Source organism: Anopheles arabiensis, chromosome X, assembly GCF_016920715.1.
Source record: "Anopheles arabiensis isolate DONGOLA chromosome X, AaraD3, whole genome shotgun sequence".
Lineage (NCBI taxonomy): Eukaryota > Metazoa > Arthropoda > Insecta > Diptera > Culicidae > Anopheles > Anopheles arabiensis.
The window spans coordinates 960,820-1,100,387 of NC_053519.1; the positions used below are offsets into that span (position 1 = coordinate 960,820).

The 139,568-nt window shown below is 49.5% G+C and overlaps 9 protein-coding genes and 2 long non-coding RNA genes across 21 annotated transcripts; 6 read left to right on the forward strand and 5 right to left on the reverse strand.

Moving 5' to 3' along the window:
- The first annotated feature begins 1,548 nt into the window (after positions 1–1,548).
- On the forward strand, positions 1,549–2,423 carry LOC120906619 (protein yippee). Its single transcript, XM_040318418.1, has 3 exons — positions 1,549–1,866; positions 1,968–2,127; positions 2,223–2,423. Exons 1-3 carry the CDS (start codon positions 1,749–1,751, stop codon positions 2,290–2,292), a joined length of 348 nt encoding a protein of 115 aa, XP_040174352.1. The 5' UTR covers positions 1,549–1,748; the 3' UTR covers positions 2,293–2,423.
- A 29-nt stretch (positions 2,424–2,452) lies between these two features.
- LOC120906620 (mitochondrial import inner membrane translocase subunit Tim9) lies at positions 2,453–3,194 on the reverse strand. The gene is made up of 3 exons (XM_040318419.1): positions 3,024–3,194; positions 2,845–2,940; positions 2,453–2,743 (listed from the first exon to the last, which is right to left on the reverse strand). Exons 1-3 carry the CDS (start codon positions 3,075–3,077, stop codon positions 2,609–2,611), a joined length of 285 nt encoding a protein of 94 aa, XP_040174353.1. The 5' UTR covers positions 3,078–3,194; the 3' UTR covers positions 2,453–2,608.
- Positions 3,195–4,711: 1,517 nt separating this feature from the next.
- LOC120905638 lies at positions 4,712–7,640 on the forward strand. The gene is made up of 2 exons (XR_005739928.1): positions 4,712–4,865; positions 4,941–7,640. It is a non-coding gene; the product is annotated as an uncharacterized LOC120905638 (long non-coding RNA).
- LOC120905637 (protein wings apart-like) lies at positions 7,289–25,551 on the reverse strand. Of its 3 annotated transcripts, none has more exons than XM_040316615.1 (8): positions 25,400–25,551; positions 21,654–22,242; positions 17,981–19,029; positions 11,039–14,546; positions 10,706–10,961; positions 9,612–9,688; positions 9,325–9,515; positions 7,289–9,228 (listed from the first exon to the last, which is right to left on the reverse strand). In XM_040316615.1, exons 2-8 carry the CDS (start codon positions 21,808–21,810, stop codon positions 9,058–9,060), a joined length of 5,409 nt encoding a protein of 1,802 aa, XP_040172549.1. In that variant the 5' UTR covers positions 21,811–22,242; positions 25,400–25,551; the 3' UTR covers positions 7,289–9,057. The 3 variants fall into 3 exon arrangements, with proteins under 3 accessions (XP_040172549.1, XP_040172547.1, XP_040172548.1); XM_040316613.1 differs by having other exon boundaries at positions 24,878–25,551; XM_040316614.1 differs by lacking the exon at positions 25,400–25,551 and adding an exon at positions 22,877–23,054.
- Positions 25,552–28,081: 2,530 nt separating this feature from the next.
- On the forward strand, positions 28,082–30,987 carry LOC120905661 ((Lyso)-N-acylphosphatidylethanolamine lipase-like). Its single transcript, XM_040316652.1, has 4 exons — positions 28,082–28,312; positions 28,548–28,615; positions 28,707–29,358; positions 29,906–30,987. Exons 1-4 carry the CDS (start codon positions 28,221–28,223, stop codon positions 30,213–30,215), a joined length of 1,122 nt encoding a protein of 373 aa, XP_040172586.1. The 5' UTR covers positions 28,082–28,220; the 3' UTR covers positions 30,216–30,987.
- Positions 30,988–33,654: 2,667 nt separating this feature from the next.
- On the reverse strand, positions 33,655–43,812 carry LOC120905660 (synaptic vesicle glycoprotein 2C). Of its 2 annotated transcripts, none has more exons than XM_040316650.1 (7): positions 43,625–43,812; positions 42,186–42,636; positions 41,735–42,092; positions 40,881–41,310; positions 38,920–39,076; positions 35,191–35,318; positions 33,655–34,386 (listed from the first exon to the last, which is right to left on the reverse strand). In XM_040316650.1, the coding sequence occupies exons 1-7, from the start codon at positions 43,665–43,667 to the stop codon at positions 34,349–34,351; spliced, it is 1,605 nt and encodes a 534-aa protein (XP_040172584.1). In that variant the 5' UTR covers positions 43,668–43,812; the 3' UTR covers positions 33,655–34,348. The 2 variants fall into 2 exon arrangements, with proteins under 2 accessions (XP_040172584.1, XP_040172585.1); XM_040316651.1 differs by having other exon boundaries at positions 34,273–34,386; positions 43,580–43,665.
- Positions 43,813–49,187: 5,375 nt separating this feature from the next.
- On the forward strand, positions 49,188–63,531 carry LOC120905659. The gene is made up of 5 exons (XM_040316649.1): positions 49,188–50,171; positions 57,458–57,564; positions 59,308–59,461; positions 60,151–60,426; positions 60,510–63,531. The coding sequence occupies exons 2-5, from the start codon at positions 57,493–57,495 to the stop codon at positions 61,973–61,975; spliced, it is 1,968 nt and encodes a 655-aa protein (XP_040172583.1). The 5' UTR covers positions 49,188–50,171; positions 57,458–57,492; the 3' UTR covers positions 61,976–63,531.
- Positions 63,532–65,382: 1,851 nt separating this feature from the next.
- On the forward strand, positions 65,383–80,736 carry LOC120905720 (E3 ubiquitin-protein ligase Nedd-4-like). 7 transcript variants are annotated; one of them, XM_040316747.1, is made up of 14 exons: positions 65,383–65,984; positions 66,083–66,352; positions 68,894–68,973; positions 69,120–69,410; positions 69,928–70,036; positions 70,101–70,246; positions 70,317–70,398; positions 72,252–72,538; positions 72,709–72,817; positions 75,230–75,929; positions 76,017–76,141; positions 78,396–78,694; positions 78,780–79,472; positions 79,557–80,736. In XM_040316747.1, the coding sequence occupies exons 2-14, from the start codon at positions 66,299–66,301 to the stop codon at positions 79,657–79,659; spliced, it is 3,078 nt and encodes a 1,025-aa protein (XP_040172681.1). In that variant the 5' UTR covers positions 65,383–65,984; positions 66,083–66,298; the 3' UTR covers positions 79,660–80,736. The 7 variants fall into 7 exon arrangements, with proteins under 7 accessions (XP_040172681.1, XP_040172682.1, XP_040172683.1 ...); XM_040316748.1 differs by having other exon boundaries at positions 65,383–66,352; positions 75,233–75,929; XM_040316749.1 differs by having other exon boundaries at positions 65,383–66,352; positions 69,120–69,401.
- Positions 80,737–87,188: 6,452 nt separating this feature from the next.
- LOC120906578 lies at positions 87,189–114,912 on the reverse strand. Its single transcript, XM_040318346.1, has 4 exons — positions 114,273–114,912; positions 108,781–108,855; positions 88,929–89,248; positions 87,189–88,845 (listed from the first exon to the last, which is right to left on the reverse strand). Exons 2-4 carry the CDS (start codon positions 108,829–108,831, stop codon positions 87,294–87,296), a joined length of 1,923 nt encoding a protein of 640 aa, XP_040174280.1. The 5' UTR covers positions 108,832–108,855; positions 114,273–114,912; the 3' UTR covers positions 87,189–87,293.
- Positions 112,045–113,512, forward strand: LOC120906579. Its single transcript, XR_005740125.1, has 2 exons — positions 112,045–112,143; positions 113,181–113,512. It is a non-coding gene; the product is annotated as an uncharacterized LOC120906579 (long non-coding RNA).
- Positions 114,913–127,723: 12,811 nt separating the features above from the next.
- Positions 127,724–130,721, reverse strand: LOC120906661 (apolipoprotein D). Of its 2 annotated transcripts, none has more exons than XM_040318503.1 (5): positions 130,597–130,721; positions 128,764–128,989; positions 128,409–128,664; positions 128,151–128,307; positions 127,724–128,078 (listed from the first exon to the last, which is right to left on the reverse strand). In XM_040318503.1, the coding sequence occupies exons 2-5, from the start codon at positions 128,893–128,895 to the stop codon at positions 127,967–127,969; spliced, it is 657 nt and encodes a 218-aa protein (XP_040174437.1). In that variant the 5' UTR covers positions 128,896–128,989; positions 130,597–130,721; the 3' UTR covers positions 127,724–127,966. The 2 variants fall into 2 exon arrangements, with proteins under 2 accessions (XP_040174437.1, XP_040174436.1); XM_040318502.1 differs by having other exon boundaries at positions 130,430–130,704.
- Positions 130,722–139,568: the final 8,847 nt, after the last annotated feature.

Consider the following 139,568-nt stretch of genomic DNA (forward strand, 5'->3'; position numbering starts at 1 on the left):
ACTCGAACGTTTGATGTCGTTACAGTGATGACGGGTGCGTTGACTTAGGTGGAATGGTAGGTTTTTTTTAACTTTATTTTTTCCTTAACCTACCCCCGTAGTTACATTCCCTTACAAAAGTGCAGGAGAGAAATGATGAGCTTGAGTTACACTGATCTTTACTTCTTTACAGGGTTTCCTAAGGCCTATCACTATTTTTCGTAATTTTTTTAATTTTGTCTCACAAATGATTAACCGTTTCGCACATATTTGCACGGTTGATGAGTATCGTTCCTTTAAAAATCAATGAAAAGTTTAATGTTTTTTAAAACCCTTACGTGTCTCAACACATTCAATAAATCATGGTACGAATAGTTTTTTTGTGCAGAACTCATCGAAAATAGCATAATTTAATTATCCAAGACACATGTTTTAATAATAAGGACAGTCCCGTGGTACATTCGTCAGCTCGCACGACTCAACAACATGCACGTCGTCTCTTGGATTGATGTTGAAGTTGATCAGGCTATTAGATGCCATCATGAACGGGGTGAGCAAGGTGAGAGTGTCGAATTTGATGTCGGAATCGTTCGAATCTTACAGGGGTGACGGACTCTCCTGTCTGCTCTTGAACATCGCGAAGTAGCAAGAATCAATGGGTCGAAGACCTAGTACCTGATTGCCCCACCAAGAATGTGTTCGACAGCGATTCCCAGATCGGCACGAGGCTCAAGGGAGCACATCGAACACGATGGCTAGATCAGGTGAAGCGATAGCTGTCGGATAAATCGGAAAAAATCGGAAAGAGAGAGAGAGAGAGAGAGAGAGAGAGAGAGAGAGAGAGAGAGAGAGAGAGAGAGAGTCCTGTTAGATCTGGTTCCATATGAAAAAATAAATAAATTCATTCATTTATTCATTTTTTTTTTTTTGTACGTAACTTCAATTTTACAGTCGTTAAAACTTAATCTATGGCGTATGGGTTACCTATTCCAGTAGTTGTTACAGATCCTATTCAACAATTTACTTTTTTTAGTGAAATTGGTAAGAAAATAACACAGAATCCGTTATATCACAACTGGACTTTTATTTTCAATCGTTTTTTCTTGTTTCATACAAAAATTCACATTTTTGTTTTTTTTTTTAACTTGACTCTATTTTTAGTCCACACGGGTTGCACTAAACAGCTACTAGTCTTCGAAAACGTCTTTTTCAGCCAACATTCTATTAAATCTACACTCTGTACTTTAAATTAACAAAGTGCTGTCTGCCTGAGAACAACGAACGGTAAGCTTTCCAACTGCGCTTTCAAAGTTTTCATCGGCTGAGCTGCTCGAAAGCTTTCATTTCGAGCAGTTGTATGCTTAGAATAGTTTTTTTTTTTTCATTTATTTTTGTTCTTATCCAAAACAGCATATAAATGTGAGCATTTTTCTCATTGAAAAGGGTTATAATATCATTTTCTGCAATTCATTTACTTATAAATATTACCAACAAATTGCCGAGCTTTCGGCCCCACTTTACCGTATCGAGCAGCCGATGTGACGTTTACGGCTGACAGCTGCATCGCCCTATGACGTCGTACCAGTTGTGCCAGTGTATTGTTGTTTGGTGCGTAGCAGAGCGCAATCAAAATAAAGAAAGCATCCAAGTGCCCCGCCTGCTGGCGTTTCGGAACAAAGCAAAAGCCAGCCATCGATACATTCCATCCCGTGACCGATCGCCCTGCGTGCCCCAGCTATTACCGAAGCGTGTGAACATCGGCCAACAAGATGGGGAAGGTGTTCCTCGAGCATATCAACGGCCAGAAGCTGTACAACTGTGCTGCGTGCGAGACGAATCTCACCAACAAACGGGAGCTGATTAGCACCCGCTTCACTGGAGCCACTGGTAGGTGTAGGCGGGGCAGAGAAGCGAAGGGACAGGACGGACACTATCATGCGCTAATCTTTCGTGTTTCCGATTCCCCCTCTTTTTCCGTCTCCCGACAGGCCGTGCCTATCTGTTCAAGCGGGTGGTCAACCTGACGTACTCCCAGGTGCAGGATCGCATCATGCTGACCGGGCGCCATATGGTGCGGGACGTGATGTGCAAGAACTGCAAGGCCAAGCTCGGCTGGATGTACGAGTTTGCGACGGAGGAGACACAGAAGTAGGTGACGGCGGAGAAAACGGAGATAGGAATCGTTGCAGATCGATTGCTAATGTTTTATTCGTTTTCCCTTTTTCAATCAACCCAACAACCAGGTACAAGGAAGGCCGTGTCATTCTCGAGCACGCACTGATTGCCGAATCGGAAGGCTTCCCTGATGCATGATAACCATTAGCCCGCCCAGATCCGGAGTCGCACCACTCTCACACTCTGCTTCTCCGCGTCCGCATACGAGGCGACCCAGTTCGAACTGAAAATTTAGCTTTTTAATATAAATTAACCCTTATAAACCCGTACCCGACGCTGTGTTGTACACCGATGTGGCTTGCCTTTAACAGGGAAATGATTTATTCAACCTACTGATTAAGAAAAAAAAACAAAAAAAGGTATATGATGCAGAAAACTAAATGCACCATCCCGTGGGCGGCTGGCTTTGCGCAGGGGGGAGCAGCAAGGGATGATGGTAAAAGCAGGCGGCAGCTTATTTGCCACCGCCGAGCTTCTGGGCCGCCGCGATCGCGTTCTCGTTCGCCAGCATCTGGAACTCCTGAAACCGCTGCGAGATGCGCTGGTTCATCTTGAGAAACTTTTCCATGCAGTTCAGCGCACACTTGTCCTGCGGGAGGGACCAGACCATTTGGTTGGCAGCGGGAAAAGCGGGCGTTAAGTATTTGGTTGGCCAGCGCACGACATCAACGTAAACAACAGCACACCTACCTCCTTGTCGCTAACCGTCCGCCCGGTAAACTCGCTCACGCAATCGATGAAGCACAGCTCGGAAAGTTTGTTGTACGACAGCAGAAAGTCGGAAAACTGCGACGGGAAGCATGGCGATTAGTGTTTTTCTTTTATGGGAGAAGGGCACCGTGGGCCACCCTCGCCAGAACCACACTCACCGACTTGATCTGATCCTTGTCCAGCTGATCGATGGTAATTTGTTGTGCCGCCATGCTTGCGCCTTCTCGCGGTTTGCCGTTTTGCAGCAGCACGAACCAACACAACGGGCGGGTGTATATGTAATCAATAGCACACACCAGCAGCCGGAGCAGCGAAGGGCACAGGGCTGACAGGTACGCGAGGTTACCATTTTGACAGCGACTGCGGGCTGTCAAACGCGCGCACTTGGCATGGGCGCATGGTGAACGGAGCCGCCAGACTTGCGGGTGTACCGAAAATAAACAGCACGTTTTCCTGCTAAATGCTTTGCGTTTCTAGGGGAATTTTTCAGCGCAATGGAATTTAATTTAGCGTGAGCGTTTACTACAACAACACGGACAACTTTAACGGTTGTTTTTGACACTAGTTTTTCAAATTTATTTTTCAAGCTTAATTTCATAAGAACGGTCGAGCTAACAAACGATCATTAATTTAGAACTTAATTGGTGAGAAATAGGCCAAGCGAAACAAAGTGTGGTGTGTAATTTTGATGTAATTTCTGGTGAATTAGAATTGGGTAAAAGTAAGTTTCAGCCCTCTACGTTACGTTAGCGTTACGCGTAACGTCTGTTTATCTCAAACCCAATTAGCATTTTTGTTGAACGCCTGTTTTAGGTACGTCACACAAAGCGTAAACTTTGGCGTAAACTGGGTTTCAGTCATTCAACCCTTTAACCTTTTGACGGGAAGTGTTCGCTCTCCCATACAAATCAGGCGTAAATTTTTTGAGCTTACGCTTCCTGTGACGTTGGTAGTTTAATAGTCGTGAGTGAGACAATTTATAGGTAATCATGTCTTAATATTAATTATTGTTTTGTGATAAAGAAAAAAGCAACCATTTGAAAAAACTATTAAATTTAAATGAAAATAACATATGTTTATTTATTTATTTGCCCACGTATTGGAGTGGGTGATTGAAAATTAGAAGATTGAAGTCATAATCAATGTACACATGTATTTATTAAGCTGATCAAGTGCCCTAATTATAGTGGCCTCGCATGTAATGTAATCTCATATATCACATACATAAAATATTTTGTTTATTAAATAATGTACATACACTATCGGTCGCGTGGACAAAACCATAATAAAAATGTTGCTTGGGAATATGTTAAGGCATGTAACGCTTCTCTAATGTAACGTACAGGCTGAGCATTACTTTTAAGGCCGGGCTACATTGATCGTACTCGCAAGCGTAATTTTGATTTTCACTAACGCATCTGGCGGCGACTGGTGGAAGCTATTTTTGATCATCCAGGGAATGGTTATGCCGGATCTCAAAATTAAGTAGTTTTTCCATCGTTTTCCATTGCAAAAATGGATGCAATGCGTGCAAAACATGTGTATCTACGTTTTACAAAACTTTTCTCCTCCGTTTTTAGTAAAAAACATGGAAAAATAACGTATTTTCTGAAGCGGCTCCAAATTGTTTGGCAAAATGATTCGGTCAGCCGCCGCCAGATGCGCTAGTGAAAATCAAAATTACGCTTGCGAGTACGATCAATGTAGCCCGGCCTTTAGGGCGGTGGCAACGCTCATCGGATGCGATTTTGTCGGATGAGATTTATATGGGATTTGACAGATAACGTCGGACGACGAAATCGCACGTCCGACGTCATCTGTCAAATCCCATATAAATCTCGTCCGATAAAATCGCATCCGATGAGCGTTGCCACCGCCCTTACCAAAAGCTATTTTGCATTGGTATCATATCATTCCTCCTCCTTTGGTGTAATAAATCGGCTGATCTATCATCAATATCACAGCGATAAATACCGATCATCTTCGCTCTGCAACAACCTGTAAGTAAATCAAACCTATTTCTAATCAAAACTATGCGTAAACAATGAAAGCATCGTAAACATTCATAATTCCAGATGAACAATGCACCGTCAACCCACCGAAGCTTCTTCTGTACGCTGTTGCGGGACTGCAGGACATCATTGCAAATGCGCTGAGATTGCCCTGCTAAACAGCAAACAAATTCAAATGCTAACCAAAGTCGTTCTTGACATTAAAATGCAAAACGACGAGATCCTTGAGTGGCTGGTTCAACGCGACGAAAATCCAGTTCCGCAAGAAACGCCCGTAATGATACAGCCAACGCAAGAAAATGAGGAAGTTATTACGTTAATTGCATCTAGAAAGGAGTTAGCTGATTTCGAACAGAATCTAGGTTTAGAGGAACAGTTTGAGGACGTGAAGCGCAAGTTGCAGGCCAAAATGAAGGCCACAGCAACAATGGAGCGACTTCACGAGGCTTTGTACCTTATGTTCAATAGATTGTTTTTGGTTGAATGTAGCTGGAGCGGTAGAGGAGTTACTGGACCGAAAATACCCTTTCGACGATATGTAAATGTATTGCGGCTTTTTGCTGACGTAGGGAATGAAGATGGCCAAAAAGTAGATTTTGCATCACTTGAGAATTTTTTTCAAAAAAAACTACGAAATGCAAAAAACAGTGCCGTTGTATCCGGCACAATAAAAAGCGTTTCGCGTAGCTCATTCTCACGGAAGTGCAAAGGACGTCCTAAGAAAAAAATGAATTAGATATGGCATCATCCATTCATTACGAAACGCAAAAAATGCACGATTTCAACCTGCTCACTCTAACAACAGCTTTTTTATTGAACGAAATCAGTGTTTTTTGTGATTTGAACTCGTTTGTTTGAACTGAATTTGTATTAAGAGGCATTCACAATTTTTGAAACGAAACAGGCTAAAATTATAAGGAAAAGTTATCGCATACAGCAATCAATTTCAAAAAGATTCTGTTGATCGTATGCTCAGCGCTGTTTGCAATGTTCTTACATCATCATCATCATCAGAAGCATTTCTTACAGGTCTTTCTGGTCCACTATAAACATGTTAATCTTTCCATAATTTTTTCTTTGGCTTTACACATTTTATCATCATCAAATTGATTGTTCTATTTCACATAACATATGCTTAATGCTAAGCATGTCTTACAAATTACTTACAAAATCGATATTATTTGCAGGAGGACAACATTTTCGATGCATGTATCCATAAAATTACGACCAATGTTCAATTGGTGACGATAAAAGGGCTAACTGCCTTGACTCCATCCCCAGTATGATTGAAAGGAATTTGATTAGTATTACACCTGTTTCCAGCTTTGCTGTTGAATCTGGTGCCATTTGCTACGAATCGCGTATCGTCACCTGCGAATCGTATGCCACTATCATCGAATAAGTGCCACTGCGCTCTTCTCAGTAACGGAATGCAACGTTACTGCGACGATCCTTTCGAAGGTTTTTTTTCGTCTGTCCGTCCGTGCTAACCAAATTCCGTCGTGGGTTCAATCCACGCATGAACCGGCCCTTATACCTTATCTCTACAATGTATAGAAGAGTCTACTTTTAGACAGAACAAACTGTGGATGAGACGGTGTTATTAGCAGTTATTTAATTCCAGACGCCCACATTATTATGGCGTTTCTTCATCAGACTGAAACGTTCTTTGTAGGAACCTTTTCAATGTCGATCTTACAATGATATTTATACGGAAGTTTCCTGAACTTTGCAGCGGATTTGTCATGTCAACTAAATAGCATCGAGCGATCCAGCCTGTAAAGCTCGGTTCGATTGTCCATAAACCATAGGTTACATAGATTATTTCCTTCGAAGTTCTCAAAGAAGGAAATCGAATGACAAGGACGTGTCAGTATGAGATTGCTGTCGGGATATTAGCAAAAAAAATCATAATTAATGAATAACTAGTACAGAGCAGTAATGGTAACATGCACACTTGACGCATACTTACTTGCTTACTTTTGTATCATGCGCTTACCAGTGTTGAGGTCTACAGGAGCACCATGAAACGCTTTCAATCTAGCGCCAACGTTTGACTCACATAGCCTGAAAATGTATTTACATAAATTGTGTGCTTGGGATGGTCCCAGAGAAAATTTATAAAAGGATAAAAAGGGATTTAAAAACCTCACACTGCATCAACTGTTGCCTAGAGCACGCTGCAGTAGCTCCGAATGAGTGACTATCCCTGGACAGGGTTAATGGACCATTGCGATATATCTGGTTTTGGATATGGCATAGCGTGCGATATTTTCGGCAGTTCAACTTACCTCTATATAGTTAAAAGAAACATCATTTCAAAATACCTACAAAACATTACTGTGAAAGCAATGCAAAAAAATGAATGCACAAAACACAACACTTACGTTACGACAATACGCGTTTTGTAATACTTTTTTTAGTTAAATACTAGGCGCCCTTTATTATCCAACCGTCTGCGAGCTACTTAAACGCACCTATCAAACGGGTCTACTGCTATGTCTGCAACCTCCGACAGGGCATGGGAGGTGGGGGTGGAGAGAGGACAGCGGGTAGGAGGAGACGACGATAATACCACTAAACCGTTGCGCATCTTGCCGCACTGGCTAGACCGACTGTATGCTGCTGGCTGCCCGAAACTAACCTATCAACTACTTCCTTCCTCCCGATGCACGGAAACCAGAAGGGGATTTTGTCGTCCCCGTGTGTGTGTGTGTGTTTGCGCACGAGCACGTGCGTCAAAAACAAAGAGATCGCAACAAATTTTAACTGTTTTTCTTCCTCCTCTTTCCCTACCTGGCCATCTCTTATTCTTTATAAGTCAGGCGTGTATGTGTCGCTCTATTTCTTCTCTGTTCTTTTATACGTCTAATTGATTCTTTCTATAATATATATTTAAAAAAAAAACGTTACGCGACTTCGCCTAAATGTACACCAATGGGGGTCCAACACTTTTCCCGCCAATCTCCGTGCTTTCCTTTCCTTTATGTACGCTGGGACTGTGTGTGTGTCATTGCATCTTTTTTTTTTTTAATCTTCAAACGTGTTGTGTTCAGTCGGACCCATCGTTTCATATTTTTCCATATTCTTTTACACCATTTGTCTCTTCTCCCTTTAGTTGCCCTGTTTCCTCTCCACCTGACGGTACAAACTCGATTACAAGGATTACACACATACTAACAAAAACAGACCCATCACACACACACACAACACTTGTGATTGTTTAATTTGCGTGTTTAGGATTCTTTCTTTTTTTTACAATTTTGTTCAACCACATAACCATTGTATGTAAACAGTGCGCACAACCACACACCCATTAACGGCGACTTAATTTTCCCTGCCCGCCGCTCGCTAAAGCCGTCGTGTTTCTAACTCTCTTCGATATCTGGCGATCCCTTCCGCGGTCCCTCTCGTACCACGGCACCTTGAACGGGTTTCCTGTACTGTTAATATAACCTAAACAAGGGTACCTTAACGATCTACATATGTACAATGTCAGTTTGAAATCAACATATGATACATGCTGCCCCCCCTCCGCCTGCAATCGCCCTCGCACTTGGACGACCCATCATGCGTATTTTAGATAATCGCTTCTTTTGTTCATCCTTTTTCGTCCGCTTTTCATGCTTGAGGGCGTGTGTGTGTGTGTGTGTCGATTTTATAAAATGTTCTGCAACCTTCTGTCCTTTGTTTTTGTTTATTTTAATAAATAATTTGGTTCCTTGCAGTAGGGTAATTTTCCCCCTGATATTCTGACCTGTTAGTTGTGTGCGTTTTTCCAATTGGAACTGAAGATGGAATTAGGCAACAGAATTGAATGTTGTGTAAAGGTTTTTTTTTTTAATTAAATAACCCCAATTTAATAACGGATATGGTTAATCGTCCTGGCATAAAACAGCATTTTAGTACAACTATCCTTACGCGAGGAATTAAAAAAATAGTTTTGTTGGCTAACAATGGAACAGCTAAAAGAATAAAATCAACACACACACATACATCTTTCTCTCTTTCTCTCATCAGTCCTACCGAAACTCAGGCTGTGCAGGCATGTTTAAAACCGAGCAGTACATTACAGTACATTACATGCGGCACTTATGTGTGTATGTGTTTGTGTCTGGTCAGTACACCAAACAAACCGACCGATTGTGGTCTCCTCACCCTCGTCTCGACCCTGGCACTACTACTGACAAAATGCAGCTGCTTTGGGGTCGGAGCTACCGGAGCCGCTGCTGCTGCCGCCGGGGCCGCCACTCGCGCGTGCCGCACCGGCCGACTCACAGCCATCGAGCTGGCCGAGATAGTCGATCGCTTCCTTCGTTTGGCGCTTGTGAGCCGTGCTTTCTGCGTCCGCCTGCAAACAAAAAGCGAAAAACAAACAAACACGCGTTATTGATGTAGAGCCGCACCCTCCTACGACAGTCGGTGCCCCGCAGGCCTGCGTACGTACGTTCGTCGTGAGGTTCAGGAACTCGTAGTACCGGCTGAGTGCCGCCACCATGCGCTTGAAGTTGCCGTTCTTCAGATACGCCCGGGCGATCTGTTCCAGCCCGGGCTCGTCCATTACCAGCTGGCAGATCAGCATGCACACGTGGCTGCCCATGTACGTGTGCTCCATATGGTGCTCCGCCTTTTGTATCACTGCAGCACCGGTGGAAATGGAAAGCGGAATGAACATTAGTCAAGGAGGAAGGGGGAAATTGGGAACGTGGGCCCTAACTGGCCGCCGAAACTTACGCTTCGTTTCCGCATCCTCAACACCGGCCGCTTCGGAAGGCGTGTCTAGTATTGCGTTTGTTTTCTCCTCCGCATGACTAAGGGCAGGGAAAACAAAGAAAACAGACATTAGATTAAATATAGAGATAAATATATATGTAAATAATTAAATAATTAAATAAATGAATGCAATAGTAAATCGAAGTGAGAGATAGGTACAGTGGGATCATCTCGCATGACGAGTTTAATCCAGAGGCTCACTCGTTATGCGGAAGAATCTTTTCCATGTATATAGACCTATAAACAAGCTCTGCTTGACGATTTAGAATGTGGAGAGAGAAAAAACCAGAGGAGGCCACTCTTTGACGCAATTCAAGTATCTTCTTCTTCTACGCAGACATTCCTATATAGGCTTTCGAGACTTTATTCAGTATCACACGGCCGAAAAGTCAGTTCTTGCTACGGGGGCGTCGGTCCAAATGAGGCTTGAACCCACGACGGACATGTTATTGAGTGTGCGAATTGCCGATTGTACCATAAGACACTTCAAGCACATTAGCAAATAATTTCCTACCCATTAAAAAGCAAGCAAAGTGGTGAGAAAGGCGAAGAACTGGGTCCCATATGGCAATTAACCAACAAGCGATGAACCTCGTCATTTCACTTTTGAGGAACTTCGCCTTCAAAAAATACTAAAAACATAGACAATTTAAGTTTTATCTCCTCCACTGTGTAGCCTATATATTTTTGTGTCAGGTTATTGCCTGTTCTAGTCGATGGAACATGATCTGGCTGACCAACATGTCTCCAATTACCATTAGGTGAAAAGTTAGACCGTTGCCGTGCATTAAAATATGTTTGTAGTTTACTTTGAGCCTTGGTTATTGAGGCATTTTGATCAATTATTTTAGTACTTTCTTTAACAGTTCCCAAAGTGAACAAATTCTATTGTTTCGTACACGTGATTTGCTTGTAGAGCGACAGCATTGCCCGGGTGGTTCATGTGGACATAAGAGAGAACAATTTTGTGATTCGCTAAAGCGTCCCAACTGTAAAGAAGTAACCCCCATTTGAACCCCTAAAAATATGGAGTAAAAAACACTTGAACCACCCACCTGGCCTTCTCCTCCTGCTGGTCGAAGTACGCGACCAGCGCCTTGAAGCCGTCCCAGTTCGTCTCCTTGTCGACGTAGCGCAGCACCTGCTGCCGGTTGTGCTGGCTGGGGCGGGCGAGATGAAGCAGCAGCGTCAGCGCTAGCAGGTGCAGATCGAACACGCACCGCTGCGGCACGTAGTTGGCGATGCGCAGCAGCAGATTCATCGTGTTGTTAATCACGTCCGGCTGCTTCCCGACCAGATGGGCACCGCGAGCTGTAGGTGGGGGAACCATTTGAGTAAAGAAGAAGAAAAAAAAACCCCGGAAAGCCAAAACAAATCATCTCGCTCACCTTGATCGTCGAACGAGTGTGTCAGCGTGATGAGCATGTGCAGCATCGGCTGGAGCAGGTCGCGCAGCAGCACGCCGATGCTCTCCTTGGGCGTCGCGTCGTCCGTCGGGTAGTGCGGCAAGTCCCGGTCGAGCTGCCGGTACAGCCGGACCAGTATCTGCACCAGCAGCCCGGCCCGGTGCTCGAGCAGGAACGTTTGGTTCGCGCAGTTAAACAGGCTGACGTTGTTGAGCACCCGCAGGCAGCGCTCGATCTTGCGCAGCTTCGCCACGTCCGGCTCGTGCCAGTCGGCGGCCCGGTCCGGCACCTGCTCGTAGCACTCCGCCACCGTCTTGATCAGGTGCTCGATGCCGCCCAGGTTGCGCAGCTCGTCCTTGAACCACTCGCCCGCCCGCTGGGACGTGAGCGACAGCAGCGACTCCATCGCGAGCGACCCGGCCGTCACGCGGTCCGTATCGATGTGCTTGCCGCCGCCGCCGCCTTTGCCGGCGCCCTTGATCTCCTCGCACAGCTCCTTCACCCGCTGCCGGTTCTTCTGCAGCTGCTGCTGGGCGGCGGTGCCACCCTCCGACAGCCGGTGGTCCGTGTCGAGCAGGTTTAGCATCAGCGCGAGCGAATCGCGATCCAGGTCCATGTTCAGCTTGTCCTGCGAGAACACGTACATGATGGCGGCGGTGCACAGGCCCAGGCTCGGGTCCTGGTGGGCGTCCGACAGCGCGCGGAAGAACCGCGTCACGACGCCGTGCGCCCGCACGTGCATCTTGAACGCCGGCTTCATGCACTTGGTCGCGAGCTGCAGCGCCGACAGGCACCGGGTCGAGATCGGGTTGTCCGGGTGCAGGGCGCTCAGTATGTAGTCGACGTCGTCGTCCATCTCCTGGAACTCGCCGATCTCCTGCATCTGGTGCGAGTTCTTCACGTTGCGCACGATCGTGTAGAACGGTTTCGTCTGCCGGTCGCACCGCATCTTCGCACCACCACCACCGTACTCGTCGTCGCCCCCGTCCGTTTCGTCATCGTCGAATGCGCCCGCCGCACCATCGTACGCGTCGCCGGCTGCGTGCTGCGCCCGTCCGTACTGATAGTACGACGGCATGCTGCCCGCTCCCCGAGCCTCACCACCGCCGGTACCCTGCTGCCCGCTGGACTGCAAGCCGCCCGCACTACCGCCCGCTCCGAACGTTTTCATGCGCTTCGAGCGGGACGGCATGGCGGACGGTGGCGCATCGCCGTCGAAGAACGCTCCATCAAAGTCGAGCTGGCTCGGACCGGACGATCCACCGCCGCCGCCGCTGCCACCACCACCACCTCCACCACCCCCACCTGCTCCAGCTCCAGCTCCGACCAGTCCACCAGCGGCCTCGTGCCCATCGCCGTCCACATCATCGTCGAAGGCACCGTCCGTCGCGTACGCGTGGTGGTGGTTGGCCAGCAGGCCGCCGTCCGACACGCCGACGCCGGCCGCCCCACCCCCAACACCGCCGCTCGCGCCCGCTCCACCGCCACCGGGCGCATCCCCGCCCGCCTTGCCGTCCTGATCCAGCAGCCCGTTCCCGTGGTCCCATTTGTGTTTGTACACGTGCCGCTTCTTGGTGTCGGTCGCCCCGTCGCTCGAGCCGACCAGCGGGCGGCTCTTGAAGATGGTGCCCTTCTTCTGCAGCACCAGCCGCATCGGGGCCGGCGGTACGGCCGGCTCCTGTCCCGGGGCAGGCGCCGCGGCGGCGGACGGCGCCACTGTCGACGTTGGCGTTGCCGTACTGCTCGACAACGACTGCTGCTGTTCTGTCCCGAGTGCGTCGCCATTATGTCGCTGCTCACCACCACCACCCCCGCTGGTACTCTCCGGCCCGGCAGGTGCGGACGGTTCGCCAAGATAGTCGGGCGGCACCACGTTCTTCTTCCGGCGGCTGTACTGGCGCGTCACGCTCGGCTTCGGTGCCACCGCCGGTGCTTCCGGGGCCACCGTCGCTTCACCCCCCGTGCCGACGGCGGATGGTGACCGATGCGGCCGCATCGGCTCGCCCACTGCCGCCTCGTCCCGCGGCTGCTCCGCCTGCGTCTGCGTGTCCGTCTGCTTTCGGGTGCGCTTTTCGCTCACCGTGCTGGTACCGCGCACCACATTGTTGTTGTTGTTGTTGTTGTTGTTGCTCGCCGCGGCACGGTTCGTGCGGCCGGATCGACCACCGACGCGCAACAGTAGCGGCTGCTTCGCCCCAGTTCCCTCCGCGCCCTCCGCGCCCTGCTGCTCGTCCGCCGGATTGCTGTGCTTCATCTTGTTTCGTGTGACGCGTGCACCGGCAGGGACAACATTCTTCAGGTTCAGCTTCAGCACTTCCACCCGCTCGGGGGCTGCTGCTGCTGCTGCGGCCGGCAGCAACTCAACCGACGCGGACTCGGAGGAGCAAGCGGCTGCTGATGTCGTGGTGGTGCAGGCTGCCACGAGCGCAACGGTTCCCCCGCGCGGCTGCGGGTGGCTGTTGTTGTCCTGCGTGTTTTCACTCTCCGAGTAGACGTCCGAGGGTGGGGCAGCCGCCGTCGAGCTGTTCTGGGACAGCTCCAGGTCGCTGCCGCAGTCGCTCGAGCCGCGGCTGTGGATAATCTGGCAGTCTTCGCCCGGCGCAAGCGTATGCTTCGGCGTGTTGTTGTCCGACGACGCGCTGCCCAGTATCGAGCTCTGGGAGTCGAAATCGTCCCCGCCGGACAGGGAGGAGAGGGTGCGGAACACCTCGTACGTGTCGGTGCCGGGCAGCGGGAAGCTCGGCCGGGGCAGCACCGCCGCTGCCGGTTTCGCCGCGGTCGAGGACGACACGGACAGTGGATGCTGCTGATGCTGCTGCTCGCCGTCCGACAGCTCCACCTTGCTGCGCTTGGACGATACCCGGGCCTTTTCCCGCTCGATCGCCCGCTTCTTGAAGTTGTACTTGCTGCTGCTGCTCTTGCTGCCCTTGCCGGTCGGCCCCGCCGCCCCGCTGCTGCTGCCCGGTGTGGTCGAGCCGGGTGCAGCGGTCCCCCCTGCGCCGCTGGTCGTGCTGCTGATCAGCGGCTTGCCGCCGAGCGATATCTTTATCTTCAGCTCCGATTTGGCCGGGGCCGGTGCGATCACGGCCGCCTCGCCCGAACCACCGGCTGCCCCTCCTGCTGCTCCGAGCTCACCGTACGGTGCCGGCGGGGGTGTAGCGGTGTTGTGCGGAGATGGTTCGACCGGTTGATTGTAGAACGGTTGCTGCTGCTGCTTGAAATAGTCGACCGAGCTGTCGTGGACGGTCGGCGTCGTGGTCGTTGGTCCCGTCGCTTCGGCTAGCAGCGTGCGCGGTGGCAAATCTCCATCGAAGTCCTCCTCTTCCTCCTCGTCGTCCTCCTCTTCCGGTTGCTGCTCCTGCTGCTGCTGCGCCTCGAGCGGCTGGTGATGGTGATGATGGCCGTAGTGATGCTGTGATGCCGGCGTCGGCGGCGTACTGTTGTTCGTCGAAACCTCTTCACTGTCCGTACTGATCAGCATCGACGTACCCTGCGCAGAAAGTGACGGAAGAAAGCGGAATCAGCAAATTGTTTCATTGTTTTTCTATAATAAATCCCTACAAACGCACAACCACACTTTTCGGAAGGTGAAAACATTTTACAAAGAAAAAAAAACTCTCAACGGCGCCTACTGCTCCTTCTTCCTCTCTCTCTCGCTCTTCAGACGCACAAAAAGGGCAACAAAGTGATGATCTGCCAAACTCCCTTGTTTACAAGGCATGTTGCTGCTGCTGCTGCTGTGTGACGTCACAAAGGGAGGGTGCGGGCGCGCACACACTTTTTGCGTGCGTGTATGGGTAGACGTGTGAAGCCTATTTGACACACACGCACACAGTACACAATACTGTCGCCCTACAACTCCAGGGGTCGGCAACGTTCGCCTGCTAGAAGATTCGAACGTCAAAACAAAAACTGGGTAACAGTAATCACGAATTTATCGCATTTGATAGAAGAAATATCGTAGTATACGCCTTGTAGTGTACTGAACAAGTTTTAGGAAGAAATATTCAGCCAAATCCAAGGTATGTTATTGCTACGAGTTTCGGCATGAGCCCACAGCATTGAACTGTCAAAAATGAACATTAACCGTGTATCTGTTTTCGGCAGCATTTAAAGTGAAAAATAACATCTTTATCGTGATTATAACATTCCAAACAATTTGCAATAAATTTGATAAGCATAACATCTTTTATATAAACCACACTTTCATTGTTGTACTGCACTGGTTCTCTTATTCATAAAACCTGACAAACTATTGCCGAAAAATGCTGAGCTCTGCACAAATTATAAAAATTGTGAGAAATTTTTTGCCGCTTTTGTGCATGATTTCACGTGTCTAGTTACCCTGTCGAAGACTGGTACAATTTCCCTAATAATAATATTTAGGAAAAAAAAACATTTAAAAAGAAAACATCTTCACGAAAAAAAAAAGTTTAAAAACTTGGCTTAGGCAATACAGTTCATTCGACTTCGGGAGCCGTTTGCCGACCCCTGCCGAAAGCGATAGAGGGCCGGCAATAAATGCGCCCGGCTGCTGCTGCCGTCAGCAGGGTTACCGCGCCACACAGCCACCGCCGCCATCTTTAGGCACAGGCGCGCGCGCGAAAGCGCCAATAGATGTCGGCGGAACGAAGGGCTCGACATACACACACACACAATATGTAGGATGCACATGCAGGCACAAACAAACACACACACACACACACACACAAATAGCAGCGCGCACAGAGTGTCATGTGGGTCATGTTTCCCCCTTTTGTTTGTTGTGTATCGCCCGTCGGTGTTGTTCCACTTTGCTGCAGCAGTGGGATCCGCCGCGCGAAGCGAATGAAGGAAAATTTCACCCACAGCAACTTACCAGTCATCGGCATGTGTGCAGCGCACGTCGTGTGCGTTTGATAGCAGAAAAGCCACAGCTGTAGGCAACCGCCGGAGAATGATAATTTAAAAAAACAAAGACACCCAGCTCTTTCGCGGAAAAGCGCGGGCAAAATAATGCTGCTGAGCAAGGCAACACACACAGTTTACGTCGCACGGGCACGGTGCTTTTTTTTCGCTTTGGCACGACACTTCTACAAATGGGGTTAGTGAAGGGGGGGGGGGGATCGAAGATGTTGGGGATGAAGGGGGAATGTAAAAGGCACTTGTGGGAGGCACCGGGTGAACGCGAAAACTTCGAAACCCTTTAACTACGGCTGTTCGTGCGAACGAGCGAGCGCGCGCGCGTGTAACTGTGGCTCGACGCGCGGAGCGAACAAATATGAATGCACCGTACGGCCTGCTGCTGCTGCTCGACGGACGAAGGGTACGTTACAGTTTTCAAACACACGCACACAGCCGCACCGCAACCGCCTGTACGCCGCACTGTCTACAGCTGTAGGGCCCGGCTAAAGCGGACGCACACAGCGACACGGGCGGGTTTTCCGTGTGTGTGCGCGCTCTAACACCCGTGGCCATCCCCATATCTACACGTCATGTGCGCGCGCGCGTGTGTGTGTGGTGGTGCGTGTGGGTTAGATATTGTTCACGCTAAATGAATCTCAATCTCGAAAGATTTATACACCTCAAAAAAAAACCTGTAAATCTCTGAGTTCATCAATCCCAAGGGATCTATAAATCTAAAGATTTAATAGAGCTTGAACTACTTATTATTCTTCTTCTTGACGTAATAACATGCGTGGCCATGTCAGCCTATACAGGCATTCGAGATCAGCAAGTACCACGCAGTTGGATAGTTTATTTAGCTACGTGGGACAGAGAAAGCAGTTCTTGAACCCACGACGTGCCTGTTGTTTAGTCGTGCGATTGAACCACTGTACCACCGGATCGCGCAAAATCACTATTTTGAAAAGCATACATCTCTAAAGATGCATGAATCCCTGGAGATTTATGAATCTAAATGCAATTGTGAATCTTATAGGTTCATGAATCTTTGATGATTCTATACACTTTCGATATTCATGAATACTTAGAGATTCATGTATCTGTAGAGAAGGTCGGTGAAGGTCTTTTCTAACTTCAGTTGTTCTTTTCCAACCTTAGTGGACCGATACGTTTATCCACGACAAATGTCTGCTCGATTAGAATATTGCAGTACTATTTTTTTATGTTCCAACCGATTGAACAGATCTAAAACTGCGGCTCGAGGATTGAATGCGGCCCAAAAACGCCTGTGAAGGTATTATTTTTTTGTGTTTTTGTGTTGGTGCTAATTTGATCAAAATTAATATACATGTTATTTCAAGACACAAGTTAAGCTTGAATGCTCTAAAGCTGAAAAAAATGATATTTTTAGTTTTTTTTTTTCATATCAAAAAAAGATTTAAACGTTCAGGGAACAGCGAGAACAAAACGGCCGGCTATCTAAACAGTTTGGGAGGCCCTGCATATAAGCAACATTTACAACGTAAAGCAATTACACAGTGTGTTCACACATATATGTTTGTAATGTCTTTTTCGTTCAGTTTCAAATGATTTTTTTCAAATTTCTAACAACACCTAAACATCATTTGCGGGTTGTTAGAAATAGTGAGACTAATTTGCAATGCCAGGAACTTTGATACTGGACTAGGGTTAGAAACATTTTGATCACAAAAATCGCCTAAAATCGGTAGAAAGATGGCACAACACACCTTACCAACGAACCCTGTAAAGCATAAGAACGAAATGATGGCAAACCATATGTACCTTGCATACAGGTACGGCGGCACAATACTGTGTTTGTAATGGAACCGCCGTGTTCTACCCGTGAAGCTATTTTTTGTTTGTTTGTACGTGAGTGCGTTAAACAATGTTCCTTCTACAGAAAGGGAAAGCTCCAAAAATCAACTGAACAAATAAAGTTGAAGTAACGCACAAACGGACTGTGTGAAAAAAGAAGCCATACAACGTTACAGCAATAAAAGGCATGCTTGTTTTTTTTACCTTGGAGATGCGCAGCAGGATGGGCCGATGCTCACCGGGCGAGGGCAGCGGCGTTGTCACCGTCGTTGTGCTCGGCTTAGCCCCGTACCGCCCCTCCCCACCGGAATGGTAGCCACCGGCCGGGGAGGAAGAGGAGGACACGGGCCGCTGTGCCATCGGTTGGTACGTTGCCGTCGTCACGTGGGCGTCCTGATGGAGCGGCTGCTGCTCGAGCACACCGGCAAAGGATGGGTCGGCGGCCGGCGGTCCCAGGCCGCCGTACTCGGGCGTACCGAGGGTCGGCTGGTGATTGCCGGTCGACCGTCCCGCTACCGTCCGGCCGTACTCGTTGCTATCCTCGTCCTCGTTGTAGTTCACCACCCGGTTCCGTATGCGGGACGAGTTGCGTTTCGGTTGCTCCTGCTGCTGCTGCTGCTGCTGCTGCTCCTGGTCGCCGGGCGCTGCCGGTTCTTTTTTCGCCTTCTTCGGACGCTTTTCCTTCTTCTCCTTCTCCTTTTTGGGCGGTTTGGCGCTGGCGGCTGGCTTACTACGCCCAACCGCACCGCCACCATCCGCCGGCTCGAGCGATTTCTTTTTCCGGCCCGGTTTTTTCTCCTTCGTAACGGGTAGCGTGTGCAGTAGCTGCTGCTGCTGCATGGCGTAACCGAGACCGGCGTCACCGGTGTGCAGCCCCACGTTGGCCGACTGGGGCCCGGTGGGCGAGAACTGCGGGGTGGCCGCGGCCGCCGGCAGCGGCTGATAGAACTGTTGCTGCTGGGGCGATGTCGTCGTCACGTTCGCCCGGTTGCCCCACAGATCGGATGGGCCGGCCGCACCGTACCCGCCGCCCGCCGCGTTCGCCCCGTACGGCGAGTGATGGCCGAGATGGTCGGTCGGGGGCGGAGGCGGCGGCGGCGGTATGGTGTTGCGGCTTTTGAAGAACTTGCGCGGCCGGGCCGGCTCGCTGTTGTTCGAGCCGAGCAGATTGTTGACGACACTGTCCGGCGAGTCGCCGGTGCCGAGGTCCAGCCCGGTCGCATCCTTCAGATCCACGTTATTGTACTCCGCAACTGTAGCGCAAAAGCAGACGAAAGGAACCATTAGTTCAGCATTTAATTAGCCTTTTAATGTTATAATCGACTTAATAATTTTGATTAATTTTGCCTCTTCCAAAGCATGCATCGGGGTAAACATACTAGAGCAAGTCTGAGTGTTCTTGCAATCAACATGTTTCCTTAATTCCTTATCATATTAGCTCACGTGCCAATATTGTGAGCGCATTTTACAACCGTCTTTGAGATTTGATTTGGTGCCGTCCGTTTCGATAGATTGTCTTTTTTAATGCTGAGCTTTACTTTAAAAACAAAATGCAACTTCCTGGAAGCAATCGAGCTAAACTTCCAGGCTAGACGTGAATTGAGATTGAAAATGAAATAAAGCTAATTAGTGCGACTTCGCTTGACCCTTATTTTAATTTTGATCAACACAAACGCTAGCGGTCGAAAAGATTACCACAATGGGTGGAGCCCAAAACGAACAAAAAAAGTCTTCCTGCGAGTTACGAGGTTAATGCATTCCGATGACATCAGCGTATCTCAAAATCTTCTTTTTCAGCCAAAAAATATAATTGATTCAAGGGATGATATTCTGATTGATGAAAGTAGTTTTCAATAATAAATTATTTGTTCCATACAATTATAATAAGTGCATCAATAACAGATATAGCAGCACCTATTACGGCTATAACGAACAATGTTTTAGCTCCAAAACAGATGATTTGAAACGAGTTAATATACATGTTAAGCATGAGTGATGAACAAAATGTTATAAAATCGTTTAAATTTAATCATAATCTGGAAAGCTATCTGAAAAGGATTGCATACGAGATATTGTTCTTCCCTGATCGCTTCTTAACATAGACCTTTGGGTTCTGCACTCCTTCGTGCATTGCGCGGAAACAGTAAATGGCATAACGTTTTCAACTGATAAGAAGGTTTGCCGAGCGTGTGTTCAAACCAGTGTTTCGATGTGTGTTATTGGTATTATAGAAAATTCGCCCATTAGCAGCATTCTAGAAGGATTAGATCAGTGATAGTGATCCGAAACGATTAATTTAACCTATGTTATGTTTTTCACACACTTAATTATATTCCGTGAACCGATTATTGCTCACATCACATCATCAGCTCACATCTTCTGCACCTCGTGCTAATTTGTTGTTCATTTTGGTTCTTAAAAAATGTGCCTCACAACCCTGGTAGCAGTCTCATTTGAGATTTTTACTATCCACATGGCTTTATACACTACGCGAAATTAAAATAGTATCACCAAGTAATTTTAATTTTTTTCAGCATGATTTTCAACACTTCAACAGGTAACGGGTGATGAGATGCGGCTTCAAAACTCCGGTGAAAAAAACGATGGCAACAGACCGTTGAAGTGTTGAAAATCATATTGATAAGATTGCAAGGTTTTCCGAGCCATTTTCTAATTTCAACAACATTTTCATTGCTTGCGAGGTGTTTTTCAACATTTTTCAGTGCTTTCACAATGATTTTCAACACGTCTCAAGCTGAATTGAGTTGTGACAGTTCGTTGTGGTGTGTTTAAAATCATGTGTAAGAACTGAAATTGTATTTTGATGCAGATACACCATTTGACAGCTGTTGAAAAACATCTTGGAGGCGGTGAATAATGATGTGCACATTGGAAAGCGACTTGGAAAACCATGAACAAATTATTGTGATGGAAATGAAATATCAGATTGGTGTGGAATAACTTCTTGTACACGGTGAAAAACAATGTTTACATTCGAAAGTGACTTGGAAAACTCTATAAAACCCATCGAGAATCGCCTACGTTGGTATTTATGCTGTTGTATGATACAACGTGTTGCCCAATTTGTTAAACCACCAACTGTTAACTGATACACAGCTTTTGTACTGATTCTTCATCTATCTGTCATTGAAACCTTGATTTTGCTGGGAGTTTTGGCTGAGAGGGTGTAGTTGTTGACATTATTCACTATCCTGCTGACTAAATTATCTGTTTAAAACGATTTTGGAACCATCTTCAAGGTCGTAATATACCTCTGCCATATTATTTGTTTGCATTTAACCTTATTTTCGTACGCCATATGCTGCAATCAGTCCAATACTGGACGTCTAGCGAAACAAAAGGTATCTATAGTAGTTCTTTTAGAGTAACTCTTCCTTTCTGTTGATTGCTAATCAAAACTGAACCACAACTTACACGAAATCTCGAAAAAAAAACATAAAGCCCTATCAATATATAATAAAGTAGTATGCTTGAAAGGTGTAAACCAGGTCATTTTAACATTCTGAACTAAAAATAATCCTATTCGGAAAGGCAAATCTAGAAACATCGTAAAAAACATGGTAATGCTATTTTAATTTCGCTCACTGTATATTACGCACTGTTTAAAAACTAAGCAGCCATAGCCATCATTAATGTAGCTTTTTAAATTATCGCTACAATCGTTCCCGTTTCTATCCCGGCAAAGCCTTTTCAATTAAAGACCACAACAAATTGTAAAGCGCTTCCAGTGTTTTAGTGTCTAAATGTTCCACTCTCAGCAAATAAAAAAAAAAGGTGCAAGCAACACCTTTTACACACTACAACATCATATGCTTTGCTAGTTTCGGCCAGCGCGGCGATTCCATCATATCCTTACCATAGCTTCGGCTACGTATCGAGGTAAAGCTGGTGATGCCCCAGCGGCCAACCAGCCCGGCCGACCGTCTCGGCGCCGGGCAGTTCTCCTTGCGCCGCTCCTTCAGCAGCGATTCCAGCGGGACCACGACGCCCTGCGGCTTGTTCCACTTCGACATGGCAAAATTGTGTTAAAGTCTGTATGGTAAACGTACGTTCGCTCGCTCGCTCGCTACTACGTGTTGTATTAATCCGCGTCGCGTTGCGGTGTCCGCCCTTTTGGGGGTGGAAGGGTTTTTACTGAGGGTCCCCCTTAACCCCTAACGCCATTACCGACGGCAAGGACAGCGGTGGTCATCGCCTTGCCCCTCACAGTAGTGTTTGTTGTTTTTCGGTCACAGCGTTGCCTGCTCTCGACAGTTGGCTGGGACCTCCTTCGCATTGCCGCTGCTTCTTTGTTTTTGTTTTTTGTTTGTTGTTGCTTCTGTTGTTGTTTTTCACTTCACTGGCACTAGCTACACCGCTACACCTCCGCGTGCTGCTGCTAACTTTTCCACCATCAAGCTGGGGTGTCTCTCTCTCTCTCTCTCTCTTCAGGCTCCGCCGGAAATCTAAAACGAGAAACAAAAAAACGCAGCAAAACGTAAGGCACAATGGCGGGACAATGGGGCGGTGTTGAGGGAACACGGTCAATTTCGGGATTTCTTGTTCTTCCGCTTCTTCGTCTTCTTCTTCTTCACTAAAGGATGTACCACGCTCTCCCACACTTCCTCGCCTTGATCGCACGCGTCGGCGGGTTGATTGAAGACTTCTTCTATAGCACGGGGCCGGATCAGCGGTTGATGGCGACACGGGGGGTGTGTGCGTGTGTGCATTGATTGGCATGCAGCTTGGAGTTTGATTGCTCGAAGGTGAATACGACGGGGAAGGCGCAGGGGACTGGCGGGACTCGGTGGGCGAGCGTTTTTTTTCGCTGTTTTCGGATGAAAATGTTTGGTGGTGGGCCTGCAGCAATTGTGGCGTCCGAGCGCCTGTCACCAAGTGGGGCCACGGCCAGCTTCTCCAAAACGCATCCACACAAAAACACACACACACACACACGCATACGCATGTGTGCAGCATTTCACCGTGCCGTTCCGGAAATAGCTTCACTTTTTCTTGCGGACGGCGCCCACGGTCTCCCTCCCTCGACCGGTTATGATTTTTTTTTAATTTCTTGGTTTCATTTCAAGCAAGTACACTTACACCGCGAGCAAAATGCCGCAAATCGCAAATCGGAAAGAAGGAGACAATGCAAAACACTGTACAGTGGCTGGCTCTGGTCACCGAAAAATAAAAACTACACACACATGCACACAGCCAAAATGAAGAAAGATGAAGATGATGACGGTGTGATGATGTTGGTAATGATGCTGCTGCTGCTTTCGATGCTGCTGCTGCCTGCTGTCGGTCGGTACGAAATCAAACTGTCAAAAATCTTCTCCCGTGTAGCGACGACAACACAAGCACACACACACAAAGAGCAGGAGAGAAAGAGAGAGAGTGAACGCGTGTGAGAAAGTCTAGAGAGAGCGAGAGAACGCTACAGCGAACCAGCGAGAGAAGCCGTTCCGTTTGAGAAGTGTTTTTCGACACAAACCAATAATTACTTCTTTTTTATAAATTTATAAATTTTTCACTTTACACAACTGTCAATTTAAAATAGCAAAAAAAAACAACAACAAAAAGAAGTGAACCCATAAAAGGGAATGAAATGCAGCAATTAGAATTGTTCTCGCACACGCACACACACACACACACCTTTCTCTCTTTCTAGCTCTGCTTCACCCGGCGCACACACAAGTGTGCATGTGTGTGTGTGGTCATTGAGGAGTGTTGACCAGCCAGAAGAAGAAGCAGCAACAGCAAAAACAACAAAATAAAACAACACCAACAACAGCGGCATCGGCTGAATGGATTACGCGACTGTTGACTCACGGTGCGAGAGGGGGGGGGTGGGGGGGAGGGGAGGAGTGTGGGCAACATATCGGTAGGGTATGTATGTACCCCGAGCGGTTTTTGTTGTTGCAAAAAGTAGATCCAAAAATTGCACAAAAATTGGATGAAAAAGAGCGAGCAAGAGAGAGAGAGAGAGAGAGAGAGAGAGAGAGAGAGAGAGAGAAAGGGTTCACGTAGATGGAATGTAAAAAGGTGCGTGTGTGTGTGTGTGCGTAAATTTGACAGACGCGTCGTCGGACTGCATTTACAGAGAGTGAAAGAGAGGGAGAGAAAGGGAGCGAAATGGTATGACGTTTCAATTATCCATCAATATTAAACGACACAAAAAAGAAATGCAATTTAATGTTACGCTGTACGTATTGAGCAGCTTAGCACATTACGGTTGGACAGACGACGAACCCTTACGCCGAAAGGTGATTTAATATTTTTTAATATTTAAATGTAACAAAGAAAAGAAAGAAACGAAAGGGGAAGGGAGTGGGGACGGCAACACCACAAGCGTTCGCAGTTGCGTACACGCACACCAAAAAGGAAAGGCGCATTCCAATTGCATCGGGAGAGCGAATCGACGCACCTTCCCCGCCGCCCCAATCGGGCATCCCTCCGAACCCCTGGCCATCCGTGCAGAGGTGGGGGGGGGGGCGGTTGGTCAGAGTCATTCACGACACGACGAAAAAAAAAACAAAACTAAAACCAAGAGCTGCCGTGTGGTGAGGCTGTGCTGAGTAACAAAGGCCAAAGAAGAAAAAAAACAACAACAACAACAAAACATGGCCGCACACCGCGGACCACACAGCTTCGTGTGTGGAGGAGGGTCGTCCTTTTTTGTTTTTTTTAGTGGGGCAAATTTTCCCCAAAAATTACACTTTCACACACACACATACACATACACGTGTTAAGGGCAGTCGGCGTTGCACTTGTTATGGTTGTTGGTGGAGCTCGCGGGTTGTTTTTACCTTCCCGCAAAGGTGATAAGAGTCCAGCACGAAGTTGGAGGCCCGAGGCCAGGAGGGGATGGCCGCATAGAAAACGTCAGCCGAGAATGCACGGCGAACGGGTTGAATGATGAACCAAGGGAAGGGGGGAACATAATAAAATCATACTTTTTTTTTGGGACAGAAAACGAGTTTTCGGGTTTTCCTGCTTCTCAGGCTCAGCCATGCAAGCAAGAAAGCGCAAGCGAAAAGGTGGGTGTGAGAGGGAGGGGAAAGAAGGGGGTGGATAGGGGGTGCATGCTTCTAAATTTACCTTTTTCCTCTCACTGAAACCTCCTTCTCACTCACACACACGCGCGCGCGCGCACGCACGAACAAGCTCGCTTGAGTTAACTCCTCCGCAGAAAGGAGGAGGAGAAGGGTGGCGAACGCGCTCGGAAAGGAGGCTGGAACGCCGCCGCCGTCGTCACAGAAACTGTCGTTGAAAAATTATTCTTTCGATATCACGCTTGAGACGGATTTTGAAAATCTTCTTTCACTGTTCACGAGTATCGTACAACAACAAAAAAGCGACGAGTGGGAGGGGGTGAGGATATAGAAAGAATACAAAAACAACACACCGAAACGCACAACTGACCGACGGTAAGGAAAGGGGAAAGGGGGGTTGTCTTCACTCTCGCACGTTTGGCGCGACGCCGTGCTGCGCGAATACTTTTCGCGTTGCTTGCGTATCACTGCGCTTCCTCTGCTTGCGTTTGCGGGCGAATTGTTTTGCGCAAAATTTCAAACACACTACTAGCGGGCCCCGGTGCCCTCACAACAAAAAAAAGCACACCTCTTTAAACTTTGTTTTCCGCTTTGCGCCTACGCTTCGGGCTGCGTTGCGATTGCGTTCTTTCCGTGCGTTTCCGTGCGTGCGGGCAGGGCGAACAAAAACATTAAAAACCACGGCAGACCCGCTCTGTACGCTTCACGCGCGTATGGGGCTAATAAGCGAACTGTCGGCAGTGTTTCCCTGTGTGTGCGCGAGCCCATCTGCGCAAGTGTGCGTGTTCGCGAGAGAGGGAGAGAGCGCGAATATGAAGCTTTGTCACTCTTTCTCTCTCTCTTTCTCTATCTTTCTATATATATCTCTCTCTCTCTTTCTTACGGCTGTAAAGCTGTATTACGACCAAACCAGTCCAGTGTGTGTACCTGAGGGGGTGAGAGTGCAATTGCGTTCTTGCTCTTACAGCGTGTTTTCTTTCGCTCCCACCTTGTCTAGTAGAACTAAAAATACAACTCTGCCTGCGTGTGTGTGTGTGTGTGTGTATGCATGAGTGGTTGTGAGAGCAGGACACGCAATGCCCAGTTTAAATCGACTTCCGGGCTTGCGGGAATGGAAGCTTGACGAGATTTTTCAATTACATGTTTAAAATTTTTGGCCGACGGCGTTTGCTTGGGCGCGGTGGAAAATGCTTCACTCACCTCAGCCCAATCGTGCCTCAGTTTCGCAAGTTCTGCGACGTATTTTATGTTCGCAAAAAAAGGTGTCTTTCGCTCTCGCTCACACTTTCTCTCTCTTTCTCGTTCTGTAAGCTAAACAAGAGAGAGAAAGAGGAATTCAACCTCACGCATACTATGAAAAACGGGTCTCCCACAGGCTCCGACTTTTGCAGTACGCGTAATAAACGGAACATACAGTCTGCTTTCAAAATACGCGGTTAGCCGCACGTCATTCGAAATCGCCGCCAAAAATGATGTTTGGCGGCCGATTTTGACATCAACGGCGGCCGTTTTGGTGCAGAAAGTAAATCGAATTGAGCTCTTCTGCAAATTTAACCACTAAATGCTAATTGTTTATTGCTTTAGGCCCGTGGCAGACCTCCATCGGGCATTTCAAAATCTTAAAAAGGGAGAATTGTTTTTTAGACCGGTAGCGTCGGGCGTGCGATTTCGTCGTACGGCGGAATTAATATTCTTTGATCCCATAGGATCGTCGCATCCAATTTTATCTGTAAGTGTAATTATGCTGGTTATGTAGGAACATCATGAAATAGTTTTGAATAATGGTGCATAAACTATTAGGCCAAAAATACACGATCCGGAATTTCACGGCCGCGGAATTTCGCCTGCTCAAAAATCTATAGATATGCCAATTCGGAAAAATGGCCGTTGACAGTTTGTACATGGGTTCGACAGCAGACGGAATTCCGCTCCGAGTGTTTTCGGCCTTAGAATCTTCCAAATAATCGCAAAGATTTTAAAGATCTGCGTGTTTGTTTGACGAAAATATTTGAAACTTTCCATGAATTCCCAAGCGCCACAGATTAAGCCTAAACTACAGGAAAATCAAAGATTTATAGTAAAAAACGAAAGCTCCATAGCTTCATTAGTTTGCAAACCTGCTGCTTAAGCAAATTTGGCTATTTGGGGCATGTTGTTAAGTAGTACGATTTAACAATTGTTAGGTCTCGTGGCACCGGCCTACTTTCGAAAGAAAAACTATGTTTACTTTAGAAACTGACTTGGAAAGGCCTGTGTAGGATGGGAAAAATGATTTTTTGTCGGAATCGATTCCGGCTAGCTCCACAGTGTTCCGGAATCGATTCCGGATAGTAGCTCAGGTATCAGTTTTCGGAATTGGTTCCGGAATCGGATCTACAATTGATTCCGGAATCGACTCCGGAATCGGAATCGGTTACGGAATCAAAATCGGCTCTCAAATCGGAATTGGTGCCTAAATTAGAATCGGCTTCCAAACGAAATCAGTTTCGGCAACGCCATGAAAATGGGGACTTGGGTCCAATCATACTACGTATTGATAACCGCATGAAACCAAAATTTACTTGTAAAAGATCCATTCTCATGGAGATTCGGCTGGAATCGACTCCGGATTGACATCGATTCCAGCATCAGATTTAGCTCCGGAATTACATCCAAACACGGAGTCGGAATCAGGTAGCTCCGATTCCGAGCTCCCACCACTGCTGTGTAGCTTTCTGTCAATAAAAGATTTAATGAATGTGAATATTTTTGATAAGTTGTTGTTGTTGGAACAGTATAGAGAGACTTTGGCTCCTGCGGAGTTCTTTCGCCTCTTACTATTTTTAATAAGGCCACGAGCTCTGTTTTGAAGTTGACAAGCAGTTTTGCCAAAGATGGCATTTTCTTCAGCATTTTGTCACTATCGTGGCCGCGCACCTTATCATTTCAAACAGTTCAAAATTGGACCTGTTGAGTATTTTGTTTTCAGGGCTTTTAACGGATTCAGTTTGATTTCGCTCGTTTTGTGTAAGCTAACAGAACAAAACAAATGTATTTTGAGCAATTTTCTTTCAAGTACACACATCCATAAACACGTACACAAACGCAAACAACGACCGCTCTCGATTGTTGATGTAATTGCGGCCGCGCGTGTGTTCCGTACACAATGGAGCAGACCTGAACCGGGCGGTATAAACCTGGCAAAGGTCGGCGCTGTAATGTAAACACCCGGACTACTGCGTCGCATGTAATTTAGCAAAATATGATCAGGAAGCAAGGAAGAGGCGCGAGGGAGAGCGGGGATTGGAGGTCGGTGGTGGGAGGAACCGCGACAATCAAACATGCGACACAGCGAATTTCATAATATTCGTAAGCCGTGTGGCGGGTGGAAGTGACTCGAACGCGCAGCGATGGCAGCGGAAGCGACAGCGACAGCACCGACGGCAGCATTCGACCAGGCAACCAGCGGCAGCGAATCGTCCCTGTGTGCGAAGGATAAAGGGTAAGTTGTGCTTCTTTCTTCCTTTCCTCCGACACCCGGGTGTTTTTCCCCGCTCCGGTATGTCAGCCGGAAAAGCGGGCTGCTTTTCCTTTCTTTTTTGAGGCGCGCACGATTTATTTACGTACACGACGCGGCACGGCCGCCCGAACGGAGTGACTACAATTTTGTGCTAACCGTGTTTTTTGTTGTTGTTGGGGTGGGTTTTTCCATCCCCGTTTTCCATCCGCTTTTCTAGCTGGTTCAACTGGTGGACGGGCACATCCTTCGACATGTTACGCGCGCTGGAAAAGCGCATCCTTTCCTGTAAGTAGCGACAGACTCACGCAAACAGACGCAAACCGTTCAGGATGATGCAACTCAAACCAACAAATCTTGCCCGTTTCGAACGTTCCAGACCTGAAAACGCCGTACCGGGGCAGCTTCGTCGACGTGGGGCACTGCGTCGGCGAGGCGGACAAGATATGGACGCTCTCGCTCAACACGGAGTCGCCGAACGTGCCGCTCGTGCTGGTGCACGGGCTCGGGGCGGGCGTCGCGCTGTGGGTGCTGAACCTTGACGCGCTTGCCCGGGAGCGGCCGGTGTACGCGATCGACGTGCTCGGGTTCGGGCGCAGCTCGCGGCCCCGCTTCTCCACCGACCCGATGGTGGTCGAGAAGCAGCTGGTGAAATCGATCGAGGAGTGGCGCCGGGAGATGAACCTGCAGGAGATGATACTGCTCGGCCACTCGATGGGCGGCTTCATCGCGGCGAGCTACGCGCTCTCCTACCCGGACCGGCTGCGCCACCTCATACTGGCCGACCCGTGGGGCATGCCGGAGAAGCCGAAGGAGTTCGAAAACAATGCGCGCATCCGGTTCTGGCTGCGGCCGATCTTCGCGGTGTCGAAGATGCTGAACCCGCTGTGGCCGATACGGTTCGCGGGCCCGTACGGGCCGTCGCTGGTGAGCCGATTCCGGCAGGACATTGTGATGAAGTTTTCCAACGTCATCACGGACCGGATGGACATCTCGAACTACATCCACCAGTGCAACTCGCAGAACCCGACGTAAGTAGCGCTTGCGTTTGATCGGTTTTTTTTCGCATTTCAACTTTGCTTACCATTGGCAATTGCATTGAAATGCAGTGTAACGGGCTTGGAGTCAGCTCATGCAGCACTGTACCATAGCTTGCTGTAACTAAAGGCGAGACGAATTAACAACACCCTGCTTCCTGCCTTATCGAAACAAGCAATAGCAACCAGTGCTGCAAAATGTCATGAGCATCACGAGATGATCACTAACGAAAACAATGAACATATACGTGGTAGTTTGACTCACTTGGTCATGACATTTTCTGTCGGTGAAAATCGCGACATGGCGACCATGACCAACAGTTTGAGTCATGACATAGTGACTGACCAAGCGATGGTCGCAAAAATGTCACGAAGCATGCATTGGTCACACCAATCGTTTTGAGTATCACCTCCGATTAACACTATTAAGTACGTGACGCTGACATGGATTTTGTTTCTTTCAGCTTTATGTATGACATTGATAGTGAAATTGCATCACTGCTAGCAACTGATTGAACCCTCCTTTCCTCTCGATTTGCAGCGGCGAAGGTGCCTTCCACTCGATGATGCAGGACTTTGCGTGGGCCAAAAACCCGATGCTCAACCGGATCGGCGAGATGAAGCGCACCGTCCCGGTGACCGTGCTGTACGGCTCCAAGTCCTGGCTGCTGCACACCAGCCCGCCCGACACGATCAAGCAGCTCGGCGAGAACAGCTTCGTGAACGTGCGCATCATCGAGGGCTCGGGCCACCACATCTACGCCGACGATGCCGACACTTTCAACCGCATGGTGAACGAAGCGTGCCAGGCGGCGGCCCGCGTACAGCCGGACGACGGCACGGCAAAATAGTAGCGAACGTGGGGTCCGTCTCCGGAACACGCAAAAAAAAACAAATCGCCCCCCCCCCCCCATCATCACACCAACTAAAATCGGGATGTAAGCGTCACGATGTGCGATATGTGTGTGTGTGCCGATGACGGATTGGAATTGCGGTGGATGTGAAAAAAAGAAACAAAAATGATTCGTCATTACGGCGCTGGCTGACATCACACGCGCCAACTGGCGGGGCTCGAAAACATGCCGCGTCACGATGCTATGATAGCGCGCGCACGCGACGACGGTGGCGGCGGTGGAGTGGGAAGTTAGAGTGAGTTGCGCTTAGGCCACACTGCTGCATGGCAGGCACTAGAATAGATGACGAAACGGAAGGCGAACGTTTGCAGCAGGGATTTTTTGTTTGTTTGTTTCACATTATCTGATAAAATTGCAACACTTACCCGGGACGCTCTGTGACATCAAGTCATCAGGTTACGCATACGTTGTTAGATCGAACCTATGGCGTTAAACTGCGAACGGTTGGGAAAGTGTTGCAATGGATTTACATTTTGTGTAGGAAAAATCTCTTGTGAAGAACGTGTTTAGTAGCTGTTTGGAAAAGCCGCCTAGCTCCGGGAGCACCACCGCCGGGTGCTAAAACTCAGGGATGTTACAGCCTTTTTCTTTGTATTTAATTCTTCACTACACATAGAAGTTAACCAGAAAGTTGCACCGTGCAGTATCACAATGTAAGGCAATAGGGTAGATTATTAAACAAAAATGTATATATTCTTTGATTTAAGAATGCTTTCCTGGTCCCTGTTATTTGCAATGTGATGACTAGTTAAATTTTTGGTTCAATTTTTAGTTCATTAAGACGGGACCCGGATCTGGATGAGAGTGTCTTGTGCAAGCGAGAAAACGCCTAAACATACAAAACTGAACGTTCCAGAAACGCTCTGGCCAAAACAATTCCGGTACATATACAGTCGTGAGTGAGGAGACGATCGTGTTGGATGGAACGGTATGATCCATCACAATGATAATTACCCACGAGCACAATAGTTTGATACTACCTTAATCCAGCCTCAGAGATAGTGACCTTATCAGGAACGCTCGATCGGAATGTCAAGGTTTCTTCGATAGGTAATTTCGCTGTCGTCGCGCTGGTACGGCCCAAAACGTACTAGAATCGGAATGTGTGCTGTTCGTTATCGCGAATAGAAATCGCTCTGTCGCTATTAGCAATGCTTGCAATCCTTGCATCAGATCTTAAAAATTGCGCAAACATTATCGCATCTTTATATCTCAAGTACCTCTCACTGAGAGCTAAATGTTTTCCTGCTTTATGGAAATCGTGTTGGACATTTAGATAAGGTGATCAAACGAATGTTTATAATTATAGAGGAATTGCCTGTCTACCGGCATGTTCTAAAACATGCATAAGTGTGGTCCGGTCTTCCGTCCTATTTTCTATTCCAAATTAGATAAGCTTCAATCAACACGGTTTCATGCCCAAACGGTCCATCGTCACTAATATGATGCAATTTATTTCCACCGTTGTACCTTCCATATATTCTAGCAATCCAGTGGATGTACAATAAAGAGGGAAAGGAATTCAAGATGCATTTGGCACTGTTCCTCGTGAGCTTCTACTGCTCAAACTCCATAAGTTTGGTTTTTCTGAATCGACTGTGGCTCAAGTCTTTCCTCAGTGACGTGAGAAATCGTATTTCTCTGTATTTATCCGGCGTCCCACAAGGATGTCCTCATTTTCATTTATCTATTAGTGACATTCAGGAAATTCTGCCTCCTCTCATGGTCATTTGCTTTACGCTGATGATTTAGAACATTTCTTTAGTATTAGCAGCCTGCATGGTTGACGAGTATTCCAAAATTATCTGAATTCATTTTCCCAATGGTGTTCTAGTCACCTTCTTAATCTTTGTTGATAAAACTTAATAAAACTCATCAACATTTTGAAAGTATAGTCGCTAGTTCTACCAATACTCTGGGTTACATAAACCGGCTAACCGCTGAATTCTCAAAACCATTTTGCATTAAATTATTGTATCGTTTCCTAGTACTTCAGAATTTGCGATTGTCGTTGTTGGTCGCTCAGGACCCGAAATGATGAGGTGATGAGGTGATAAGACGGGAATAAGTGTAAATGCGTTTAACGAGAATTGCTTTTCGCCAGCTTGCAGGTCGAAATCTCCCTCTGCCTGATTGTGACACTCGATGTTGCATTTTAAGCCTTGATTTTCTGGCAAATCGACGTAATGCAGCACATGCTCACTTCATCTCCAAAATTCTTGATGGAAGGATTGACGCACCGGCACTTCCTGGACCACTGGTATGTAATGCACCTGTATGTCAGTTGAGTGTGAGGAAAACTTTGAATGTGATTTATCATCGTACTGTGTTCGGATCTCGTAGGATTCTTCGGAGTCGTAGTTGGAGTCGTCGGTTGTGGTTTGAAGTCGTTCGAAATCGGCCGAAGTCGTTCAGAGTCGTCCATAGTCGTCCGGAGTCGTCCGGAGTCGAAGTCATCCGTAGTCGCCCAGAGTTGGAGTCCGAAATCGGCCGGTGTCGGAGTCGTCCGAAGAAGAATGACTCCGATTCCGGTGGACTCCGGAAGACTCCGTACGACTCTGAACGACTTCGGTCGATTTCAGACGACTCCAAACCACACCGGGCGACTCCAACCACGACTCCGGACGACTCCGACTTTGGGCGGAACTAGTGGTTCCCATTTTTCCCGGAGTTGGAATCGGACTCGTTATAAGGATTATTATTTCTGTTTTGTTAATACCTCAGAAAACTACTTCTTTGCCTTTTCAGGGTTCTTAATAGGTAATAGGTATGGGTATTGTTTAACCTCGCTAGGCTAACAATCGAACAAATTGAAGTTGTAAAGTTGAAAATTGAAATACATTGAAGGCAACAAATCGATCGGGCTGTTGCTGGAATTAGCTCTAGGTATGCGGGCAATTATATCAGTTACTAATGCGAATCCACTTGGCTGTAATGGGCGAAAGTGTACTCAATGTTAACCCGGCCTATCACGCGTGTATGTGTGTGTGTGTGTGTGTGTGAGTGCAATTGTGCATTTGAACCAATTAATGTAAACTTTCTCGCTGGCTGCACATTAATGTCTCCAGCGGCGCAGTGACAACGCGTGCAAGATTCGATTTTTCCACCCGGCTGGAATGCGAAAATAAACTGGAACCGGTGTGCAATCGGGCAGGTTTGGTCGTCCCAACCATCGATCATAATTAAAATTATGCTGCGGCGTGCGTGCGTGATGGCGAACCGTTTGCGCCGGGTCAGTGCGAGTGCGGAAATCGGGCTCAAGGATGTTCGGTTCGGATGAGCGTTTAGGTCAGGCGTACGGGTTCTCCTCCCGTCCAGAAAGCACAGGAATTCCTTCCCCACCGGAGGGACCAATTATTGGCAATAGACAAGTCAATGACAGTGGTGCGGCACATGTTCACAACCGATAATGATACTGGCACGTTTATTGACTCCATGCTGCTGCCTCCATTCCTACCTTCCATTCGCACACCGGAGGGAAGGAGGGAATACGTTTGAGTGTGCTGCTTGTAAAACGTCTTAAACAGCTACGCGACGGCTTGAAGTGGGGGCGCAACAAACCCGGGCTAAACTAATTGTTACTTTGTTGGTGCAGTGCTTTTGCATCGAACGGCTGGGCTAGGTTGGGTGCGGGTGTACGAATTACCCTCCCCCCACCCCCTCCCACCCCATTTGAAAACTGCTACCTCGCTCCCTAATTACTACCGGCAGGACGTGCGCTTTGGCTACTCTCTAAACACTAGAAACGCAAAATCGAACCAGCTCAACCTGTTCGAGACGATCTATGACGATCACACACACTCGTCAGTGACTCCGGACGGGCGTTGTTTTGTTCTACTCGGTGACTTATTGGTTTTTTTTTTTTGGCTAGGAGCAGGTATGTGAGTGGAGATCCTTCAAGACGGTTTACTGATGCCGGCAACACTTTTGCCCACGGTTCTGTTGCTGCTTTCCGGCTGGTGAAGGAGGAGGAGGACAGCTCTGCAAGTCACCTGTCACGTGTCCCAAGGGAAGGGGGGGGGGAGGGTTCGGGCAGGCAGCCATTAAACATTTTTCGAATAGCTGGCCTGTCACGTTTCCGTTAAGGTTGCTCCAATTAGAGCACAAACTGTTGCAAGCGGGCCGCGGAGAGGTGGTTCGGGAATCGGTGTAAGTATCGCGATAAGCGGAGAGGTTATGATCAGCCAGTTTATAATCCAGTCGCGCGCGGCATAAGAAAGCAAAGTAAAAAAAAAAACAAGAAAAAGAAAAGAGGAGAGGTAAGGGAAGGTAGAAAGTGAGTAAAATAATAAAGAAAAGCACCGAAACGGGAATAGGGAAGAAAGTAACTAGTGAGGGAGCGATATTTTCTCTCCCATTCTCTCTTTGTCGGGGCTGTTTGGCCGCGGTGCAGTGCTAGAGGAAAGACAGGTTGTTAGAGGTTGTTTGGTGGCTACACCGCCAGCCCGTCCGTAACGGGGAAGGGGGAGATGGGGGAGCACCGGCCCTGCCCTGGTGTTGGTAGTGTTGGCTCGAACGTTATGGCCGGGCGAATGAGAGTTGATTTGAAATTGTAACGGCACTAGCTAAACCGCGCAGTGATGGCTATCAGCTTCACTGACCACCACCACCACCACCAGGGACCAGGGAGCGGCGTTGACTGATGCCGTTGGCAGTGCGACGGTGCGTGACGACGACCGGTGACGAGTGACATGCCGGAGCGTTTCCGACCCTGCTGCTGCTGCTGCTGCTCTTGCAGTTGGCATGCTGCAGTTGTCAATCGTTCCTTTTCTCCTCTAGGACCATCGTTGCTCGGGATCCGGAAGCATTCCTGTTCGTCCCTAGAAAGCGCACGCACGGCCGTGGAGAGAGAGAGAGAGAGAGAGAGAGAGAGAGAGAGAGAGAAAGAATCACAGAATCGCCTACCACCTACCTAGCAGTGAGCCGCCGAACAGTATGAAGATCAGATTGCAGTTGTACGTGAGCAGATAGGCGATAATGTTGCTGCCGGCCATTGCCCCGAACCGGCCCGTCATCAGAATCAGGCACATTGCCATTGCCCTATTTGGTTTGTTCGTTGTTGTTGTCCGATCCGGGTGGGGGGGGGGGGGGGGGGAGTTCGTTTTCGGCACAAGGGCCGTCCAAGGTAAACACACGGGCCCGAGGGGTAGGTGGGAAGGTTGGGGTGGCGCATTGATCCGCAGTGACCCACAGGTCGTTGTTGTTTGGTGTATGATATGATGAATTAAAGATTTACGCCCGGCCGCGGACAGGTGGTGAGGAACAAACCAGCAAAAAAAAGAAGAAGAGGAAGAAGACATTAAAACAGACGGAAAAGAGGGAAATTAAAGATAGAAAGTATCGGTTGGTCAAGGTTCGTGAGTGTGTGTGTGTGTGTTTGGGTAAATGAGATCAAATGGTGGTAATTATTTCCAGCAGGTTAAACCGTTAATTTTTAAATTCAAGCTTTGGATGGGGGAGTCCTCCTCCGAACCTTAACTTACAAATCTCACAGGGCAACTAGGTCTGAACAAAAAAAAACTAGTACACAGCTAAGTTAAATGGCTTAGTTGACACGAATTGAAGCGGTGCCGAGCAGATGTTAACTTGCCTGTTGAAACTGGGTAGAAATAATTCGTTTCTTTGTTATAAGCTACTGAGTACTGGCTTAGAAATGCTTCTTCCAGAATTTGTAAGGTACTCCATTATGTTTTACGTCTCTTGGGCACATGTAAAGATTTGATCTAGATCCTAGATCAAGATGTCTCTGCAAAAAGTTCATCGTGTAATCTTTGTTGAAACATTCAGGCTTGTTCTATTCTTGGAATCAAGATGTCTCGATGTCGAATTGAATGTTGCTATGGAAATCAGGTCTACTCTACGACTACACTATCCCGGCTCTAATTGCGAGTTTCGAGCAGTCTATAGAACTAGTGTCAAGTAGGCGACTAGTGTCCATGAAACGCTCAACTGTTCTTTTGAATTTTCACTTTTTTTAAATTCCTTATTTGTCCTTAACCAGCGAAAGTCCATAGTTGACAAACATCTGGTTGCAAAATGTGCGACAACTTTCACCACCATCTCACTTATAAATCAAGTTTAAACTGACCTCGAGGTTACTTCATTAGTTTCAGACACGCAGATCACTCGTGTTCTAGTGTTTCTCTCCATTTGCCGTTTTCATCGATAGGCTCTGCCCAGCTTGGTAACCTCCTTTGGCTATCCGCTGTTCAGTCGATTGACCGTTCAGCAATATCACCCTCATCGACCTAAGTGCAAGGTTGCACTCTTTATTCACCAACTTCTACCACGGTGTTCGAGTTCCGCCTCGGTCATCAGCTCGACGCGCAAGGTCGACCCTATCGGCGATTCCTGCTGCGCGCAAGTTTTTTGGACAATTGTGAGTGTGAACGAGTGATGTAACAGATACGCGACGAATGTTTATAGACATCGTTCTACACCCATTCACTGCGCTCTGCCCGACCGACTCACCGAAATGGTTTAAATGTGCGACCGAACCTATATCACACTTGACATTGGGTTTTAATGAGTATTTAAATGCCCCAGGTCCTTGTTTCTTTTACCTTGCACACCTGTATCTATCTCAAGCGCAATTCTAGGTCCTAACAAAAGCTCTACCGTTCAAATGTGTGCCACAATTTGTTCGCCATCTGACAAGCAAGTTTATTTAGGAGAATTTTAGAAGAATTAGGATAAAGAACCCATGGGAAACCAATTATACTTGATATTATGTTGTAATTATGTCTGCTCCCAAGAGCATTAAGCATCTCTTGGAATCTCTTGGAATCTCTTGGAATCTCTTGGAAAAAATGGACTATAAATAAGCGTCAACGTCGCTAAAAACAATATCGAATCTTTGGACGTTATCTATGATAGGGCAACGGTCGATTTTTGTCTACTTTATCGCAATCAAAGACGTGCTAGATTATGCTCCGTCGACTAAAGCACGAAGTACTCCGAAGGATCACTCCGAAGGATCAATGTGTAAGCTATACAATGGGTGGGATAACACTTCAAATTTCAGTGTTCATTAGTACTTTTTTAAAGATGCCGTAGGATTGTTGGCCCACAAGTGAACTAACAGCGTTCGTCGTCTCGTAACTGCAGTTGACTTGGAACTCAATACCCCTTTATTCGGACCAATTTCCTTACTTTTAATCGATGAGAGATGACCTGCTGAGATACATCAAGTGTCCCTGGAAGTTCTTGATGGTTTAGTGCAGGAACTTTGTCGTGTACTGCCTGCAGTTCTCTATCCGAAAGGCTAAATCAAATCAAATCTTAAGGTCCTTCCGGAACATTCTGCATCTTCCAAAAACTGCATATTTCAAACCGATCAAACCGACACGTTCGGCCAGCTAAAGCAGTGGTCATCATAAACTTCCTCTGAAAAAAGGAACTGTGGAACGCCTCTCGGTAACCATTTTCTGCATATATTGAATAATAAAGCAGATCTCCCCCAAAAAAACCTTTTTGTTATAAAAGCTATCAGCTATTTGGAGCTTACAATTCTGATGTTGTATGAACCGTGTATGTGAAATGGCTGATAGAGGTCTGACGCTTCAAAATGGCTGTGTTGTATATCCACCACAGTCAAATAAATTACTGACAACATTTGTACTGAACTCGCGCAAACCAACAAAAAGCCCTCAAAAAAGAACCTTAACAAAACCAAACAGTCTGATTTCCATCCATTGTTTTACGATGTCTTCAAATCGTTTTTTCTTTAAGTTCTATTCTTCGCTATACTCACAGTTTGCAACTGTCAGCCTTTGCCGATTTGATAAGTGTAATATGGTCATCGATAACTTTGTAAGTAGGTATTTGTAGCTGACTACTCGTAATCACACACTGGTTGATCGTTACTCTGGAAGTATCTACTTATTCCTTTTTGCTTAAATTATACACCACAGTGCAAAAAAGTGTCTCAAATGGTACAGCAGTTACTTGCATTCCCATCACTACTAGACGTTCTATAGAACAGTAGTTTGGAGCGTTCAATGTGTGCTTACCGGTCGAACCCAATTACTCTTCAATATTTGCGGTTTTGCACGCTCTCGATCAACCGACAATGGGCGATTTTAAATCAACACCTGTACAGTCATTCGATCTACACTTCGGTTCTGGTGAAATTGGTGAAAATTGCGCATCGCTGGGAAAACCTTCCCGTTCGGAACAAATTTTCCCAAAAATGGGCTCACAGCCAAGCGGGGGGAAAAACCCAATTTTGCAACTTGCGCAAAAAAATCCCTCACACGTTGTTTGCTAAATTACAGCCTTCCATCACCCCCTTCCCTTGGTGCGCACCCCAGGTTCTCGATGCTCCGCTTTCCTGTAGGAGGGTGGCACACGCTCGCGCACACATAACCACACAGACAGGTGTATGGATGAGTCGAGGCTAATCGGAAGCCTACCCTAAACCTAATCGACACCTCGTTCATCGCTCACCGGAAGACCTTCCCCTCCCTTCCAGCAGGAAAGTGCGAACAATATATCTAAAAAGCGGCAGTAGAAAATAATGGAAAAACAGCCCCAAGCGGATGAAGGAAGGGTGCAGCTTATGTATGTGTGTGTGAGAAAGAAAGAAAGAAGGAGAGAGACAGAGCAGGAGGGCAATAATAATAATAAAAAAAGAGCTTACCGGTAATTAGTCGGAAATAGGTCGACCGATATTGCACTTAGGACGCCACCGAGGCAGCCAGATGAGACGAAGGCAGCGATCAGTATCAGCGTCAGATAGAAATCGGAAGTCCACAGCACGGCGAGCCCGCAGATACCGCACACCACGAACCAACCGTCTGGTGGGATGGGAAAACGGGCGAGAAAAAGGCGAGATGCACAACAACAACAAAAAAAAAAAAACAGAAAAAAAAGAAAGAAAAGAAAAGCGTGGCGTAGTTTAGTGAACGAATCGAGTGTGGTGAAGCAACAACAACAGCAAAACACATATAAAATATGTAGCAGCATCAACAACAGCCCCTTAGAGCGAGACACACACACACGCACGCACGTGGGATGCGTAAAAGAGAGGGAGAGAAAAGATGGGGCAAGATGGGGGTAAAGACCAAGACGACTTTGATACAAAATGGAAAATGAAATATGTGTGAGTTCAGGAGGGAGGGTGCTAGGGGAAGGCCAGGGGGGGGAGTGGTTGGTTGGGAAAACGGGGCGCGTATGTGCCGGATTCGATCAGTATAATTAAGGCGCGCGTAACAACGTCTGCGGGCGGCACGCGGAAACGGTTCGCGGCTTGGGACGGCACCTGGGGTAGTATCTTGCCGATACTATCGCAAAATGAGCTCTGTGTCTGTGTGCGAGATTGAGTGGGCCCACGCTTTTCCCTGCTGCGCTTTTGCCTTCCCATTTTAGAGCCGGTACGGGGAAATGGTTCGATTTTATGGCCGTTCGCACGGTGGCCTCTGTGGCGGTGGAAAACGGTGTACCCGTGTACGAGAAAGGCAATTTCTATTGTTGGAGTCGAGTACGGCGCTGGGTATTGTACGCGCAGGATAAATCCACGACCGGATAGGGCAAGGGGGGGAAGCAAAGAGGGAGGAAATTGTTGAGGAGGTCGTGCGAGAGTGTGTTGAAATGGAAATTGAAGCTTTAAGAGAGTAGCTTTAACAAAACAAGGAAGGTTATTATTCATATTGACTATTGAGGACGACTTCTGCGGAGAGCTTCTGGAGCAATTGAAAGTCGAGGAGGGTTATTTAACCAACAACAGTTATGAAGAATTTTGTAAGCAGATGCCTGAGGATGTCTTTAGAGATCAACATCGCTAGAAATTCATTTAAATAAAAAACAAAAAAGTGATTTCCTGAAGATGCCCAGAGAACAATTTCTGGAGAAATTGAATCTTTAAGGGGGCAATTGAAAAAAAAAAACAAATTAAATATTATGATGAATTTACATCGTCTGGGGAGCAGTGGAATTCAAAACAAAACGATCTATTTGCTCAGAAGGTCCTCATGTCAATTTCTGAAGTGATCTTCTCGTAAAATTGAATTTCCAAGATGATCCAAGATAATTTAAGTTGTTACTGTTGCTAGGGAATGTTATAGCCATGTTTTTGAAGAGGTCCTGAGGACTAGTGGTTTGCTCTCTGGAGTGCACCCACGACTCCGATCCAACTCCGACTATTGTTAGTCCGATTTCGACTTCGGCAAAATGGGAATAACTATTTCCGCCCGGAGTAGGAGCCGTTTGGATTCGACCAGAGTCGTCCGGAGTCGGTCATAGTCGTTCGGAGTCGTTCAGAGTCGTCTGGAGCCATTTGTAGTTGACTAGAGGTACAATATTTTTGTAAAGAAGGCTGACTCTGGGCGACTCCGAACGACTCGGGACAATTTTGGGCGACTCCAGAGGTCTCGGATTTCGGGCGATTCTGGACGGCTCGAGAAGATTCCGAACGACTCCAGATCTCGGATCTACCTTCCAGAGTCGGTTCTGAAATTGTCGGAGTCGAATCAGAGTCGACTTCAGATTTTTGCCAACTAAACCCATCACTAACTAAGCACTACATCTCCAGACAACTTCTCGCAACATCTCCTGCGTTGCAAATGATGTCTGAGCAAATGGGGAAGGGAAGGTATATCTTACTGAGCAGTGTCCGCTTGCCGACCCGGTTGATGATGAAGCCGTTCAGGATGTAGCAGGCGAGAAAGACGACCCCCATCGCGGACGTGATCAGGAAGATGTTGGCGTTGATCGCGATCGGGCAGACGCTGTCGCCGGACCGGGCCGCCGTTTTGTTCGCGTGCATCAGCGCAATCACGTCGCACAGCTTCATATCCTGGTGCTGCACGTACGTGTTGAGGATGTCCGGCACCCACAGGAACAGGCCGGACGAGGTGGCGAAGATGCCGAACATCAGCACGGACGCCTTGAGCGTGTGGCAGAGCAGCGGCACCCGGAACAGGGGCACCGTCTGCTGCCAGAGGTAGCGCAGCCCGAGCTTCGACCGCCGCTGCATCTCGTCCGCGTACGCACTGTCGATCGCGTCCAGGGTGATCGACTTGACGGGGAAGGTCTGCCGGTGATGTGAAGAGGAGTGAAGAGAAAAGGGAGAAGCAAAACAGCGGGAAAGAAAATGAATGAACCGGGAAAATCGTTAATAGGGGGGGGTGGCGGGTTTGAGATGCGCACGGAACATGGGAAGTTGCGCGCTAAAACAATGGTTTACTCATTAGCGTTAGAAGAAGTGCCGGCGCATCCCATCTCCCCCGCTTCCCACAAGCTGGATTTGGCAAATTGTGCACACACACACACACACACACAAGGGCTACACGCTTTCGCCGCACTGTTTCCCATGTCCAATTATCGGGTGGGAGTTCATCACACGATCATCATCGTCACCGTCGCGTTCGGGGCCGGCGGATGCCGCGCGAGGGCTTTCCCCCGGCCTCCGGCCTCGAGACGGTGCGACAAAATCGCGCAGAATACCCTTTACTTACGTGCGCCGGTTTGCCCCGGTTGAGCTGATAGATTTTGGCCAGCGTTTGCACCACTTTCTCCCGGTGGCCGCCGGTGAGCAGAAACTTTCCACTCTCGGGCAGGTAGAGCAGCCCCGCAATGATGAGCAGCAGATCGAGCGAGCAGAGCAGCAGATAGATGCGCCACATCGCGTACCGCATGCCGAACAGGCGGAGGTCGAGCTGCGCGTCCAGCGGTATGATGAGCCAGGCGAGCGACGGCAGCAGTATCAGCCCGATCGACATGAACATGGCCGCCCAGGAGATCACCTTCGCCCGGGACGCTTCGCCGTGGAACTCGGCCAGGTACGCGTACGAGGTCGCCGCATTGCCGGACACGCTGGATTGAGATTTGGGAGCGAAATCCCGAAAACAGAGCGGTAAGCGGGGTGGACCACTCTTTTCCCGACCATGAGCTTGAGCGGATACTTACAAAATCCCGACAAGAAAGCGGGCCCCGATCAGGACCCAGACGTGCGGCGAGAAGGTGGACAGCACGGAGGTGACCAGAGCGCCGGAGGACGCGAGCAGCAGTACCCGGCGGCGGCCCCACGTGTCGGACAGGAAGCCCCACACGTACGAGCTGACCACCACGCCCATAAAGCCGGCCCCGTTCAGTATGCCCTTGTCGCTGAAGCTAAGCTCCAGGTCGCACTCGGCGGCCGAGATGATGAAGCCCACGTTGACCGTCTCGTTGACGACGCTCATCAGGCAGAGGCCGGTAATGAACAGGAGCAGCGTGTGGAACCGGCCCTGTCCGACCACGGCGAGGGCTTCGCTGTACGTATGGCTCTGGACGGGCGTCGCGCTCCCATTCTGCGCACCAATCTGCGCCGGGTCGATGACAATTTCGGCCGATTTGTGTGTCGCCGCACCGTTGCCGACTGGAAAAGACATGCGTTGGAGGGAGAATGGTAGATGTTCAGAGCAGAGATAAAGGTGAGGTGAGAGTGCTAGTGACCACCGAAACTACATCCGGCTGCTCATTCCCTCAAGTGGAGCTGCAGATCCGGGATCTTGGAGATATCGCTTTTTCGGAGGGTCATTGACAGTCGGTGGCTCAGCAAACACAGCCACATGAACCCGGTCGGTGATTGACGGCGTTTGATTGATGGGTCGGACCTTTCCAATCGAGCAGGGTCGCTCAGGTCCAACGGGTTGTCAGTGGTTCCTGCAAGATACTTGGCCCAGGCCGAGCAATGGGAAATTCAGGTTCCAGACACCTGGTTGGACCAGCAATTAGTGGAAAACCCTGCACAAACGTTGATAGAGGCTATCGCTCACACAAACTCCCCGGGCTCTGTCTACATAGAGTCGCGTGTAAACTGTCCGGTACCGCCTGATAACGCATCCCGAGGCATCTTTGGATCAGTCCTCTCACTCCGACGCGAATGACGCTCGTAACCAAATTTGTACTTCTTGCGAGCACCGTGTCCGTCTGCCATCCCCGGATGTGTTGAGAACGGAGACACGGAGATATTGCAACGCTCTCTTTGCACATCTTGTCCAATTCCTAAGCGACGACTACCTGAAAATCCTGAAGTGGCCTAACGCGAAAGATAAGCGCCTGCGTTGGGCGGATCTTATCTCCCGTGGACAACCCTAGGCCACCGTATTTTTCGATGGCGGCAAACAGTCGTAAAGCCGTAATGGCCCGTTGATTGCTGCACTGCACTGTAGGACCACCGGGTTCTTGAGCACGTGTTTTTTTACTGCGATTCGCCACCGGTCACCTGTCAACAACTTCTACCCGCACACTAAGCTAAGGTTAATCCGTCGCAAACTACTCGAACGAAATGGGGAAGAATTCGCACAAACAAAACCTACTGCTTCTCGCGCTTCCTCAACGTGCCCACCACCAAAACTGCCTACCACTGTCCTCGCCTCGCCGCTGGTCGTCCGCTGCAGGATGCATCGTTGCCACTGGTATCCCAGGTGCTCGGCTGCTTGCACACTCAGTCACCGTTTGCTACTGCGGCACCAACCAAAGTGTTTGGTCTATCCGACGGCCAATCGTGCCGTGCCAACGTCCCGTGCCGTACTGGCGAGCGGCGCCCCGGTTAGCCGTAGTTTAAGAAGGATGGTAGTACGCTGCGTCGTACGTTCTAAGCGAAGCCTCGCGCGGGTATTTCCTCCCCCTTCCCGAGCGCGCGCGCTTCACCCTCCGCTTCCTCTCCCTTGGTCCGATAACCTCTTGTCAATAGAAGGGGTGCGCATCATGGGCCTGTTGACACACGGCTGCGTGTGGGGCATCTTGGCAGGCGGCGCGACCGCACCGCGCCAACGGTGGGAGGTAAACAGACAGACAGACAGGCACAGTGCGTACCGGACCGTGCAGGCAAGCGGACGCCAGCGGGACGTCCGTTTCAAAACATATTGATAACGGAGCGCGCAAATAATATAATATATTTTAAAAGCCAAAACACACAAACCGGGTTGCCATTTGCTGGCCGAGGAATAAATGTGATCTATTTCTCGGTTCGTTCCTATTTTTGATTTGGTGCCTCCGTTTTGTGGCGTTTACTGTGCGTGTGTGTACGTCTGTATGTGTGTACGGTTCTAGGGCAGCCTGTTCTAACGAAGAGACGCTTCGTGTGGGCCCATCCCCACCCGATCCTGGTGAGTTGCGCGGAAAGATGCGCGGATAGAAAGGCGTAGGCGGGCGATAGTGCCACTAGCACGCTGCTGCTGTGCCAGTGATCCTCTCCCATCCGCACCATCGAGGGACCACCCTTCCGATCTCTTATCAAGTGATCGATCGCATCGGTCAGCCCCATTAATAGGGCAACGATCGCGGAACGCTTGCCGGAAACTGCGTGCTGTGGCCCACTTTTTCCCTTTCCCCAGCCCGCGTTCGATAGGGCGCGAAGGCGTTCAGAATTATTGTTTCCGTTGCATTTTTTTTTCTTCCGCGCGGTTGCAGCCTATTTGCGAAAGGGTCGCTGCAACAGTTCGAGCTCGAGTGAAATTGGTCGCTATCAAAATGCTGCCTTTGGAGCGGTGGCAAAACCTACGAGAGTTGGCCCTGCATGCTCTGGTGAGATGCACATTTCGCGCTGTGTGAGAGTTGCGTCCAAGAGTCTGTTGCGCGTACAGGGAGTGCGGGGCATTATGGACACGCGCTGTGCGAATTCCAATTCTCAGATGCAGTTCATTCGCTCTTCGGGGATAGTTCTTATTCCTGAACTACTACTACTAGAAGATACATCTGCTCATTGTACTCAAAATACAGTATTTCGCAGATTTACGCGAATAATGCGTTCCAGGGACATCATCGTGTGTCGAAAATCTGTAGCCCAAGATGTGGGCGTTGTGCATGATGTTAAATGATGGTTTTATGTTAACTTTTTTGTTGTTGGAATGTCTGAAGATTGACCAATAAGTTTCGTAGCTCGTAGCTCTTCATAGTAATGCATAAATCGCTAGGCTTTGTTAAGGGTTCAAACACCATTTCAAATGACACAAAATGTTTTTTTTTATTTTTTACAGAAAATCTAATACACACGACCCACTCCAGTCACGGCGTTTCGCTTTTACGAAGATTTAGGCAGTTTGCGAAAGTATTCCTTTAATGTAATAGGGCCTTTAAAAGCAATGTATAGTCTGAAGATTGACTTTTTCGACTCGCACTTAGGTCTGGGGCTTAGCTTCGTTCCTAAATACAGTCGTATGAGGAACTTTAACATTTCAAAATTACATTTGTGTGACATATACATATGAGTAAGGGTGTTAAACTATGTTTGTCTAACATTTTCAGTAAAAGCCCTTAGGATCCTCCACACCCCATGCTCGCGTAATCAGCAAACAGCGGGTTAGCCAAAATGCGACACTTTGCGAGTTTCAGATAAATAAAGAAACATAGAAATCACCGAAAGAACAGCAAAGAATGCAACATCACATAACCTCGAAAACGAAAACACTACCTCCCCAAACGGGGAGAGGGAGGGAATAGGGAAGAACTACGGTTGGAGGTCACTTACACCGCGAACGTACCTTCGAGTGGGGTGGCCCAACGCGAAAACAAGCAAACACCGCGCAACTCTATGGTTCTGTGTTTGTTTTGTTGGCCCAATCTTGACGACTCATTCTATTTTAACGCCAGACATGCCAACACCCGTGGGCAATTTTCGCTCGGTGTGTGAGCTGCGTTTCGCCAGCGGTAGCTGCTGTTTCGAACGGAACGTACCCACGTCCGTGCGACAATTGCCATTTGGAAATGGCAAGAAGTGCACAGGCTCCAGCGAAGGACCCCAGCGGCAGCATCGGGAGTGGCGAGATGTGGTACTGTTATCTATAAATGGGCAGTAAATCAAAACAGTCACAGCGCAGATGGCACATTCCGGAACGGGGCAACGGGTGCGCGCTCCAACCCCTGATGGGCTTAGCTGCTGCGGATTTGCAACGGAGGTGGTTTGTATCGCTGGCGTTTCTATCTAGCTCGTAGTTACTACGGGCATTGATTAAACAGACCAAGACGATAGCTCCGATGTTGGATAGCATACGTCGGTTCAAGTGGCGAATTGTGAAAGCTATGCCTGCTAAGTAGATTGCATAGCAATGAATCACTATTTCTTCAAGATTATCTAAGATAGTACCCTTGTTGGCCCACTCGTAAAAGTTAATCATCTACTGAATCTCTAATCTCACAGTGAGTTATTTCTTGCTTACATATCATTTTCTTTTCTTTTGTTATCATTTTGATTGCTCTTTATAGTAATGCCTTTCAAGTTGTCAAGTTCAATAAACTAATCCTAAGCCTAATTTGGTCGGTTAATTTCAATACAACCAAGTTCTTTTTTTGTTAATGAGAAGCGGTCCTAAAAGGACATAATGATCATTTACAGGGGTTTTCACAGTATCTGGTAAGGGAGGTTCGTATGAGAAATCCACAAGCAACTGATAGCCATGTCATATGTCCCAGACCGACAGTGGTTTTTGTGCACAAGAATAATTGCTACTAGAAAAAAAGAATGAAAGAGAGTCATTAAAAACACCATATCGAATCTATATGTAAACTTTTATGATAAATGAAATCTTCTTTCCAAGGAAAAACTCAACCTCCAGATTTGAGAAAGAATCGAGGATCCGATTGTTTATACATTTTCAGACTGAAATAAACCATAGCCTATGGCTCTTTTTAGACGTCTTTTTAACGTCAAATCAGCGGAAGACCTGAAAAGAATAATTGAAAACAGCTATTAATTATTGATGAAAGATGACCAAGATGAAACCCTGCAAGACGAAATAAGTGGTGCGGCTTATCTTGTATCAGAATTAATCGATTACATTGCACAAGATATGTTTTAGAGCTATAGTTTTTTCATTTAAAATGAGCTTCCTGTATGCAGTGCTAATTGAACTAAAATGATTGTAGAAGTTATTTTAAAAGTAAATCATAAACAATTGCCCTCCCAATTTGGGCCCCCGATACCCTTGGTCCACTCAACGTACGCTCTGTCTCTAAATAATTCAATTGCTTTCATACAGAAAGATCGTTGCAAACAGAATCACCCATCCTGTAACGAGCCACATTGCATCGCGAGCCGGCCACTCGCTTACCCCTAGTGTGTGTGTGTTCTTCCAGGCGGCCAGCTCGTGGCCAATCGTAAGACACGTTCACCGTTATCTATGGCCGCTTCTCGTGCGTAACATAACGATCAAAAACGCAACTGCCCGGTGTGTCTGCCCGGCAACGGGCCAGTTCCGGAAGGTTGGATCTGGTGTGCATCTACGCGTGTGTGCTGACCATGTGCTAGCCTTGTCTGGCCACGCATTTCGGATGCGCAGCCAGCCAGCCTGTTGACGTAGCCCGCGCGACACAGTTATTAACGGGCGAAAGAGCCATCTGCACATGTGCAGATGGCGCAGTTGGACCAGGTCGTGGGGGCAGGTTTTTTTCAGTCCGCAACCGGGCGGGCTATAACGGGGTGTCGGTGTGCCTCGTCCGCCTGCGCAGGGCTGGACGATAGAATGTTGATGAACCAGTAGTCCCGCCAAGGTAGTCCAGGGCCAGCAACTGTCCCAGCCGGGACCATGGGGTTTCGGCTGCATTCTGGCAGGATGAGGAGCGGCTCTCCCTTTGGATGGTAACGCGCAAACAAATGCACCAATCCTTAATGAGACGGTTCCGGTGGGACGGGAGGCCCTAGAAAGGAAGCGCGACTTGACCCAATTAGGATAGGTGACAACTGTCAGACTGTAGTGTCGCACAGGGCGCGAAGAACTGTTTGTTGGGGGAAAGGTATCGCAAACAACAAACACCACGGATCGTCGATTACGGTAAACCTGAGCTGGCAGCGGTTCCCACGCAACAACAACAACCAATCGCTTCATACAGACCTTGTCTTGGGGGGGCAAGAAATCTTCGTTGCTTATTGCCCATAATTTGCATGGCTGGTCAAGAATGGCTGGGGGTGCGGCTGGCTGGGGATGTGGCACAATGGTGTCATCCCTAGCCGCCCCTAGACACCCCAACAGGTAATGTGGAGCAAGTGTCTGACAGCGAAACAGACCACAAGACCACCTGTTTCTTGAAGTATCCCCACGGAGCGCAAGCTCCAGACACTCTAACGTGTGACGAGCTCCTCATCCGATCGGCAATTAGCAGTAGTGTCTAGGGGGAGGACAGAGGAATACTCCCATTATGCATATCACAGTACCTAGGGAAATTCGCATCAGTTCCATCTTATCGACCTGAAGAACTGAGCCGATCGGCATGCGGGGACACAAACCAACACCAAACCTAAACTATACAAACAAGAAGACAAGTGTCCCCCGATGGATGTACCACTGGGTAGTCTTCTTCAGCACAATCTGCACCTCCCGTCTTGCGGACAACAACTCCGGCCAGGCCGCGGAGAAAGCGCTATCATCTCGGTACCAAAACTCGCTCGGTTCTGCCGTCCCTTGTTCCCAGCGTCCTCCAGCGTACGGTGTTTACGGTACGCGCCCGCCCGATGGGGCCTGTTGCGTGTGGCGTTCTTCAACCCTTCCCCTCCACCGTTGCCACCGTTCTCGGTTCGGCAGACGAAGAAGGAAGACAGAAAGGCAACAAAACTAACGTACACACCATTACCACAGGCACATTGCGTTCGTCATAAGCGATTCAGCGGGTTTCGTCCCACTTGCCACAGGCTGAGAATGTATGTGTTTGTGTGTGTGTGTGTGTGTGTGTGTGTGTGTGTGTGTGTGTGTGTGTGTGTTGGAGGGTACCTTCGTCGCTCCTGTATTATCACCATCGTTGATCTGCTTCTGCTACGCTGCGGGGACTTCGGCTGCTTCGCTAGGCCGCGCGAGAGCGAGATGGCGTCTGCGGGGCTAAAGAAAAACCGGTCCCGGTGTGCACACCGGCAGAGCGCAAGAGAGCGAGAGAGAGAGAAAGCCGCTACGTGTGTGTGTGAGAGAGAGAGATAGTTACACAGGTAGTGGCAGAGTGGCGACGGTTCGTGCGATGCGTTTCCCGTTGAGCGGGCGCGCACCGGTGCCTGGCGGAGCGTTTTGGGCGCTTCGGGCAACGCTGTGGCTCTTGTGGCGGGCCGGGCTACATCGGGCTCCCTGGGCTGCACGGTTGGACATTCCCCAATCGTCTCTGGTCGCGATAGCACGTGCGCTCACGGCCTTACTCGCCTCAGCCTGTCTTAGACTCGGCCGTTAAGCCGTGCCGCTTAAGCAGCGGCAACTGTTTGGTGTTAAAGCCTCGGGAACCTGTCCGCGTGAGGGTCTCCAGCTCCAGAGCACAGCGTACGTAAAAGAAGGCAAAAGCCAGTGTTTCGTTGCAACAGTACCCAGCGCCCCAAGGCAGCGCCCAACCACTGGGCACTGAGTGAGTGAATTGAGTTGTTTCTGGTTCGTTTTTTTTTTTGGTGAAAACGGGACGTGGACGTCGCCGTCATCTGAGGTACACCCGGAAAGCCCGGGGAGAGGTTTCCAGCGTGGTTTGTCGGGTGCAGTGTTGCGACAAACGCTTCGGTTTCCCAAACGGTTCGCTCCAGTGTTGCAGCAGCCAAGCCTAGGCAAAAGGGACTTGGACTGTTTGCTGGGAATTCAGGTCAGAGGACACGAGAGCGGAGGTTCCTCTAGTTTTTTTTTGAATATCTCCAACCGCTTGGAGAAGGTGTAGGTCGGGAGCGCATGATCAGTGAACTGTGAGTGGTTTGTTGGGTGTGCTTAGTTTCGGTGTTGTTCAAAAATTCCACCAAGTGTCCAGAGTATAGGCAGAGCAAGTCAGCGACTCTGTTAGCTGATCCTCATCGGACGGCCCAAGCGGTCGCGACGCAGTGTACGACCCTCTCAAGCTGTTGCCGAACGTCCAATCAATCCGCCATTCAACCGATCATCAAATATCACACGCACCGGGAGTCTCCGTGATACAGCAGGACATCAGGGTCACTGGTGCACCTCTGCCGCCAGCTCTCCACAGGTACGTTTTGCTCACTGACCTCACTGCTAACCGAGCGGCATCAACGCGTACCTCGGGCAGAGATTTCATTTCCTGACTCATCTTCCGCCCGTTTCGCGTATGATTCATTCGGGCTGCCCATGTTCCACATAAGCATCCATCCATGCATTGCGCCCGCCCGACTCCCGGGCGCTACTGGACGCACGCAGGAATGCACTGCACCTCCCTTGCCCTTGTGTGCGATTTTGTTTCCGCGCTTCGCTCTTCCGCATCATCGCACCGTTCCGGCCCGGCAACCCTTTTGCGGGCTGGCGAGCGCGGATCGAAAGCCTGGTTGGGCTGCAACGTGGTACGGGCGGACATTCGATATCACTCCGCTCACTTTCACGCGGGTGACTTTCCCCCCTCCCACCCTGCTCGGAGTGCAGGAGAAAGACCGTCGTCGTATGACGAAGTGGGCATACATTCCTTTCGGTCAGCAGAAGAATGCGGTGTCTGCAGCATCGGGTGTCCTAAATGCTAAAAATGCTGAAGTTTGGGCGCTGCAATGCGGAGTGGAAGAAAGGGTGGGTGAAGCAAATGCCCAAAGGTGCATTAAAGGTGCGCGTGCGCGCGCGTGCTCTGTTCGTCTCGATCGGCAAAGATATTACCCATATTTGCGCCTCCACACGCTGTTTGTTCGCCGTCTTCATCCGCTGCTCAAGATGGGTTGGACCGCATCGTCCGTACGCGGTGGCGAACGAAGACGCGCAAAGCCGAGACGGAGAGGTTCTGCGTGCGTGTGTCTGTGCCACAACCGGCAACGGAACATGTTGAATGTGGTTTTGCTGGTGCAAGGTGCATCGGAAGATGCACTACTGCTCCCATTTTTATTTGCTCCGTACGCGCGCTGTTCGCGCTTTCTTCTGCAAAACCTTCGCCGCGTCCGGTGGTGGATGGATGCCCGGGGAAGGGAGTGGCGAGGACTTGGGGGAAGGTTCTTCTCTTCTGTTTTTCTGCAAATACAGGGATGGCATAACAGTGCAGCACTGCACGCTGGGCAGGTGAGCGAGTGCGAAAGATGAAGCGAAAATGTGGCGTGGAAAAACGATACGGCGGTACGATGGTACGGAACGGTAATGCGAGCCTGCGGGCCAGCAGCAGCGGTAGCAGGGAAGTGTGAAATTGGATTCGAATCGTCTTCGACTCTAGGAAAGCTGAACTGATTTGTGTCAGTAAGCAAGCGGTCCCGTCGCCACTGCACCAGTTCCGCCTAATTCGGGCCGGGTTCTCTGAGGCTCCAGCTTCCAACAATTGGAGAATTTGTGGGACATTGTCTACTTCCTTCATGGAGGGTTTTTTTGTTTTGTTTTATTGGCACAGGATGCTCCGTCCATAGACAGCGGATGCGTGTGTATGTGTCCTTGCCAAAAGGTGAGCAGCTAATCGCAACGGGGTCATGCGCGCCATTGAGCACGTGGCTGCATGGTGCCGCGCACACGCCGTTAAGTTGCCCGAGCGCGGCTGGGAATTGGAAAGCCGTGATTGGACCCCCGTATGTAAGATCTGCGCCGATTAGCCGGACGACCCACGACCACCTCTGGCAGCCCTTTTCATCCCGTTCGATTTTCCGCTAACCGCTTGATGAGCTAGGCCTCCGCGCCGTCCGCGCCACCTGAGCGTGCGGGCCCGCGCTCTCACACAGAAAGTGTGGTGTGGTGAAAATCGGAGGAACGAATGTGTGTACGAGCGCGCGTCTTTTGAAAATGGGGTTGGTGAAACTAAGTTTCATTCTCCTGCAGCATATATACACACACACACACTCTCTCTCTTTCTGTTTTCACCTCTCGCATACGGCCACAAGTGTATGTGTATGTGTTGTTATTTTCTTCTTCTTCTGTTCCTTTCTGCACCCGAAAGGCACCACACCGTAGATCGCGGTTTGGCTCTCGCGGCCAACTCTCGCCCGCTCGCCTTTCCCATAACGGGCGGTAGCGAAATCGGTCAGCAGGTGATACGGAGCAGCAAGGTAAAACCCGCCAGGCACCGAGGCTTAAAACACGGTCGAGTCGATGAATCGCTAATATCGGGGTTAATATCCCAAGCCCGGGTAGCGTCCGTGGGGCTTGGAGCCGCCCGGAGGTGTCCGCAGAATCGTATGTTTAATTCATGGCAGTTCCGCCGTGCCGAGATTCGGTAATTGGTGGTGACAAGGAGGTACTGTACACTCGTTCCACTGGCTACGCGGAGCTACTACGGAGTCCGGTTCCCCATGGGCCGACTCGACTACCCAGGCAGTGTGCTGCAGCTTTCCCAAGCAGCGGGCAATAGATTTTCTAATCGACGTGAAGACTGCGAACCGGTACATCGGTATTTTCTCGCCTGGTGTCGTCTCTCGAAGGTCCGGCATCTTGCCCCTGCTACGTACTGGTTGTTTGCAAGTGGCGTGATTTCACCCGCGTGCAGACACCGTACCACTCCCCAGCAGCCGGGAGATACTGTCGGGCATGCAATCGCTTCCTAATGGGACAAATTTTGGCCGACCAAGTTAAGCCTGGGAAGAAGCGCTCCCCACAAATGCCCACGCTAATGCCCCGATATAAATCAATGCGATTGCGCCAAGGTAACCATACTTCCCTGAGGAAGTAACCCCTAAACCCTGAAGCGTGGCGCTGGCGCTTCCCGAAACCGTTTTTGCACGAAAAATCGCCCCAGTGTAGGGTGATAAGCGGGAAGGTATAGGAGGTTGCGACCGTTGCCTACTAACGCCGACCCGCTCTACGCCCGGGCTTCGTGAGAAGAGCGACCGCGCGGCTTTGCTTGAAGTCAATCAAACGGAATTATGCTTTCACCGATTATTTCCTCCCCGTTCACCGGTTCGAGCTCCAGAACCAACGGTACGCGGCCCATACCGACACAGGGTGACAGCGAACGAGATAGAAAGCGACCGAGAAAAAAGAGAGAACGCGAGTGCTGCAACCGTGCAAGATAATAAACGAAAACGACAAGAAAATAGAAAATTTTCCCGAGTGAAAACGCTCCGCAGATAACGATAAACCGCAAGCGTTATTAGTTGTCATTATCTAATGACAAGCGGATTTTCTCCCCCGTTTTATCTCGATGGGTTTCACCGCGCGCACCGTTCAAAACGGTTTTTTATGGTTTCGTTTCCCAAGCCCTCCCCTTCGCCCCAAATGTACCGCTTCTTGGAGCTTGTGAAGCTGGAATGCTCTTCGCGGAGCGGTAGCAAACTCCAACACGCGGTCCAGCAGCAGGCGACGAACCCAATTAGCGTACCTTAAATGGTGCGATCGCTAAAGTGGCAGAAATGTGCGCTCGTGTACGGTCATCGATACGGTCCGGGCCATTCCATGGAAGGTGTCGGATGCGCTGCCCCTTGCAGATGGCGGCACCATTCTTCACTGTCGGATTATTAAGGCAATCCCTTCACAAATCAGCTGCCAAATGTGCGCAAAGTATCTGGTGACGATTAGCCCTCAAATATCTTCCCAACACGTTTCCGACTAGTATTTAGCGTTCCTTGTGCTTTTCTTTTGGAGGTTGGGATTGCGCAAACTTGGAGGTGCGATTGTCCGGATGTGTTTCGCGGACGGTGTTTGTTCCGCTTTTAGAGATAAGGCTCTTTTGAGGCGGCTGCCAGCGGCACACATCCAAGCAGTACGGCTCGGTCCAGCCGGTCCAGCGGTGTTGATGGCGCGCGCGCCTGCCATGGCTGTTAGGGAGGAAAGTGTTGAGCGATAAACGACACCGGTTGGGTACCGTTCGTCGGCCAAGTTTCTCTTTTCCGAAGTTGGATTGAAATTAGTTCCAGTTTCTTGCAGCTACAATTAAGATCGCCAAGATAGCTGCTGGTGTATGATGGACGTGGGGCAGTTAGTGGATCTAGCGGGTTTGCAATGCCGCCATCGGCAAGAGATGCCTTGACCAGGGATTTTTCAACACGTATATAACCTGTTGGTCCAACCATTCCAGGGAAATATCCACAGGTACACCTGTCAAACCAACAACAGCAAAAAAAAATGGAACCTTACCGTAGATGGCATTTTGGATCAAAACCCGTACATACTTTGTGCAGGCATGTGTGTCGGTGTGATCGATCAATAATTAAAAATCCATTAAGCGCTCCTCCATTGCCCAACTGCAACCGACTGCAGTTGCGACGCGAAACTTCAGGATTTTGGGACCTACACGCTTTCCAGCGCGAAAAAGGATGCTGGGCTTGCCGTTTTGACAACACTGAGCCCACATTCCTGTGCTAGGTGCGGCGCAAGATACCAACCTGGCGCGCGGGGACACACACACACAAAAACACACGGAGCGCCGGTGCAGTTGCCCTCGACGGAAGAAAGGAGAGGCGAAAGAAACTTTCTTTTTCTCATAATGCCCTCGTTTTCTTGGCGCGTTCGTTCTTCCCATGGTGCAGGTTTTTGTTTTCTGTTTTCGCTCACCGTACAGCCGAGCCGGTGTGTACTCGTTTCGTTTTTGTTCCGTCTTGGCTTTCGTATCTCTCTTTCTCTCTCTCTCTCTCGTTCAGTCTCTCTCTGGCTCTCGCTGGCTCGTGCACTACGCTTCGGATACGACTCTGGGGCATACCAGCAATATGGCTCGATCTACTAAAAAAGTGTACAACTTGGTTTAATGGTACCGATCGTCATCGAAAAGGTGGAGGACCTGAAGGTTGATAGTGCCTCGTCTTAAACGTTTTTCGCTTCGATCCAGCTTTCTTTCCGCGGCGTATGTGAGTGTGTCTAGCGAGTTCGCCATCAGGTGGGAAAACACAGCAAAACATCTCACGCGGTTTTTCCACCCCGGCAGACGCTAGCATCCGCTTGATGGATGGTAATTTCCTCGATCAACCACACACACCGCTTGGGAGTCATTTTTCATTAGACAGAGACGCGTTCCCACGGGGGTTTGGTCGTGGGTACGGTACGGTAAGCCTCAGATTTCCCTCAGAGGAACTTTGAAGACATTGAGCGGATGAGCGTCCAAGTGTCAAGCGTTTAGCGTTAGCCAAGAATTGAGGATCCACTATCAAAAACACCTGCCCAAGCCGTTTCGAGCCCGCCCAGCACGGCCCGAAGACGGCTTTCAACTCAGCGCCGCAGCCCAGGCGAACCGGAATGTCGGGCAAGCGCTCTCGGGCAAGGCGAACTCCGCAGTGAAAGCGCTCCCGCCTGCCCGGGTGTCAAGCCGCGCCGCACGAATACCACATTCCACATCTGTGCGATGCTGCGAACGCTCGGCGATAATGGCGATGCTCTCCCAGCTCCGCAGATTTGCCGATGTGGCGCAAAGATGTACACAAATTGAAAGCAGAGGGTAAAAGAAAAACGGCAAACCTCGCATCCCTCCTCGCTTTTGGGGCCTCGGTTCTCAACACTCGCAACAGTTTGTTTGGCGTTAGGTTCGTCGTCAGTTTGCTTTATCGCGCACCGAATTATGAAGGCTTTTTGCGTTGATTCGTTTGAATTATTCATCACGCCGTATTCGCCGTGGATCGGTGGGCTGAGCGTGAGAAATGGCTTTCGTTGCGCGGCCGGCACACACTGCCGGTGCTGTCAAATTAAAAGCATAATATTTTAATTATTCAATAAATAAGAAGGGAACCCCATCCCGCTGGAAGTGGGTTTGGAGAAGCTTTCACCAGAGCCTTTCCGATAGACGCCAATCTGTATCGTGCGGCGGAAGAAGACGTCTGAGATCGGTGTCTAAGAAATGGAGCATCCACTGTGCCGTGTGAGCTCTAGCAGATATTTATCGCGTCCTCCTCACCGCACGAAATCAGTCCCTGTGCTCGTTTTGGGCAGATGACACTCCAGGGGTCCAAGGGGTGTGCTTTCAAATTATGTCAAATAACACGCAATATGAGTGCATAATGAGACCACTGCACCATCATTTTCAACCATTATCTCCGGACGAATACACACACACATTTCGTTCATCGGCATCTCGGGAAGAAGTTCCGTTCCGCTCCGAAAGCGCAGTAAGATTTCACTTAAACCGTAAACAGCACCTGTCACTGCTGCGTGCCGACCGGCCTCACAGAGACAGTAGGTCAATCAGTGTTCGGCAGCAGAGGCACCGTTTCGAAATAATTGCTCCAGCCAACGGAACAGAGAGTTGTGCTGCAATGCCCCGGTAGGTAGGGATGGAATGGGTTGGAGAAGCCAAAGATAACTAGTTGCTTTTCAATCGATAGCTAGAGCTGCTAGTAATCTCTTTCTACTATTAGCAACAGGTAACTATTTTTTAAATCTGGTCGTCTTACTGTGCTAGATGTTAAACAATTCAAAAGCAGTTTGCTGAACTAGCTACGGTAGCTTTGATTATTTGTAACGAGCTACTGATGTTTGGATAACGAAATCAGTTATCTTTACATCTTGCAGTACGTACATCTCCACCAACGGCAACCACTTGCCACTGAGCCACCAGCAGTAGCGTGCTAGACTAGCGAATGTTCTCGTTTGTAAAGTGCCTCAGCAATCGCTCGGAGCACACAAAACAGCACACGAAAGTGCTCTCCGCTAAACGGTACACGCGGCGCCTCGGTTGGCGTGCAGATGCTAATGCGCACAGCCACAACGTAGCGTGTCAGCCCGATCTGTCAGTCGACATTGTAAAGTGAATCGGTACACTCTTCTTTCTCCGGCCATAGCACAACCCCCGGCCGTGGCCCGACGCCACCAAGCCGCCCAAGGCTTTGTGAATGAATGAATGGAGAGGTTGAATGAGAAAAGAACAACAACAACAACAAAAAACCCGGGGTATGGGAAGCAGCGAAAATAGCTGTCTAATCACCATACAAACAAATAAATCAACTCCATTTCATCTTGGGGCCCGTGCGTCAGCTCTCGGGGACTCCCGGCCTGGGTCATCGAGCGTTCGGGTGAAAGTGACGGAGCCCCGGCTTGCTCCAGAATTCCACCGGAAAGTGTAGCGTCATTGTCGGAATCGTGAGACTCACAGCACAGATCGGGAGATGCAATTGAGCTGGTGCGGTCGATGAGACCGTCCCAAGGTATCATTTCGCGGTGGACCTCACGGCCACTTGTTGATCCCGCGTAGCTCTGTCCCAAAAAGTACTGGAAATAAAAGCCCTGAAGTGGGATCCATTTTCTGTGCGCAGTCAAGCGCGTAAGGTGTTGAATTTCAAATGTTTGTTTTGTTCGTTTGGCGCAGGTTCATAGTTTCGATCTTTGCAAGAGCTGTTGGACTATCAATTCTAGATATTAAATTAATGCGGTTCGGTTGAGTGAGCCATCTCGGTAGTAATTCTTTCTCTCTCATTGCACATTTCATTTCAGTTCCACCCAACAACAGTTCTCGGACGGCTCCAACCATGTGGAGCACGGGTAGGGGTCCTAGCAACATGTGGGCCCATCGAGTTGTACTGATTGCGCTATGCTACCTGGTAAGTACTAGCTAATGCATACTGTGTCAGCGGTTGAACCAAAAATCACCCAAAAATATAACAACCCCATTTTCCCCAAGAATTCTGACATAAGCTATTCCCCCGAAATCTGGCACAATGTACACACTCGATGAGTTGGCACTCATGCTAATTTGATTTTCCCACTCGAGGTAGATTGCATCAAAATTACATAGCATTTCGTTAATGCTTCCTTATCTACTCTCTCCCCTCCTCTCGCTACATCGCCACATACCTCCCCCAATACCAGCCAGCTTTTTGGAAGAACGCTTTCCCAGGAACTCAATCCTTCACCATCCGATCCCCCGGGTGTACCGAACATAGCCCGGGCAGGTTATGTACAATGAAGAAATAAATTAAAATTCCGACATCCCGATAATGATATATGTGGGCATTCCCTTCTACCAATGCCCAATTTCAACCCAAAAAGAAGACAACAGAAAAAAATAGGAGCAACCTGTTCTCGCACGCACTCTGCCGCCAGCGCAGCGATCATTCGCCAGCGCTGTCTCCACACTTTCGGTTCACCTTTCTCGCTGCCTCAGCCGGCCAGGGGCAGGGCGCAAACGGGCTGTAGAAAGGGGCCACAGTTCGGCCCACAACAACCGAGTGCTCGGTAGCCGTGGCCGGGACAGTCCGGGATTAAAAAACAATAATAAGAGGCAACGATCGAAAACGTATCTAGAAGCATGCACACACCTTCGAGATTGGGTAGAAGGGGCGCACTAAAGTGAGATACCGGTGGAAACGAAGCAATCGAATCCCATTAGCAATGAAAAATGAAAGTATAATTAAAACCGGCGGGCTGGGTACAATAAAGTTTCCGTTCCCGGGCAAGATTCACCCGCAATGGGTCGGGATGGTCAGTCTCGGAAGAACCTTCTCTCTCTCTGCCGCCGGTCCGGTTTTGGGAATGTGCACACACACACACACACACCTACATGCACACTAGCACACAAACGTGTGTGAGGCTTGGTGAGAGGCGCTAGCCGAAGGCGGCGAGAGAAGCCACGGTTGACGCTCAGCCGCTGGCCGCCGTGCGGGATGTAGCGAATAGCTTTACGCACGACGTCGGTACGTCAGAATGCGAGCAGGAAAGGAAACCACTCCACACTTGTTAATGACAGCAGCTCAACCTACTTTTTTGGGGACCGACGGGCCAACCCTTCCCACGGTTTTGGGTTGCCGTGTTCGATGCGAACATTTTAGGAAGCTGTACCCGGTAATTTTGTTCGCAACGATGACGCCCGCCCAGTTTGGTGGGCGAGGTGGCCCCGAGCCGCCAACAGGAACTGCCAATACACGGGCTGGGTTCCATTCACGTCCCGTTCGCGTTCCAATATGTTTCGGGTCCAAGGGTTGACGATGAGTGCGAGGGCACGGTGCAGCAAAACAAATTGCAAACCCAGCTCCAGCGATGACACGGGTCACTCACTGCACGTGGAGAGGGGTTTGGTCGCGAGTGTCCGGTTTAATTCTAGCGGGAAAACTAGTTTCCTTCTGGCACACATTTAGTGGAGTGGAAACCACTCTTGCACAGGCTGACGATACAGTTCCATTTTCTCTCCACCTTCTTGCTCTCACTCTCTTCCTCTCTTTCTCTCTATTTCCTTTTCTATCGTTTTGTGTGCTTTCTTTCTATGTTGCGACCACGAGTCGCCCACAAGTTTTTGGCCCACGGCGGTAATGTGTGTACTTTTCTGTCTCTTTGTATCCCGCCAATAGATCCAATTAGCGGCACCGACGAACGAAATATGGCCGGTCGAGCGCCCAGATGGTATGCCCTCGATAACGGCGCTGGAGGTAATGTGCGGCAAGGACCACATGGACGTTCATCTGTCATTCTCGGCACCGTTCGAGGGGATCGTAAGCTCTAAAGGTGAGTAACGCACTGCTGGCACGCGTTGTAGGTTGTGTTGGATGCATTAGATGCAGCATTACGATTCTGATTCATGATTGTGATGGGCTATTAAGGAGTCTACGAAGATATACATACAACTTCTTAACATATAATATCTTGACCAATATCTGCATACTTTAGGATTTATGAATTGTCCAGAATTCAAGAAATTGAAAATTTCATTTGCATATGCCCGCAGGTCATGTCACCTAGAGACAAGAAGGTGTTCTAGCCATATCAGATGAGGTGTAGAATCATGTAATACATTTAGATTAACCAACAAGAGTCAATCATATCCTAGGATTCATGATTATTGAAATTCATACACATAAAAAAGAGTCGTACTCTGAGCTCTTGATAATCTTATTTCTAGAGACGTATTTCCAAAGACATGAGTTCCAAGACAAGATTTGAATTTGAGAGTCGAATGAATCAGAATCTCTATAAGACAAACAATCAAACAACCGAGATTTGAATTTCAGATAATATTTGGTATTCGTCTTTGAAGATTCTGAGAAAAGTGTGTGAAACCTTTACAAAGCATCCAGATGAGTTGAATTCTAGATACGATTTAGAACTCTTCGTTGAAGATTCAAACGAATGATCCTGCTGGACCCATAACGTTGATTGCATACCCTAATTCTCTACATTCCTTCACACCTCCTCAGGTCAGCATAGCGATCCAAGATGCATCTATGTGCCTCCGTCCACGGGGAAAACGTTCTTCACCTTCCGCATCTCGTACTCGCGGTGCGGCACCAAACCCGACCTGAACGGCCAGTTCTACGAGAACACGGTCGTGGTCCAGTACGACAAGGATCTGCTGGAGGTGTGGGACGAGGCGAAGCGGTTGCGCTGCGAATGGTTCAACGACTACGAGAAGACGGCCTCCAAGCCGCCGATGGTGATTGCTGACCTGGACGTTATTCAGCTAGACTTCCGAGGTATGTTTGTTCGCCCGATTGCTGCACCTCAGTGTTACGTAGTTCGCCAATCTGAGCTCTTTCCGCGCTTGCTGTTTTTGCAGGTGATAACGTGGACTGCTGGATGGAGATACAGCAGGGTAAGGGCCCTTGGGCACCGGCGGTCAGTGGTATCGTGCCGCTCGGCTCCACCATGACGCTCGTCGTGGCGATCAACGATTTCCGCGGTGAGTTCGACATGCGGGTAAAGTCGTGCGTCGCCTCGGACGGGGCCGGCCACGTGATCAAGCTGTCGGACGAGTATGGATGCGTGCTGCGACCGAAGATGATTTCCCGCTTCCTGAAGGCGCGTGCCCCGGACGATAAGGCGTCAGTCATTACGTACGCGTTCTTCCACGCGTTCAAGTTCCCGGATGCGCTGAGCGTGCACATCAAGTGTAAGGTGGAGATTTGCCGTCACGGTTGTTTGGATCACTGCCAGCACAGCGGGGCTCCGGTTGGGGCCGGTCCGGCGGGCGTCCCGGGCAGCGCCGCGAAGCAGCACGATCTGCTGGAGCGCAAGGACACGCTGGTGAACCAGAACAGCAACGACATACTGGCGGGCGATTCGGTGGAAGACCTAGACTCGGGCATGAACGGGCAGGACGTGTACTACGACGATATCATCCACACGGAGAAGCATCTGAACCAATACAAGAAGCCGATGCCGAATCAGCCGGCAAAGAAGAAGGACAGCTACCTGCAGTACCATCACCACAACCGGGAACCGATGGACGATATCGAGTCACTGTTCCTGAGCGACCATTCCGCACTGTCCGCTGACATGATGAAGAAGCAATCGCAGGGACCACCGGGACCACCAGTCGTTGGCGGCGGTATGCCGGGCATGCCCGGCATGGGCCTCGGGCCAGGCAAGTATCCGCCGCAGCCGCTGCAACAGCAGCAGCACCAGATGCAGCAGAAACCGATGCCCGGTCCGGGCACGCCGATGGATGACGACAAGTTCCCGCACGGGCCGCGCCAGATGGATGCGGAGAAGCGGATGGGGCTGCCGGCCGTCGCTGGGCCGCGCGCGCTCAACCTGGACGCGGACGATGTGCAGAACCAAAGCTACAACCAGGCGGGCGTGCGGTTGCGCCAGCGGCGCTCGGTGCGCGTCACCGACCGGCAGGCCCGTTCGGCCGACATCGGCGTGAGCGGCATCTACGACGTCATCTCGGAGGCGGACCTGGCATTCAACCCGGACAGCAAGCAGGAGGCGGTCACCGTGTTCCAGGGCAAGATTACGGAGGAGGTCGTGTACGGCATCTGCATGCCGGTGCCCGGGTTTAGCATTCTCTTCATCCTCGTCATCTCGGCGACGATCATCTCCGCCCTGATTGCCGGCTCGCTGCTGTACAGATATCAGCTGCAGAAGGAGATGATCGCGAACCGGTCGCAGACGCACAACGCACCGATGAACTCGATCGCCACGTGGATGACGCTGCGTCTGTTCCGGTCGCGACACAACGGCCCGGTGGTTGGTGGGGCCGCTGTGCGCCCGATGGACCTGAACGCCAGCAGCCAGTGAGCGGAGTCGCCTGTGCAGCAAGCAGCTACACATGCACATACCCAACACAGTCCTTAGTCTCTCTATATGCTAGCAGCAGCACACACACAAAAAAACACACACACACAAACACAAGAAACAGTGTAAGATCGTATAAATGACGGTATGTGTAAGGATTTAGTACATCCTGTATGCCGCGCGTGGCATAAGACGCGTAGTGGTCACCGCAACAGGGTGGGGACGATCGACTTAGCTTTCCTCTCCCTCATCACCTGTCACACTCACATTCATACACACATCCACACAGCCACGTGTACACATCTCTTTCATTCTTCATCTTCTCGGGTTTAATGCAATATTTATTAATCAATAATTTACTATTCGAGAAGTCGAAAGCGAAAGAGAGAACGAAAGAGAGAGAGAGAGAGAGAGAGAGAGAGAGAAAGAGATAGAAAGAGAGAACGAGGGGGAGAGAGAGAGAGAGATCGAGAGCAAACCATTTATCTAATGGGGATAGGGTTGTTAGGTAATAGTGTGGAAGAACGCGTTTAGTATATCATACTAACACACGCACACACACCAAATGGCCTGCCGCCTCCTATCCCGGGGGCAGCTTGGGCAGCTTTTGGGCGTGTCTGTGTGTGTGTGTGTGTGAGCACGTGTGTTTTGTTTTGTTATTAAGACCCTGGGTTGGTAGTTAAATTAAACTTTTGGTGTGCGTGTTTTCTAGTATCTCGAGCGGGTGTTGTCACCCGTTCACTACTGATCTATACATATGCATATACATTTATACATATATTACCGGTGATTATCGTTATATTTAATCAGCTGATTAGTACTGCTGCGGCGATTGCTCCGCTAAAGCTGCTGCTTCTGCAGAGCGATCGGCTATCAGCAATAGCAGCCCGGTGCCAGGAGACGCGGTGCCCGCCCGACGCGCCCTGTCGTCCTGTGACACTAACAAAGATTAAACTAAAAGGATCCGTTTTAGAGTTTATTTATTTAATCTAAAGTGCGTAGGCAAACAAAGAAGCAAACGGTAACCCTCCCCATTGTTAGGTAAGCGCTTTCAAAGAAACGCCAAGTAGACTGACATCGAACCTTGGTGTACGTTAGGGACTCGCGCGGGTTTCGCGTTTGTCGTGCGGTGTATGCGGTCCACGGGGTCCGATTGTAGCGGATCGCGCGCGTGGCCGTCGCACCGACAGCACAGTATCACGAGCCGTTTCTAGAACGGTGGTGTAGATTGTAGTATGCGCAAAGGCATTGCGGAACTTATGCTCAAACTTAGTATTTTGTTTTTGTTTAGCGTTTAGTGTTTAGTGGCAGGCACGTGCGCGTGTGCCCTCCCCAAGGTAGTAAAGGTATTTATTTATTGCGAATTGCTCCGCTAGTTGATACTCTTCTCCGTGCAATGTTTATAACCCTCGGTTTTGATCTGATATTTCGGATTACGAAAACGCGCCAAACGGGCGCCTAGCGAACGATACGCGATCGCTGATCGTGCATGCGGTGGCTTAGTGTACTGTCTGACTATCAACTGGTGGAACAAATAAACAAAAACACTACTATTTAATGTCGGATCGTTTCGGACTTTTTGTTTGTTTGTGGTAAGAGAAATGATTACAGTTGGTGTCCAGACGATGTAAACATAGATTACTTACACCCAGTCTACAAAAAGAGCACCAGGCTGGAATGCTCTAATTTTCGAGCAATCGCAGTCCTCGATTCCGCCTATAAGATCCTGTCCCAGATCCCGTTCTGCAGACTTGCGCCCCTATAATTTTCATCAGCAGTTACCATGCTGGGTTTGTTGGAGACAAACCCACCACAAATCAAATTTTAACTCTTGAGAAGATGCTTCAGAAGTTTCGACACTTTCCACACCAGATTCCTACGCACCTGTTCATCGAGGCTGCCTACGATACCATAGATCGGAATGGAACATCACAATCAAAGCTATGGAACAGCGGAATCACTTTCACGAGATGTTGCTCCGGCTCTTAGAGGCCACTAAGAATGGGGTGCAGTGCAAGGTGAGAGTTTCAAACTTGATGCCGGAAACGTTCATATTCCACAGGAGTTTGAGGTAAGGTAATGGACTTTCCTGCCTGCTCTTCAACATCGGCTTGGAAGGTGTCATTCGAAGCGCAGAACTAGACAACGACATCCGTCGTACGATATTTTACCGGTCTCTTCAATTTCTCGGGCTAGCGGAAGACGATAGCGGAGTTGTATTATGCATACACTCGACTAAAACGCAACGCAGCAAGAATTGGATTAAAATCAATGTGACGAAGACGATGCCGGAGGCACAGTCCTTGATAGGGCCCAACTGGGAGGCAGTTGATTAGTTGACGGTGACAATCTCGAAGTAGTAAAGGTGTTCTACAATCTTGAGACGGTCGTTACCTCGGACAACAACATCAGCAGCTAAATCCAGAAACGTATTGTGCGAGGCAATTATGCAAACTATGGGCTTCACCGACTGATGAGATCCAGAAGACTTTGAGCCCGCGCGAAGCTGAGCTGACCATTTTTTGCACCGTGCACAAAACGGGGAATCACACGCAAATGCTTAATTTATTATTTCAATAAGTTATTAGTCTAGATATTTGGGTAATTGAATATCCTTTCTTTTGGTGTACGATAAATTTAGTATTTTTATGCAGTTAATTGCTTAATTCGTGCGTTAATGCGTCTATTCGTGAAGCTAATTCGGTTATTTTTGTCTTTTCACTCGAGCCGCACAGATTCAGCTTTAACGACTGATTCTCCTGAACAGTACAGAGGGAGCAGAATGCTCTCAAAGCGAGAAAAGCTCTATTGGCTTGGGTATTCCACCAACAGAGAGCGCCACCAGCTTTTTTCTGCTATTCCTAGAATGCATTTGCCGTCTGCTAAACGAAATCTTTTATATTCCGTTTAGGTTGTGAGCTTGAGTCGTTTAGAAGCCGTTAAGTGGTCGTTTAGTGGTTTTGTGGCCCTTGGGTAGCGATTCTTTAAATCTAGAAAGAAATTTCGTTTGTATTTGACAATTATTGTAGAAAATTTTACTTTTCTACAATAAATACTCGCGTAACTCGAGTGAGTGTAAAGTTTTGGAGATAGATATGAAGTGAAGGTAGTTTCCGAATCACCCTGTACAGGCATTTGTTTTGTTTTGGTACGCAACAAAATGTCAGAATCAAGTCACCCTTCTTGCATGCCTACACGACGCACAAGCGCTAATAAGTTTTAAATGCCTTGCTTTAGTGGTGTGTTTCCCTGTACGAATGATAGCATTTGTTTTGTAATGCAATGAGATCAATTTACAACACAGAAACATAGTATTCTAAATTGGCAGTAATCCTCGCGCAGGCCACAACAGCACCGTTCCCGTTCGGTGTAAACGCGCCTTGAGCGAACTGTCTGTTTTTCATCTTTAACATTTCCACCTTCCCGCAGTCCCCTCCAGCGTGTGTGTCCGCACACACAGCGACAGCGCCTCTCTCTCTCTCTCTCTTTCGCTGAGTGTTTATTAGATTAGAAACGAAATTTCGACCCATTAATTGCAAAGCAGTTGCGTAGCGTTTTGTTCCTCACCGACGGGGCAGTGATTGTGGCGCTTGTGTTTGTAGGGAGCGCTCGCGTGTGTGCGTGTGTGTGTGTGTATGTGTCCGTACGTGTGCTAATAGTGGCGTTCATCCGCAGCAGGGTACAGAGGGTACACACACTCCAAAACACAGCCCCGCTGGGCCATCGAGCTGCGTTTGCCTGTTTGCCTTCCCGCCTTGGATGTCCGCTGCGGACCGGGCACCAGCACCACATCCGACCGTACGTCCGGCTGCTGCCGACAGCGGTTGCAGCTGAAGCGGGCCTCGCGCCAGTTCCCTCCCCGGAACGATGTGACCCCGAGCCGCCCAAGCGCATCCTTATCCGTAGCGAGCGAGCGCGCGAGCGCGCGTGTGTGTGTGTTGTGAACTAACCACCCAGCCCTTCTCCAACTACTCCCCCCCTCCCCGCGGCGCGTGGTACGTGCTAGGAGCAGGTGTGTAAATAGTCCTAGTTTGCTTGTGCGGCCCAAAGCCGCCCTCAATCAACCAGCACCAACAACCATCATTCCCTTCTTGTGCGATAAAACGGAAGAAAGAGAGCGAAAGAGTGCGTGAGAGAGCGAGAGAGCGAGAAGGAAAGTGTGAGGGAGCATCAACCGATCAACCGCCGGAATTGGCATCCCCCCCTCACCCCCACCGATCAAGCAGTTCATCAACCAGCGGACGGCGTCCGGCATTGTCCTGTGAGCCCGTTCTGCCCGAAACCCGTGGACCACAAAGCTCTCCGGGCCGCGGAGCGCCCAGCTCGATGGCTAACGTCGACGAAAATGGCTGTGCGGGAGCTGCACCGGATGGACAGCAAGTAAGTTTTACGTCGGGGCGCTGGAGCGCTGATTAGATCGCCGGTGCTAATCGAGCGCAAAGGGAGGGGATGGGGAAGAAGAGGAAGAAGCGAGCGCGCTTATCGATTCCCAAACGCATCCGTCTTCCACCGCTACCACCACCCTGTCTTGTACTTCTATTGTATTGTATTACCCTTCGTCTGATGTACCCCACCCATTCTAGAAGAAACAGACAAAAAAAACAACAACAACAACAAGGCTCACCAAAAACTTCGCCTCAGAGGCTCGATAACACGGCCGGAGACATATAGACACACACGCACACAGAGAGAGAGAGAGACAGGTGAAAAAAAAAACAAAACATGCCCACCCACAGTGAGTCATACCGGGCGGGCAACAAAAATGAACCCTCAATGTGGTGACTGTAAGAACCACCCACCTTCCCAACCCCTACCATTGCAGCACCGTTTTCCTTTACAACCACCGTGCCTGGCGGTGGTGTAAAATCGATTTGACCGTTCACATTTGACATTTGCAGCACGGAAAACGAAAACGTGTGGCCACCCAAACATGTGTGTGATGGCGTTCCAGATGGAGGATGGGGGGGGGGGGGCAGTGGTGGGGCTCGGGTGGATGGGGCGGTTTGAGTTGCATTGCTGGGGCAGCGGCACACGCAGGCCCATCGGAAACCGAAAAAATGACGAGCAGCGAAAAGAGGAAGAACAACAAAAGAACCCACAAACACACGCACACAGCTGCTGTGGTGGTGGTGGTGCTGTGGAATGTTGTTGTCATTGTGGCACACCATTCCCAAACTCCCGATATACTCCCGCTTAGATTGTTTAACAGGCAGGGGGGGGGGGGGGGGAGGGGGGGCATGGTTGGAAAATACCTGTAACTTTTTTTAGGTGGTTGATTTTATTGGCTTTTTTGTTGTCTCATGCTAGTCGGCATATGGGCCGTTTTGAGGGCTGCGTATAATAATTTCCCGGAGGTTCATGAAGGATTTCAGGATTTTGCCACAGCTGGCAGCATTCCCTGCCCCTCTGTACAAATTTGATCATGTTGGCAAGTTTTGCAGATGCTATCATTATTACTGAATTTGCTTGCTGAAGAAGATCCTGTTCCTCACAATGCAGTGCCAGTGGGATCTAAAACGACCACGGAACCTGACTGTATAGATGCTTGGAATATCGAATGATGTAGACTAGTGCTCTCTGGAGCCCATCCACGAATCCGATCCGACTCCGAAATTCTCGGCACCCGGAGTCGGAGTTGTCCGGAGTCGGCAGGAGGCATTTAATTTCGAGGTGCTTTTTTCCTATTTCGCTTTGGGCGTGTACTTTTTCAACTGACCTTTCTTTCTCAGAATAGCTGCTTGAGTCGACCATAGTCAGTAGGAATTGAAGTCGGAGATGGAATGCCTGACTACAAAAAACATTGCACCAGTCATCTCCGGTCAACTACGGAGGTCCTGACTAGAATAGATTTCGACTCCGGGCGACTTCGGACGACTTCGGGCAACTCCGGACGACTCCGGACAACTCCGGACAACTCCGGACGACTCTGGACGACTCCAGGCAACTTCGGATGACTCTGGACGTTTCTGGACGACTTCGGAGGACTCTAGACGACTCCGAAGGATTCCGGAGAACTCCGGATGACTCCGAACGACTCTGGACAACTCCGGACAACTCTGAACGACTACGGACGACTCTGGACGACTCCAGGTAACTTCGGAGGACTCTGAACGTTTCTGGACGACTTCGGAGGACTCGAGACGACTCCGAAGGATTCCAGAGAACTCCGGACAACTCTGAACGACTGTGGACAACTCTGGACGACTCCGAAAGACTCAGGATGACTCTGTACGACTCTGGACGACACTGGACGACTCTGGACGACTCTGGACGACTCTGGACGACTCCGGACGACTCCAGACATTTCCAAACTGTTCCGGATAATGCTGGGCGAACCTACCTTCCAGAGTCGAATCCGAAAATTCCGGAGTCAGATCGGAGTCAATTCCGGATGTTTGCCAACTTTGCCCATCTCTAAAGACGTTCCTACTGCATAACTGCTACATAAAAGATCTTGCATATTCGTCCCTATTGAGCTACTCGTACAGGTTACTGGCTCTCACGATCCCTGTTGGCTTCCAAGTCCTAATTCATGTCTACTATTCTTTCTTCTGATATGTTCCAATACGATATCCGTGATCTCGATCTACTCCAGTGAACGAACCAACTGCATTCCTTGAAGTTGTATTTTGATCTGTTCATTTCAAACGTTTCCGTTTAAATTGTTCACAGAAATAAGCTCTCCAACAACCAAAACTGCAGTGCTGGTAGCAAATTGCTCTGGCATTGGACTGAGCACGGAAAAATGAAACTGTTTCTTGGTCGAAGGCTGGGAAACAGTTACATTTCTCAAGCCAATTAAATTAAAAACAAAACAAAAAATCAAAAATGGTAACAACTTGCACAATTTGTGTACAAGCAATATTTATATATATTTTATGCTAATCCTCCTCTATGTCTCTCTCTTTCTTTCTTTTACAGCCCTTGGATGGAGCGTACCCACTGCGGATTAAGGTCGTGGCCGGGCTGCAGCTGGCAAAGAAGGATATATTTGGCGCTAGGTAATATTTCGCTTGTATTGCCAAAACAAAAACAAAATAGAACAGAAAACGCTCTCACACACACACAATATGATAAGCACCCACTCGCCCCCTGCAGCAGACGGCACAATCTAATTAATTTCCCAAAACCCCCCTTTTCCGCACAGCGACCCGTACGTGCGCATTGACGTAAACCAGATCAGCGGCGACGCGACCGTCCTGTCCAAGTTCACCAAGACGAAGAAGCGGACGCTCCACCCGAAGTGGAACGAGGAGTTCATCCTGCGCGTCAACCCGGCCGAGCACAAGCTGGTGCTGCAGGTGTTCGACGAGAATCGGCTCACGCGCGACGACTTTCTCGGCATGGTCGAGCTGTCGCTCGATCAGCTGCCGAAGGAGCGGCCGGGCGTCGAGATCCCGATCCGTAGCTACCCACTGCGACCGCGCAGGTCAGTTCGGTACGCTTGAGTTTGTTTATTTTCTTTTTATTTTATTTTAGTTTTTTTTTGTTTGTATGTTTTAAGGTCTTTAATTTTACTTTCCTTCGGTTTGGAGGGGGTTTTCGCCATCTATATAAGTTCCATTTTTCTCGCTTCGGTTTTGGATTTCTTTTTCTTTTTTTGTATTTTTGCGCCAGTTTAGGACCTGGGGACCCAGGGATTGCGTAGTTGCGAACGGTCGGCTCCAGGTGGCCGTTAGTTTGGCGGGGTAGTTTTTGTTTTTCTTTCTTTCCCGTGCAGCCGGGACGGGACCTTTGTTTGGTTTGGAAGGGTACATTTGGTGCTTAGAAGTGTGTGCGACTGGGGCGTTCTGGCGTTCACAGGCGAGCACGGCAGCAGCAGCAACAAACGTGTATTTCTTTCTTTGCCGCTTGAATAGTGTAGCACTTGCTGGTTTATGCTGGTTTGTTTTTAATATTTTCTCCCTTCTCACACCCATCTCGCACCGTTCCCGACCACCTGCGCCACTCTGCAGCGCTCGTTCGAATGTGCGGGGCGAGCTGCAGCTGTACCACGCGTTCATTGTCGATCAGGACAGCAACGAGACTGACTGGGAGATGGTTGACTCGAATCCCGTCACGAGCGTAAGTAGGAGCCGGTGGGCAAACTCGGTACCGATTGCATCACTATCTTTCCCCTTCTTCGTAGGTTGCCAGCACGCCGCGTACCTCGACCAGCAATGCGGCCGCGTTCGAGCTGCCCCAGGGCTGGGAGGAGCGCCAGGACGCGAACGGTCGCACCTACTACGTCAATCATGTGGCCCGCTCGACCCAGTGGGAGCGTCCCACGGCAGTGTAAGTGGCTAGCCAGGACCAGCCGGAGCCGCCGCCCGAGATCTAATGGCAGGCTTCATTCTCTTTGCAGGCCTATGGAAGCGATCGCCGAAAGCGATATGGACGTTGCATTCCAGCGCCGGGTACACATCAGCGTAGACGACAGCGCAACGGTAAGTGTGGTGGTCTGCCATCCCTTCGGTCAGGATTTTCCTCCTTGGCGTGCTCCATCCGGCTGCGCGTTTACTGGGGTTTTTTTTTGTACTAAACGAACCCAATTCGCTGTTTGCATGCGCGATCGAACCTCGTCTTGTTTGGTTCGTTTTTCTCCTTGTTTTTGTTTTGTTTTGTTCAATTTTGATTTAAATTTTTGCATGCTCACGCGGGCTGCCCGGGGCTCTCAAGCAGGATATGGACAACATTAGCATCGATAACGATTCGTTCGATAACATTGAGGAGGAAGAGGAAGAGGAGGAGCAGGAGCAGGAGCAGGAGCAGGAGGAGAACGGACGGGAGCATGACCCGTTGGCCCCCGGGTTGGTCGGGGACGGGGCGATCGAAGTGCAGGCGGGCGAAGCGATCGCCACCAGCGCGGACAACGACGAGGTCGGGGTGGACGCGCTCGCCCACGCCGCCGCCGAATCGCTCGCCATCGATTCGTCGCCCGAGCGCAGCCCGGAGGTTTCGATCACGGAGTATCTGCTCTGCGGCGACGCATTAGAGGTTGTGTGTGTGTGTGTGTGTGCGTGTGTGTGTGTTGTATGCAGTTTTTGTTCCACGCCGAGTGGCCGTTGTTTAGCTAGGTTCCGGTCGCTCGCTTTTGCACGACCACGTGTGTGTTAGGTGTGTATTTGGTCGTTGTTTTTTAGACGCTCGGTAGTCAGTATTGCTTGCCCTTTGAATTGATTTTGTTTTTGGTTTTATTTGATCTTCGTACGGATTGTTCGGAACAGTTTATTTTCCTCTTGCGGGCCGCGTGTGGTACGCGTTCGTCACATGTTGAAGTATACACATATATTTACAGCGGTGTTTGGTTGATTTCCCGTAATTGTTTTGGGGTTTGCTTCACGATTTTTTCGCCGTTTTCCAGATATTTTCGCGCGGTTCCTACGATTTGTTGGCACCGTCCCATTGAAAATCAGTGCAAACGGTTCGAAAACATCTGGAAAATGCTCAATAAAAAAAAAACATGGAAAGCATCCAAAAATGTACGGGAAGTAGCAAAAACAAGCCATAGGAAATCCTATATACAGTGGACTCTCGCATAAAGAGTGTAATTCGTCATAAAATTGTCAGATGCAAGGAATTGGAATATGTTTGTTAGTTGCAATATGAACAACTGATATATCATGTCCCATCTTTAAGCCACACTCACTAAATTAACCGATTATTGTGCTCTATTTGCATGTTTTACAATCTTACATTTTGGATTTTTTTTCGCGTTTCCCTTAAATCAGAGATGTCAAACTGATGGCCCACGAGGCCTTTCTGTATGGCCCACGACCACTTAAACCCAAATTTATTCGTAGAGGCATTTTTGCTTCTACAGTACAAGTCAGTCAATGCCGAACGCCTGAAATATGAAGAGATTTTCTTCTTCGCAGGTCTCTCTACTAATCGTCAGAGTATGCAACGTCACAAAACCTGGTCGGGGGGTCACAAACCTTTTTATCGTAACTTCTCTCTATGCGTGTATGCACAAAAAAGATCAGAATTCCAAAACCTGTTCGAATTATAGATGCAAAATCCAAAGTGTTTATTTTGAGGAAATTAAGTATCCAATTCCGAAGAATTTTAGTAAAATTGTTATAAAATTAACGAAAATATTCTTATACCCTTTCCGATAAAGTAATGCGAGTCTTTTGAACATTGGATTGAATTTCGCGTCGGAGTTTTTACTATTTTAAGATTCATACTGCGACGCAAAAGTGAGGGACACACTCTTTTTTCTTTCTTTCTCAACAATCGTATATTCAAACCACCTGCGCCCTTCAAACGATCTTCCTGTTTCTCTCCCGGAGCCCAGTCGGATACGGGCAGTGTCGGGTCGGATCTGGCCGCCCTGCAGCTGAACACATCGCGCAGCAACTCGCTCGTGTCCGCGTCAAACGGAAGTCTCGCGAGCAGCGCCCGTCCCGATGGTACGGCCGAGGCGGAGTCCACCCACACCGTAGTGTTGCGTTCGGGTGCTTCACCCGCTCACCCTGCCCAACGGCATCTGAGCACACCGCCCCGGCTGCCGGCCGCGCTGGTGCGAAGCAGTACGCGGGCCGTCCCCATACCAGGCCGGGCGGCGGCACTGAATCGGTCCAGGTTCGTCCCGAGTACTTCTCGACCGTACTTTGCACAACCCAGTCTCTCTCTCTCTCTCTCTCTCAATTTGCCTTTTTTCTACGATCTTTTTGTTGTTGTTATTTTCCGATTGTCGCTGTGATATTGTGACACTACTGCGTACGCCCGTTTCCGGCGGGAACGCTTTACAGAAGTGCAGTTTCGCGGTGGACAACGGTGGGTGCAGCGGGGCAGCAGCGCATGGCCCGTCCAGGCAGGCACGAGCAACTGACGGAGGAACCCGCCCAAACCACGGCCGAGGTAAAACGCGCCAGCCGACATTGCAAGATCAAAGATCTTGGTGCTTTCGCTGGTGCAGGCGTGCTTGGTCTTGCGGCTGCGTGCTGTTGGGCCAGAACGTGTTTGGTCGCTTTCCGTGCTCGGGTGTATCGGATTGTCCAGTGTTGGGGTGGATATCGGTTGATAGGCAGCGTGAACATTTGTTGTGCTCATCATGGTTGTGTGCTGTCCTCTTGCGAGAGTGCGCTGTTTTGTGTGTGTACGTTTTGTTTTTGTGTGGTTTGTTGGTTTTTGGGTTAAGTCCGTGTGGCATTTTAACGTGGAACGTGTGTGGTCAGTATGTATAAGCACTTGTGATAAGGTGGCGAGTTCGAATGCATGTCAAACAAATGATTGAAGTTGGTTGGAATTATGTTAAGGTCCCATAGTTTCCCTAAGTTGTTTTGTTTCTTTCTTAGGTATTTTTGGATGTTTAACGCAAATGTCGAATTTTTCTAACGACTCATTCAGCCTTATTCTACTCTTGCAAGCGAGATGGCTCGACGTCGAGTTGAACATTGTTCAGGAAAAAAAGGTTTTATTTGGAACTACCTACTCCGCTTCAAAGAGCAGTGTCGAGGTTTCCATTGAAATGTATCAGGCAGTAGAGCTTTATCCATGAAAGCGCCTACTTATTTTTGCTATTCTAGAGTCGATTTATGCCATTCGTTCCAGATATCAAAACCCCAACGAAAAATGAATCAAATACGATGTTCTGGCTGTTTGACGCCTACTGCGATAGCGGCTTCCCGTCTCGAGACATTTTTCAAAATTTTCTTCTCAACACGAGTCGAGAAAAATAGTACAATGAGTCCCATTGATTGTTTTCCAAATGCTATGAATGTTTCTTACCGTTTTTTTTTGTTGGCATCGTCCCAACATTTTTAAAATAAAAAGTTCTAAAAAAAAGACGAAATGCAATCACTCAATCGTGACCGTGTTCTTGAACATATAGCGTCGTGTCGTGATGTATGAAGCCAAATATGGTGAAATCCAGTGATATTACACGTGAGAGCTAACCTCTATAAATAAATTTTAGCAAGAGGTAACGCGCATTAGTGTTGTTACTTTCTGACTATCTGGATCAGAGCACGCTGATTTCTACGCTGATTTTTGTTGAAAACATCTGCTTTCGGGAATGGTTAGCTCACTGATCCTACGACTATTCTGCTACCATATATAGTTGTATCGAAGTAGATACAGTACCTACTTGCTAAATCCTGGAATTGCCCAGGTACGGGAACTATTCCTTTTCCTGAACTGTTGCTGAAATCGTTGTCGAAATCAATGTAAGGACTGGGATATGTGGCAATTCCAAGGCCGGTATAGGGAAAGGATTAGTTCCAGGATCGGTAGAGGGTCTTTATAAGTTCCAAGAACTTAGAAGTTCCTGGTGTGGTTTCAGGATCACTTCCATGACTCAAAGGAATGAAGGATTATTTCTTGGGTCGGTATGTAGCAGCATCAGGTCCAGAGCTGATATGGGTTCAAGATCAATTCTAGAACCGGTATGGGTTGGGGATCAATTTCAAAAATGGATTAGGTTCAACATCTATTCCAGGGCCGTTCAGGATCAATTCATGATGTGTCAGGGGTCTATTTCAGGACTATTTCCAGGACTGGTTCAGGCCCACTTCTACGATCGGTATAGGTTGGAAATTAGTTCCAGTGCTGCTCGCGGTCTAGGATAAATCCCAGAGCCGGTAGGGGTTTAGGATCAGTTTCTTTTCTGGCAATGGATCAAAATTAGTCTCTCTTGATCTAAATTAGTCGAAAGTTTGAAAAACATAGGAGGATACATGAGTTCCCTTATTCACAGAAGAAGAAGAAGCAGAATTTTATCGAGACGAATTAAGAAATTTTTGCTACTGTTTTCACGAAGTCTTTATACATGCTGTCACGTTTCTGTCATGGAAGATAGTTGGGCTAGGTTAGTTATTGTTTGTCCGTGTGCGTGTGTGTGTGTGTATATGTATGAACTTAACCATTTGTGTCCGCTAGCTGTCCAGGCATCATCGTAGTAGCCTATCACTCATCGCCACACTTGCACACTCTCACGTTAGACGCACGATTTGACAGTTGGTGACAGGAGATGGTGAACTCCGCTTGAACGGTATTCAGCATTCGAAATTGGCGCAAAACTCGTGTTTTCGTGTGCACTCGCTGCAAGGCAAGGATGGGCAACGGCTGGTGGCGGTGTATCGAAAACTGTCCAGTCAAACCGTGCATAGCTTGCCTAGCGATCGACTTTCTTGCCTGGTGCTTTTTTCTGTTGCTGTTGTGTGTGTGGGTTAGAGGTATCTGTGCCGTCACTGTTCACGCCCAAGCAAGCTCCAGCGTGTTTACCGTGTGTTTTCGGGCTCAGTAATGGATTGGCGCTCTTTCTCTCGCTAGCAGGAGAACGGTGAGAACGGCGGGGTGCAGCTACGATCGTCCGCCCATCTGACGGACGGTGGGCGCCGTTCTTCGAGCCGCTCGTCCATCGGCAGTGACAGCAGCTTGCGGGCGCAGCAGCGGGCCGCAATCGAGGCAGCGGATGAGGACATGGTGGACGGTGGCGGCGTCGGCCAGACCGTGGTGCGCAGCGGTAGCAGCCACAGCAGCAGCAGCAGCAGTGCCTCCAGCAACATGAACGGCGACCGGCGACCGTCCACCAGTGGGGGCACCCACCCCCACCAGCACCACAACAACAACAACAACGGGGGTACGTTCGGTACCGGCGCAACGCACGGCAGCAACAGCATCAACAACAACGACACGAGCGACGACCGCTCCTCGACCCGGTCCTCGACGTCGAACGAGAACGACTCGTCGGGCAGCAGCCCGTCGACTGGCGGAGGCGCCGGTTCGATGACACTGCCGGCCGGCTGGTCGATGCAGCTCGCCCCGAACGGGCGCGTCTTCTTCATCGATCACAACGAGCGCAAGACGTCGTGGGTGGATCCGCGAACTGGCCGGGCCAGTCCGATGCCGACCAGCCAGGGCTCGGCCGCCCTGAACGACGTGCGCCGGCCGGAGGACGGGCTAGCGCCACTGCCGGAAGGCTGGGAGGAGCGGGTGCACAGCGATGGCCGTATCTTCTTTATCGATCACAGTAAGTGTGGCTAGGCCTTTGGTTGGAACGTTTCCATTTGGGCTCCGTTGTTCTATTGTGGCTATTGTGTCTTTCACCTTCCTTCAGACACCAGAACCACCCAGTGGGAAGATCCACGGCTGTCCATACCGAACATCGCCGGACAGGCGGTTCCTTACTCGCGCGACTACAAGCGAAAGTACGAGTACCTGAAGACGCAGCTACGAAAACCGGTAAGTGATCGCTTTGGTGTTTCTAGTGTATTTTGTTTATATTGAAGATCTTGTCCACCATAGCATGGCCTAACAAGTAGAAGCTAATGATAGCAATGCTCTTCAAATCACTTCCTTATTATCAAACTGTGCCTCAGTTACGAAACTATGAGCTGTCCCTAAAAGCCCAAATCGGTTCACTGCCATCAAAGAGATCTAGAGTCTGTTTAATTCGCGGAAACATAGCCAAAATTGGTTCGTTTGTATCGTATCGTGTATTTCTGCAATCTACAGTCGAACAAATGGGTGACTCTGCGGATTCTGTCTGTGAAGGCTGATCGATATGTTTTTGCTGTGATGGAACCTTTTAATGTACAGCAATTATCCGCAGTACGCGATACTCGATATACGCGAATTCGCAGTACGCGATTGCTCTAAATTTTAAAGCTCCATGTGTTTTTTTACAAATATTTTAATACTTTGAAATATTTTATGCTCTTTTTGAGTTTCCTTAATGTTCTTTTTGCATTTTGCATTAAATTTGTGCAAAAGATACCTGTTTTACAACAAAAAACTTTAATGCAAAACTCTGTGGCGATATTATTCAACCATCGAACTGGTAGTGTAAACTATTTTTCCATACAAATCCGCTGTACGCGAAAACTCGAGATACGCTATTGCGCTCGGTCCCGTACGATAGCGTATATCGGATAATGACTGTACCGGCAACAAAATGGCCTGCGTGTTTATACGGCGTTGTTGAAGAGTTTCGAGGCGCCATCTGAGGATGACAGTAAACTCCGATTATTTCATGGTAGCATCAGAATTGCAAAACGTGTCATTTTCATTTGTTGCGTTGTTTTCATTGCTTCAAATAAGGATACTAAACAACTGATACGTATTCTAAGATTGTACGATTGCAAAGTATAAAGCTTTTATACGATACAACGATTATCGAAGAAAATGGTGAGTTTGAAGATCATTCCCTCTGATGTTTTGTCGCTTTTGCGCTTTTTGCTTAAGAGCTTAGCTTGTTTCAATCACACCAGTTCACAAAAACATCCAAGACATCTTGAAGACCTGGCGAAATACGACTATCACGAACCGTTCCACAATACAATTACTAGAAGTGATCTGTGATTGCTGCCTAATAGTGCTGTTGAATAGTTGTAAACGTCGTGTGACCAATGTTGACATTCTTTAATTTATTACATTCTTAGTCAAGCCTAGTTTTGATAGCTTCGCCAGCAGTATATCCTAGGATATACAGTGGCTCACCGGATAACGAGTTTGATCCGTTCCAGTAACTCATTCGTTATACGAAGAACTCATTATGTGGGAGGCTTTTTTCTGTATTGGTTCCAGAACCGCTAATGTGCTGGCAAAAAGGACATATACACATCTGAGTAATGTCTTTATTATGCCAATAATTAGGAAGATATATTGTAGCTCACTATTTCCTTGTCCAATAATGGTTCATTTAAGCCAGTTTCTTAACAATTGAAAGTTTGTTGTGGTTTATAGTCTTCAGTACAAATAAGGGGTTTAAACCCTATTTTCGATTAATTCATTCAAAGATATGCTCAACATTTACCGATCGTGATCTAGATTTCAAAGGCACACAAATTAGATTGTTCAGTATGGGAGGTTTTACTCGTTAACCTAAGATCTGTGTCAATTCAGTCCTCTTGATGTCCCATGTCCATGCTGCTCACAAAAGTCAGAATAAATTCTACCTTGGAGCGCACTGGAGCGTTGAGGCATGAATCCACGGATTGCGGTAGATACAATACGTCATAGACGTTTTCAATAGTTGTCATTGGAGTATAAACTCAAACACTTTCACCGTAGAATAGAGTGACGTTATATCACTTTAGCTTCTTGATTGGTACGGATAGCTTTTGTTGTGTATCGCTGTCATCCAATGAGACCTTTCGGATTTCTGGAACAATTCCTAAGGCATACGAAAGCTTAAAACAATCGTACTAGACAGGTTGGTAGGGCAATAGAGCATCATTTTAGAACTACATGAATCGGGCCTGTAGTTGGTTTTGAGCTTATGAAGAGCTGTTGATTTCAAACGTGGTAAGATCCAAAAGGTTTTGTGAAGTGCTAACAGGTGCCTTGTTTATAGCTTCCTGAAATATGATGTTCGAGTGCTGAATACATCGGAAAACACGATTAGGGAAAAGTCGACATCGTTCAAAGTTATCTGTGCCGTTCTTGTGCGTGTATCAGCAGCAGTAATTGCAAATACTCTCTTCCTCACAAATAGCAAAACGTGCCGAACAAGATCGAAATCAAGGTGCGCCGTGCGTCCATCATGGAGGATTCCTACCGGATCATCAACTCGGTCACGCGGCTCGATCTGCTCAAAACCAAGCTGTGGATCGAGTTCGAGGGCGAGGCAGGTCTGGACTATGGCGGGCTGGCGCGCGAATGGTTCTACCTGCTGTCGAAGGAAATGTTCAACCCGTACTACGGCCTGTTCGAGTACTCGGCGATGGACAACTACACGCTCCAGATCAACCCGTACAGCGAGCTGTGCAACGAGGACCACCTGCTGTACTTTAGGTAAGGCAGAGGGAAGGAACAGTCCTTCCCATTCCCCCCTCTTTGCATGGGAAGCATATGCTAACGCGTCCGTTTCGCACCCTAGATTCATTGGCCGGATTGCCGGCATGGCGGTGTACCACGGTAAGCTGCTCGATGCGTTCTTCATCCGGCCGTTCTACAAGATGATGCTGCAGAAACCGATCGACCTGAAGGACATGGAGGCGGTCGACACCGAGTACTACAACTCGCTCGTCTGGATCAAGGAGAACGACCCGAGCGAGCTGATGCTGACGTTCTGCGTCGATGAGGATACGTTCGGGCAGACGACGCAGCACGAGCTGCTGCCGAACGGGGCCCAAATCGACGTGACGAACGAGAACAAGGACGAGTACATCCGGCTGGTCATCCAGTGGCGGTTCGTGTCGCGCGTCCAGGTGCAGATGCAAGCGTTCCTGGACGGGTTCGGTTCGCTGGTGCCGCTCAACCTGCTCAAGATCTTCGATGAGCACGAGCTGGAGCTGCTGATGTGCGGCATCCAGAACATTGACCTGCGGGACTGGAAGCGCAACACGCTGTACAAGGGCGACTACTACCCGAACCACGTCGTCATCCAGTGGTTCTGGCGGGCGGTGCTGTCCTTCTCGAACGAGATGCGCGCCCGGCTGCTGCAGTTCGTGACCGGCACGTCCCGCGTCCCGATGAACGGCTTCAAGGAGCTGTACGGCTCGAACGGCCCGCAAATGTTCACGATCGAGAAGTGGGGCACGCCGGAAAACTACCCCCGGGCACACACGTGGTACGCTGCGACGCTCTTGCCCTGCCTCCCGCTGGTGCGTGCTTTCTCATATCTCTCTTTCTTTCTCATTGTTTTGTCTTGCAGCTTCAATCGATTAGACTTGCCACCGTACGAAAGCTACCAGCAGCTGAAGGATCGTCTCATTCAGGCCGTCGAGGGCAGTCAGGGTTTCGCCGGCGTCGATTAGATATGTTTGCGATACTCACGGTGTGTGTCTGTGTTTTGGTGCGGTCGCTTGCTGTAACACAGAGAGAGAGAGAAGACACAGATCACACACGCCCCGTCCACACACACAGTATGCCATCACACGTTCAATAAGAAGAAACGAAACAACAATACGGTTAGAGAAATTTCTTAGCTTCGCAAGCAACACATGGGCGCGCTCCCTTCTCCGAACTCCCCCCCACTGTACGCCGTCAGCCGGGGCTGCGCAGATCCAGTCCGATAGATCGGCCAGGCCAAGCCAAGAAGATGCCGCCGGTGGGACGGCTCATGACAATCAAGTGTACACACCCTCGGGGCGGGGGTTTGCTCGAACATGTGTGGTTAGTTAGGTTAGGCGTAATAGAAATAGCTAGGCTCTAGGGATAGGAGAAGACGGGTGCGGCAGGCCAACACAGCAACACAGGCCCGGTGAGCGAAACTGAAACAACGTGATATTTGATACCAGCTGCCAAAAAAACAAGAAAGGAAAACAAGGAAAAAGAAACATTGTTTTGTGCGCGAAACCCCCTACGGCAACAAGCCGTGCAAAATCAAACAAACAAAAAAAAAACACCATCATCGCATCCATACCGGCGCCGTAGTGCGGCGCTGGAGAGAAATCATCGCGAAATGATAAACAAAAACTCGTAGACATACAATGTAAAGAAAAGACCCCCTCCCCCACCCCATGTGACGGTGTGAACGAGAAACCAAAGTCCAAAGAAAGCATTGCGCCTCCCATCCTCGTTTGCAGCCGCTCGGAGAGAGAACTGAGTAAACAGCTGATGCAGACACCCAAACCCATCCTGCAGCTAGGGTTTGTAGGTATACATGATACAGAAAATTGAAACAAAAACAGAAGAAAACACAGGGGAGGGTCGTATTTCGTCGTTGTTTTTGGTAAAGCAACGACTACCATCAGCAGGCAGCTTAGTTTTGCCAACATTGGTTTTTGGTCGGGGTTTTTGTAGTCGGCAAATATAGCAAAGATAGCAAAGAAACGTATCGATAACTTGATCGGATCGTACATTTCCTTTATTGGGAACACGATTGGTACGTAGTTTTCGGTTGTTCTTGTGTGTTTTTTTTAAAGAAAAGAAAGCGGAGAGAGAGAGTGATAGAGAGAGAAAGAGAGAAATAGAGAGAGAAGTATGAAAGAGAGAGAGATAGAGAGATAAGTATGAAAGAGAGAGAGAAGTATGAAAGAGAGAAAGATAGAAGAGAGAGGGAGAGAGAAAAAGAGAGAAGTATGAGAGAAAGAGACAGAGAGAGAAAGAGAGAGTGTAGAGAAAGTATCTACTTTTGATTACGGGCTAGTAGTGATCGCTTGTGCTAATTTTGTTTACCTTTCTCTTCCTCTCTCTCCCTCACACACACACACACACTAGGGATGGGGGAAAACAAAACAAATCCGACTAAATTCTAAATTTAACGACTCAAAGTCATCGTAGCGAATGTTAGTGCAATTGCATTTTTGGAAGGCGTGCGAAAGTAAGCCGATTCGTTTGTGTCGCGAGGGTAAAAAAGGGTAAAAGAATAAATAGCTAAACAAAATTTAACCAGTGAACCACGAAAAGGGTTGATTGAACGATAAAATACGATAAATACGGGAAGAGCAAAGCATGGGTACCGACCAAGGTACGCTAAATCGTTGCTATTTTAAACTAACGAAGCAAAGCTAAAAGGATGTACTATATTTAAACAAAATCACTCAAACCCCCCATTGTAGCGTGGAAAAGCGAGAGAACATGGAGCAGGCTGGAAAACAACAAGGAAAAACAAAATGGCTGTTACATATATGCGTGCGTGGGGCCGTAAAGAGGATGTGCGGAGGGGTTGTTTCTATTTTTTTTGTTCGTGTGGGGGTGAAGAGTTGTGCAAAGAGTTGTCTGTTTTTGGCTCAGCCCTTATCTCTCTTGCATCCCCCATTTCGCCCCCTGCCGCCGCCGCCGCCGTTGTATTGTTCATCCTAATCCAATCCAAACGTTTCTGTGTACTATGTTTTCTCGTTGTTACTTAATTCGTTGTTCGTGGCCGTTTGGGCCACAGGCGTAGTGTGATGCTTGTTATATCCCTGCAAGGCTCCAAAGGCTAGGTGAGAAACTTAACAACAAAAGAAAAAAAAAGGGAGAGAAGACAAAAAACGAAACAGAATATTTATATACGATAATCCATCCCTCGTGCTTTACCCATTGCGAGCTGCAGAAGAATAATGTTACAAGGCTATATTTATTGATTCCTCTGCCAGTGCGACTGTGTGGGGCCCGTGTTTGTGAAGGGCCGGAACAGGAGCGGCAAATAAAAACCAACAGATACTACACTAAAGCGGGAAAGGGAATGGAATAAAGGCGGTTTGTTTTTACGAAGCGCGAACAAAATCAATTTGTTAGATAAGAAGAGAAAGCGATGGAGATAGAGAGAGATAGAGAGAGAGAGAGAGAGAGAGAGCGAAAGAAGATCAGTTAGCTGGCAATGCTGCGGCACTTTCGAAACTATCCCGAGAACAAAGTTCAGAACTTATTAATGTTTCGGTTAATTTGTATGTTAGAGTTTAATGGAAACCTATTTTAAATAAAGTGGAACTTACGAAGGAGTAAAATAATGCAGCATCTAAACGCTCTCGATAACGCGGACATGGAGAAATCTAGATCGTTAGACACCCCCCGCACCTACCGTGTCTGTGAGATGCTCGCATTGCAGCAGACGCAACCTTCTTCCCAGACGCTTGGAAGTTGATCAAAACAACGGCAATGCAGCAGGTTCCAAAAGCGGCACAGGCACAGAAGAAAAAAACACCGAAAATCCTCAGCTTTCGTTTGTTTAGTCTGCTGTTCGAAGCTGTTTTTGGATCATGCTGTCCCCGCAACCCATTCCCCCGGGCGGCACCCCTTTCGCAACCCAAGTCGCCGGTTCGCTGGTTGCAGGTCGTCCATCTGGATCAGCACGCTCTGCGCCACAATGTGCGCCATACAGCTTGAAACCCAGATATACGAGTGGGCAGAGGGATCGGTCGGGTTGCAAAAAATGAATAAATAATAAGAATAATAATAACAACCGCATGAATTTAGTGCACGAAAAGTGTTTCTATGCAGCGACTAGAACAGCATACTGCAGAGCAGCGGAACGGTAACATTTGTACAGCTTGCCCATGACCTGGCGCACCAGTTGGTAAGCGAACGTTCGCGTGAGGTAACTCGGAATGTTTTCGTGGTTTCTGCCCATCGGTATCGCTCGCTAGAAAGAAATGATTTTGGGAGAAAATACTTTTTTTCATGAGGAGGTTTTTTTTTTTGGTTGGCATCTCATTATTTCTCATCTGAGAAACTGGATATCATTTTGCTCTCAACTACGGTCATTTGTGTCTTCTGTTGCATAACTTATTGAATGATATTAGATGATCTTGGGATCTTGAGATCCATTGTTTTCTTCTATCGGGCACTAACAGCTGACGGTGCTCCAGCTTACAGAAGAACAGTTTAGGAACCACTCATTAGGAAGCTACTCATAGCCACGATCCCAGCAAGTGTGTTGGGTCTTGCAATAAGGTCCTTCAGGTTAATTTTGCCACGCAGTCAAAACTCAACATTTTGATATCTGTAATCCCACAGAATCTCTTATCTATTCCTGCATGAGGTCGTATAAATGCCTCTTCCTTTTGGTTGACTAAGTGGTTCAAGTTGTGGCAAGATATTGGGTCCCGTGAAGTGCCTCATTAGCGTCGTCTGAGTAGTAGTGTAACGTGTGCGTGCTATTTTAACCAGTGTTTTGGTTTCTCGCACATTTCAATGCTCTCTCTAGTTGTTGGATGGTCCATGTCTTCGAATGACACTTCTTCTTCTTCTTCTTTGGCTCAACAACCGATGTCGGTCAAGGCCTGCCTGTACCCACTTGTGGGCTTGGCTTTCAGTGACTAATTGTTTCCCCCCCATAGCAGGATAGTCAGTCCTACGTATGGCGGCGCGGACTATTTGGGGATTGAACCCTCAGACGGGCATGTTGTTAAGTCGTACGAGTTGACGACTGTACTACGAGACCGGCTAATGACACTTACTTAAGAGAATTTGATGACATCTGCTCCTTACCTATTAATAAAAATGCAAACAAAGCTTTAGATCTTTAGTGGCCAAATTAGACACGGTTGAAAATTTTGTTTTGTTCATTAAATCAATCATTTTTGCAGATATCATACAAAACATGCGCTCATATGTATTTTCATCATACTATAACACTTTCTCTTTGCAATGTTACATTGTTGAGTTATGAAATACTTACTTTCACTATGCATTTATTACAAGTGTCGTTCATCTTTCCCGACGGTTGTTCGGTGTTTCTTCTTCTTCTTGGCCTGCTCATGTACAAGCACGTCTAGTAGACATGACCAGGTCGCCAATCCGTTTCCAGGAAACTCGGTCCTGGGCTGCAGTCCTCCAATCACGGCTGCATCCGATCTCCGACAGGTTCGACTCCACCTGATCCAGCCAACGAGCTCGCTGTGCTCGTCTACGCCTCGTGCCGAATGGGTCGCTGACGAGCACCCTCCTGGTGGGGCATGAGTCCGGCATCCTCATCACGTGTCCCAGCCATCGTATCCTTCCGGCTTTGATGACCGTCAGGATATCAGCACCGCCAAACAGCTCTGCTAGCCCGTGGTTCATCCTCCTTCTCCATACGCCCTGCTCGTACACACCGCCAAAGATAGTCCTTAGCACCCGCCGTTCGAAAATGGCGAGTGCATTGGCGTCCTCCGTCAGCATAGTCCAAGAATCTTACCCGTAGAGGACTACCGGAGGAATCAGTGTGCGATATATGGCGCATTTCGTGTGTTGCTGGAGTCTTTTGGATGGCATGAGTTTGTGGAGCCCGTAGTAGGCACGACTTCCCTGAACAATGTGCCTTCGGATTTCGCTGGTTTCGTTGTTGTCCTAAGTTACGATCGTACCAAGGTAGCAGAACTCCTCTACCACCTCGAGATCGTCGCCGTCAACTGATACTCTGCCTCCGAGTCGGGCTCTATCACGTAGACCACGGTGAGATTCGATCGATTCCGAAAGCATGTTCGTCACTCTCACCTTGCACTACACCCCGTCCATAGTGGCCCTCAACAGCCGTATCCAGCTTCCCAGGGAATCCGTACTGCTGCATGGTGTTCGGTCTTTACATACAACCTTTTGCCTTCCATTACTATTTTTTACCTTGCCATCGCATCGAATCAACTTCGGTTGGGAGAATGTTGAGAATCCACACGCAACCGGGCTTGTGCAAGCGAGCGCTGCTATCAATGACACTACCGGCCCATGTTTCTAAGCAGCACGATACGCAAGGTACAGGTGTTTGTGTTCGGATAAACGGTCAGACAAGAAAGCAAACAAACAACCAAAGCACCATTTTTTTTTGTAATTCATTTTTTATTGCCATTATGAATATCTTTATTTTGCTTCATACTGATACTAATGTGATACGGAGTTAAAATTAAACGCGTAGCGCGTGAACGCGTGTACAGCTTTTACCGCGCGCCCTTACACCGGCCATTACACCGAGCGTGTGTAACGGAGCCCTTCTTCCCGCAACGGAAAGCAGGAAACGGGGCGGGCAAAAAAGACCAAACTGTGTGGCGCCTGCTTCACCCCTCCCCGCGGCACAACGCATCTCAAACCTCCGCTTCTTTTCCCACACGCCCACACGCACTCCGACACACACGCACACACACACACACACACACACAAATAGGCGCACGGGCTCGTGCCTGTTCCACCGGTGCCTGTAATATGATACATTTTACAACAGCTAAACTTGCCCGCTCCCACTTCCCTTCCCCCCTCTCCCGGCGCTACTAAAACTACTAAGCTACTGAAACCGCCGCAGCCACCACACCGTAGGCAAACGATCGCGGGCGTCGGGTGTGGCAGCGGTGCGTGGGCTTTACTAATCTCATTAGCTCACTATATCCCGGCTTACTGCTCGGCTCGGCTGTGTATTACTTATGCATGAAGTATCCCGTACCAGACGCTATCAAGTCAAGGACGGCACTGCTGACACGGGATCGTGTAAAGATAAAACGTTACGTGCTACGAAGAACGCCTATGGCGATTCCTTCCCTCATTTTCTCTCTCTCTCTATATATATATCAGCGTGTAAATGTAATATGATTGTCTCAGTACAAAGTAGAATAAGAGTGTATAAGGATACTAAAGATTAAAAGTCTGTTGGTTTTTGTTGTTGTTGTTGTTTTACGCTCACGCCACCTTGTACGTTAGCGGAAGGATGTAAGAGTGTGCGTGCTGCCTGTGTTGTATCGCAATATTAGTATTAGCCCCGGATCGACTAACGATCAGTCTGACAGTGTCTGAGCGAATTGGCATGTTGTTAAGAGTATGTTTTTTTTTTATTACTTTTATTTTTTGTATTGCTTCTGCTAGTGTGATGTTGTGACGAATCTATGGCGTTGACTACCTCGTACATGTGTTTGTGGTACGCACCCCTTCTCTCTTAGAACAGACACAGGAGGTGGTTGTAGTGAAACAAAACAAAAAAAAAAAATGGCGGCCCAGTGACATTTCTAAAATGTCACCTGCACCGCCACGGAAAGGGCGCGCGACAGAGCGGGCCGCGTTGGAAGCAGCGTAAGGTAGTAAGAGGTAGGCATAGCGGAGGCGCCTCCGCTCGTTACGTCAGTGTTTAAGTAAATAAATAAATAAATAATGTGCTGCCAGGCTGTTTCCCCCTCCGCCGTCGGCAGTCGCGCAGAGGCAGCGTTCGAATGGGTGAAAAAATAAATAAATATTTGTTCAATAAATAAATATACGTGCAATAAATTAATTAAATTAAGCAGCAAACCCCTGCCCCGGGCGGGCCAGCTAAAACCGTGCTTTTGTTTTTTTTTGTTTTTTTTTCTTCTTTTTTTCTTCCTTTCCTATTGGCAAGCATCCCACTGTTTCCCCCCCCTCCCCCGTTAGCACCATGTTGAGGCATAAAATGTCCTTGACCGATGTGTTTTGCTCCAAAAAAAAAGCCATTTTTTAATATCCCCATCACCACTGCGCGCGAGCACCATTACTACCACCACGTGACACCTGTGCCCCTGTGCGGCTCTAACTGTGGCTCTCTATGCGTGCGTGCGTGCGTGTGTGTGCGCGTGTGTTTCCATAAAACTGATGCCCTAATGCTATGCTCCTAGAAACGTATCAACTAAATACTGCCCTCGTATTAAAAAAAATGTGCTCGATTTGTTGCTCGCTGCTCTTGCTGCTCGTGAACGATCGGCAATCGAAGCAGCACGAGTCAGGATCTTAATTGTTTGTGTGTGTGTGTGTGTGTGTGTGTGTGGTTTGTCCAAAAGTTTGCTCTGTAGTGAGGTATATTGTTTGGTCGGGGTTTGTGGGTTTTGCAGACTGTTGGAGGCAAAGGAACTACGCCCGGATGCGTTTCCACCGAAACAGGAAGCGCCCTCACGGGTTTCGTCCACCTTCGGGGCACTGTTTTGGGGAGCTAGCTCGATACAATGGGAGGGGGGAAGGGGAGAGGGGGAGAGATTGATGTGTTTGTGTGTGTCTGTGTGTGCGTGTGTCTGTTGCTGCAGGGAAAAGGTTAGGGTTCGAACCTGCACCGCCCAGCCCGGGCTCAGGTGTAGAACATGCGCGCTTTGTTGCTGCTGGCGGTGGCGGCGGCCGCCCCCGACTTGGTCGACTTGAGCGTGCCGACGATCGAGCTGGCCCCGCTGGCCAGCACGGTGCCCGCCGGCGTCAGGTGCGGGTTGGTGAACGCGACCGACCGCTCCTTGGCCCGCGACAGCGAGAACGGCTTGAGGCGTATGCAGAGGAACGCGGACGTGACGCAGGACGCGAGCAGTATCGACAGCAGCACGACGATCGTGACGGTGAAGCCGGGCGTGGTCATGCAGATCAGGCCCTCCTCGCGGGCCGAAAACACCATCGTGGCGGCGGCGGCGGCACCACCATCCGTCTCGTTGGCCGAGCTCGGCCCGATCGGGAAGGTCAGGTCGCCGGGCGACACCACCCGGATGACGCGGTTCAGCCCGACGTCCTCCTTCTGCTCCGGGTCGGTGGCGCGCGTGCGCCGAATCCGCCGGTCGTCCCGCTTCCGGTTCGAGGTGAACACGTGCGCATCGAGCGACTGGGGCGGGGACGGCGGGGGTGGCGGCGGCGGCGGTCCGTACTGCTGGTGTTCGGGGCCGCCGGACAGGTGGTGCACGTCGAGCACGCCCGGATCGGTGCACTGGTCCGGGCACTGGTAGCGGCAGATCTGGATCGTGCACTGGAAGTGCACCTCCATCGAGTCGGGGAACTTGAACGCCTGGAAGTGGGCGTACGACAGCACCGAGGCGCTCGCGCCAAAGTTCTTGATCTTGGTGAAGCGCGACATCAGCTTCGGGCGGGTGACGCAGCCGCGCTGGTCCACCAGCTGGATCGGCGCCCGCTTGCCGTCGTGCGCCATGCAGTTGCGCACCAGCATGTCGAACTTGCTGTCGTCGTCCTTGATCGCCAGCACCATCGTCATCGTCTGGCCGATCTTGACCAGCCCGGACACCTCGGACGCCCACGGGCCCTTGCCGACCTGGATCTGCATCCAGCAGCCGACGTTGTCGCCGGCAAAGTCCGCCCGTATCACGTCGAGCATGTCGACCGGGAACGGCCGGAACGTTACCGACTTCTCGTACTGGTCGTGCCAGGTGCAGCGCAGCTTCCGGGCCTGGTCCCACACCTCCTGCACCTGCGGGTCGTACTGCAGCACGATGATGTTCTCGAAGTACGAGCCCGCGTTCGTGTCCGTGCCGGAGTAGCCGTTGTACAGCACGTTGTCCGTGTTGCCGGCGGTGCCACACTCGTGGATGCCGATGTCGAACGAGGCGGACGTTTTGCCGAGCCCGGCCGGCAGATGCACACAGTTGACGTTGCTGTAGTGGCCCTTGGAGAAGACGATGCCGAAGAACGGTTTGTCGAACTGGACGAACACCTTCATGCCCTGCTTCTCGCACTTCACGTCGAGCGACACGATCTTGGGCATGTCCTGGAGCGGCGACGACCACAGCTCGTTGCCGGCGAGGGGCGGCCCGTACAGCTTCTCCGGGCTGAGCTCGCTCGCCTGCGCCTTGAGCAAGCCGGGTGGCGGCGGTGGCGGCGGTGGCGCAATTGCGCCGGGCGGCGCCAAAGCGCTTGCCCAAGACCTAGCGATGCTGAGGTACGCAAGAGGAGGAGAGTGGAAGAAACAGAAGAAGACAGGAATTAAATCACTGACCGGGCTGGGCTGGACGATGGGCGAAGATGGCGCTTACCTCGACTGGGGCCGTGCGGTATCGGCGGTCCGTGATGGGGCAGTGGGCCGTGCTGTGGCCCCGGGCCATGCTTCGCCAAGCCTGGGCCTCCCAAAGCGCCCGGTCCGTGGCCCAGCGGCGCCGGCAAGTGCTGCGGGTAGGCGGACTGGACCGGTGCAGAACCCTGCAGATCCTGATCGACCGACTCGAGCGCCACCTGGTCCGAATCGTTGTCGCGCTTTGCCGCCTCATCGCCTGGGCTGACCGATTTCACCACCTCGACCTGATCCTCGGCCACCGTCAGCTGGGGAGGAGAGAAAGGGAAACAGAAGTACGGGGTTAGTGATGGTGATGGTGCCTATTCCCGAATAGATATGTCTAGATCATGCAGAGGTTAAAGTTGGTGGCGACGCACATTTATTGGAACGTCTATGTATCTTGATTGTAGTGGTATGTGTATTTGAGAGGAGTTAACGATTGGATGGCTAAGGAATTGATTCAGACCCTATCACGCTATTGAATAATAGTACAGGTCCCAACTGAAACGAAGTAACAACCAAACTAATCAGTTAGTATACAGCGTTTTTAGGGGTTCTTACGGGGTTTTCCTGTAGAACTCAAGGTACCGCGGTCTTGACTTTGACAAATCTGCGGGAGTCAATCGCAAGACTGCAGAGATACTGTTGGCATACTTTGGACTCTTAAGCACAGGAAGTAATACTTCTGGCACCTAAGTGTAAATCCCTTTTCAGAAATCTCTGATCTCTGGGAAGAGGATTATATCCTTTCTGGAACTTCTAAGGTAGCATTCTAAGAAAGATGTCATCTAATCCTCATCCCGTCATATTTGATTCAGAAACCAGACTCCAGGCGTTCTTTCATCAGCTCATCAAAAAGCCAGTGCGACAAAGGCCAGATAGTGTGTCCGAAAAGTTTCTGAATCAACTCTGAAAAGCCTTATAAGTATAAGCGTAGGTCTAAAAAGTGTTACCAACGAGTTTGGAGGGTCTCTAGTTTACGCTTCAGCATGAATTGAAAAGATTTTCAATTCAATCTTATCAAAGTTTTTCTTCGCTGTGATTTATGATTGTAGACCGTGATTCCCAAACGTAGGACTGACTATCCTGCCATGGGTAACGAATGAAGTCTCCGACAGCCAAGCCCGTCGAGTGGTACAGGCAGGCCAAGACAGCCTACGGTAGCTGCGCCAAATAATAAGAATAACTCTGTAGCGATTCATGATTCGAATCACTCATCGAAGATGAAGCATAAACACTAATAGGTTCACCACCCGAAGATGGTTTCAAATTCACTGAGGTTTGTAACCCTTTGCGCATCAATTACCAAGCTTATGATGATTACCACCGGTAATTAAATAGTATTTGAATGTTAGCTGGTGATTGAATTTGTTTATTTATATATTAATGGAAGGATGATTCAATGCGACCGTAGCTAAATGTACCGATTTTTTAAAAGATCTCAAAGATGCAAATATCTGTTTGTCTTTTCCGAATACTCATTTGCGGAATCTAACACTTCGTGAACACCTCTCCACAGTCCCCATACCAGCAAGCGAGCTGACAAAAGTTGGCAAATCCCAATCTGCTTCTCCCAGCTGTATAAACTGGATGGAAGGGTATTGCTGTGGCAGTTGTTGTAGTTGTTGTTGTTGTTGTTTTTTTGTTGCTGTTGTTGCTGTCATTGCTGTTGTTTTTTCGCAAACTCAGCCCCAGCAGCCGAAAGCTGACCCTGGCCGAATGCGGTATCTGGAACGCGCTCGTACGTGGCACTGCACTTGCGGTGTTCTGCAGCAGCTGTACACACAGCCATACAGCGCCACCCTCGAACAAGGTTTCGCACGACCTTCTGCAAGCAGGATGGCTTTCGGGCTTAGGAGAGCCATCTTAGAAGCGCCTCAAAGTGCATGTATACGTGTGAGTGTGTCGTCTGTGTGTGTGTATGTGACAGTGAGTATTACGTGGTGGGTTTCAACAGATGGGAAGCAGCAAGGTTCGTTGAAAGCAGATAAAAACCCCCGGCGCTGCTACGGTACGTGTACATTCTCCGCACCGTTCTGGTGGGATGATAAATTCGCGACTAGCGCAAGATTAGCGGGTGGGCTAGCGAGAAGGTTCGTTTGAGTGAGTGAACAACTTCCCAAGTGTATAGTGAAGGGCTGCGCGAACGCAGCGAACCAGCAAGGATGCGATCCTTGACCAACCCAGCGGGGCTGGCGCTGGTAGTGTTGTTAGCACTATCGTTTAGCGGTAAGTTAGAGTATGTCAGGGAAGACAGTGGTAGTGCCAACCAGCTCCGCAGTGCCCTGTAGTGACGGTTGTAGTTTGGTTGTGAATTTTGAATTCTTCTATTTCGCTTTGCCGCAAACCGTTTCCAGCCAACGTCGTCCAATCTTATGGAGCGAAAACGAGTGAGTAACCAGTGCCGGAAACGAGTGGATGTAGCGTAACTCCTGTTCTTCAATAAACCTAATGCTCCGATTTTCCAGCATCGAGAGTATGCTTCGCCAGCATCGCCAACTTCACCGCTAACACTGCGATCGGACTGTGCTCGCACTCAGTGTTGCATACGCTCAGGGTGGGCGCGAACGGCACGATCGCGTACATTACAACCGCCACAACGACTCAGTCAACCGTGCTCAGTGAGTAGGACCAGTGTCGACACATCGCACTGGCAGGTGCGCAATCTATGCAACGTTCAACTAATTTCTCCCGCTCACTGTCACACGCACAGAACTGCTGCCGACCTACTGCAACCGAAGGCTGGCCTATCCGTACCTCGAACCGTACCTGGCTGTTGTCGGGTCCGGCACGGAAGGACCGGTTGCTACCATCCTATCGAATCCGACGATTCGAGCGAACTACATCCGGGCGCTGATCACGTTCATGAAGTCCTACCCGCGCTGCGTCGGACTATTTATCGACTTCAGCAACCTCACCACATCGCAGGCGGTATGTGTGCAGCGTCGCACCGCTCGCGGAGTTCGATTTACTTGACCGATCCTGGTGTTGTTCGTTCCTTCCAGGCCGGTTATGCCGCGTTCATGCAGGCCCTGTTCCAGGCGGCTGGTACAGCTTCGCTCAAGCTGGCCTCAGCGCTGCCCTGGGAGGCAGACCGGTACGCCGATGTCTACTACAGCGTCACTTTAAGAAGCTTATCGTTTAACGTGCTGCGCACGTACGATGAATTCTACTCGACGCTTACAACGATCGTACGGCCGCTGAACCCGCTAGTTGCTATGGCTGCACCGTTTAACGCCACGACGAAAACTATCGTAAGTGAGAGCGGCACCCACGCTTTCAAATCGAACATTTTGATCCTTTTGTCCGTTTCTTTACGCTCTTCGCTCTCTTCCAACCCAGTCGTACAACCTGTACCGGTGGATAATCAAGGGACTGAACCCGAGCAACATCATACTCGGCATTTCGATGTATGGTCGCGCATTTACTGTGACAAAAGTTAGCCAGTTCGGTGCTACGGGAACGGCTAGCGCTTCGGTGGTATCATACTGCGATGTAATTGAGCCTGACAAATGTAACACATGAAACATAGTAATACAGGACGGATTCTCTTTCAGGCACTTCTTTTCTCGACCAAGTTTGGACTGCAAACGAGCAGCTCTGGAGAGAGTATATCCTCTAGTAGCAGCATGGCTTACGTGTTCACTTCGTTTCAATCGGCTGAGCTCAAGCTGAACTTTGCAGTGTCTAATAATTTGGCTGGTGTTGCACTGTTCTCATTGAATACTGCCGGCACCAATGCAGAGCTGCTGCGTTACGTGACGAGTATTATTGCACCGACGCCACCAACAGGTTTCCAATATCCTGTGGCGTCGTATCCTACATGCGGCGTTTCCATAACATTCCCATCGTTGGTGGCTATAACTACACAACCAACAGCCTCCACAGCAGCGGGTGGCGGTACCACTCGAGCTGGAGGAGTTACCACGGTTGCGCCAGGAGGAGACACCACGGCTGCTGGAGGTGGAACGACAATCGCTGGAGGTGGTTCGACTGCTTCGGGAGGAGGTTCAACAGCCGCTGGAGGAGGTTCAACAGCCGCTGGAGGGGGAACTACAGCCGCTGGAGGAGGCTCAACATCTGCTGGAGGAGGATCAACTGTTGCTGGAGGAGGAACTACTGCCGCTGGAGGAGGCTCGACTGCCGCTGGAGGTGGAACTACTGCTGCTGGAGGAGGATCTACAGCCGCTGGAGGAGGCTCAACTGCCGCTGGAGGAGGCTCAACTGCCGCTGGAGGAGGCTCGACTGCCGCTGGAGGAGGATCAACAGCCGCTGGAGGAGGCTCAACAGCCGCTGGAGGAGGCTCAACAGCCGCTGGAGGAGGCTCAACAGCCGCTGGAGGAGGCTCAACAGCCGCTGGAGGAGGCTCAACAGCCGCTGGAGGAGGCTCAACAGCCGCTGGAGGAGGCTCAACAGCCGCTGGAGGAGGATCAACAGCCGCTGGAGGAGGCTCAACAGCCGCTGGAGGAGGCTCTACTGTTGCTGGAGGAGGAACTACTGTCGCTGGAGGAGGCTCAACAGCCGCTGGAGGAGGCTCAACAGCCGCTGGAGGAGGCTCAACAGCCGCTGGAGGAGGCTCAACAGCCGCTGGAGGAGGCTCAACAGCCGCTGGAGGAGGATCAACAGCCGCTGGAGGAGGCTCAACAGCCGCTGGAGGAGGATCAACAGTCGCTGGAGGAGGCTCGACTGCAGCTGGAGGAGGAACTACTGTCGCTGGAGGAGGATCCACAGCCGCTGGAGGAGGCTCAACAATCGCTGGAGGAGGATCCACATCCGCTGGAGGAGGCTCGACTGCAGCTGGAGGAGGAACTACTGTCGCTGGAGGAGGCTCAACAGCCGCTGGAGGAGGCTCAACAGTCGCTGGAGGAGGATCAACTGCCGCTGGAGGAGGTTCAACAGCCGCTGGAGGAGGCTCGACTGCCGCTGGAGGAGGCTCTACTGCAGCTGGAGGAGGAACTACTGTCGCTGGAGGAGGCTCAACAGCCGCTGGAGGAGGCTCGACTGCCGCTGGAGGAGGAACTACTGTCGCTGGAGGAGGCTCAACAGCCGTTGGAGGAGGTTCCACAGCCGCTGGAGGAGGCTCGACTGCCGCTGGAGGAGGCTCGACTGCCGCTGGAGGAGGGTCAACTGTTGCTGGAGGAGGTTCCACAGCCGCTGGAGGAGGCTCGACTGCCGCTGGAGGAGGCTCGACTGCCGCTGGAGGAGGCTCTACTGCAGCTGGAGGAGGCTCTACTGTCGCTGGAGGAGGCTCAACTGTCGCTGGAGGAGGATCAACAGTTGCTGGAGGAGGATCAACTGCCGCTGGAGGAGGCTCAACAGCCGCTGGAGGAGGCTCAACAATCGCTGGAGGAGGATCAACAGCCGCTGGAGGAGGCTCAACAGTCGCTGGAGGAGGCTCGACTGCAGCTGGAGGAGGATCAACAGCCGCTGGAGGAGGCTCAACAGCCGCTGGAGGAGGCTCGACTGCCGCTGGAGGAGGATCAACAGCCGCTGGAGGAGGCTCAACAGCCGCTGGAGGAGGCTCGACTGCAGCTGGAGGAGGATCAACTGCCGCTGGAGGAGGATCAACTGCCGCTGGAGGAGGCTCAACAGCCGCTGGAGGAGGCACAACTGTAGCTGGAGGAGGCTCAACAGCCGCTGGAGGAGGATCAACTGCCGCTGGAGGAGGCTCAACAGCCGCTGGAGGAGGCTCAACAGCCGCTGGAGGAGGATCAACTGTAGCTGGAGGAGGCTCAACTGTAGCTGGAGGAGGATCAACAGCCGCTGGAGGAGGATCAACAATCGCTGGAGGAGGCTCAACAGCCGCTGGAGGAGGATCAACTGCCGCTGGAGGAGGCTCAACAGCCGCTGGAGGAGGCTCAACAGCCGCTGGAGGAGGCACAACTGTAGCTGGAGGAGGCTCAACTGTAGCTGGAGGAGGATCAACAGCCGCTGGAGGAGGATCAACAATCGCTGGAGGAGGCTCAACAGCCGCTGGAGGAGGCTCTACTGCCGCTGGAGGAGGAACTACTGTCGCTGGAGGAGGATCAACAGCCGCAGGAGGAGGATCAACAGCTGCTGGAGGAGGATCAACAGCCGCTGGAGGAGGCTCAACAGCCGCTGGAGGAGGCTCAACAGCCGCTGGAGGAGGCTCAACAATCGCTGGAGGAGGCTCGACTGCAGCTGGAGGAGGCTCTACTGCAGCTGGAGGAGGCTCAACAGCCGCTGGAGGAGGCTCAACAGTCGCTGGAGGAGGCTCGACTGCCGCTGGAGGAGGATCCACAGCCGCTGGAGGAGGCTCAACCGCTGCTGGAGGAGGAACTACATCCGCTGGAGGAGGCTCAACAGCCGTAGGAGGAGGTTCCACAGCCGCTGGAGGAGGAACTACTGCTGCTGGAGGAGGCTCAACTGTTGCTGGAGGAGGCTCAACTGTTGCTGGAGGAGGCTCAACTGCCGCTGGAGGAGGCTCAACTGTTGCTGGAGGAGGATCAACAGCCGCTGGAGGAGGCTCAACTGTCGCTGGAGGAGGATCAACCGCTGCTGGAGGAGGATCCACAGCCGCTGGAGGAGGTTCAACCGCTGCTGGAGGTGGAACGACAGCCGCTGGAGGAGGCTCAACAGCCGCTGGAGGAGGCTCAACAGCCGCTGGAGGAGGATCCACAGCCGCTGGAGGAGGATCAACCGCTGCTGGAGGAGGAACTACTGTCGCTGGAGGAGGTTCAACAGCCGCTGGAGGAGGTTCAACAGCCGCTGGAGGAGGATCAACAGCCGCTGGAGGAGGCTCAACAGCCGCTGGAGGAGGATCAACAGTCGCTGGAGGAGGCTCGACTGCAGCTGGAGGAGGAACTACTGTCGCTGGAGGAGGTTCCACAGCCGCTGGAGGAGGATCAACAGCTGCTGGAGGAGGCTCAACTGTTGCTGGAGGAGGCTCAACAGCCGCTGGAGGAGGATCAACAGCCGCTGGAGGAGGATCAACTGCCGCTGGAGGAGGATCGACTGCCGCTGGAGGAGGATCAACAGCCGCTGGAGGAGGATCAACCGCTGCTGGAGGTGGAACGACAGCCGCTGGAGGAGGCTCAACAGCCGCTGGAGGAGGCTCAACAGTCGCTGGAGGAGGATCCACAGCCGCTGGAGGAGGATCAACCGCTGCTGGAGGAGGATCAACAGTCGCTGGAGTCGGCTCGACTGCAGCTGGAGGAGGAACTACTGTCGCTGGAGGAGGATCCACAGCCGCTGGAGGAGGATCAACAGCCGCTGGAGGAGGCTCAACTGTTGCTGGAGGAGGCTCAACAGCCGCTGGAGGAGGATCAACAGCCGCTGGAGGAGGATCAACTGCCGCTGGAGGAGGATCGACTGCCGCTGGAGGAGGATCAACTGCCGCTGGAGGAGGATCAACCGCTGCTGGAGGTGGAACGACAGCCGCTGGAGGAGGCTCAACAGCCGCTGGAGGAGGCTCAACAGCCGCTGGAGGAGGATCAACAGCCGCTGGAGGAGGCTCAACAGCCGCTGGAGGAGGATCAACAGTCGCTGGAGGAGGCTCGACTGCAGCTGGAGGAGGCTCAACTGTAGCTGGAGGAGGATCAACAGCCGCTGGAGGAGGATCAACAGCCGCTGGAGGAGGCTCAACTGTTGCTGGAGGAGGCTCAACAGCCGCTGGAGGAGGATCAACAGCCGCTGGAGGAGGATCAACTGCCGCTGGAGGAGGATCGACTGCCGCTGGAGGAGGATCAACTGCCGCTGGAGGAGGATCAACAGCCGCTGGAGGAGGCTCAACAGTCGCTGGAGGAGGATCAACAGTCGCTGGAGGAGGCTCGACTGACGCTGGAGGAGGAACTACTGTCGCTGGAGGAGGCTCAACAGCCGCTGGAGGAGGATCAACAGTCGCTGGAGGAGGCTCAACTGTTGCTGGAGGAGGCTCAACAGCCGCTGGAGGAGGATCAACAGCCGCTGGAGGAGGCTCAACAGCCGCTGGAGGAGGTTCAACAGCCGCTGGAGGAGGATCAACAGCCGCTGGAGGAGGTACAACAGCCGCTGGAGGAGGCTCGACTGCCGCTGGAGGAGGCTCGACTGCTGCTGGAGGAGGCTCGACTGCAGCAGGAGGTGGAACTACAGGAGGAGGCTCAACTGCAGCTGGAGGTGGAACTACTACCGCTGGAGGAGGTTCAACAGCCGCTGGAGGAGGATCAACAGTCGCTGGAGGAGGCTCGACTGCCGCTGGAGGAGGAACTACTGTCGCTGGAGGAGGCTCAACAGCCGCTGGAGGAGGATCAACAGCCGCTGGAGGAGGCTCAACTGTTGCTGGAGGAGGCTCAACAGCCGCTGGAGGAGGATCAACAGCCGCTGGAGGAGGCTCAACAGCCGCTGGAGGAGGATCAACAGTCGCTGGAGGAGGCTCGACTGCAGCTGGAGGAGGAACTACTGTCGCTGGAGGAGGATCCACAGCCGCTGGAGGAGGATCAACAGCCGCTGGAGGAGGCTCAACTGTTGCTGGAGGAGGCTCAACAGCCACTGGAGGAGGATCAACAGCCGCTGGAGGAGGTTCAACAGCCGCTGGAGGAGGATCAACAGCTGCTGGAGGAGGATCAACAGTTGCTGGAGGAGGCTCAACAGCCGCTGGAGGAGGCTCAACAGCCGCTGGAGGAGGTTCCACAGCCGCTGGAGGAGGCTCAACAGCCGCTGGAGGAGGATCAACAGCCGCTGGAGGAGGCTCAACAGCCGCTGGAGGAGGTTCAACAGCCGCTGGAGGAGGCTCAACAGCCGCTGGAGGAGGCTCAACAGCCGCTGGAGGAGGATCAACAGCCGTTGGAGGAGGCTCGACTGCTGCTGGAGGAGGATCAACTGCTGCCGGAGGAGGATCAACAGCCGCTGGAGGAGGTTCCACAGCCGCTGGAGGAGGATCAACAGCCGCTGGAGGAGGATCAACAGCCGTTGGAGGTGGCACCACGTCTGCACCACAACCTGCTGTTGTTTGCGGCATTACTGTGCGGTCGCAGTACGGAGGTCTTGTCAGCAGTTTTTGTGATTCTGTTTTAGAAATCAACCTTTACATTCAATCTGGAAGTGCGTGTGGGGTTGTAGTGTAGCGTGGAGTTAGTTTTTATTTAATGTCATTATAATGTTTTTGAAAGGAATGTTAATAAAGGTCAATATACATACAAATTAAATAAAAAAAATGTCTATGCTACGGCTGTCATTTTAATTTGGGAATGAAAATACAGTGAAACATTATTTGTAGTGTGTCTAAAATTATGAATAATGAATATGAATTTAATAAAAATAAAAATCGTTAGCTGTGAAATGTTTCTTCAAATTTCTTGTTGAAACAGCAGACCTGCCCAGTACTGCATCAGTTGTTTCCACAGTTGGTGTAGAACACGCGCGATACAGCTGACCAAATAAAACCAGTTTCGGGTACGTTTGGTTGCAGTGCAGTACCATTCGATAAAGGATTGAGCTGTGAGGTTACTTCATTTGACAAACTTATTCTGATGGGCTCTGGCAATGGTGATAACAAGGCACCGTCACCCTTCAATCAAGCAAAGATGGTCGACCCTCACGCATACCCACACAATCAACCGGTGAACGAAACAAGCGATGACAAACTGACGATGTCGTAGTGTTACTTTTTTGTTGAAGCAAATAGGTGAAAAATAAAAAAAAAACAGTTTCCAAATGCGCATGCATACGCTAGAAGGTCAGATGCCAAGATTTGGGCGATGACTACTGTCTTGCAACCTATTTACCGTATGGGAGCTATTTTACTTTATAACATATTTCTGCTTGATGCCGTTACATTGTTCGTGAAATAAAATAACCCAGTTCTGACGTATTTACTATTTCATATATATAATCAGTTAGGCAAGGTAAGCAAAAAACAAAAACGAAAGAAAGCCCGACTAAATACTATTCCATTTAATGTTTGCTCATAGACTACAAGGTCACATGACGAATCTGAGGAATCGTTTACAGAATTGTACTGAGAAACATACCGACAAGTGTGACACAGGCGGACGATCGTAGAAGTGTTACATGTAATTTAGAACAAACTGCATGCCAATGCGTAAATTTCGAGGAATTAGACGTAATTTTGACGCTCCAGAACAAAACATTTGAATACACAATTGGTACAACCCTATTCGTCGCTACCAAGCCACCAGTTCCTTCGAAGCCGTACCCGAAAACACTCGCATCCCCCAAGCAACTGTTCCAATAGAACGAACGCAAGGAAATCGGATGTGTGGAGCTGTCTGCTTATGGATGTATATATAGTACCTAGCATTCAAACAGGAAACCAGTTCAAATTGTCGTAGTGAGTGGTGAACACCACTAGTGCAGTACGAACAATGGATCGCTATCTACTGTCATGCTTGTTGCTCGTGTGTATGGTGCTGGGTGAGTGCAGTGATACAAGATTCCGTCGGTCGTCGATATGATTTAGTTGTGTTTTTCTCGCTTTTACCTTCACAGCCTACCCTTCGGAGATATCGGCTCAAAGTAAGTGACTTTCTATCAGTTTTACACGCTTGCCCTCCCCAAAATCGGACAAAACTCTGTGTGCTCACTGTTCGTGTGCTATTTTCCTTTCCGCAGGGTCACGCGTCTGTTTCGCTCAGTCTGGCGACTACAGCACTGCCACATCGATAGGCTTCTGCTCGCACGCAGTCTACATCGCACTGAACCCGACCTCTAAAGCCTTTGTGGGGATACTAAACCCTGCCAACGATGCAGATGATCTGCTAGGTCAGTGTTAAAGTTTCTGCTCGAATTTAGTAGCGCTGGATGCCATATGGGTCTTATGGTTGTGCATTTGATTTCAGGCGGTATCAGAAAGTTCGCTAATCTCAAAAAGACATACCCCTACGTGGACTTGTACATGGGCGTGTTGGGAAGTATTTCTGCGGGAAACATTCTGTGGCTGAATCAGCAAGCATCTCGTAAAACGTTTATCGATCTGCTTATTACAAAGATGGCATCGTATCCTGAAATGAGCGGCGTCTACTTGGATTTCGATGGGCTCACCAATTTGTATGAACTGGTAGACCGTTAAACGTGTGCCATTTCTGTGCTTTTCAGTATAACAATGTGTTTCGATGGGTGTTGAAGGGATTTTTGACAACCCAGCTCGTTGTCAGCTTGCCTATGTACAGTTTGAAATTCACTACATCAGGTGGATCACAGTTTGGTGCTGCTATGACCGCTGTTACAAAGGATACATATTGTAACGTAAGTATACATATACGTTAATACAATATTTCTCGTTAGCCAGTGAAGTTGGGTTTTTTACAATGCTTCTTTAATCTCTTTAATTATGTTTTTTTGTGTGTGAAACTCTAGGCCTTGTTATTTGGATCGAAAAATACTCTTGGAGCGCCCCAAGCCGGGGAAGGCTTTGCCTACAGCTCATCCACGTTTTACACTTACAACACTCCCGCTTCTCTTGTCGATAAGCTACAGTTTGTTATAGCTACGAACATGGGCGGTGTAGGCGTATATTCGCTAGATCAAGCTGGTAGCCAAAATGCTGAAATGCTTCGTCAGGTGACAAGCGTGCTAGCACCAACACCACCCGCTTCAGTATCATACCCTCCAGTAGGAGATGCGATGTGTGGTGTTCCGGTTACGTTTCCAGCACCGCTAACAACGACAACAGCTGCAACGACTACTGCTGCAGTCACCACTACTGCTGCAGCCACCACTACTGCTGCAGCCACCACTACTGCTGCAGCCACCACTACTGCTGCAGCCACCACTACTGCTGCTGCCACCACTACTGCTGCAGCCACCACTACTGCTGCAGCCACCACTACTGCTGCAGCCACCACTACTGCTGCAGTAACCACTACTGCTGCTGCTGCAAGTACCACTGCTGCTGCAGGAAGTACCACCGCTGCTGGAGGAAGCACAACTGCTGCTGCAGGAAGTACCACTGCTGCAGGAGGAAGCACAACTGCTGCAGGAGGAAGCACCACTGTTGCTGGCGGTAGTACAACTGCTGCTGCAGGAAGTACCACTGCTGCTGGCGGAAGTACCACTGCTGCTGCAGGTAGTACCACCGCTGCAGGAGGAAGTACCACTGCTGCTGGAGGAAGCACAACTGCTGCTGGAGGAAGTACCACTGCTGCAGGAGGAAGCACAACTGCTGCTGGAGGAAGTACAACTACTGCTGCAGGAAGTACCACTGCTGCAGGAGGAAGCACAACTGTTGCAGGAGGTAGCACCACTGCTGCAGGAGGAAGTACCACTGCTGCTGGAGGAAGTACAACTGCTGCAGGAGGTAGTACCACTGCTGCAGGAGGAAGTACCACTGCTGCTGGAGGAAGTACCACTGCTGCAGGAGGAAGCACAACTGTTGCAGGAGGTAGCACCACTGCTGCTGGAGGAAGTACCACTGCTGCAGGAGGAAGCACAACTGCTGCGGGAGGAAGTACCACTGCTGCAGGAGGAAGTACAACAGCTGCTGGTGGTAGCACCACTGCTGCTGGAGGAAGCACAACTGCTGCAGGAGGTAGTACAACTGCTGCAGGAGGTAGTACTACTGCTGCAGGAGGAAGCACCACTGCTGCAGGAGGAAGTACCACTGCTGCTGGAGGAAGCACAACTGCTGCTGGAGGAAGCACAACTGCTGCTGGCGGTAGTACCACTGCTGCTGGAGGAAGCACCACTGTTGCAGGAGGTAGTACCACTGCTGCAGGAGGAAGCACAACTGCTGCAGGAGGAAGTACCACTGCTGCAGGAGGCAATACAACAGCTGCTGGTGGTAGCACCACTGCTGCAGGAGGAAGTACCACTGCTGCAGGAGGAAGCACAACTGCTGCAGGAGGTAGTACCACTGCTGCAGGAGGAAGTACAACTGCTGCAGGAGGTAGTACCACTGCTGCTGCAGGAGGAAGCACAACTGCTGCGGGAGGAAGTACCACTGCTGCAGGAGGTAGTACCACTGCCGCTGGAGGTAGTACAACAGCTGCTGGTGGTAGCACCACTGCTGCTGGAGGAAGCACTACTCCATCAAACTCAGCATCGTCAACTACGCCATCAACCGGTGCATCATCAACCACGCCTTCAACGGCAGCTACGACGATTGCTGCGTCGCCTGCTACTTGCAATATTACGGTGAAGGAAGATTACGGAACTCTGGTCGCGGAATACTGTACGAACTTAAAGGCGATTGCATCGTACATGCAAGGAACTACCTGTGGTGTAGTGGCTTAACCCAAACCGTTTTACCAGTGAGTTGAGCAAATGGTTTTAGATAGTTAGGTCTGGCACAAACGATCAGCTTTGACAGATCGTGGCTTCTTGTTGTGTGAAAGACAGCTTTTAGGTGGTGTTCATACCTAAGTGGAATGCCGTAGGTGGCAGAAGGCAGTGTTGGGATTTGTTGCGGGTATTATGTTCTAAGTAAAATAAATCCAATTAATCTAATTTCCGTATTTTCCGTATCAGTTGAGACATGCTTGCCGTACTTAAAACAAAAAGCGGTAATGCCACTACTAAGGTATTACAATATGAAAAGTTACTTATCTATGCGTCACAGTCCCCTCCGTAACAGTATTGCGTAGCCGGACGGACGACTTAGCTTACCTAGAACGAGAAGAAAGCATACAATCAATTAAGCAACCGCTGCTAGCACACATTTGATTTCGGTTTGGTTTCGGTGTTTAGTAACGGGCAGGAAGCAGCTGAAGGCCATCTAGTGTATTATGCCTCACCGCCCCCAACCCGATCAGGCAGGCGAGTAGGGCGGGAGAACTTTGGTCGAGTGGTGAAACGGGGCGGAATACAATAACAAAGGTGGATGGAACAGGCGGGGGAAAACAAAGCAAAAAGCGCAAACCACCCGGGGAATGAGAAATGGTGCCAAATCGTACAGGAAGGATGCGGATGCGGCAGCGTAAGCGACTGCTAAACGGTGGTGGTGGTACACTGTTAGGCTTCTTACCTGCAACGCCTTCCTGCACTTTAGCCGAGAAGATTTTTCACAGTAAGCAAATGACATAAAAGGATGATTGATCTGCAAAATACAGTGATGAAATGATACGTGAAAATGAACGATGGAACCTGCTGATGGGGCGAAGGATTTGGGAAGGGCCAGTAGAACCGAAGCCATCGGGAGTAGTAGTAGGGTGTGTAAAGCGTCCACGGCTAGCTGCTACGGCAGAAGTGCCGCCAGCAAAGAATAGAATGACGTGGACGCTTTCGACGTGGTGCAGCGGGAAAAATTGAAATGCTCCAGAATGTACCAGGCGCCCACGGGCGAAAAACCGTAAAACACCGGCCACACGTATAAGGGAAGACGGGAGTAAGAGAGATAGGAAGAGAGAGAGAGACAGAGACCGAGAGAGAGAGAATAAATAGAAAACAAGAGGTGGTAACGCAAGGTGACGATGGTCAACCCGTTGCGCGCTGGTAATGTGCGTGCCGCGCGTCGACGAAAACGAAAAAGAAAGAAAATGAAATCGTGTGAAAATAGGTCAATAACATAAGCGACGCAGTGCAGTCCCAGACCCAGACCCAACAATGGGACAGCGAAGACACACACACACACACAACCTCAGGGACCACGAAGACGCGCAAAAACGATGCGCGAAGATGATGATGTCCCCTCTCCCGTTCCCATACCCTTATCAGGACGTCGCACAAAAAAGGGTCTGCGCTCTGCCGCGTTTGCCCCCGGGGCGTCGAAATTATCGGCCGGTCGAAAGCGACACAACCGGCCCTACTGGCCCTCACAAAAAAAAAAAAAAAAAAATAGAAACGGTGGGGATGGGCCACAGAATGTCGTTTTTCTTTCGCCGCTTTTTTACGGCCCTCCCCGGAGAAAGCTGCTCCTAGCGGGTAGGGAACGGGGAGATTTCGCGACTTTCCCAATACTCGTGCTGGGATTCGGGGAGGGGGGGGGAAGATAAGCCGAGCGCGGGAAGGGCAGCTGTCGGAGCGCCAAAAATGGTTTGTATTTTGGGGTTTTGCGAGCGTGTGTATGTGTTTGGCCACTGGTGGCTAATTGGCTAATATACTTGACTCGAAAAGGATGGTAGGGGAAGGCGGGGCAAAATGGCATTGTTAAGGATTTTGCTCTGTATCCCATTGGGTACACATCACTTGTCACTGATGTTTTGACGGTAATCGATGCTTTAACAGATTATTGATGAAATAAAATTAGGAGTTGATATATTAACAACAAATATGAATGTCAAAAATGAAATTGAAAAATGAACATCAAAAGTCGAAAAAATGTATTGTGCGGGCTAAAATGGTCTTGCTAAGGGGCCAAAAGGTCATACACCAAATGTCAAAACAAACCAAACCAAAAGGCGCAAAATGGACTACAAGATTGGACTTAAGGCTTTGGTTTAGGGTCTGTCATCTAGAATCGTAAGGGTAAAGATTACAAAACTTAAATCTCTATTTCAGTGTTTCGTAAAAAGAAGTAATTAATTGCTGGAATTTTTAAATCATTCACGTGTTATCAGTAATTTTTCTTGTCGATGGAGCATACAAAGACCACAGATTATTTATGTAAAACAAATACATTGAAGCGACCTTAGCTTACACCACTGCCTCATCATTTTGCTTCTGTCAATTTTGCCCTAAGCGAAAGATTTTACCGATTTGAACTTTAAAAACTTTACATTAAATTACATTTTACTCGTAAATCAGAGATAAATGTTATGTTACTTGATACTCATCCTTTTTTATCTATAGTTATTTTCTAAAATCTCAAGGAAGCTTATTTTTGAAGCGGTCATCTTTTTTACCAGATATTTCTTAATTTATTAATTTACTTAGATAAATTCGGTTTTTAAATGTTCATACTTTGATTTAAACATTGTATGTGATGTTTTTCAACCATTCAGGTTTATTCTATTCTTACAATCAAGATATCTCGACCAGTGCTGCAAAATGTCACTGTCAATGTCATAAAAAAATCTGACTGAAACAAAATCCATATCAACGTCACGTACTCAATTGTGATAATCAGAGGTGATACTCAGAACGGTTGGAGTGACTAATACATGCTCATGACATGTTTGCGACCATCGCTTGGTCAGTCACTATGTCACGACTTTTTTTTTTGCTGTGATTAGTTTTGCAAAATGTCACTGACATAGTCATGACAAATTCCGGCTGAAAAAAAATCATCTCAGCATCACGAGCTCTACTGTCATGATCAGAGGCGAGCTTCAAACAGTTGGTGCGACCATCGCATGCTTGGTGACATTGTGTGTAACCAACTCATGGTCTGTCACTTGGTCGTGACATTTTCAGTCGGTGATCATCGCGATGGTCACGGGAGATATGCGGTGCGTGCGAGTGGTTCCAAGAAACAAAATGAGCATTGTTTCTCGTTCTGTTTGACCCGACAGATAATCAAAACAGATAGAGCGAGAAAGCATGCTCACTTTGTTGTTAGAGCCCACGCGCCAAGTATATCCCAAGAATGTCGTGATTATCGCCGACAAAAATGTCGTGACCAAGTGAGTGACCAAAAGTTGGGTGCCCAACAAAATGTCACCAAGCATGTGATTGATTCTCCAACTGTTTGAGTATTGTTACTGATCATCTCAGTTGTGTACGTTATCTGATTTGAGCTTCGTTTCAGTCATGAGTGTTGATTTGGCCGCACTGTTCACAGCCACAAAAAATCATGATTATGCTTGCGCCGGCATTAAGCTAAGCTTGTCCGTCAGAGTATCGCGTTGGACTCAAGTATTCACATGTCGTGTTCAGCATGTCATCATGCACTTTTATTGACTATCAGCAATGAGCATCAAGCTACCACGGATATGTTCATTGTGAAAATATTATGATACTCATGACATTTCGCAGCACTGATCTCGACATATTGCTAAGGAAAAACGGTTCACTTTGAAACTAAACTATCCCGCCCCTAATAACGGTACCGAGGTTTCTATAGAAATATGTCAAGTAGTCCATGTAAGCGTCTTTCGATTCTAAAGTCGATTTAAGCCAGCAAATCTCGACATTAAAACCCTAGAGAAGATGAATAGAATAAGCCTGATTAACTATCATTTTGAATGTGTTAAGTTGCCAATAATGAAAGTAACGATTTCGCCCCACCTAACCATTTTGCTCCGTGTTCCCCTACACGTGCTTAAGGATGGCGCTTGTCAAAAGGCGTTCGCTGCTCGCAGCCGTTTATGAACGTGGGTGGTTTTTGGGTCGCTGTACAACCACAAAAAAATGAGATGAAAAGTTCAAATAAGAGATAAATAGAGATGAAGATGATGGGTTGGTACTGCCGCAAGATGCCACACTTGCCACATTGTACATTATCTCCACGAGCTACATCTGTTACCAGTACGGATCGATCTGCCGGTAGAAGATTTCTCCTTGTTAGTGGTCGGGTGATAATTGTCTCGTTCCATGCGCATCTGCCGGTATTGCAACGGCCTCGTCATGTAGCAGTTTAAACAGAGATTGCAGTTAAAACTACGCGTGCACTTCTTGCCCGTTCTCCATCCATCGCTAATCAGTTGAATCAGAAGTACGAGAACCCAAACAACTTCCCGATCCGAAACCCCAAAAGCAACCCAAAACGCTTTCTCTTCGCCCGGGACACCAATGATTTAGTAGCTTACGCGCGCTCGCGCGGGTCCAATGGTCGGGATATGAACTGCTGTTAATTTACATACCATCACTCACTCTATTAGCGGTTCATAAACCCCTTGCCCGTTTGACCGTTTCCGGCCCCGTGCTGCTGCTGCTACTCGGTGCTGTTCGGATGGTTGGGACTGTAAATAAAACAACAGCATCCATCCATTTTTTTTTTGAGGTCACCGCGTCGTTCGCGTATCGGGAATCAATCGAAATCCCGCCCCGGTACAACTTCGACCCATGTCACTGGGCCGCTTCCCCGCTTCCGCTAGGAGACGTCTCGAGAATGCCGTTCCCAAAACACCGCCCCAAAACAACCCAATCCCAGGAAACAGTCCTCAACACACACACACACACCCAAAGCAGCTTCATCGACAGGTTCGACAGGCGCGCTCCTTACCCCCTCGGGGCAACCTTGGGCGTCAGCAACACCAGACCGAACAGAGCAACGAAACAAAAAATCGGGCCATGCGCGCACGTACAATTCGGCACATTTGATAGCTTGGGGCACTAAAGCTAGATAACGCGGGCGAAAGCTATCACTCGGCCATGCCCCAATGATCGCTAGGGCAAGCACATCGCGCACATGTGTTTGTGTGTGTGATGGGTCGAGCGGCATTTTCTTCATCTTTTCCTTTCCAACCGGCGGCCGCCGTCGCTTCTGCTGCTGCTGTGTCCGCTTGTTGTGCTGTCCGTCCGTCATATCGCTTTCCCCTTAAAGCTTGTCAACCGAGCCCGGGCCCCAAGTGTGGGCCAGCGCGACTAACCGGGCCACCGACATAGCATCATAAACCGCCCGCCCCGGTCACCTGGTGCTGGTGCCTACCGCTCTCGCACACTTTCTCGCGGGCCCGGTCGGTAGGCTGCTTGCACGACGGGAAAGGGTCCGGTTTGCCCTGAAGCGGTGGCAAAAAGTGAGAGGAACACGACACACACACACACACACACACACACACACAAACATTGCCAACGACCAGAAGAACAAGCGCGGTCGCTTCTGCCTTTGGAGGATGCCTTTTCGAAAGTGGCGAAGCAGCACCAACACCGTTCGGGTTTGAAAAGAAAGTGGACAACATTGCGCGCGCGCACTAAAGAAGGTTCCCCTTCTGCTATCTCTTCTTCTTCTCTCCTTCCATAATCTGCGCCCGAAGAGTGATCCCTTTCTCGCCCTTTCCCGCAGCAAAACCGGTGGCGTTTGCTGCGGATCCGCTCCGACCAGCGGTGCTCCCAACTGCCAATAATGCGCACACAGAGGGGTTGAGGAGGGAATAGTGGGGTGGAGAAGGTGTGGGAGGGATGAAGGTAAAGCACATTTGTGGGCAGGAATTTGTTATTCAGACCGCTGACCTAGACGAGGCATTGAGAAAAAGTATCCATCTTGCCCCCTCAGAAAGAATGATAAGAGATTTGAACCCATGACCGGTAGTGTATCCGCACCGTGCGCTTCCCACTACGCTACAAAAGGGGACCTATCACCTAGAAGTTAAAATGGTACCATATTCAACGCGTTTGGAATTAGAATTTTGGAGGGAGCATTGTCCTTCAGACAATCTGGGTGAGGTATTGATGTGCTGATGTGCCAGTTTGTTCCTCTTATTGAAATTCGTACCTCAATTATTCTTCAACACATATTCTACCCAATTCAGAGAACAGTCTAATCACGTTCCAAGCAGCTGTACCGTTTTTGTCAAATCTCAGAACCTTTTCGAGCCCATTTCGTGGAACTTGTTCTGCGTTTTGTTGATTGAGTGGGGGTGTGTGTGTGTATTTTAAATCTCTTTGTCACGCTCGCTCCAATATTTCCCCTAGCTACAATGAACCAATCTTTGCATATGTCCTGTGATGAACAACGTTGCCAAAATAAAAATAAAAAAAAAACAGAAAGATCCATAAAAGCACTCGCGGTTAGTACCCTACTTGTAGCGGGCAGGCACCAAGCTGGTTGCGGGATTGATAACAAGCAGGAGGACAAGCCGGGAATGGAAGTTACTCTGTTGTTACAGTTGGATAGTCCCACCGCCCAGAACGATTGCGATTAAGCGATGAATTCAGGTGAATAAAAGAGCTGAGATGAGATGAGAGCGGTTCGTGTGGATGGTGATGGTGTGAGCGTTTGTTAAGAACATCAAACAAAATGGGGACGGGGACGGGAGTTATTGTACTCTCCCAAAAATGGTATGCACTTATATTGCACGGCACCTACCTGCAGTATTCCTATCAGTAACGTGGAGTAAAATAATCTCGTCAGCCGCATGCTCAATCTTTGTCTGTGGTGCCGCTGTAAGGAGAAGAGAATGCAAAAAAGGTTAGAATTGGCAATGCTCGGGCAAGGTCGGGGCACTGGGTCTTGTTAGTTTATTTTCCTTGCAAACAAAGAAACAACCAAACACAGTCGCTGTTGTTTGTTTATCGTTAGAGAGCCTTTTCTTTACGCCCAATGGGGGAATATGGTTAAATATTTGAACGCAAGTAGTTTGTGTGCGAGAAGCAAACTAACCGTCCTCGTGCAAAAGTTTAGCAGGCTAGCGAACAGTTCGTTTGTTTGTTTTTTTTTTTCGTAGCTGCTCATAAATTTGCCCATTCATTATTTGTCTGTTTGTGTCAAGCTGACATACAAGCTGTGTGTGTGTGTTTTTATAAACACAAAATTGAGCACAAATCCAATCATTAAGAACAGCCGAAAGCAACGTGCCTTAGAGGAGAAGCATCAGCCCGACCACCAATGGAAGAGATCTTGCGCTCGCACTGCAACAGCATCGGCGCACACTTGTGTAAACGGAGCATCGTCGGCGAAACGGTGCGTCTGCCGTCTTGTCGTCTCGCAAGTGTTTCGCTCTCCCGCCTGTACGCCGGTACGAGCTAGAAACAGACCTGTCAGACGTATTGCAGTGTCCGCACGCCTCACACCGTCTTCCACCGACTTCCAGGCGCTTTCCAGTCGCCTTGAGACTGCTGGCTAGACATTCGCTAGTGCGCTACAAACCTCGGCGACTACAGTAATTTGTCTACGGGGTTTGTTGAGCAAAGGAGCCGAACCTGCAATGTAATGCAACGATTCTCCATCGGGAATGACGTTTCTGCATACAATCCGCTCGAGCGGTCTGCTACTGGACGCACTCCGCCCTGGACCGTACAAATCATGTCGATTTCAGTTTTATGACTCCCATTATTTACCATTTTAATGACACATTGTTTACAACGCGCAAACAACGGCCTGCCCGACAGCATCCCGCGAGCGCTTTTGTCGGGAGGCAAGAGTCATCGCACCGTCATCGCCCTGCTGGACTGCACGCTAATCGGGCGCTAATCGATTATTCATGGCACCGTTGCGTTTTGTTTCTGGCGGGTGAAGCGCGGTGCTGCTGCGTGTTGTTTGCCCGCCCAATTGGAGGGAAATTTATTTACATAAATGGAAAGAATGGGTTCCCAATCTCTCTCTCTCTCTTTCTCTCTGTGCCGTTTTATTGCAGGATGGGTTGCACCCATTGATACACTGCTACCTGCAGTGGAGTGAGCGTCAGTTCATCTTCATCTGACTGCAGGCTAGGCGCTCGTATTTATGGCGATCAGTAAATAGATGCAGATCAGTAGACACAATAAGGATGCAACAGAGTTAACATTGACTCTGGCCGTGTATTTATCTTGATCCAATCTACGCATGCATAATGTACAACTTCCGCGGCTGTCAGAATAGCTCCGGGAACGTTCCCTCTCCGCACCACGGTCTTCCCGACCACCGTATCTGTTTTCTTCTTTCTTTTTCGACCACCACTCAGCCCATCAGCACCGTGTGCGTGCAGGTGAAAGGGAATTTTATGTTTCGCCGTGTCTTATCTGCTCTCGGTTTTGACTCCCGAGGGGCCAACAGTCGACCGCCCGCAGAGCTCGAACGGCTTGATAGGGGTAATGCCAGGCTGAAAGTCCCTGACACCACGAAAACTGCCTGTAAAGCGAGGAAATAATCAGCGCAACCTCCCGAGGGCATTTGATGTGCCAGCAGCGCCCTAAGCTTTGAACTTTAATGTTTTGCTATCTGAGGAATGCGTACGTTTGCTACCGACAGGTAAAAAAAATGTAGTTTAGTTTTACTTTAACCCGTCGAATCAACATTTCATATTACTGCACAGTAAAATAAGTGATTTACACGTATACACTTCCAGCAACGGTGGACCTCCTCTTGAACCTCGAATGTCGAATTTCTCAGTTCAGTTTGTCCATAAATTAGTTCCAAAACCGATGTACGCACAAAACAAAGCGGCAGCAAATACCAGTGCACTGGGAGCTATTGACAATTGTCAATTATTTTGCATAATTTGCTCTGTCGTTCAAAAACAACAATTCAACCGGGTTCGTCGCTTTACTGCCGGTTGAAGTCGTTTGATTGTAACCGGGCAAGGAAGTAGCAATTTAGCCGCTTCGCGCGCTCTAGTGCTGCTGGACACGTTCGACACTTGTTCCGTGAGTCATTACCACTTGCCAAAGTGCCACCCGAACGGTCACCGTCCAATTTTGGCCACAGCAAACGGGCGCTGCAGCTTGCTTTGGGGCCCTGCGACAGTGTGCAACTCAATTTATCCCCTCGATCCCGGCCGGTACTGTCCCTTCTCCCTTCCTGTGTGTATGTGCGTGTGTGTGTGTGTGTGTACGTGCTCATTGCGTGTGCATCCGTTGCCACAGTGCGCGCGCGCCCGGCCTAAGCCGATTGTCGGCTCGAGCGCGGACCCCCGACCATCTAAGGGTGTGCGCGTCGCGCAGGAAGTCCCGCTTCCTCGGGAGCTTCTCCGGCCTGAAGCCCCCTACCACGGTGGCAGGCAGGTGGGATGTGCTGCATGCTAATCAAGCACGCCGGTCATCCGGGCGGAGCGGTCTCATCCGGGGCCTCCCAAAAAAGGGTACACGTCCCCCTCCCCCGGCCGGGTCCCGTGTTTGGTGCGCGTAATCGAGCGCCCGGCCCCGAAATGGGCGGTTGAAGCGCGCGCAACCCCGCAGACCTCGTACCATTGACACCTCGCATCATGCACGCACACACACACACATGCACAGAGATACATTGTTTGCGCTTTGCGCCCGACGCTGGTTGCATGCGTAACGAGGGCCCAGAGCGAGCCCAGGGCCGTGTGGTTTTGTTGGGCAGGGAGCCACGAAAATTCGTTGAAGTAGCGTTTTTTGTGTGTGTGTGTGTGTGTGTGTGTGTGTGTGTTTTATTATTATTCATTCATTTTCATTCTTTCCTATTGCGTTCTTTATGAGGGCGTACGTACACCTCCGTGCGCGTCTTCCTTTTGCCGTGTCCCCTAGACCCCGGGCCGGATTAGTGCTTTGCCGGGCGAGCCATTCTGCAGCGGTGCGGCCGAGGATGGTACGTGATCCGGGTGCCAAATAGTTGGCGGTTGGTGGATCCCTAATCCGATGTCTTGCTGCGTAACACCGGCACCACGGCTCAATCAGTTTCGAGCGAGCAGCGAACCGTGAAGCATCGGCGTCAAACAGGATCATCTGGCTTCTGGCTATTTGCCTCTGGTGTTACCAAAACTCTGACTGCGGATTTATGCCCCCGTGTGTGTGTGTGAGTTTGTGTCTGTGTCTGTGGGTGTAGAAAAGGTTTCAAAGTTCTTGGCAAAGCGCCCCTCAAATTGGCAACTTGGCAAGATGTTGGCATAGCTAAAAGATTTGGATTTAGCTATTCAACTTCTTGTTTATTTTTCCAATTTACTTACATCGAGAAGCTGGCGGCCGTCAGTGACGGCCCGGGCAAAAGAACTTCCCCCTACCCCCCTGTTCGGAACGTGCAACTATCAACCACGTGTCAACTATTCAAAACTCCCCAAGGCTGCAGCGCCATCTATCAGCTACTGGGGTGAATCTCGCGGCTTGAAGCCGCAGCAGAAAAAGATTCTTCAGTGCACCAAAGTGAAGCCGTCTGACCAATGTACCGTCGACTCTCCACCGTTACGGTATTCGCCTCACTAACCTACTGCCAGCAGCCAGCTCCAATTGCAGCGAAGCCCTGCCCGTTGGCGAAAGTTGACAGGTGCTGCACAAGGTGCTGCAGCCACATTCCACATTCTCTTGTTGAGCCGTTCTGTGTCCCACACGAATTCCCAAAAAAAAAAAAAAAAAAACTATCCCATCTGCGCTAGCGGATGTAGAAATTAATGAGCTAACCTCGAAAGAACAACACACGCGGAAAAAAACAGGTATAAATCGTGCGGTACGCGTTTCCCGCCATTCCGCTTGGTAATATATTATTTATGATTTTTCATCTATCCGCACCGGACGCCCCAGCCGGGTGTGGGGTGTGTGTGCGTGTGTGTGTGTGTAACGGAGACGTACCGGAGCAGCATTACGGCAACCGGCACGAACGTCACGGTTTCCTGGTTCCAAAATTAAGCAGCGATTTTAATCAACAGGTTTTGGGCTGGGAGGTTTGCGGCTGATGTGAGTGCATTAGCTAATAGCGGTGCGCAAAATCGGTGGCAAACGGTACGGTTCCGAGGGCCACAACTTATTAGCCTGATTTTGGGGTGTTTTACTTTTTTTTGCCAATTTTCTCCCTAATTTCTAAGTATTTCATTTTCTTATGTGTTTTTTTTTCGTTCCTAGCCTTCGTGACCTAAATGTCCCAAGGTCCCCGCCGCCCCGCACCCCTTCCCCTGAGTTGGGCTGTATTACGGGAAGAGGACGTGCTCAAGCGACGAACCCGTTGCAGGAGGCAGCAAACCATGAGCAAAACGTTTTTCTCGCCTTAATATGATTAATAAAAACGATTCAACTCGATGCGGTTTTTTGTGTGTGTGGCGACGTACAAAAAGCGCAGCCGACACGTGGACTACTTGAGCGTGTCCTTTCATTTTATTTTATTTTTTTCCTGAAAGAACAAAAAACACACAAGCCTCTAATAAAATCTTCAAGAGCAAGTGCGCTCCATTACTTCAGCGTTTTTTGTTTGTGCATTTTTCATTATCACACCGCTTTCGTTTCCTGTTCATCTTCTGCCCACCGCACTCCCACTATTGTAGTGTAGTGGTGCTGATACGCGTACGCACAATTAAAGTGTGGAGCGCTTTCCCATCGCGATAGATGATGAAACCGTGCGACCGATTGCAACCGACTGTGCACCTTTCAATAGTGCCGCATGCGTCGACCTTTTAGAAAAAGCAAAACAAAAAAAAAACGGTTGCCTGTCTTGCCTGGCGCGAAATCTTTCGCCCAGGGCGCCGACCCCGTGGGCACGCACACAAGCACACACACACACATACAAACACTCTCCTCGTAAGTACGTACGCCTCCCGCGCATGTACAATCGATCGATAATAGTGGAAGCCTAGAGATTGGTTGAAGGCAGAGGCAGCGCCGCGACAGGCGACGAACCCTTGGTTTCGATATTGATTGTTGATAGACGAAGTGTCTTTGCCGGATCGGCAAGACCGCGCAGCTGGGTCGGGATAATGCAGAAGCATACGACTGACCAACGAGGGCAGGGCCAAAGATTGGAGGAAGAACATGCAAGACTTGTTGGGATTTTGGGATACTCGGCTAATATCCCCCGGCTAATCCGGAGCAGACGTGTTCACTGGTGGGCTAGATAAAACGCCGGTTGGGTGAAAGGATATTGCTATCACACACCCACACACACAGAAACACACACAGACAGACACATAGACACACACACGGTTTATTACACCTTTAGCTCACCTTGTTATTATTTCACTGGTTGCGCGCGTACCGCTGTAAACCACCAGACAACTGTCACCGTGCGTAACGATAGCACGTGTCACTATCACTTGCTTGTTTTGTTTTCGATATTCGAAACTCTTAAACCACCAGTTAGTTCACAGTCGCAGCAATACTTGCGCACAGTGGACACCTTGCGCACTGCTGTTACTGTTCGAAGGACCGCAACTTCCACAGCGAGAGAAAGAGATACTGCACTGCTACTAAGGATACTAGGTTCGCTGGCAGCTAGCACTTGTACGTACAGTAAAGAATATCAAACACTGTTTCTACGCGACACGAACGAAAGGCAACACCACACTCACTGTCCGGCAATGTGTTCCTTGCGCACGGCACCAACTGTCAATTTGAACTGCAAAATTCACGCCAGCCGGGCTACGGCACCACTCCCAGCATCCGTCCGTGTTGAGCGGCACAGGTGTACTGTTTGGTTGTTGGGCAAGGGCCTGCTGATAAGCACACCCAGCGTCGGTCCCGGGATCCCTAGCTGTGACCGCTGAGATGGTCTGTGCGTGTGTGTATAAAGATTTGGTTTTTTTCTCTTGTGCTTCCCTTTGTTTGTTTGTTGCGATCTCGGGTAGCCGCGCGTCCGAACGCCACGGTTGTCTATGGCAGAATGTTTAATTCACCTGTTTGCTTTCAGCGTTATAGTCGATCCGCCGGTGAGCACCCGTGTGTCCCCAGGTGCGCCTCCGAAACCCCCAGCAGATGATGATGTATGGACCGCAGCGTCACCACGCTTTCAATCGGTCCCCCCCCCATCCTCCAGCCATGCCTCCAGTTCGCAGGCAAAACCCCGAACGGGTGCGCTTTGCTGCCCTTTTCTTACCGCGCGCTGTGGTATGCTCGCTCTATCTTTCACCGCGCTCTTCTCTTTCGACTTTCTTCGGCACTCGTTTTGGAGCTGATGGAGGTGCGCAAAAAAAAGATACAACCACACACACACACACACACACACGCACGCACGTGGTCATCCAGCGACCCCGGCCGCGAACGCCGCGAAGAAAGCAAAACCCGGCTCTCCGGCTCGTCTGGGTCGGTCTGTGGCTCGTGCTCGCTCACTCTTGCAGCGGTGACCGGGCCACAGCAGCAGCAGCAGCACGGCCAACCTTCCTCTACGTTCGGCTTTCTTTTCTCGCAGATCGCCCCCCTGCTTGGAGACAATTCACAGGAGCAAAAGAGAGAGATAGACATAGAAAGAGATAAAAACACTTCATCTCCAACGTTTCCTGTGCCGGACGAGCCTCCGCCAGCAAAAGTTGTGACTGTTTCTGGGAGGGAGAAAAGTGCGTGTCGAAAGAGCAATGAGAGGGAGAGAGAGAGAGAGGGAGAGAGAGAGAGAGAGGAGAGAGCGAGAGAGACGACAAAGAGGCGCGTACGCGTACGCAGCTTCGCACATGCGCTCGCCCGGTGTTTCGCCCGGTGTACCTGACACGCCACCTGTCCCTCCCGAAAGCGGTCAGGTCGTATCGCCCATACAAGGTGCCATTTCTGCACGCCAAACCCTAGAGCGTTTCTCCATAGACGGGCAGAAAAATCTCATTTCGCTCGCACACAGCGCCTGCGAAAAAGAAAGCGACGCGAAAGTTCTCCCCACCATTTTTTTTTCTTCATTTTTGTGTGTGTGTGTTTTTTTTTTTTGTGGGTTCGCTCAAGGGTCACCGCATGGCACCGGAGGCACGTTCTAGATGTGCACAGTGGTGGGGAAGCTTCTGACCGGGCCCCTGTTACCCTCTGTCCCCGCCTGTCCCCCAAACAGGTGCAACAGTGCGCTGCTCGGGCTCGCTCAAGGTCAAGTTCTCATTCTTGACGCTCCCGAGCGCCGACCGGGTGACCTAATGCGCGACTGGGTCGAGCACTCATCAGCCCCGGGAAGTGGTGCAAGCTTGCAGCCAATGCAAACCGGTCGCGCCACGGCCCAGTCGTCGCCCAGTCTACCGTGCGAGCTGCTTCTCACGCATATCAAACCCATTTGTAAGGATTAGTCCTCTAATGCGCAGTTCCACGTCCAACGGCAAACATTCAAAGGCTGGTGTGCATCGAGACGGGTGTACCGCTTACACACCGCCAAAACCGGACCCTCGGGGACGGGGGGAGGGGGGGGAGGTGTAAGTGCCCGATCAAAACGGCCGGCGCTGTAAAATGAGCTTATCGAAATAATCCCTCCCCCGTCCGCGATCAATTGAGCTATGCAAGCGCGAGGGCCTGGAGCCTTTTTTGCATGCCGGGTCGGCTGCGGCACGATGAGCAGGCCGGCTGCACATCGGCTCTTCACACAGTAAATAAACACAACCGTTTAATGGCCATAGTAACACGGTTGTCGTACGAAAAAATAAAAATAAAACGGTTCTGGTCATTAAAAAACCCCCAGCTCACCGTGGCACCGTTGACCTGATTGTGCAGCCGAGCCAGGACGGGCTGCTGAAGGTGTCACTGGGTGCAGAAGCTGCCGCGAAAAGCATCCCTCCTAGCCAGCACGTGCCGGAAGGATGCGTTGCTTTAATTTTTGTTAATCAATTATCGTTTTTTGTTTTGTTTCGGGTCGACGCTTTTCGGACTCTCCCCAAAAATCCGTTGCTTGCCAGGGAAAGCCCAACGGTGCCCGCCGGTGGACCAATTTTCCCGCACAGAGTCCAATCGATGAAATCGGGCGGCATTGCGATTGCGATCAACAGTTGCACACCGATTATGACCCGCTTTTTTGCCTCCCGATCGCTCCTCGCCGCCTCACTTAAGTGACCACCACAGCAGGGAACTCGCTCGATTGCAACCGGCCGAAGCCCGAAACTGTGCCCCGCCCGGACAACCCGTTAGGCGCACCTTCGCAACGGCCACCGCGCACCCTCACTCCACCCGGATCGGTAAGGACAGAAGCAGCAAAAAACAAAACCACAGAAATACAACTGTCCACCCCAACAGTTGCCGAGTACCCCACCACACTCTAGTTCGTACCACTTTCGACCAATTAGAATTCTGCTGCGTTGTTTGTCTGCGATGGCTGTGAAGTCTGTTGGGATGGTGCGTTTCCTTCTTCTTCTTGTTGTTCTTTGATTTCTTTGCTTCCCGCAGTTTCGGCCAGTTTTTGCTAGTGACACAGCCCCGCAGCCTTTCCGATGGATGATGATAATGCCGAAGTGCTCCGGTGGCACGGTAGGTTTCGGTGCACGAAATGGGATGCGCCCATTCCGTGCTGCGAGTGGGATGGAATGCATTATTTTGAGGCCACTGTATAATCGGAACCTCGGGGCGCGCGCGTGCTATGTGCGGGCAATAATGATGAGCCGGTCGTTTACCCCCAGATCCGGATCAGCCGATTCTGCCACTTCCGACTGTTTGGGACGAGAGTCGCGGGTCCGGAAGGTAGCACTCTGACCATTGGTTGGATAGTAAGATGTTCGGAATATTGGGTAGGGATTTTAGAGCCTTGAAGAGCGTATGAGGTTTAATTGGAAATGGTTTTAGGAGAGCTCACACAATATTATGCATTTCAAGGGAATCGTTGCAGTATCCATGGATAAGCTCTTGCCAAAATGTTACCTTTGAATTGGATTTCTTGACTGCCTCAATTATTTGTGTTTATTAATTTTGCCTTTCGTAGTCTACTTAAGCTACTTACTGCTATTCCTAAATCATTTACACAGAATACCTGAATCGTGAATATTTTAGAAGCTCAAATCGATTATTACTCACTTATTTACTTATTCGACGCTACAACCGCTTTGCGGTCCTGGCCTTGGTCCTCCGTCGCGCGTCTTCGTCTTTCAATCCGATATCCCGGCCTTAATGGTGGACGCCTCTACGTCATCCTGCCACCTCAATTTGAGCATACCACACCTCCTCTGTCCTCTGTCCTGTGTCTGTGGATGGCTCTAAAATACTTTACGGGCTGGGTCGTCCGTTTCCATGTGTACAACATGGCCAGCCCATCGGAACTCTTCGTTATAACGGCTCCTCCATTGTCCCTCTATACATACGGAACCAAGGATCCACTCAGTATCTTCCTCTCGAACGCGGCTAAGTTGGTTTCGTAAGATTTGGACAATGTCCATGTCTCAGACGTGTATGTGAGTACTGATACTATATAGGCTATATAGTCCCAGTTTCGTCCGTCACGACAGGTTCTTTGAGGTGAACTGATTTCTCAGGCTGTAGAATGACCGGTTGGCAGCCAGCATCCTAGCGCGCAACTCAACTATTGTCGTTGCTGATCCGAGATAAGGTGAATTCAAGGACGACTTCAAATGTTCACGCTAAAGCAAGTTAGGATCAATTATTGGTAGGGCCCCTGATGTTGTCACCATCAGTTTGGTCTTTGCTTCGTGTCTTTGCTGATGTTGTCACGATCCTCACTTCGCGCAACTCAGCTATTGTCGTTGATGACCCGAGATAAGGTGAATTCAGGTACGACTTCAAATGTTCACGCTAAAGCAAGTTAGGATCAATTATTGGTAGGGCCGCTGCTGTTGTCACCATCAGTTTGGTCTTTAATCTGCAATCCGCTGTTCTCTGCCGGCTGCTCGATCCCTTTGTAGGCTTCTGCTACATAGGAGAGCCTCAAACCAACGATGTCTATAATCGTGATGTTCGTTTTCGCATTATTTTGTGTTCTGTTATTGGATTCTGTTGGATGAGATCTTGAAGTTCCTGATATCTTACTATCTCCCTGTGGATTCTACCCAAACGTTTACTTTTACTTTGTATACTTCCGAGCATGTAGTAGTAGATTTCCACATAAACCTCATGGAGTCACAGAGCGTTGAAGGTCTGATTGCTTATCAAGTTCATCAGAATGAATTGTTTTGAATTGTTATTGCTGAAAGATGATTCACCTAGAATTGAAAATGACGTCTAGTTCATCGGTGATGTTATACTTGTGAGCAACCAATCAGAAATGCATTAATGATAAGTTTGACGGGAAGGAAATGGCTCCTAACCAATATGGATTGTAGTGCCATGTAATAAATTTGTATTCTCTACTTTTAAGCAATACGGCCTTTTGGACCGTTCCTCCTGAATAATAAAAAAAATCATATGCAATTACCAGAGGAAAATTCAGGAATTCGGCGATGAAAATGATGATTTAGGGATGAAATTATACCTTCATCAACTACACGTTAGGTCTCCATAACATCCATTAATAGCATTCATAGTTTTCTATTTGCTTGAAGATGCATTAGGTCCGATCTTGGAGCGCATCAGCTGACTGTATCTTACAAATGTCCTTTAATTTCGTCAACTTCTCCCAATTTTTAATGCCCAACCATCGCCCAATATCTCTTTCACCGATCGAGCCATTCCAAACCCCATTCAGCTTGCCATTGCCAAACTAGCTCGCGGAATTTTGCTTCCATCGAGCCATAACCTACACCGATGTGTTGTCGCCAGAACGAGCGACAGAGAGAGAGAGAACAGGGCACCAGCTCGCGGGAAGGGCATCCGTGTGATGGCGCTGGGTTTGGCCGGTGAAACGTAACGAGAAAAGCTCGTTCCGTTTTTTGGAAAGTGCGAATTTTGAGTGATAGTGTTATTTGCGTGTTTTATATATCTTTATTCAGTTCACAAGCTTTCTGTTCCGCGAGCGAGTGCGCGAGCGCTCGCGCGCGCGACTTTCTTCCCGGGGCGCAAAATGTTTGCCAATTTTTGTTTCAACCCTCTTACCTCCCGTGCCCTGCCCCTGTCGCTCACTCTTTCACTCGCTTTCCTGCTGCCGCTCGTTTCGGGTTGTACGTTGCGCTTTTATTTTAGCGACCGGGAGGCTTTTGTTGTGCGTGTGTGTGAGACTTGTTGCTGCTACTACTTGTTTTTCGTCATCTTCTTCTGTCGACTCTCCTTCGTTCTTTCGGTTCTCAGGTTTAGTAGGTTGTCAACCCCTTTCTCTACCCCCTCCCCCACTCCCTCCTCTTTCGCGGGTAGGTTTAGAAGCCTGCCAGTTTTGCACATGTGAATGTTTTCCCTTCTGCACCTTTTTTTTCGCGGCTCTTCGTTCGCTTCATCTGTTCGCATCTTTCCCTTTTTTTCTCCTCTCCCCATTTCGCACATTCCAGACCTTCATTTCCCTTTTCGACCAGTTTTCTGCAGTTGTCTTGCCGTTGTTTTCATTTTCTTTTGTGCTGCTTTCTTCGGCCGCGAAGGGCGAGGGAATGGAGAAGACATACCTTTTTATCGCTTTTCTTTTTTCGTTTCCTTTTTATTAGTTGTCAATGGAGGTTACGTTCTATAGGGTACGTTATCCTGCACATTGTACAGGAGTAATGCTTCTAATTCCATCATCGAGAATCTATGCTATCCCCCTGTTCTACTCATGTTAGCTTCTATTTTCTTTGAGACATATGATATCCTAAATGCATATTAACTAAATGGATATTAACAAAAGCCCAAAAAGATAATTCGCTAGTTTAACAGCTTCAATATTATGTCATAAGCTCCAAGTTTTTTGGAGCTCTATTTGGCAATTGAAAATGTTGGAGTTTTTCATGATCTTGTGATAGACACTGCTGTTTTGAGCTTTATTTAATTTTAGCCAATGTTGGATCTGTTTTGTTTTTCATAATCTTGGAAAAGATGTCCATTATATCCAAGAATGAATTTCTGTACTTGGTTCCAACAACACCTTTGGACCTCATTGTAGTATCGGTTGGTCCAGGCCTGTCACTAAACTAGTGATAAGTAAAGTTGGCGAAAATCCGGAGTCAACTCCGATCCGACTCGACAACTTTTGGAACCAACTTCGGAAGATAGGTCCACCCAGCATCTGGAGCCGTTTGGAATTGTTTGAAGTCTGGAGTTGTTCGGAGTCTGATTCGCCCAGCGTCGTCCAGAGTCCCTGAAGTCGTCTGGAGTCGAAGTCTAAGTCTTCCGGAGTTATCTGAAGTCGTCCCAAGTCCTCTGAATTCATTCGAAGTCGTCAGGAGTCAGTCAGAGTTGTCCGGAATCGGAATCTTTCGGAGTCGACCAGAGTCGCCCGGAGTCGGAGTCGTTCGGAGTAGGAGTCGTTCGAAATCGGAGTCTATCGGAGTCAGTGTTGATCGGAGTCAGGGCTGTCCAGAGTCTTATGGTCAGGTATTTAATCTCCGACTTCGACTACTGCTGACCCCAGTCTACTCGAACCGAAAATTCTTAGAAAGAAAGTGCACACGAAAAACGAAGGAGAAAAAATTACACCACGCACTGAAATGCCTTATGACAAACACATTGCACCGGCCGTCTTCGGATCGCCGATTGCCGATCAATTGCCGTAATCGGATCGAGGTCGTTGGTACGCTCCAGAGAGCACACCACTACTCTAGACGTGATGAGATGCTCTCAATACTAGCTTGCAAGTACCTAACGTACCTCAACGCCAAAATTTGGTCTACACACGGTTTGCAGATTCCCGATCGAATAGACCTCCAATATCTTGGAGTGCTACTTTCTTTTCGTGGAACAGTTGCTGGGACAACAACGTTGTCTTCTCTGGAATGCAAGAGCTCGGGATATTTTGGAGGTATTGCATACTATCGAAGAAGAAGGCCAGAACAAAAACACACATTCCAAAATACTCATCCCTGACTCTGGGACATGGTGTGATGGTTTAGAATTTCTACCAACAACATTCAAACCATCGGCAAACGGTCATCAAATGTATTGTCCCAACCATTTATAACCCCAAATCATGATTGTTTACCGCGTCGTTAAACAATGCCGTAGTTAGCTGCCCCTCCAAAACACCGTCGTGCGGTTGACCCAGTGCGGGACATTAGTGCATGGCCAGAATCTGGGACCCAAACTGGCAAGGTACATAAACATTGAGCCGTGTCAACATCACCGGCACTATTGACTTACTCAGCGTTGCATCGCGTTGCATCCACTCGGGATGGAGAGGAGCAGAAAAAAAAGGGAAAACCTAATAAAGGGGGTGGTTTCACCTGCATCGGGTCCCACCTTCACCGTGCACGTTCTCCGTGCTGTTGACAATTGCTATTTTTAGTAGGTATTTATGAGCTTTTCTTTCCCCTTTTTTGGCTCATCATTAGAGAGAGCTCTTCCACCCGGATTTGATGTTTCCTCTCGGGTGTCCTCTCCCTCTCTCCCCTCCTTCCCCACTGCTATCGATTTCCACGGGAAGCGCTTCTAGTGCCTTTTACGGCTGCCGGAGATCCGGATCGGGCCCCCCGGTATGGGAAAAGTGATACCAACAACAAACCAAGCGCAAACAACAACAGCAAAGAAGAAAAAAGAAACACACACACACACATCAAGTGTATTGCACGGGAAATGCCACCAAGCTGCAGAACTGCAACCGAACCAGATGGGATGTGTGCGAGGTGGGTGGGAAGGGAAGGGGCCTGGGTACGTTTGGAATGGCAGCCACGCACCTTGCAGTACGCGCGACGGTTGCAGTGATTCGAAACCCATTAGTCAAGTGCAGAAGCCGGCCAGCTTCCCATCGGCATCCCGGCTGACGAGACGAAGAAGAGGGAAAAATAATAAAAAAAGGGAAGAAGATGTATAAGAAGACGCATGCACGTGATTCACGCGAAGGATTGGGCAGCCGGGCAACTGACCGGTTTCCGATTGAAGCCTCTCCCTTCCCCTCGCCCTCGCCAAAGGGATCTTCTTCCGACAGCGGGAAAGGGTTTTTCGCACCGAAACGGAACGAAAGGGAAAGAAAATACCATTAGGGTGGATAAGAAGGAACAAAAACAAAACAAAAAAAGAAATCAGTCACAAATATTTTCCCTTATTCCATTCGCCCCCCCCCCCCCCCAACGGTTCCCCGCTGGAAGCCCCTTGCCGGCATATTGATTGGCTGGGCCCGTCGGCTTCCCATCGCATATGGTTTTCAAGCCTGGTCGACGCACCGGCGCGTTTGTGCGGCAGTAGGGCAGACGCTTGACCGGCTGCTTGGGTCGTCGTCGGCAAGAGTCGTGCCCCATGGTGGGCACGGGGTCGGTCGGCGCAAATGCAAAAGAAAGCGAGAGAGAGAGGCTGCGGCCCCGGGTGCGTGCGAGCAGCATCGGGCACGCGGGCGGCCGAAAGGGAGAGCGATGGAATGTCACTGCTGCGAGATGCGAACGATGCGCACGGGAACCTACCCCCTTCCCCCCCCCCTTTCTGGACTCTGCCAGCACCCGGCCAAGTGCTCCCGAAGAAGTGAGAGTGAGTGGCTGCGGCTTCCGCGGCATGTGCCGTCCGCCGTCCACTGTTGCCGCAGCGACTGTGGGGAGGGGGGGGGGAAGGGAGCAGCGAGAGAAGAGCGAAAAAAGGGACAAAATAGAAGAGGAAGAAGAGGTAGAAGCAGAGGAGGAAGAAGAAGAAAAAACGTTAAGTGGATTCCAGCCAAATGAGGTCAGAGTTTCCAGCGACGGCGACGTTTTCACACGCGGGCACGAAATAAAAGTGTCGAAACACGACCTCGGGCATGAATGACGGGCGAATTTGGCCCCACAAGCCGGGCTCGGAGATGAAGGGGGAAGGGGAGGAGATGAAATTCCGTGCGTTGTGTACCAGAGAAAACACACACACACACACACGCTCGGAAGATCCGGTAGACGGTTGGAAAAGTCCGAGGTGTTTTTTTTTTTTGAGATCCTGGACTACGCGGGCGGGCCAAGAATCGTTGGGCCGCCCATCCCGATCTGCAATCACACACACACACACGCATACACACATATTACCAGTGGAGATGGACGGAATAACGTGTGCAAAACACGTGTCGTAAGCAGTGAATTGGCATGCAGCGCGTCGGTGCAGTGCGGCCGCGTCTTGCAGGTCGACCTGCGTAACATGCGTGAGCCGTGTCGGTAATTTGGCCTGCTCATCAGCATACCGGGTCAGCCGGGCTGCGTCGTGATCTGCTTGCATGCGGCGGTGCGACCTCGCACCCAGCCGTCCCGGTTTGCGTTTGGAAAGCGACTGCCGTGCCGGTCCGTGCCTTATCGTCCGCTATCGGCGCACCGGCATACCACCCAGCCAAGTGCTGCATAAAACGGTGGCTGTCACATACACATACACACACAAAAGGGGGAAAAGGGTGGTCAATTGGCGGATGAACGATGACGTGCTGTGATTGATAGAACCCGCCCCGAAAAAAATGATGTCACACTTACTCACACATACACAAAACACACGCACACGCTAAACCTGTACTAGGAGAGAAAGCACTGGTGCAGGCTAGAGATGAGTAACTCTCTGATAAATAAATCCCTCTGATGATTCAAGAATCTCCGAATCTCTGAAGATTCATGAATCTCTGAAGATCGCCATGAAATTCATGAATCTCTGAAGATCGCCATGAAATTCATAAATCTTTAGATATTTCGGATCTATAGAACCTAGAGATTCATGATAACAGCTACAGAAATTCACGACTGTCTTTAGGTTCTATCGAGTAGTTGGGTCAACAGAGATCCATTAACTGCATGAGATATATCAACAGCTGTCGTCAACTCTCGCATATCGTGACTTTAACACAATGTCTGTCATGGCTTCAAGCCTCATATGGACCCGTCCTCTTGTAGCAAGGATTGACTAATCGTCTCTTTCTTGTATGCCTGCTCACGATGGAGCATGTCCTCATGACATTCCCGATCAACAATCATTCTCCAGGATGCTCTGTCCCTGGCTGCAGCTTCCCAACCATTTAGGCACTCGATCTGCAACAGGTCTTGTTTCATCTGATCCAGCCATCGAGATTGCTGTGCTCCACCGTGCCTCATGCCGAACTGGGGGTTGCTGTCGAACACCTTCTTGGTGGGGTAAGAGTCCAGCATCCTCATAACATGCCCCAGTTATCGTAGCCTGCCGATTCCATCCTCCGTTCAAATGGTCCAAGAGAACCAACGGGCAAATAAATGTGCGACATATCTCACATTTCGTGCAGTCCTCCCAGATGGTCTGGGTCTCCGGCCAGCAGGTACCTCGTCTTCTTAGTATTGATTCTCAATCCAATTCTTGATGCTTCGCGTTTGAGTGGGGTGTACGCCTCACACACCTTCACTGTTGTCCTGTCGATGATATCGATGTCATCCGCGAAGCCAATAAATTGGAAAGACCGGTAGAGGATCGTGCCACGGATATCGTTGTCTTAGCCCCGCGCTTCGAATGACACCTTCCAGGGCGATGTTGAAGAGCAGATAGAAGAGTCCGTCGCCTTGCCTCAGACCCCTGTGGGATACAAACGATTCCGTCGTAAAGTTTGATAGTCACACGTTGCGCTCCCGTTCATGGTGGCCTCTAACAGCCGGATCAACTTCCAAGGAAAGTGATACCGCTGCATGACGGGGATCTGGTGCTCTTGGCACTTCTGAAGGATCTAATCGGCTATGTGGTACTAAATAAGTCCCGAAAGCCTGTATCGACGGGCGTGACCGCGTAGGTGTCGTATTCTCCAAAAAGATTACTTTTTCTGATCTTCTGAGGTAATAAAATACAAATATAAATTTAAATATATAAATCTTTAAATGCATGAATCTTTCTCGACTCAGGAATCTTTGGAAGTTCATGATTCTTTAGCGATTCGATTGGAGGTTCGAATCATTCATCGCTGAAGATTCATATGAATGAATCACACCGAAAGATTCATGGAGCACAATACATGCGAGTGTTGTCTGCCGTTGTTGTTGTTGTTGTTGTTGCTTTTGTCTTGTTTCAGAAGTGTTGACGTTTGACTAGCTGTCAATCGGAATCGGCGTGGCCGGCTAGATCGGCTGCGCGAATCGGTGCGCTCGATCGACCTAAAACTAGTTTAGAGACGCACTCCAACAACAACAACAACAAGCAAACAAATCAAAACGAAAACAAAACCTCACTTTCGTGCCCGCCGGTGTTTCCACCGGTGTGTGTGTGTGTGTGTGTGTGTATGTCAGTCCGTGAGCCCAGACTGTGAGCTCCTACCTTCTTCCGTCGGGCCCAAAACCCCGAAACGGAAACCGGGCCCGATCTCCGGTGTTGGGGTTTTGAGGTCCAGCTTTTCCTGAGTGTTTTGTGGAGGGGACGGAGAGGAAGCGGGGTGGAACTGACGATTCCAGGGCGAGTGGCCGGCCACTGGCGTTCACATTTGATCACCGCTCCCGGCCGTACGGCTTGTTATATTATTTTATTTTTATCGATAAGATGGAGCCTCGCCCCACACCCCTGCGACTCTTGGGACGTCTTGCAGTGTCCCCTGCCACCGTGCCATCTGCAACCGGTGGGCTTGATGGTTGGCCGGTTTGTGGAGTCCACTTTTTCTTCGCTCCAACTGTGCTGGCCAGTTTTGCTGCTGCTGCTGGACGCAGGCCCATCTTCCCAAGAATGGGGGTCTTTTTTTTTGCCGCGTCTGTGGAAGGAAAGCAAACGCCTCGCGCAAACCACTTTTCTCGCTCGACTGCTTTTTCTGCCGCATCCCATTCAGAAATGGGAATGGTGCAGCAAAGGTTTGCCCCTTCTTTTCCTCCCCCTTCCCACCGCTCCATGCCCGCCCAGGGATGTCCGGTAGCAGCCGGCAGCTTGTCATTCGCCATCGAGGAGCCCGTCAGTGCGCTATGTCTGTGTGTTTTTTCGTTTGCCGTTGCTGCTGCTGTACCTCTTCCTTTACCGGACATTGGGAGCAAGACAGCAGGGGCGCAGGGGGGGGGGGCGATGAGCGGTTGAGCCTCTTCAACTCTGAACACAACCGGACCCCGGGGTGACCGGTTAAGAATTGCAACAACAGCAGCAAAAACGTCGCAACAAAATCCTCACCCGAGCGTCGAGCGAAAAGAAAAACGGCCACTTGATGGAGTACCTGTTTGACTTATATCTTGTGTGAAGGTTTTCCCCACCCCTTCCCACCCCCGGAACCGCCGTCCCGGTTCTGCAACATTCCCGTCTTTTTTCCCCCCTCTTCATCTTCTTCTTTCCCTCCAGTTAAGGAGCCGTTCTCTGAAGAACCACCGTGCCCGTGCCTGTCACCAATCCGTCGGCCCGCTGCCGAACGTTTCGCGCCACGAGACTTTCCTTTCTCGTGCGAGCTTGCTGCGCACTTTCTCGCCCATACTGCTCCTGCGCGCCCGGGTCCAGGGATTCGGGGTCGCAAAATGAGTCTCCCCTATTCCCTCTCACATAACCCACACTACCCGCACTACAACTGCGATCGGTACCGTGGCAGAAGGTGAAACTTCTGGCCCGTTGCATCGTACCGATAGGCACAGTACTCGTGTGTCACCTGCACACAGGTCCCCGGTCGGCATCTTCTCCAAACTTCAACCGCCCTTCTCCCCCCCCCCCCCCTTATCGGGCTTCGGAGCGGATACCGTACGGTTTTGATAGTCATCAAATGATTTCTAATCATGTTTACGTACACGAGACAGGCAGCTCGCGGTGAGGTGAGGTGAACGAAGAGATGAAAGCACGGTACGTTCCATTGAAGAAATCCGCGTGTACCAGGGGATATTCAATTACGGTGCGATGAGTTGGAAAATGGACATAGCTCATTAAACGATGCGCAATTATTATTATGATGCGATGTGGTTGGGAATCCGGAATGTCCTCTACTTTCTGCCTGTACAGCATCTAGATCTGCTGAGCATGTGTACCCTATCTATCTCTTTTTCTAAATCTCTCTTAGTTACCTCCAGATCTCCAAAATTTCGTTACAATTACATTATCCCAAGAGTCTCCAGACATTCTTCAAAACCTCAGGCATTCCGTCTGCTCTACGGCGCTGTTTGGTAGGAGTAGTAGGCATTCGGATCCATCCTGGTACAGTTCGTCTGCGGGATGGGGAACATGTTCTCGACATCTATATCGTACCTCGGCAGCTTCTCGCTGTGGACCGAGCCAGAAAACAACAGAGTAATAGAACGAACATCACCATCATCTTCATCGTCAGCAACTCACCGCAAAAAGTTGATCACATTCTGCCCGATGGTAGGCTCACGGGCAAGCATCAGCGCCGAGAGGTACTTCTGGGATTTCGTCTTCTCCGCACAGTGCATGATGAGGGCCCAGCTCCGATAGTCCGTGTCAATCACGTAGGTGTTGTAGATCTCTTCATCTGTCGACGGGGAAAGGTGCAAATCAGCCGCACTCCTACTGTGGTGCCTCTTTCTCTCTCTCTCTCTCTCGTGAAGTCTACAGAATGTACGCGCTACTCACAGCTACTCTCTGCGTGCACCCAGTGTGCCGGCTGGCCGTAGTTCGGTATGATCCAGGTAATGTTGCCCTGCTGGAAGGTGGCGAGCGGGTCGTCCAAAAACACGTACGTAAAGTTCATCGTCACGTACCCATCGGAGGTGACGAACGAGCTGCGCATACACCCGTACTCCGGGAACATCTCGGTCGAGGCGAAGTACTGTATCACGTACCAGGAGCCCATCATCGCGTTCAGCCCGAAGTTGCGCATCGCCCGGACCTGTGACGGAAGCGAAGGGGGAGATTTGGGTTTGGTTTGGTATTTTTTTTTTTTCCTTCAGCAAACGATGCCAGTACACAGGCCCTTGGGGCCAACCACCTTCGGGCAGCGGTCGTTGCGGGGCCGTCGTCGCGGTATCTGCCCAGCCCCATCGTCGACGAGCAGGAGGAGGAGCAGCAGCAGTGCCACCAGCAGACAGCAGCTCCGGGCGTGCAGCGACACACGAACCATACTGTCCCGCCCGCTGTCTCGGTTGGGGTTGTGTGGGTGTGTGTGGGAGTGCTGAGTAGGAACCTGGGTGTAGTCGCTCGGGCCGTTGGTCTCGCTGCAAGTAGATGCACACCGGGATGTAACAATCTTGGGCCGATTTACGTCAGCCAAAAGTATTCAATTACTAATCTAATTGCACATCGGGCGGCGAGTAGCTCCACAATCGATACGGTGCCCCAAACCAACCCACCCTGCATCGCGCAACTCTCCTCCTTTCCCATTGTGAAATCCAAAAGCCCAACCGCGAAGAGTGGCGAAAACGGGGAAACAAAAACGTCATAAACACACACACATACACACATTTCCTTCCTTTCGCGGAAAGGGAACTTTCGCCCGATTGCCAGAGAAGGTGATTTTCAAGGGCCTCCCCATGCTGGCATATAGGTACGGACTGCTGCTTCATGCCAGGCTGCCAGACCCAAGCACCCCCACTTCATCTTCTGCTCTATGCTGCCGAAATCGAATTCATTCCCGAAATTCGACTGCCCGCCGGTATCGGTAGTGTTTGTACAGTTTGTGTTTGATTGGCGAAAACAAATGAAGCAAATCGTTTTCCCAACCTTTTTTGTTCGCACTTTGGGCGGGAGGGCCGGCATGGGAGGGTGGGGAAATCGATGTTTTCACCCAGCACCCACCGCAGAAATGTGAATGAGATTGGGTGTACGAGATGGTTTGGTGGCTTGCTTTGCGTTTGTTTGTTTTTTTATTTTTTATTTTTTATTTCGCCGTTAAAACAAATTATTGCCCCGATCGTATCGGTTTCGTTCGAAAGCAGAAACATTCCAGCGCAGCTTCCCGTGAGAGAGGGGGATGTACGCGGGGAAGGGTTTGCAGATCGCGGGAATTGATGAAAAAATACTTAAACGAAATTAAAGCAAAGCAAAAACCAAACACACACACACACTTTAAATGCTGGGTAGCAATAAAGGGAAGTGAAAATTCCGATGCCGTTCAATCACAAACTCTCCTTCCTGCATCATCTTTTTTTTTGTTGTTGTTGTTGCCGAGTGTGGCAGTTTAACACAAACACTGATTTTATGTGTTTATCTTCGATTTTGGGATGCAAGAAAATGAGCGAAAAGGAGGAGCAAAAAACGTCAATTAACTTCCGGGGTGGTGTGGTGGAAGTAGTAGATGGGTTGGTGCCGAAATGATTAGACTGAGAGCGCGCCATGCGGCGCACGTGCGCGGCTCAAACTCCAAGTCGTGTTTTGTTTGGTGCGCGCGTTTATGGAGCCGGGGGAAAGGGGAGAATTATTTGGAAAATAGCAATTAATTAAGGAAGGCGCGCACACTAATACAATGTATGTGTATGATGGATAGAAAACACTTTTTCTCTTTTTTGACACGGATGGGCTAAGAGAAAGAGTAACCACCATAGGGGAATGGAGGGGAATCGAACACTGGTATGGTCTTGTTCTCTACCGGCGCTTTGTACCAATAGACCACCGGGACGCTCGCTCGATGCGAACACAAAATGCAACAAAACACTTACACCGACACGACAATAATCAACGTGCAAACGTGAGTTATCTAGGACGAAGTGTCTCGGCAATTGAAACAGCAGCTAATTCTTTTCTGATTGTAAGTTTGTTCTTGCTACAGGTTGAAGGATGTCTGATTAATCGGTTCGATCAGCACTTAAAAATCCGTGCTACTCACAAGAGCTTCGCCAGCGGCAACACTGAATGCGTTTTGACTCGTTACAACGTGTTCCAGTGGTATGTAGAACATAACAAACACAACAACAACAAAACACACGATAAAGTGAGCGTCTCGTTCTCGTGCTGAAGCTTGCGCAGCTTGAGGCGACCATGCGATAAGCGGCTCAGATATAGTTCGTTGCGAGTGCAGCGGAGAAGCATCTAGAACAGGGATCGGCAGTCTTTATAGAAGCTTTTTTTTGTGTGCAGAGTATGAAATTAAGACATTCAGATTTTTATTTGGAATAGATATCATCTAAACTATGATTTATGTACGAATAAATAAATAAATCAATCAATCAATAACTAATTATAACACCTATTATGTGAATAAAGTGTTGTAAAAAAAGTGTCAAAAATTCTGAAATTACTATCACACCACCACTTCGATTGTTAGCTATAATCAGATTAAAAAAAGTTATGATGTATTGCAGTAAGAAGTGCGCAAATACTAAAATGTACAAATCGTTGAAGTAACCTTACAGAACCTTTTCTTGGAGGAAAGATTTTGAAAACTGTTGCTTTTCTGGAAAAGATCATCCACGGGTAAGGATGGATAATTTTCGATCGTTCTCTTGTAGCATCAATTTGTTGTGATACTGCAAGTTTTAGTCCATTTTTGATGTTCTCATCATAGTTCTTATTATCGCTAAAAAGTGCTGTACATTTTGGATAAATAACATCAACTAATTAAGGAAGATCAATATCGACAAGATTAGATTAGATTAGATGTTCTACCTTGCTGTACTCCAAAAAAAACTGAAAATGTAGCAGATAATACTAAAAAAAACTGAATAAGCAGGATGATGACAAATTGCCAAACACTGGCCTGGAGCATGGCCACACACAAGAATGGCGAGAGCTCTCAAGTCAGACTTCACCCGCGTCCGGAATAGGAAATGCTTCAGATAACTCCAATGCCACAATGTGACGTCAACGTAGCTCCTACACAAACTGTATGTAAAACAGCGGCTCTACTCTATGCTTGCCCATTCTACGGGTCATACGATATTCACCTATCTTCGCCGTTCCTCCAAACGGTACCGCATCTGTATCAGAGCTCCCAAACGGCAAAGAAAAAAAGGTCGCCCTAGTGCCACCGCAGTCGCAGTTGAAAGCAAGGTCGCATCTCCGGGTGTGGACCTACCGGTCGCACACCGTTGGGACCTTCTGAAAGTTTCCTCCCCCCCCCCAGGACCCCAGAGCCCCGCTCCTCGGAGTGACGGTGACACAGTAAGCGCTCAAAACAAACCAAGTTCGGCAAACCCGTTGTCAACTCGCGACGGACCGGATGAGGCTTGGGCTTCATCTCTGCTCCCCTTTGCTGGATCTCTTTCGACCAGCGGCCACCGACGCAGCTCGGGCACCGCCGGCTGTATCCGGTTGGCCCCAAAACAGCAGCAACAGCAACAACAAAAAAGGCCGTGAATAGCGGTGACACGAGACACCAGCGAAAGGGTATCAGGAGGGAACCCCTATCATCACCGAACCTTCACTGGGCACACACACACACACACCATTTCTCCTCTTTTCTCGCCGCTGGTAAGGGCAACGCGCACTAAAGCCGTTCGCGCGTAAGCGTAAAAGGGCAGCAAAGCACAACTGGAACCGGGCTGGGGATCGTTTCGGGTTGCCTTTAGTGTACCGCGCGAGCGGCAGGTTGGCATTTCATCGCAACTATTTCAGGAGCTTCATGCCAAGGTGAAGGACGGGAACGGGTGGAAGAGGAAACCGAACACGGCTTTGACAGGATTGGATCGATCGATGAAATCGTAAAGGGTTTACCAGCGGTCGCTACGAAAGAGGAAGCAAGCAAATAAATAGATAAAAACTCTCTCACACACACACACATATGTATAGACACATATTGGGAGGGAAGAAGAGTGCACATGAAGCAGGGGTGAAGCAAAAGCTGGTGGAACCGGACTACGGATCTGGATCACTTTTTTTTCTAAATCGGGCACCAAATGGACCTCGGCATCGGTCGAGCCAAAGTGTCGTTATCAGTGGAGGGAGAGAACATTTAGAAAAAACAGTCCGTAGAAGATGATACACACGAGCAAAAACAGAGTAGCTGATACGCACTGCGACATCGAAGCGTACCTTGCGGAAAGTTCAGAGGATCTCCCTTCAGCGCGCAGTCAGCGCACGCAAAACCCTGTCCCCTGTCAGCCGGGGATCGTTGTAGCTATCCGGTCATTATCGCCAGCATCACCGTCTTCCGAAAACTGAGCCCGCGCTTCCTTCCACCCGTCCACGACAACAATCTTGCAACAAAAGCGTCTTAGAAATACGCGAGGCACGCACGCAAAACTCCCAAACCGCCGACAAACCCGGCGTTTCAGCGAGTCATCGGCGAAAGTTCGCGGAAAGGAAATCGACTGCAGGCTTCTTCTTCCCTCCCCCCCCCCACCCAGGCACCCCTTCTAAGCCTTTTTCGGGCACGTGCGAACCTTCGCGCAAACAAAAGCCATCGGCCGTGCGCAGAAAAAGGGCTGTCGCTGCGCCATCTTCTGTCCACTGGTTGGAATTCCGGCGACATTCCGTGGACTCTGCAGCTTCGCGAAAGTTTGCAGCTGGGAAAGGAGGGAAGGTATGGGGATGGGGGCCAGCAGATTCATTCACGGCGTCACGGCGGCACAAATCTGTGGCTTGGTCGATGCAAATAATGTGTGCGAGCGCGCGAGCGCATGCGTAAGACTTTCTCGTTTGACCGATTGGCCCGAAACGGTTTTCGGGGTGGCATCCTGGGAAGGGTACACCCCATCCTTGGACGGGACAGTGCGTTTGTTTGTGGTGAAGTGTGACAAGAGATGAACTGTGAACGAATTTAGCTAGAAACGATAAGAGAATTATCAACAAAAAAAGGAGGAGTGATACAGGGGTTTTCCAAACCGTTTTTGAATGTAAACGTTGTTATTTACCGCGTGCAAGATGTTCATCCACATCAATCTCATACTTCATTTCTGTCATACAGGGGTTTCCAAGCCATTTCCCAATGTGCACATTATAATGAACCGTCTCCAAGATGTTTTCCAACAGCTGTCACACATTGTATTGGCATCAGGATAAAGTTCTTGCACATGATTTTCAACACATCACAAAGAACTGTCCAAAACAACTGAAATATTATTGCGAAGCAAATGCAACATTTGAGAACTGTTGAAAAACATCTTGCAAGCAATGAAAAATGTTGTTGACATTGATAATTGACTCGGAAAACACTGTAATTATGTGTAATATCTTCAGTATGATTTTCAACACTTTCGCCGCATCGCGTCAAGATTTGTACAAAATTCCAAATACAGGGGTTTTCTCCTGTATGTGTAAGATATATCCCTTTCGAATGTGCACATCATTGATCGCCACCTCCAAGATGTTTTCCAACAGCTGCAACTCCTGTATTATGCATGCATTTCGATGCAGTTTTTTTGCGACACCACAACCATTTAATTGCTTTGCAGAGGGTTTTCCAATTCACTTTCAAATGTAAACATTACAGGGTTTGCCAAGCCACCTTCGAAGGTGATACACATCAATCTGATACTTTATTTCCATCATTATAACTTTTAATTTCTTCAGCATGATTTTCAACACATCTCAAGCTGAATTGATTTTGAGTGTATTTGTGAAGTGTTGAAAACCATGTGAAAAAAACTTAAATTTCATAATGAATTACACCATTTGAAAGCTGTTGAAAAACATTTAGGAGGTGGTGCATAATAATATTTACATTCGAAAGTGACCTGGAAAACTCTGTATGTCACATGATTCTGATATTTCATTTTCAACATAATTAAATAACTTCAGTATGATTTTCATCACTTCAACGGTCTCCTTGCCATCGTTTTTTCACCGGCATTTGAAGTCGGATCACAAAACCCGGTGACCGTTGAAGTGTTGCAAATCATGCTGAAGAAATTAAAAATTATTATGATGAAAATGAAATATCAGATTGATGTGGATACATATCTTGTGCGCGGCGAATAAGAAACATTTACATCGAAAAATGGTTTGGAAAACCCTGTAAAGAACGATAGGGAAAGTAAGCAACGGGCAGCAGAAAATGGCACGACAGTTGCTGACAAAAAAAAAGTTGGAATCAATCGTGCTGCGGGGTTAAAGAAGACATAAGTTTGTAAAACAACGAACAGAAGTTAGCAAACGACGAACAGAGACGAGATAAAAGCGACATAATAAACCCTCTACACAAAAGCACCAGTGCCACGCGGGGCAGATGTCGAGAAGGATGTGTGTGGGGAATTTTTTTTTTTTTTTTGCCCAAAAACGACCGCTCGAACGGAGCAGCAAAAGAGGAGAAAGATATAAAGCCGGTGAAGGGGTCAAGCGCGCAAAACTCCGGCCCGCGCACCCATTGGACTACATTGGACGCTGGGTTCGCGGCACCAATCCTCCTGCTCCTCTCCTCCCCCTTTCACCCGTGCAAAGATATCTCGAAGGCTGACCATATGCATGGGTCCATCCGTCTGTCCGTTCGTGTGTGTGTGTCGCGTGGTTGAGATTAGGTTCGGATCATAAAACTGTCCATCCGGCTTTCTAATTTGATTTGGGCTCCACACGCCCCCTGCCCTTCCCTTGGAGGAAAATTTTCGGGCAGCCAACCGCGTGGAGAAGGGGGGGGGGGGGGAGGTGCAACAGGTGCGGAAACGTGAAAGAAGGTGCGTCATCGGGCGAAGGCTTCGGTATGCAATCGGGCAGCGTCTCGGGAGGGAAAGGAGAATGGCAATAGCGCTTGTCACCTGGTTCAGCTTCGCTGTCCACTGCCACACTGTCCCGATGCCTCGAGCCACCGACGCCGAAATACGTTTTAGGGGCGGTGAAGTGAAGTTCGGCAGCACGCACACCGATACCGGCAAGATCACGGCCAATCGGTCATCCATCGATCGGACGCTTCCTGTCAGTCGGTGTTCGGTGCTGCCGGTGGGTTGCGGATAGCGCAGGAATGTTGTGTTTCCTGTCTCCCGCGGGTCGCTCAGGTGGCGCTTTTCAAGGAGCTACGGTGGCAAAATGTCTCCAGAAGAAACCAAAAAAAAACTTAAATCGGCGATATGATGCTTAACTTATTTCCGTTCCATTCTTCCTAACAGCTTGTTTCGCTTCTTTGAAGTACACAAAGTCACCCAAGGATTGATAGTTGGAAAACATCAATATAGAGGATTCTTTTATCTTATTTTTTGGCATTTCGGCTTGAGTCGAGAAATTTGACGCGATTGCTTTTTTAAATGTTCGCTTGTTCTTTTAGAGGTCCTATAGGGTAAATCCTAAAGGGTAAAGGTACTTATCCGAGTCTACGTCAGATGAATTCTTAGGTTCTTCGGGAGTTCCTCAAGGTAGTGTGTTTAATCCCCTTCTTTTCCTATTATACGTTAATGGTGTTCGTTTGGTTCCTCCTGCAGACAGTCATCTTCTTTACGCAGGGGATCTTAATCTGATTGTTTTCCTTTTTCAGCCACTATTGCATTGCACTATCCCAGTGGTGGTGTATCAAATATGCTATCACTGCTCCAGAATTAGTGATGTGCTGTTTGGAGCGCACCCACGACTCCGATCCGACTCCGGGAAAATAGAACCACTAGATCCGCCCGGAGTCGGAGTCGTTCGGAGTCGATCGGAGTCGTCCGGAGTCGCCCGGAGTCGCCCGGAGTCGTTTGGAGTCGTCCGGAGTCCGGACTCCGGACGACTCCCAACGACTCCGGACGACTCCGGCTATGGGCGACTCCGGACGACTCCAAACGACTCCGGACGACTCCGAGTCCGGGTGACTCCGGACGACTCCGAACGACTCCGTCGATTTCGAACGACTCCGAACGACTCCCAACGACTCCCAACAACTCCGACTCCGGACGACTCCGAACGACTCCGGACGACTCCGACGACTCCGAACGACTCCCAACGACTCCGGACGACTCCGGCTATGGGCGACTCCGGACGACTCCAAACGACTCCGAACGACTCCGAGTCCGGGTGACTCCGGACGACTCCGAACGACTCCGTCGATTTCGAACGACTCCGAACGACTCCCAACGACTCCCAACAACTCCGACTCCGGACGACTCCGAACGACTCCGGACGACTCCAGACGACTCCGAACGACTCCGGACGACTCCGGACGACTCCGACTCCGGTCGATTCCGGACGACTCCGAGCCTTTTCGGACGATTCCGAACGACTCCGGATATTGCAGCGCGGACCTACCTTTCGGAGTCGATTCCGAATTTATAGGAGTCGGAATCGGAGTCGACTCCGGATTTTTGCCAACCTAACCCATCAGTATCCAGAATCTCTAGATAAATGTTCTGTTTTTGACTTGTTCTTCTGTAAGTAATCGATTTCGATTACTCTTTGCGTATGTTTGTTAAGTACAAACGTGCTTTCTCTATTTGAGACCTAGGGGTAACTTTTGAAGGTAAGCTCTCTTTGAATTCGCGCACTGAGTTGCTTGTTGAAAAGGCAATGAAGACCTTAAGTATTCTCCGTAAACTCACTGCATACCTAAGCTAATGCTAATGCAATGCCTGGAGCTAACATCTCGGAAGGTGTCACACATTTTTCGGCCTACGGCCCACTTGATTGTGATTTCAAGCTCCAGATAGCGAACAGTAGACGCATCCTTCCCGGTCGCCCGGCTAGAAAAAACCTCCTCTCGCCCAACGTAACGATATTGTCAGCTTCCAGCTGTTGTTTATCATCAAATGTAGCGATGCTACAACACATTCAGCCGAACTTTGAAGTGGATCTGGTAGCGCAAACAGTAGACAAATGTTTCCCAACGCCTTTTTGTCCAGCGTCCAGGGCGAGTTCCCGCGAAACAATTGTACGAGAAAAGTGATTTGTGGACCCCCGCCAGATCCCATTCTCCCCCCCCGCCCTCCGCAAACGGTGGCTTTTGATGAGGAACACCGGTTGTGCCTGACCGGTGCCACCGTGGGTCAGCGCTTCACATGATTCAGTGGTTCGCCTTACGCGTCACCTCTGCGCGATGCATCATTCCGTTATGACTTCTCACGACCCTGTTTTGTTGCTTCTTCGTCTTCTCGGTTCGCCACAATCGCTGGATAAATCATCCTGCAAACGCGAGCACCCCAAAGGAAGTCCCCCAAAGCTCTCACTTTCGTACGCAACCCTAGAGCTCGGCGGGAGCAGCTCATCGCGGGCAGCTTATCGGCTTACGCCGCACCACCATGCGTACCATGCGTAAAGCTGATGAAGGGAAGGTGGTTGTTGGTTTTTTGGGAAGTGACGGTATGCTGTACTCTCCCCTCACAAAACACAAAACACAAAAAAGAACGAAACTAAACCAGGTGAAGTACACGCACACACCGGGGACGATGAAACAATCAGCCCTGATTAGTACACACTTTCACGTGCGCCCTTTTGTTTGGCATTTTCCGGGAGGTGGGAAAGTTCCCTATCCCTCCCTCGCCGTGCAGCGATTGTCATCCGATTCGACCGCATCATACGATGCATTAGACGCATTGCTTGGGAGCTCCAAAAGTGTTCTCCAAAAAAAAACAAAACCACAACAACCTCCACTACAAAACAAAACCCTCCAAGACACTACGCGCCTAATCTCTTGGGAAGCGTTAATTATTAACCTTTTCAGATGTAAGTGCTGGTGCTTCCCAGCCGTCCCCCGGCTGGCCACCGCGTGGCTGCCCTTTAGCAGGGAGAGAAGGGGTGTAATTTTCCGTTGCTGTACGGTGTGTAACGGGGCACTTAACTTCCGAAAGTCCCCCGCGCATATCTGCTGTCAACTTTGCGTTAACTATCGATGACGCGTCGGCAGCTACCGAAACCCGAGCTAGAGAACCAAAAAAAAACGCACACACACACACACACACACAAAAAGGGAGAGGAAAACGACTCTCTGCCACCAATTAAGACCCTCCCACACCTCGCTCTGTGAGCCACCCACCCCACGCGAAGTATCTCGATGGGGGCGTAGGTTCGGAATGCAGTAGGCACTGCTGCCGGTGGGCCGATGAAAGTTCGAAGCCTCCCCCCCCCCTCCTCCCGCGCAGCACAGCGAAGCGGTAGTTGGTGAAAAGTGAAAATTTTGAAGGCCACCGACCCGCTCGTGCGTACCGAGTTCGTACCGCACACCGAATCGATTACACGGTGCGGTTCGATTTTCGCGGCCATTGCCATCGGGGTGGCCCTCCCTAGGTGTCTACCCTGGCCGCACTGATCGTTTTGTGTGTGTGTGTGTGTGGAATGAGGGCGTTCACCTTTCGAGCAGAGGTAAGGCGCGCCTCGCACACCATACGCATGTCACCTTAATGGGCTTTTAATGAGTGCATCATTGCTGGGTCTTGGCCGTCAGACCCAAGCGGATGCCGGATGTGTCGATTATGCGATATAGCCCGATTTTCGGAAGATGCGCCTCCCGCACCGAGAGTCGCAGGTAATGGGTGCGCTGTTGATTGATAGGGGGAAGGGTCAAATGCTGAGCAGGAATCAATGCGCAGCACGATTGGAGAGCTTTGGGTCGCGTGGTACTGTACGGACAATTCCAACAACTACAGCGTCCTCAGGTTCTTTGAGGAAGGTGCTAATGCCTCGAGAATCGTTGGATCACTGATAGCAGTAGTGAAATGATACAAATTTGAGAAACTTGAGTAATTTAGGGTTTGCGGAAGAGAGGACTACATCGAGAATTCCCAGTGGCCTCAGTAGCTCAGTTTTTTGAAGAACAATAGTCTACAATTTTGATTTAGAATTTAGACTCTAAATTTTTAGTAAACTTTTTATTGCTAACCTGACGTTCAGGAAGTTTACAGACAAGAAAAAAGAGCTCTTCTATTTATGGACCACTATGACCATAGGCAATAGGCATATCTAGAACAAGAATTATTAACATATTAGATCAAGAAGCTTTGAACAAACTCTCCAATATCTAGTACACCAACA

Bases quoted from the DNA above. Each gene is read 5' to 3' on its own strand.
- LOC120906619 (XM_040318418.1), top strand. From the start codon at position 1,749: ATGGGGAAGGTGTTCCTCGAGCATATCAACGGCCAGAAGCTGTACAAC. The intron at 1,867-1,967 runs GTAGGTGTAGGC...GTCTCCCGACAG, and splicing joins CCGCTTCACTGGAGCCACTG to GCCGTGCCTATCTGTTCAAG. The intron at 2,128-2,222 runs GTAGGTGACGGC...CCCAACAACCAG, and splicing joins GCGACGGAGGAGACACAGAA to GTACAAGGAAGGCCGTGTCA.
- LOC120906620 (XM_040318419.1), bottom strand. From the start codon at position 3,077: ATGGCGGCACAACAAATTACCATCGATCAGCTGGACAAGGATCAGATC. The intron at 2,941-3,023 runs GTGAGTGTGGTT...TTCCCGTCGCAG, and splicing joins ACAAGGATCAGATCAAGTCG to TTTTCCGACTTTCTGCTGTC. The intron at 2,744-2,844 runs GTAGGTGTGCTG...TCCCTCCCGCAG, and splicing joins GGACGGTTAGCGACAAGGAG to GACAAGTGTGCGCTGAACTG.
- LOC120905637 (XM_040316615.1), bottom strand. From the start codon at position 21,810: ATGTCGAAGTGGAACAAGCCGCAGGGCGTCGTGGTCCCGCTGGAATCG. The intron at 10,962-11,038 runs GTGAGCGAGATG...CCCCACCTACAG, and splicing joins ACACTCGTTCGACGATCAAG to CTCGCGGTGCCCATCTGGTC. The intron at 9,516-9,611 runs GTAAGTTTCGGC...CCGGTGCTGCAG, and splicing joins TGAGGATGCGGAAACGAAGC to TGATACAAAAGGCGGAGCAC.
- LOC120905661 (XM_040316652.1), top strand. From the start codon at position 28,221: ATGGCAGCGGAAGCGACAGCGACAGCACCGACGGCAGCATTCGACCAG. The intron at 28,313-28,547 runs GTAAGTTGTGCT...CCGCTTTTCTAG, and splicing joins CTGTGTGCGAAGGATAAAGG to CTGGTTCAACTGGTGGACGG. The intron at 29,359-29,905 runs GTAAGTAGCGCT...CTCGATTTGCAG, and splicing joins TGCAACTCGCAGAACCCGAC to CGGCGAAGGTGCCTTCCACT.
- LOC120905660 (XM_040316650.1), bottom strand. From the start codon at position 43,667: ATGCATCCTGCAGCGGACGACCAGCGGCGAGGCGAGGACAGTG. The intron at 42,637-43,624 runs GTAGGCAGTTTT...TGTCTTTTCCAG, and splicing joins GCGGCGAGGCGAGGACAGTG to TCGGCAACGGTGCGGCGACA. The intron at 42,093-42,185 runs GTAAGTATCCGC...ATCTCAATCCAG, and splicing joins CGCTTTCTTGTCGGGATTTT to CGTGTCCGGCAATGCGGCGA.
- LOC120905659 (XM_040316649.1), top strand. From the start codon at position 57,493: ATGTGGAGCACGGGTAGGGGTCCTAGCAACATGTGGGCCCATCGAGTT. The intron at 57,565-59,307 runs GTAAGTACTAGC...TCCCGCCAATAG, and splicing joins TGATTGCGCTATGCTACCTG to ATCCAATTAGCGGCACCGAC. The intron at 59,462-60,150 runs GTGAGTAACGCA...ACACCTCCTCAG, and splicing joins GGGGATCGTAAGCTCTAAAG to GTCAGCATAGCGATCCAAGA.
- LOC120905720 (XM_040316747.1), top strand. From the start codon at position 66,299: ATGGCTAACGTCGACGAAAATGGCTGTGCGGGAGCTGCACCGGATGGA. The intron at 66,353-68,893 runs GTAAGTTTTACG...TTTCTTTTACAG, and splicing joins CTGCACCGGATGGACAGCAA to CCCTTGGATGGAGCGTACCC. The intron at 70,399-72,251 runs GTAAGTGTGGTG...CCCGGAGCCCAG, and splicing joins GCGTAGACGACAGCGCAACG to TCGGATACGGGCAGTGTCGG.
- LOC120906578 (XM_040318346.1), bottom strand. From the start codon at position 108,831: ATGCGGCTGACGAGATTATTTTACTCCACGTTACTGATAGGAATACTG. The intron at 89,249-108,780 runs GTAGGTGCCGTG...TCTCCTCCCCAG, and splicing joins TACTGATAGGAATACTGCAG to CTGACGGTGGCCGAGGATCA. The intron at 88,846-88,928 runs GTCAGTGATTTA...GTCTTGGGCAAG, and splicing joins CCATCGTCCAGCCCAGCCCG to CGCTTTGGCGCCGCCCGGCG.
- LOC120906661 (XM_040318503.1), bottom strand. From the start codon at position 128,895: ATGGTTCGTGTGTCGCTGCACGCCCGGAGCTGCTGTCTGCTGGTGGCA. The intron at 128,665-128,763 runs GTGGTTGGCCCC...CTTCCGTCACAG, and splicing joins GCAACGACCGCTGCCCGAAG to GTCCGGGCGATGCGCAACTT. The intron at 128,079-128,150 runs GTGAGTTGCTGA...CTCGGTCCACAG, and splicing joins AATGTGATCAACTTTTTGCG to CGAGAAGCTGCCGAGGTACG.